General features: G+C 40.4%; 1 protein-coding gene and 1 pseudogene across 5 annotated transcripts; one reads left to right on the forward strand and one right to left on the reverse strand.

Moving 5' to 3' along the window:
• Nucleotides 1-2,434: 2,434 nt before the first annotated feature.
• Nucleotides 2,435-3,114, reverse strand: LOC123830554 (annotated as a pseudogene).
• A 10,475-nt stretch (nt 3,115-13,589) lies between these two features.
• On the forward strand, nt 13,590-74,977 carry OMA1 (OMA1 zinc metallopeptidase). 5 transcript variants are annotated; one of them, XM_045857374.1, is made up of 9 exons: nt 13,590-13,772; nt 18,875-19,399; nt 23,257-23,485; nt 29,744-29,917; nt 30,018-30,122; nt 33,148-33,276; nt 37,099-37,173; nt 56,295-56,444; nt 74,526-74,977. In XM_045857374.1, the coding sequence occupies exons 2-9, from the start codon at nt 18,894-18,896 to the stop codon at nt 74,709-74,711; spliced, it is 1,554 nt and encodes a 517-aa protein (XP_045713330.1). In that variant the 5' UTR covers nt 13,590-13,772; nt 18,875-18,893; the 3' UTR covers nt 74,712-74,977. The 5 variants fall into 5 exon arrangements, with proteins under 5 accessions (XP_045713330.1, XP_045713347.1, XP_045713338.1 ...); XM_045857391.1 differs by lacking the exon at nt 13,590-13,772 and adding an exon at nt 16,540-16,645; XM_045857382.1 differs by lacking the exon at nt 13,590-13,772 and adding an exon at nt 16,663-16,774.
• The last annotated feature ends 69,202 nt before the right edge of the window (nt 74,978-144,179 follow it).

The raw sequence follows: 144,179 nt of genomic DNA on the forward strand, positions 1-144,179 counted from the left end.
CCAAGCCATCTCTCAGGCTCAAAAGGGGCTCAACACGAGGCAGGGTAAAGGTGGGCTGGCTTCCCCATGATAGGAAGGGTGGCTGAAGTACCCCAAGTTGGGATGGGAACTATTACCGAGCCACTTGCTGCTTTCTGCTTCTCAGTCATTGAAGTGCCATAGCTAAAGGGGCCTTGGCAATCACCTCTCACTGAACCCCTCATTTTACAGAGGAAAAGGCAAGTGACTTATCAAGAGGAATCTTTCAGTGGCATAGCTGGAACTAGAAAGTCTTTTGATTCCTTTCACTATATTGGGCTGCTGTTGTTTAAAGAGTCACTTTAAAATAGTATGTCTTGATTGCAAATAAACAGACTAAGGATTGAGTAGGAGGCTGGACAATGGAAAAAGCCCTGGCGGAGGCGGGGGTGGGGGCGTGGGGGAGGGAGTCCATTCCTTCATTAGAAAGTCACTTCTGGATAATTTCTAAATTTCTGCATTAATTTGGGTCTATAAATCCTTGCACTTTATTGCATTTGATAGTTTAAAGAGCACTTTCACAGTGTCATTTTTGAGACATTGCCTTACTAGAAATAACCTAAGTGTTGACAAACTGAAGTTCAAATTCTGCTCCACCTGGCAAGTAAGTCACTTAACTCTCCTCAGTTGCTTCCTTTGTTGAATGAAACTACAAATCTCCCTCACTGTTGCAAAGATTAAATGAGTCATTGATAGGAATGCCTAGCACAAAGGTGGCAACTACAAGGCCTGTGGGCTGAATCTGGCCCTCCTCCTTGTTTTATCCTGCCAGCACCTTGTTTCTACCCAGTGGCAGCGCCGAGCTCTCACTTAACTGTTAAGAAGTAGTTACACTTATACAGTCCTAAAATTACATCCGGCCCTGTGAAGGCAACCTCCAGGCTGATGTGGCCTCCCATGAAAATGAGTTTGACACCCCTGGCCTAGAACAATCTGGGCACTTACAGTTCACTATAGTTTAAGTTTTCTTCTCTCCTATAGATTGTATTCATTTCATGTGTGAGAAAACTGAGGTCCAAAAAGGTTGAGTAATTCATGATCACGTATCCTGCATGGTTTAGAAACTTTGTCTGGTTTCCCAGCCAAGGTTGCTATGTCTTGCACCAAGCAGATTGAGACACCTTTCTTACTCCCTTCCAAGGAAGAGTCCCTCATACTTCTGCTTGGAGACTTAGCTTGCTACTGCTGGGAACACGACTCTCCAGTACTAGTTGTTGCCCTGGGCTAAGCCTCCACCTCCAGGATTTCCCTTCAAAACTTCCACTCACTGCTTTGTGCTCATGGGTGGGTCTGCCCTGAGAAGGAATGTGAGGATAGGTGTGACTGACTAGCAGGTTACAGCTTGTCTCTTGCACTCCCAGGCTCAACTGATTTCCTTGTTTTGGTCACTGGGGTTTTATCTACTCTGGTTATCTTTTTAATTGGGGCAAGTTTTAAAATCATACCACTTCTTTTCGCTTACATATTTATGGTTTCACTACTTTCCAAATAGAATCCCAAAATGTCAAAACTGGAAAGGGAATCATTTTAATCCTTGGCTCCACCCTACAGATGAAGAAACTGAGGCCCAGAGAGGAGAAAGGGTTTACCCAAGTCAGGTGGATAGAGGCAGAGCTTCCCTAGAGCTACAGTATCCTGCCTTCTGTCTTGTTTCATGTTTATTACACTCGTCTCCCTGGTTGTTCTCCTGTTTACTTTTTTCATTGATCATTTCTGTTCTTAAATTATGGTATTCTTTAGCTTTTTACTATCACTTAAATGGGAGATATACTTTGGTTAAATGTAAGTGTGTGGGCTTTGAAGTTACCTGGCCTTTTAAGACTCCTGTTTCCTTAGTTGTAAAATAGGTAGACATTTAGCTAACATGCTTGATTTGTAGGAGTAGATATAAGATATGAAAAAATCAAGTATACAGTCCTTCTTTCCTTCCTTCCTTCCTTCCTTCCATCCTTCCTTCCTTCCTTCATCCTACAATACTAAAGTGCTTTATTGACAGCAAAAATCTCCCACTGTGTGTGAACCATGGGAGGATGGCAGGCAGGTGCTTGCAAGGCAGTGTGAAAAGGCAGAGGGCCCATCCAGGGACACTGTGAGGCTATGGCTGGCTATGGCCATGGTGGCAAAGGGAGATAAGTAACACTGGGGAGGCATGGGGCAGCGGAAGGGGGAGCGTGTGTGGTTACCTCAGAGAGGGACCCAGAGAGGGACCCAGCCAGGGCCAGGAGACACACAGACATGGAGACACATAGGGACAGGGAGGCACAAGGACACAAAAGTGGGTATCACAATGCTGGGACACAAAGGCAGGCACACCTAGAGAAACAGGGTTGGGCCGGTATCTTCTGAAGATGCCTCCTGTGGCTTCTCCCTTCCCCAAACAGGCAGGCCCTGGACTCCCAGGCAGGATGTGCTGAGGCTAGGTGGGACTGGGCAGCTGGTCACTCTCCCTACAGAGCCAAGCAGTGGGTTCTGAGGCAGGGGCCTTGGGCTGAACTTTGCTCTTGGGGTCCCTGTCATAGATGTAGCTGGCCACGGCTCCAGTATTCGCTCCCTTGGGTCCATAGCAGGGACTGTGGCAGTAAGGCTGGCCATCGTGCTCTGAGTGCCCACCCGGAGTCAGCATCTTCCACAGCAATTACAGCGCAGGCATGGCCAGTGCCACCCCTTCCCAGAGACGTCACCTTCTCGGCAAAGTAGACCCTCTTGTTGCAACAAAGGCACATGTTGGTTTCCCTGGTGAACGTGGTAATGTTAGTGGCTGTGCTGGGCCCCTTTGGGTGGCCACTTGCCTTCTGCTCCTCAGCTCGTGCCACAGGGAACTCGATAGGGCCAGTGACCTGCAGTCCCTCTGAGGGACAACTTCTCATAGATGTTGAAGCTGGCACCTCTGATGTTCATACCTTCATGTCTGAACAGTGTGGTGTAGCAGGGCTTGTGGCAAAATGGTTTCCCATCACGCTTGGTGTTGCCCCCAGACATCAACATCCTGCTGTAGCACTCACACTTGAGACAGAACCTGTGCCAGGCCTTGCCCACAGAGCTCACCTTCTCAGCAAAGTACGTGGTCTTGTTGCACTTAGGACACTTGGAGGCCATGGTTGTCGGTGCTCCCGGTTGCTCGTGTCCTCCACCCACACCTGTCTTGGTGTTGCAGCCCTGAGTATACATTTCTTAAATGATCACTCATGTCGGCATGACAGGAAGGCCCCCAAGAACCTGGGGGGAAAAATAACTACTAATGACTGAATTCTTCAAAGCAATGTGAATAGTGCCTTCCATTCACTCCACTCTCTTAAGGAGACACCTCTTTCCCTAGACTTCTGTTAGGGGGACTAGAACAACCTTGGAAGCCACAATTTACAAAGGTAGAGCCACGGCCCAGCTTGCCAATGCCAAGTGGAACACTCACCATTAACTGCAAAGGGAGAAGGAAGTGTCTTTGTTTTCAAATTGCATTGCATCTCTGTAATAGTCTTTTATTTTAGTATAATCTTTCTAACTAATCTCCTAACTAGCATGAGTGGCTATATCAGCATTGCTGTAACAAATAACAAAAATTAAGACACTGAAAGTTAAATTACTTGCCCATGGTCACACATCTAAGAAGTAACACATTTGGGATTAGAACCCAAGCAAACTGGTCCCCAAATCCATGTTCTTAACCAATGTGCATACTGCCTCTTATAATTTATAAATTTGCAAGCCAGGGTATACTGGTTTTTATTGATTCATCATAGCAATACATATTTATTATCTGTCAGTTCTCTAGGTCAGAGTCCCACACGAGTCTCATTGGGCTAAAATCAAGATGTCTGCAGGGCTTCATCCCTTTCTGGGAGTGCTGTGAGAAATTTTATTTCCTGCTCATTCAGGTTGTTGGCAGAATTTTGTTCCTTATCAGTTGTGGGTCCAAGATCTTCACTTTCCTGCTGGCCATAACCCAGGGCTGTCCCCAGTTGGTAGAGGTGGCCCACATTCCTTGGCTCATAGCTCCTTTCTCTGACCTTAGAAGCTGCCTATGGCGAGTTGAATCCTCCTGAGGTACCTCTCTGACTGTTCTTCCATTGTCTTCTCTCTTTCTGGCCCCAGCTGGGAAAACTTCCTCCACTGTGAGCACTCACATGATTGGGTTGGGTCATTATCCTCTCTCAAGGTCTTCAAACTTAATCATACCGGCAGAATCCCTTTTGCCATGTAAAGTAACATAATCCTCCTCAATTGTGAGGATTAGGATGTGGGCATCTCTGGTGGGGAAGGGCATTATTGTGTCTACCACACAGGGAATGGCACCCCAATCCATGCTTTTAACCAGTGTACTGCCCCTGCCTCTATAGAACTGTATGCCGGCATGCATTTTTGTATTTAGTTCCAAAAGAGCTCCTTCTCCCATGGCCCTCTGCCCTGTCCTTTTTGAGAAAAGCTCCCCCAAGGAGGAAAACAGGCTTTTGGGAGAATTATTCCTGTATCCCACATAGGGTTGAGCAGGGTGTCTGGTTACTAATAAACTCTCGGGAAAGTCTGTTAAATGGAACTGATACCAATGGCTGCCACCTATTAAGCCAGTGATTTTCAACTGGTGTGCTGCAAGGATTTTGAAAACATACATTACCTGATTAGTCAGGGACATGACCTCTTTTCCTTTAGATCAGGGGTGTCAAACTCATTTTCATGGAGGGGCCACATCAGCCTCGAGGATGCCTTCAAAGGGCTGAATGTAATTTTAGGACTGTATAAATGTAATTACTCCTTAACTGTTAAAAAGTTGAAATTACATTTGACCCTTTGAAGGCAACTGAGAGGCCAATGTGGCCCATGGTGAAAATGAGTTTGACACCCCAGCTTGAGATTGTCAGATAAAAAAGTGACAACAGCCAACACAACAAGAGCTGTCTAATGTGAATGAATCAAAGTTACATATTTTTTTCAGGTCAGCAAAAAATATATTTTTGGTGCCACAGAATTTTAGTCATGAGCCTGTGTGTTGTGAGATGAAAAAGGTTGAAATTTGCTGTGTGAAGTACCTAGGATGTGCAAACACTGCCCTACAAGCTTTATCCTGATTACCTCATTCATTTCACAATAATCCCGTGAACATGAAGAAACATGTTCTGTTATTCCTGTTTTACTGATGAGGAAACCAACACATAAGTAAATGTCTTGCCAGAAATCACATCAGGATTTCAGGAGTACAGCTAGAATTCAAATCTAGGACTGCCCTTCTCAGAGTCTGAGATTTTACAACTATACTCCACCTACACGGCAGGGCAAAGAGCCAGGTTCTGTGCCAAATGGTGATGCTGCTAGTGGGGAGGCTTATTCTCTGGGGCCCAGATAGAATCCCTCAAAGAACCATTTGGGAAGTTAATGGGTTTCTTTTACACTCAATAGTGATTCCTGGTGGACATCTTCCAATTGTAATTTCCCTCCTGGAGCCATTCTCTGTCATCACTAAATCCCATCGGAGATTACATTATTGCTTTTTATGACAAATCTGTGAAGGGATTATTGGCAGGGTTGGGGCGAGTAGGAAATTACACTGAATACAGGAGAGCTGTGTCCGCTGGCACCACAGCAAACTGTATATCCTAGATTTCAGTGGAAATTCTTGGGTCCATGCTGTGTAAGGAGGTCAAGCCAAGAGGGGTGAGAAGGCAAACAGAAGTGATCCACAGTGACAGTCTGGACACATTAATCAGTGGCTTAACAGCAGACAGCTCAGTTTACCAACGCATTACAACCTGTCTCTTTGGAGGAACAGGGACAGGAATCATTTGGTTGGATCATTGAAGTCTTTAGAAGCCTTGTGTCCTTGTGGCCCCCACATTGGGTGTGCCTCAGTCTAATTAGTAGTCCTACTACTCTCATCTCTCTTAGTAGCTGGTACTGTTGGAGGAAATGTTTGGGCCACCCAACTATTTTGATGGGAAGCACATTATTATATGCTGTTAAACACAATGTGATACAGGAAGTATCGACTCAACAGGGTCAGCAGATGAAGTTTGCTGTTTCGGTTCTCACTTTTTAGCTGTGGGAAATGGTAGTTCACCTCCCAACCCTTGCATTTACATCGTAAAATGGATCTATTAATATCTACTCATGCTAGTTCCTTGTCCTTTTGTCTTCTGGTCTCTCCTCAGTGGGGCCAACATAAGCTTGACCAGGGCTGGGTACGGCCGGCGTACAGATATCCCGAGTGGCTGTGGGTAGTTACCCTGAACCAGTCACAAGCTGGGTAACCCATGTCCTTAAGGATGCTGAGGTTGATCATTGGATCTGTCAAATATCTTTGTCTTATTTTATGCCAGATATCCTACAAGTTTGAGAAATTTGCAATGGATTAAATAGACATAGTTCCTCTGGTGTCTGTTCTTCCTTTCCTTCCTTCCTTCCTTCCTTCCTTCCTTCCTTCCTTCCTTCCTTCCTTCCTTCCTTCCTTCCTTCCTTCCTTTCTTTCTTTCTTTCTTTCTTTCTTTCTTTCTTTCTTTCTTTCTTTCTCTTTCTCCTCTCTCCCTCCCTCCCTCTCTCTCTTTCTCTCTCTCTCTCTCTTTCTTTCTTTCTCTCTCTCTCTCTCTCTCTCTCTCTCTCTCTCTCTCTCTCTCTCTCTCTCTCTCTCTCTCTCTCTCTCTCTTTCTTTCTTTTCTTTCCTTCCAACAACCTTCTCAATGAGGGAAACGCCCTATTATGTGAGTCTTGGTGAGAGGCTACACGGTCCTGCTCCTAGCTGGTGGGATATGGGCATGCGACCTGGTTCAGCCCCTTGAACTGCCCTTCCTGGGACATTGATCTAGAGGATATGAAGCCATACATCAGGTCACTTGATAAATTAGCCACAGCAGCATCAGCTTTGCCAATAGTACAACTGTTAAGTGTCCAGTGGCAGCAGCCCCGATGGGGACATTTGCATGAGACCGTTCCCATGCTGGAGCCTGGCCGTGCCCAGCCAACTTGAATTCCTGATCATTTGCTGAATCTGGTTCTCCTGCCTTCCCATTGATTCTGTGAACTTACCCCAAATCCTCCAGTAAATTCCTTTTTATGCTTAAGCTTAGCAAAAGCAGTTTCTGTTGCTTGGGACCAATAGTCTGATGGGTAGAGTCCTTGCCTCTGAGGAATGGAAAGGCCAGAGGCAGAAACAGACATTAAGTACATAATCATGTAAGTAAATGCACATTAAACTTTGAGGTAAGTATTAAAAAAAAAAGCATATCTGGGAGTTCTGATCTAGTCTTAGGGGAAGTCACATCCTTAAGTAATTGATGCTTGATCTGAGATTCAAGATATGAGTAGATTTTATGCATGCACAAAGAGAAGCATTTTAGTAAGAAAGAACAGCATGTGTGAAGGTCCTGAAGCAGAGAGAGTGTGGCTTATCTGAGACTCTGAGAGGAGACCAGCACGGCTGGAAAGTAGATAGCATGAAGAAGGGTAGTGCTGCATGAGGCTGGAGAAGTGGGCTGAGCACAGACTGTGTACGGCCTTTCAAGCTTATTAAATATTTTGACCTTTGTGCAAATTTGCAAAGGGTACCCCCCTGTGCAGACAAGCAGAAAAAGGCATCCTGTCTGGTTGAACTTAACCCTGCAGTGCAGGGTTTGGCAAGTGGGCTGGTGGGTACCTGTAGATGAGGAAAGGGACCCCTTTCTCCTTGCTGACAAAGCCTCTCCCCACCCCAATCAAGAGTACAGGGAAATCACTGAAAAAATCTTTTTCATTTTTTGTTTTTAAAAATAGGATGACATAATCAGATTGTGTCTATAATTTGCTTTAAAACAAGAGAAAAACATATTAGTTAAAAGGACAGTCAAGGTGATGTGTTACATTAAGATATTCAGAAAATGCTTAAAGAACTATCAGATTGGGTTCTCCCTTTCTTTAGTCTAATCATACTGCTAAATACTATTAAAGCAATAATCTTCATCCTCCATGAGTATAATTATCCTCTTCAAATGATTTCCCTGAATCAGTGTGGTGAGTAGCCACACAAAAACACTTAAACTTGTTCATAATTAATTATAGTATACTTTTACAAATTAATTTTACTGATTATGCTATTACAGTTGTCCTGATTTTCCCCCTTCACGCCCCTCCACCCAGCAATCCCCACTCCCTCAGGCAGTCCCCCCACCATTGTTCATGTCCATAGGTCATGTGTATGTTCTTTGGCTACTCCATTTCCTATACTGTACTTTACATCCCCATGGCTATTCCATAACTACTTATTTGTATTTCTTAATTCCCTCAACTCTTCACCTTCCTCTCTACCCCCCTCCCATCTGGCAACCATCAAAATGTTCTCTGTATCCATGATTCTGTCTCCATGCTTCTCGTTTACTTAATTTGTTTTTTTTAGATTCAATTGTTGATAGACATGTATTTTTTACCATTTTGTTGTTCATAGTTTTGATCTTATTTTTCTTCAATAAGTCCCTTTAACATTTCATATAACAATGGTTTGGTGATGATGAACTTCTTTAGTTTTTTTCTTGTCTGGGAAGCTCCTTATCTGCCCTTTGATTCTAAATGAAAGCTTTGCTGGGTAGAACAATCTTGGCTGTGGGTCCCTTGCTTTTCTTGACTTTGAATAGTTCTTGCATATTAAACTAGTTTCAGCAAAAGAGATTTGTTGACTTGTGTAACTGGAAAATGAAAGGGAGGTGTTACCTTCAGGCCTGGCTGGAGCGAAGGATTTCAAATAATGTCAGGCTTGTTTCTCTCTTCATAGTTTTATTCAGCTCTTGGCTTGGCTTCACGCTCTAGGCCACCTTTCTCCTCCTCATGAGCAAGGTGGCCACCAGCAGTTCCTGTCTCATATTCTCCTGATTTAAGAGCTGCACAGAGGAGTCTTATCTTCTTCAAATTTTCAAATTTGCAAATGTAATATTGGTGTGATTGGTCATTAGTGTCCATGGTTGACTCATGTCCCCCACCCCCAGTCATTTCCACCTCAGGTGGCACTTCAGAATGTGACCTCTTTGGGAATACAGTCTTTGCAGATGTTAAGAAGGTAAGGGTCTTGAGAGGAGATCATCCTGGAGTTAGGGTGGCGCACTAAATCTAATGACTGATGTCTCTGTGGGAAGAAGGGAGGACACGTAGAAACACAGAAACAATGTTGACACCGAGCAGACAGAGGCAGAGATGGGAATGATGCATCTAGAAACCCAGGGGCTCCTTTGTGTGGGAGCTCATTAGTGGTTTGGTCCTGGGATTTGGAGCCAGTCCAGCCTGATGCTCAGAGTCACCACCTACAATCTCTTAGGAATGACATAAGCAAAAAAGTGTCACAGGTGCACAGAAGTGGGATATCTCACCAAGCCTGGTTCAGATGCACGCAGGACTTGCCAGAGTGGGTGATTTTTTGCTCTGTGTTATTTTGCCCTGCAAGTTAGAGCCTGGCCCACATTTCTGTACATGCTGGTCCAACTTGCAACTGACAGCATCTGGAACCTTTTGGCTTGAGGCTTTTTCTGGGCCCATAGGAGCATATGCAGGAGGCTGATAATTCCAGAGAACTAATCAGGCTCAGGACAGCTCTCAACCAATGACTAGCTAGAGTTCGTGCATAAAGGGCCCAGCAATGGCATGCCTCAGCTGAGAACACTCTGAGATATGTGTTCTATAGCCTCCCCCCATTTATCAGAGGGACCCCACTCCATTTACCCCTATTTGTAACTGGTTTGTTAATGTGTCATTTATTGCTTTCCTTCCCTTCCTCATCTCTCTTGTCTACTCCCCAACCACTGCCTCCTGAGTTGACCTCCCAAAGAAATTACATGCATTTGAATCCTTGTCTCAGGCTATCCTTCCAAGGGACCCTCAAATTTAGCAGCATCTTACACAGAAAGAACAGCATGTGTGAGGGCTGGGAATATAATCATGAACATCTCACAACAAATTTAAAGATTGTCCAAATTATTTGAGAACCTGCTGGCTGTCTATGGTCTAATGGGTGAAGAATTATCTGGGGCTTAGAAATAAATGGGTACTATGTTTTAATGGCCCTTGGTTTTTTGGGGGGGAATTGTAATTCAGATGATAATAGGTGTTGTTAATTCTTTCTGGAGCCCTCAGACCTACTCAGTGCCTGGCACAAGGTGATGTTCCATAAGTATTTTTGAATTAATAAACTTGTTTATTGAATTGAAATTAGTATATTAAAAGTGTCTAGTTTTGGGGGTGAGGAGTGGTGGGTGGAGGTGGAAGAAAGCATAAGGGTGATACATGGTAATGGAAAAAATGCAATAAAAACCCAAAGTGTCCAGTGTTTACTATATAATGTACATCTGATAAATGTTTTCTTGAACAGAACTGAAGGACACCATACAAAGTGGAAGAAAAGCCTTTATTGAACAGGCATTCTGCCACCTGGTGGTAATTTGGTGGAGGGGGACTTTGCAGGCAGTGGTTTTGTACTCTTGAATTTGCAAGACTTTGATTTTAGTTCAAGGTTATAAGTTATTTATAAAAGAAAAACAACGGAAATAGCTAAAATGTCCATAAACAGGAATAATAAACTGAATGAGGCAATATCCTTTTCATAGGACACTATGTAGTGATTAAAATAAATTAAGTTGATCTATATTCATTGATACAGAAATTTCTCCAAGCCCCCTTGTTTAGTGATACACTGGAAATCACAAAAAATACATACAGAATCATGTCATTGTGTTAAAAACATCCCCCCTCAATACACCCATATCTTTGGTTGTTTGAGAGGCAGTCTCAGTGATGAGATGGTTTTTATGTCCCTTCCAGTCCTGAGATTCTATAATCATAAGAAATTAGTTATAGTTCATTTAAAAAATATACTGCTTTGAACCATACAAGAAAACCATAAAACTTGATGGAGAGACATAAAAGAAGACCCAGATAAATGGAGACACATGTCAGTCCCCTGGATTGATAGATTCAATATTGCAAAGATATAAATTTCCTCAGAATTCATCTAAGTTTCAAGAACAACAGCAATACAAAAAATCAAAGTCCAGATACATTTTTGGTGGGGAGGACTTAAAAAATACTTCTAAAGTTTCTTCTCAAAGGTCAAATGTGTAAGAAGAACTAGAAAATATTTGAAAGTAAAATCAATACCATAAAGTTAGAACAATTCGAATCATGTACTAGTGCCTGGACAGACAAAAGAATGAAAGAGGAAGTCCAGAAAGAGATGTGGGTATTCAAGAGAATTTATATATAACAAAAGTTACACTTCCAGTGAGTCAGGGAAGTTTGGGTCATTCAACACACTGCTGGGACAGCAGTCACCTGGGTGCCCCCGCCCCCATGGGAAGGGCACATGCATGTGTATTTTGTAAAAGTTCCATTGGCCTGATCATTCAGGAAATATTTTAGGTTATATTTTTCTGTCCTTCCTTACACTAAAATAAATTCCTGGTAGAGTAAAGATTTAAGAAAGGACAAAGTGATTGACTACTAGAAGAAAAATTGCTAAATGTATAATCTTGGGATTGAGACTGAATATAAATATGATGTCAACAATAGAAACCACAATGAAAAGTTGGATAGATTTGTCTATATAAAAATTTAAAAAATTATGCATAGATGTATACATGAATTAACAAAGTTGAAAGATAAACATGAAGCTACATAAACAGGCAATTACTGAATATATAACATACTTTTACAGATCAATATAATAACAAATATTTTATAGAAGAAAATGGGTTAAAGGCATGAATGGGCAATTTGTTAAAGAACTCTAACATATAAGCATAAAAAAGTGTTCACATCATCATTAGGAATTCAAGGAATGTACATTAAAGTGCCAGTAAGAAACATGTCATCCAGCTAAAGTTTTCAATATTTGCAATAATTTTAATCTTGCATTTCAAGAGGGTTACTTATCAGAAGGTTAACAGTGGTTAACAGTGGTTAACCTTCTGGTGTGTGCTTTTGGTGTAACCTTTTGGTGTATCCAACCAACTGAGCCACTGGGCCAGGGCCGTTTTCTCTTCTTTTGTGCTTCTCTTTGGTATTAATATTTTACTTGTACAATGAAGAAAAGCACTGAATATTCGATGAGTGATCAATTGGACTCTTCGGAGAGCTCATATCTGGTGAGTGAGCAACACTGCATTCTGATGCAGACTCTGGCCCACAGCATCCGCGGCCTTGTGGATGAGATACGAGACAAATTCACAGGGACTACAGAGTCCTGTGGAGTAAAAGGGATGGCGCGACTTCTCTCTCAAGGGGAGAGCAAGCCTCAGAGTGCCTCCACCACTCAAGAGGAGAGTGCCCTGACTCTTGCCTTGAGAAGCTTTTATTGGATTCAATTTGCATAGGAATACAGGGTGTATATGTAAAGCTCATTAGTCATTATCAGGCAGTAAGGATCAAACAATATATAACATACAAAGAACTCTGAGGGCCTATTTTGAGTCAGGGTCAGATAGCTAAAGGGCCATAAAACTTTGAGGAACAAACTCACTTCCTGCTTGGACCCTTATCATTTAATTGAGAGCCTTATAAAGAAAGCAGGTTCCACAGGATTTTACATATTCTTTCTTAGGCCTGATCACCATAAGGAACCCGCCCTTTCCAGCACTGGGCAGCACCCACCACCAGCATTGTTTCAGGCTTAAGGCATTGTTTCAGGCTTAAGTCAGTAGGGGAAGTAAGGCAGCCAAGAGATTAGGAGATTTCTCAGAAGACAGAATGAGGACTCAGGCTATATCAAAGCCAAGGGGCAAGGGCCCCCAAATCCTTCTCTGGGGGTCCCTGTTATCCTGCCTGTCTTAGATCATCCCTCCCTTGAGGAATCTTACCCGTCACTGGCTAGCAGATCAAGCATTCGGGGCCAGGCAGGGTGAAGTAAAAAGAGCAGGGGCAGCACCCCTGCCAGGGAGATAAGCTTTGTCTCCTTAGTGGCTTATGGTCAGAAGGTCACTCACTCAGCCTTAGCCATGGGGGTGTTATGGCTCCCGAAACCAGGCAGGGCAGTTCCCAATAACGTTCAAGCTGTGGCCTTTCCCTGGGGCCCAGCCTGGAACTAGATGAGCCATACCAAATCTTCCTGGTGGCCTACAATTGACCCAGGCACTGCATCTGGGTGGCTGCTGTTTAACAAAAAGAATAAGGTGGAAGCAGGGAAAACAGCAAGCTAGTGGTGGTGACTTATAAAAATCCAGGTGGTAACTTGTAAAAATTACATGGTGGATCTTGGTGTGACCACTCTCTCCAAGAAAAAAACATTAAATGGCATGTCTGTTTATGTTATTCGGGAAGAAGCCCTGGGGTGACAGAACAAGAAAATAAAGGAAGTCAAGCATGTGGATGAAGCAAATGCAGAATGTGCACATGAAGATGCGGCAAGTTTCTCCGTTGGGGTGATTTCAGATTCAGAACCAGTCATTTCCAACATTTGGACCAGTCATGCCTGGCATATTTTCAAAAAAAATAAAAGGGCACTTCAGTCACAGTACCACCCACCCGTGGCAGCCTGCCAAGTATGTGACCTGCATCCAATCCTGTGACCATCTCACCTGGCTGTCGGCCTGAATCGAGATCAGCAGAGAGTCACCTTGGCTGTTGAGCCCCTGTGTACACCTGGCTCTAAAACAGGTCATGCCTCATAATTCTTCAGAATTAATCCCTCCTTTAATTCAGTATTTAGGCTCTAGAACTTCTTCATGGAGGCAGCATGCATGAAAGTGTTTCTGTATCAAAGCAGCTTCCACTTCTGGGGAAAATGGAGTTGCCCCAGGTTGGGTTGCCTGGAAATAGCCTCAGAGGTAAGTCTTTGCTGGAGGGTTGTTGAGGTGGGGGGCCTGTCCTCTAGGACAACTCCGACAGGGGAGTAAAGGAAAGAGTGCTGGGTATTGGCAGAAGGGGGGCTTCTCAGCCAATCCATGGAGAGTTCTGGAGCTGGGATTTCCCTGTACCTCCCCCCACCAGGTTAACTGGTCATTGGATGCATGCTGCCTCTGGGGAGAACCATATTTTTGGATGAGGCAGGTGTCTTTAGCCAAGGGAAATCTCCAGGGAAGAAGCAGCTGAATTGCCCTTGAGTGACTGTAGAGGGAGGGAAGTGGGCTTGCTGAAATGATTTATTGTGTGAAGCCAGGAGACCAGACGTGGGGTTATGTTCCACAGGAGGATAAAGGGAAAGACCATATAGAGGCAATGGTGAGAAGAGTACCAGCATCACTAAGAAGTTCAGGGGCAGCTATCCTCTGTAGGCCATGATGGGAAGGGAAGCGGTCACAGAATGGGCTTGATAATATCTGGGAGTCATAGAAGTGGTAGAAGCCAGGTAGTGGCTATAACTACCAGAAGTCTGGAGGTTGGAGGCTATCATCATTACTGTAACACCTGGCAAGGTCAAAAGGTCAGGGCAGCCTAGGGGGCTTGATCTTCAGGGAGTTGTGAAGGTGTTTAATAGTACAAGGTGTCCCTAGGGGAGAAATAGATGGGTAGCCAACAGGGTGCTATTAACATCTACAGCCAGAAGAAGGCAAGCATGCAGGAGTGGGTGTCTGAGGGTGGTTGCCTCAATAAAAATTCACACTCCTTGCTTAGTTCTCAGATCTGAGTCAATTTCAGACCCAGACCACAGACAGTCCACCAACTTAGCAGGTGGCTGGGGTCCCTAGGAAGAAGGCTGCAGGGACAGTGAAACAAGTATTTACTGTAATGATTATTCTGTGACCTATGATCATTTTCTCAGCTAACTAAGTGTAGGGGAAGGAGAAATACACAGACATTGCATAGGAACTGAAAGGATCTCCTTACCCAGAAACCCAAAGTATTATTATGTGCCCTCTGTAAGAGTTGGGGCTTATGGAGATCAAGTAACATAGACCCATCTAGTGGTCATTTTCCCAGGCCCCAGCCTTTGGCCTTCTGTCCTCATAGTGGGGGAGACCAGGTAAAAGCCTCTGAAACTGTCCCTTTCCTACCAACTCAAGATAATAAATCAAAACCAGTATTTCATCTAAGTGAATGAGGGTGGTAATGGTGAAGGTTTATGTTGCCACTAAAGACCTAAAGGATGCAGCTGTGGTCATCCTGTCATATCTCCATGTAATTTGCCATTCTGGCCCCTTCAGAAATCAGGGGAGTGTTCGATAATCTACTGTAGACCAGAACTAATCCTGTAGCAGCTCTGCTCACAGCCAGTGTGCCAACTCTCTGATCTGTCATAACACAGTCCACAAGGATCTGTACCACCTGGACATCCTAAAGGGTAGCACACCCATCTGTTACACTGATGTCATCATGCTAATCAGGTAGGATTAGCAGGAGGTGTCTAGTACACAGGAAGCCTTGGTAAGACACATGCACTTCAGAGGGTGGGAGATAAAATCATGAAGATTTAGGGAACTGCCACTTCAGTTTTCAGGGAACTAGTTGGTGGTCAGGGATCTGCCAGGATAATTCCTTCAAAGTGAAAGGCAAAGTACAAAACACAGATAAGCAAAAGATAAAAATTACTAATAAACCCTTTAAAAGTGATACCTAAAATTGTTCATAGTGTTTATATTCTTTAAGATGTATTTTCAGCCCTGGCTGGTGTGACTCAGTGGATTGAGTGCTGGCCTTCAAAATAAAGGGTCACCAGTTTGATTTCCAGTCAGGGCACATGCCTGGGTTGTAGGCCAGGTTCCCAGTAGAGGGCACACAAGGGGCAACCACACATTGATGTTTCTCTCCCCTTTTCTCCTTCCCTCCCCTTCTCTCTGAAGATAAATAAAATAAAAATTTTTAAAAAAACCCAAACATTATTACATTTAAAAAGATGTTTTTTTCATTGTTTATAGTATGTAAGTACAACTAATGTGGAATCATATCACTATCTTATATCTTTATTTATTTACTTGTTTACTAGCTTATCATTTGTCCTCACTGTGATATAAGCTCCATGAAAGTTGGATCTTTATCTTGTTCACTGCTGTATCATCTCTGACACCTCCAGTATAGTTGGTGTTCCATAAATATTTTTTGGTTGAATAAATGAAGCATACTATACACATTGCTTTTTATTTCACCATTTCCAGCAAACTTTCAGATGCTTCAGGTTATACTTAACCTTTCCCAAAATGTGCCTCTCCACAAGTCATGTGAAAGCAGAGTTCTCACACTCCCAACACTATTATCAGTGCACCTTCAGAAGTAAGAAACCTTAGTCTTTTCGAAGCCAAGTCTTTTTCCTTCCTGCAAGCACTCCTTAGAATCTATTACAGCGGACACAAGCTTGCCTGGATAGTTCTATATACCGTCCAGCTCAGCTAAGTTAGCTTCCAAGGACTCTGTCACCGAAGCTGTTCCCAGGCAAACAGCCCAGCCCACTGCCACGTCCCTCTTCCGGCCACACGGTGGCGATAGAGCGGCATAATTCACTAAGGCGCCCGGACCGTGGGTAGGACGTCTCAGAGCTAGGGCGTTGACTGCCCGGAGTGGGCGGAGAAAAAGGCGCCCTGACCCCAACAGAGGGCAGGAAGTGAGGGGGCGGGGCTTCTGGGATAGGGTGTGCGCTTGCGCACGGGTCATGTCAAAGGGGTCGTTCTCACTTTTGCGATTGCGGAGTCTGTCGTGGTGGCGTTGCTTTTGTTCCACCTTTCGGAGTTTGCCGGGCCCAGGGGTGGGAAATTGGAGGGGTGCTGGGGTGAGGAGCGGGTCCCGTGAGGACCCGGCGGGGTTGGGGTGGTGAGGGCTGGGTTGGGGGGCGGGGAAGAGCGAAGAGGCGCCCGCGGGGAGACTGGGAGAGCCGCACGTGTGGAGTCGGGGGAGAGGGGTGAGTAGAAGAGGAATGTTGGGGAAGAAAGCCTCGTTCTTACCCCTTCTTCCTCTCTTGGTGGGAAATGCAGAGACTCCTGGGTGCTGCTGTGGCACCGTAGAGTTGCAAATTGACAAGTGTTGTGTTTTCTGGGAAGACATCCTCCCTCGCCCCTCAGCCTTTCCTTCTCATTAGCGGCTCCTGTTTAAAAGTAGTGTTTCTTATTAACTCAGCGTTGTGTGCCTTACACCGACCCCTTCCTCTGTGGAAAACCGCTTCTAGGCCGCTGAGGGCACCCCTTTCTGTTTTACCTCCTCACTACCAAAGTTTTCCTGCTTACGCCCGTCAATGAAAACCAGAAAATTTCCTGTGTAAACCGTTCTAAATAAGCTTGTCTGCAACAATCAGGTTTTTTTTTCTATTTAAAATTACTTGCCTATGTAAAAATGGAGCAACAGTTTTATTGTGGCATGTGGTCCTCTGTGGGATTTTAGACCAAGGAGATGGAAAGACCTCATTTGGAATTCAGGGATTGATCAACGATAGTGACTCTGATAAATGCCACGTAAACCCTTCTTAAAAGGGTTTGGGTTCAGATCTGTCATTCCCAACCGTGGTGCAGGGGTGCAGTCTGACCTTTGGAAGCTTAAGAACTAAGTCTGTTGCCGTCCAATTTATTTTTTTAAAGCCTTCCATCATGTGTGTACTTTGCTTGAATGATTATTTTAAAGTACATGCCCTATTTTTGCCAATCTGACAGCTGTTTCCATAGAAACTAGAGAAGAAATAGTCATTTTCAGCAGAGTAGTTAAAACTGTCTTCCAGGCTTCAGCTGTGAGTGCCAGTGAGTGCTGTACTTGCTCATTCTGAGATGGTACTTAATTAAGGATCAGAAATGTTCTTAGAAGGTAACAATCCAAATTGTTTAATTTTCCCACATCATTAATTTAGTAATCCTACAAGTCTGCTAGCTATGTTTGTTGACCTTCAGTTCTTTGAAGTGAGTGTGTCAGCCCTGACTTTCTTACGCTCTGTGTAGTCTAGTGATGGGTTCTTTGGAAGTGGATGAATAGAGTTCTCCCCCATTCTTTACCTTTTCTTAAGGATAAACCAAGGATTATGAACTGTCAGGCACTATTTCTGTTCTAAGTGACACTCAATTGTCAGTGATGTAAATAATTTTTTTGCTTATATACATATAATATACCTTCTGTGTCAGTAGACTGCTTTTTAAAAATTTCACATAAATTGTGAGAGATGAGCAGGAGGAGTTTGCTTGGCATATGAGCAGAGCTAGGTGTGCATAGCCATAAAGAGGAGAGCTTTTCTTTTCTGAGAAGGGTAAGTTAGTGGGCCTGGACCTCAGGAGTGGGTGAAGGAGGGATGGGGAAGGTGCCGGGTGAAATACTGGGAGGCCTTATCTACCATATTGAAGGAGTTTATTGAAGCCAGTGGGGACCAAGCGAAATTACAAAAGTAGTTGCCTTTATTGGTTTGGAGGCTTAAAAAAGTAATAATAGATGCTGTAAATATTGAAACACAGAAATACGTAAGATGGAAATACTAAATCCCTGACAACCACCATCCTGTTACCCCAAATAGACACTATGAATAGTTTGGTGTATATTCCTTTAGTTGATTTCAGTGGGAGGGGAGGATAGGTCTGGTCCCACGTACTCCATGTTGACCCCGATCAGAAGTGCCAGGTTATATCTGGAAGGAATAACTTTTTATTTAAAAAATACATCTTGCAAGTTGGGGTTACAAGTGTTATGTGCTTCTTTCCTCCGCCAACCCTTGCTGCCAATTGATAAAATTTTACTACTGTTTTTATGTAATCCATTTCTTACTCCCTAGATAATTTGGTGTTAAAATAAAAATGAACTTCCCTCAACTAAATAGAAAAGGAAGAAAAAATTCAAGTTTTTAAAGTACATGTTGAAGAATAAGAAAAAACTAAGTATATTGCCCAAAGGCATTGCTGTAAGAGTGAGAAACCCCAGGGTAATTTAGTGTGAGTTGTGTTAAAGGGAGAACAGCTGATACACCTAGTTATGTTTCGAGTTTGGTAAGTAAGTATTTTCCAGGGATATTTATAGTTTGTTTTTTGTGTTCTAGATAATCAAGCAAAAGAAAGATGAACTTTGTCCATGGATTGCAGTATGCTACTAGAAACTGTTTTTTTTTCCGATTTAATTTACCGACCAACTGGAGAAAATGTAATGCACTAGCTGTAACCTCACTGGACTGTCATCAAGCACAAATTAACCATATAGTAAATAAGTGTCAGGGCCTCGGAGTAGATCAGAGAGATCAGTGTGATGGATTGACTTCTCTGCCTGGAAACTTTAATTTTTATAGCACTTTTAATAACAAAAGAACAGGATACCCCTCGAGGATCAAAAGGAAGGACATTTGGTTGATTACCCGAAAACATGCTGCATGGAGTGACTTCTTTTCAAGACAGAAACTGATAGAAGTTGCAGTAGTTCCTGCTCTTTCAGTATTGCGTCCTGTAAACTATTTTCCCACAAGAGAGATCAGGAGTTTCCACACTTCTCCACACGTTCAGGCTGCTCCCATTCCTCTCTTGTTGATAATTCTTAAACCAGTGCAGAAACTACTTGCAATCATTGTTGGCAGGTAAAATGCTTTTTTAAAGAGTAAACTTTTGTATTAAAGGATATGTGTAAAATTACACTGGGAAAGAAAATTTGGTAGATTTCCCTCCTGTACTTGGCTCAAAATTGAGTTTCTAAACAGTTTGATGCAGTTTTATTATGTAGGATTTAATGATCTTGAAATGATTTACTGTTTATTTAAAAAATGATTATATATTTTGTATAGATACTGTTTAAAATATTGACCTTATATATATGATTGCAAAAATAATCAGAAATGTTGATTATAACATGGATAAGAACAGTACTTTACAAACATTCCTTTTTTAGTGTATGGATTTTTAGGCAACAGATTATGGAACTACAGAATTGTGCTTATTTAAGAATGGGCTCTTCGGCAGGGAGGTTAGGGGGTGGAGGAATTGAGCAAAAGGGAACAAGGATTCAAACAACAGTGTGGTGATTGCTTGGGGGAGGGGATATATAAGGGGACCAAATGGTAATAGAAAAAATACAATTAAAAAAATGATCTCTTACACTTGAAACTAATACAAAATAATGTTGAATTTAAACTGTAATTGAAAAATAAAATTTGAAGTTCTTTTAAAAAATATAAAATAATAAAATGAAGGAGTTAAGGCGCACTCTGAGCCAAGTTAACTCTTAAAACATTAATGTTTATTTATTTATTTTTCTATTCTATTTTCAACAAGGCTTTATTTGCTCTTGATAGTCCCTTATAATAATTAATATTTTTTTACAGCTAAATAGTATTTTATATTTGTTTTATCCTCTCTCCATAATTAATCCTGTTTTATTTGCTTCATGGAAGATTGATGAAAGGTAAAGTTAAGCATTATCTCCTCATAAAGCTTTCTTATGTTTGATAGCAGTGAAGTCCCGTCTAGCCTTCTTCTTTACTTCCATACGAACCCAATGATTTTATTTTATTTTATTTATTTATTTATTTTTTTTTTTAAATTTTTTAAGATTTTATTTATTTTCAGAGAGGGAAGGGAGGGAGAAAGAGAGAGAGAGAGAAACATCAATGTGCGGTTGCTGGGGGCCTTGGCCTGCAACCCAGGCATGTGCCCTGACTGGGAATTGAACCTGTGATGCTTTGGTTCGCAGCCTATGCTCAATCCACTGAGCTACACCAGCAAGGGCAATTTTATTTTATTTTTATTTTTATCAAAATCACACTCTGTTACTGTGTTTTTTATGATTTGGCATTGGCATGCAGAAAATATACAGATAGGTTAGTTCTTGATTTAAGTAATGACTATCAAAGAAAACCAGAGCAAGACAATAATTACAGCAGTGAAAACAGCTCTTACTCAGGAGTATTGTAGTAGGAGAAAAGAGACCTCAATATAGAAGTGGAGTCAATTCTGAATACAGCATGGGTAAGCAGGAATTTGTAGCCAAGGCGCCAGGTGGGGTCGGTGGATGGAAAATTAGAGGAAGCGTCAGGAGTGAGGTGGGATTCTGCCTAAACAGACCTAATAAGAGTGTTGCTGAAGGCAGGTGAGGGGGATCAGGTATCACCTGGGGGCTGGTGAAGGATGAGGATCCAAGTTAGAAATCAAGGGTGATCAGGTAGGAGGATGGGGGATTCTGGCTAAACTGACTTAGCAAGGTTCTTGCTAACATTGGACAGTGCAGAGTCTGAAAGTCAAGACCTAGTTGAAAAATAGTTCAGGAGACATTGAGGAGAGTTTGCTGGGGGAAGAATCTTTGTCACAAATCAGTTCAGGTTCTTGGGCAAGTAGCTTTTTCTTTTTTCCCCTTTTTATTGAATTTATTGGGGGTAACACTGGTTAACTAAATCATACAGGTTTCAGGTACACAATTCTACAACACGTCATCTATACACTAACTATATTTTATGTTCACTACCCCAGGTGAGTCAAGTCTTCGGCCATCGCCATTTATTCCCCCATACCCTCTTCTGTCTTCCTCCATCCCCCACCCCCTGGCAATTACCACACTTCTCTGTGTTCTCTGTGTTCATGAGGTTTTTTTCCTTTTTTTCTCAGTGCTTGGATTCCCCCAATCTCCCCTCCCTCCTGACAGCTGTCAATCTGCTCTCTTCCCAAAACACTAATTCGAAAGAATAAATGCACCCTATGCCCACTGCAGCATTATTTACAGTCTCCAAGAGTTGGAAGCAGCCCAGATGCCCATCAGTAGATGAGTGGATAAAAAAGCTGTGGTACATTTACACAGTGGAACGCTACTTGGCCATAAAATAGAAGGAAATCTTACCCTTTGTGACAGCATGGATAGATCTGGAGAGTATTATGCTAAGTGAAATAAGCCAGTCAGAGAAATACAAATACCATATGATTTCACTCACATGTGGACTCTAATGAACAAAATAGTGACGGACTTGTAGAGAGCAGGCTGACAGCTGGGGGGTAGAGGCTGGATGGGAGGGGTTGGGGTGATTGAGCAAAAAAGAAAAATCCAGCAGATTTTTTATCATTCTTTTAAATTATTTACTTTTAATTTTTTTATTGTTGTTACTATTGTCATTCACCTAAAATATTCTTTTGGAGTATGTTTTATAAATTTAAATAGTAATAAGTCATAGGAAGTTTTAAATAGGAAATAAGTTCATAGGTTGTTTTAATCTTTGGAGGCATTTTAGTTGTGACAACAAAGTTAAGAAAAAGAAGTTATTTTTATTTTATAAAATAAATTTTGCCAAGACAATGATGTATGTTTTTCAGATTTTTTGTTGTGATTTTACAGATGAACTCGCAAGGGAAGATTTTTGTCCCAGTCTTGAAAACATTGCCTATTGTCAAAATGTCTCTGGATACAGCAGAGTATTGTTGCTTGGTAGATTAGAACTCCCCAAATGATATCTGTGAAGTCTCTCGTTTTCTTATTTTCTTTGCTTATGTTCTCCTTATTACCTCTCCTTTGTCATGTTGTACAGGGCATGGAGTTTCTGCTACTGAATGATACTTATTTCTAAAGTCAATGCTGAGGTAGTTTCCCTTGTACCTTGCTGAAGCACTGGCAGATTATGCTGGAAGTCTGATGAACAGTGGGGAGAATGGAAGTTTAGGGGGTAGATTTATTGTATCATAACTTCTCAGATGTTTATTTGGGCAATTCGTTGCCCCTGGAATTACATTGCCTTCATTGCTTCCTTTTCCTCTTTGTTTCTTATTTATTTATTTATTTATTTATTCATTTATTTATTTTTTTTCTCACCTGAGGACATTTATTGATTTTAGAGAGAGGGATAGGGAGGGAGGGAGAGAAACACAAATGTGCAAGAGAAACATCAATTGCTTGCCTCTTGCACACTCCCTGACTGGGGACCGAACCTACAAACTAGGTATGTGCACTGACTGGGAATGGAACCTGCAATCTTTCGTCTTGCAGGACCACCCTCCAACCAACTGAGCCAACTGGCCAGGGTGTTTGGTTTTCCTCTTATTACTCTATGACCTTGGACAAATTGCTTAACTTCTCTGTGTTCCCATTTCCCTTCGGTAATAGGGTTATTATGAAGATTAAATGAAATTACATATGTGTAATGACTAGAAGGGTACTTTACATGTGGCATACAGTCAGTAAATGTTAACCAGTGATAGCTGTAGTAAAACAGTTCCTCATTCAGTGTTTACCTTTGAGGTACCTGAAGAAAATTAGAATGAACGTTAGACTTTTTAACTATAGCTCTATATAGTTCATTTTTCATCATTTCACTAAGAATTTTATAGATTTTTGTTGAAGCCATCTATACAGACAAATATAAATTCAAGTATTTGAAGACATAAAATTATAGCATAAGTATTTAGTTTTGGTGATATGTGCTGATACTGTTATCAGAACTTTAAATTTTTCTTTTTGCTCTAGGGGCATAAGGAAATGGTGGCGTGCACTTCCTCCTAACAAGAAGGAGCTGTTTAAAGAAAGTGTCAGGAAGAATAAATGGAAATTATTCCTGGGTTTGAGTAGTTTTGGATTGCTCTTCGTAGTGTTTTACTTTACTCACCTGGAAGTGAGTCCAATCACAGGAAGGACCAAGCTACTACTATTGGGGAAAGAACATTTCAGTCTTTTGTCAGAACTGGAATGTCAAGCAGTAAGTAGTAAGAATTGTCTTTAATTAGGTTGCTTAATTTAATATTTAAAGCAAGAAAGGTTTTTTTTGCTAAGATTTTTTTTATTTGTTTCTCCTTTATTCCCCTCTGCCCTGCACCCACCCTCCCACCAGCATTCTCCCCCTACTTAGTTCATGTCCATGGGTCATACATATAAGTTCTTCGGCTTCTCCATTTCCTATACTATTCTTAACCTTCTCCTGTCTATTTTGTATCTACCATTTATGCTTCTTATTCCCTGTATTTTTTAACTTGACCTTATCTGGGAAGCACTTATCTGCCCTACCATTCTAAATGATAGCTTTGCTGGCTAGAGTAATCTTGGATGTAGGTCCTTGCCTTTGATGACTTCAAATACTTCTTCCCAGCCCCTTCTTTCCTGAAAGGTTTCTTTTGAGAAATCAGCTGATAGTCCTATGGGAACTCCTTTGTAGGTAACTGTCTCTTTTTGTCTTGCTGCTTTTAAGATTCTCTCCTTATCTTTAATCTTGGGTAACTTAATTATGATGTGCCTTGGTGGGTACTTCCTTGGGTCCAACTTCTTTGGGACTCTGAGCTTCCTGGACTTCCTGGAAGTCTATTTCCTTTGCCATATTAGGGAAGCTCTCCTTCATTATGTTTTCAAATAAATTTTCAATTTTTTGCTCTTCCTCTTCTCCTTCTGGCACCTCCATGATTTGGATGTTGGAATGTTTAAAGTTGTCCTGGAGGTTCCTAAGTGTCTCCTTATTTTTTGAATTCTTGTTTTTTCTGTTATGGTTGAATGCTTATTTCTTCTTTCTGCGCCACACCATTGGTTTGAGTTCGGGTTTCCTTGCCTTCACTGCTGGTTCCCTGTACATTTTTCTTTGTTTCACTTTTCATAGCCTTTACTTTTTCTTCTATTTTGCAACCATACTCAATCATTTCTGTGAGCATCCTAATTACCAGTGTTTTGAACTATGCGTCTGATAGATTGGCTATTTCTTCATCACTTAGTTGTATTATTTCTGTCTTGGCGCACCAAGAAAGTTTCTTAAATATGAAAGATGTACTACTTTTTTATTTTAGTCTTTGACAGGAAATTAGCATTTCCTCCCCCAAAAGGCTCTGACCTTTCATACTTAGTATTCCTACTGACTATATTTCTTTCCCTCGTTCACCCAGCTAACTCCTTTTTATCATATGTCAACTTAAATGCCACTTTTTCAGGAAATCCCTTGATTATCCAAACTGGGTTTGTCAGGGTAGCTACATTGGGCTCAGAGTGGGTATCCTTCATAACAACTGAATTATGAATCAGCTCCTTTGCAATTGTTCGCAGTGCTTGGCTATATATTGGGCTTACCTCTCCCACTTTGTTTTCTCTTTATGTACTGTACTTTTCCTTTAAAGCACTCATCACATGAGTAACATTTATTTGCCAATCTGTCTCCCTTGTTAGATTAAGTTCCATGGGGGCAGGAGACCCTGTCTGTTTTGTTTATGATTTTATATTGAGTACAGTGCACAAACTAGTGCTTAGTATGTATTCAGGTCTATAGTCTAAAGTTTTGGACTTTGAAAGTAAAGTGGAATAAGAGTGGTTTTTTTTTTTTGGTAACATCAATTTTGGCAATTTATTATATTTCTTGAATGCAAAATAAAGTTGGAATTTAGAAATCTTAACTCCTTAGACAATATAACTCAGGTAGTTAATCATTTGGTACCACTAGTAAGCTCCTTGAGGACAGATCATCATTTTTTTAAATTATATTTTATTGATTATGCTATTACAGTTGTCCTGATTTTGCCCCCTTTGCCCCCTGTCCCCTGCACTCCCTACTCCCTTAGGCAATCTCTCTACCATTGTTCACATCCATGTATCATGTGTATGAGTACTTTAGCTACAACCTTTCTGATACTGTACTTTATATCCCAATGACTGTTCTCTAACTACCTATTTATGTTTCTTAATCCTTTTACCTTACCCTTTTTCCCATAAACTCCCTCCCATCTATTTATCTTTAACCATTGGCATTTTAATTGTGATGTCTTGGAGCGGGCCTCTTTGTATTCATCATGCTTGGGACTCTATGCTTCCTGGACTTACATGTCTGTTTCCATCCCAATTGGGGAAGTTTTCTTTCATTATTTTTTCAAGTAGATTTCCAATTTTTTGCTTTTTCTCTTCTTCTGGCACCCCTATGAAGTTAATGTTAGACTGCTTGAAGTTGTCCCACAGGCTGTTTATCCTCATTTTTTTGGATTCTCTTTTCTCTTTCTTGTTCTGATTGGTTGTTTTTTGTTTCATTATGTTCCAAGTCATTGATCTGATTCTCAGCTTCATCTACTCTACTGTTGTTTCCCTCTGAATTTTTCTTTATTTCAACTAGTATCCTTAGTTTCTGATTGGATCTTTTTTATGCTGTTGATATCTTTACAGAGTTTCTTGAGCATCCTTGTAATCAGTGTTTCGAACTCTGCATCTGATAGATTGCTTATCTCCATTTCATTTAGCTCTTTTTCTGGAGTTTTGATCTGTTTTTTCATTTGGGCCTTGTTTCTTTGTCTCCTCATTTTGCAGCCTCCCTGTGTTTGTTTCTAAGTATTAGGTAGAACTTCTCTGACTCTGTGTCTTGGTAGTGTGGTCTAATGTAGTAGGTGTCCTGTAGGGTCCAGATGCACAGCCTCCCCTAACACCCTAGGTGGGTACTCGAGGTGTGCACTTAGGTGGGCTGAGTACACCCACCTCTTGTAGTTGAGCCTTGGTTACTGTTGGCAGGTCAATGGAAAGGATTTACCGAGGCCAGTCAGCTGCAAGGATTGGCTATAACCACTGACCACCAACCTCTACCCTCCATGGAGGGTCAGCTGTGCAGGGGCAGGGCGGTGGTGCTCTAACATGGTCTGTAGCTGTCCACTGGATGGCCTGGCCCTGGGGTTTCCTAGGTGGTGCAGACCAAGGTCAGCCTTCGCCCTGTGTTTTGCTTATGGTCATCCTGCATAAGCTTTAAAGTAATCTGAGATGGCTGCTATTTGTACTGGGCTTGGAGATTCCCAGGCAAAGCCAAGCTGTGAATCTAGGCTGGAGTTCCAGGCCTGAGGCTCATGGAGGCCAGCTGCTGTTTGTTTGAGAGGATTTTGGAAGTTGTAAAGCCTGAGCCAAGACCAGCCATTCATATGGAAAAGCAGCTTGGGTGGGCCTATAAGTTGGGTGGGGTAGAGTCTCTGGGGATATCCAGGGCGGAGAAAACAGGGTTAGGCAAGTTGATGGAATTTTAGATATAGTACCAGTCTGCCAGCTATGTGGGGGAGGGCCCAGAAAAGGCACAATGGCTTCTGCTCGCCTTGATGCCAGACACCTCAGCTTCCCCCTGCATACCACGAGTGCCCCTCAAGCTGCCACCCTAGCGCTGGAACCCAAAGGGAGTGAGTCTGAATAGGTGAGTCCATGTATGGGTTCTTTAAGAGGAACTACTTGGGGCTTCATCAGTTTCTTCCAGCAGCTCAATCCCTGCTGGGTTTTTCAGCCACAAGTTGTGGGGACTTATCTTCCCGGCACTGGAAGCCTGGGCTGAGGGGCCTGGTGTGGGGCTGGGACTCCTTACTCCCAAAATATCCCTTCTGAATTCTTATCCAGTACACATGGATATGGGACCAGCCCATTCTGCATCCGCACCCCTTCTACCTGTCTGGATGGGTGTAGTTTTTTTAATTCCGTAGTTGTCAGACTTCATTCAACTCGATTTCCATTGGTTCTGAGTGATGGTTGTTCTATAGCTTAGCTGTAATTTTGTTGAGGTTGTGAGAAGAGGTGAGCCATGTCTGCCTATGCTGCCATCTTGACCGGAAGTCCCAGATCATTTTCCTATCTTCAGTGCATTCCACATACATAGTATGTGATCAGTCAATGTCTTTTGAAGTCTCATAGCCTCACTTGATTGCTTTGTCAAGGTTAGATCTTTGTATCTTGTTCCAATTGAGTTTCCAAGTTTGTCAATGGAAAGTTCTCTTGAAAAAAAGAAATAACAGTGTTTTTTTTTCACTAGAACATCTATTAGAACATCCTTTCTAGTAGAACTTATACAGAAATTTATGTTTCTTAAAATACTGTCTAGTCAGAGGCAAATTTGAGGAAAGTGTTCTGGAAAGATTGAGATGAGCTAACTTCTACAACTCACATCACTAAGAAGCTTTAAAAATTATATATGTACACACATATATTCTCTTTTATTTCTTATTTTTAAACTACAAATGTAATATCTGCTTGATATGAAAATTCGAACATGTGTTCTTAACAGTGCTACTATAAAGTATTGTAATTATACTAGTAGTTTCCCTTTATTTGTGCTTTTACTTTCTTTGGTTTGTTACCCGTGACCAACTGTGGTCCAAAAATATTAAATGGAAAGTTCCATAGATAAACACTTCATAAGTTTTAAATTACCATATTTTGCTATGTGTACTTGTGCTCCTGTGTGTAATGCATGCCAACATTTTTGGCTAACACTTTCAGGAAAAAAACCTTCTGTTTTAATTTTTAATTCAATTATTTATCTATCTATCTATCTATTTATTTATGTTTAGATACTTGGTTTTTATATTATAAAGGGATTTTAGCATTTGTTTTTGAACATACCATGGTATAAGAAATTTTATGTAACAAATAATTACAAAACACAAGAACAGATACAAGGTATTTCAGTTACTACCCATGTATAATGCTTATCCTTATTTTTCCCTCAAAAATTTGGCCAAAAAAGTGCACATTATACACTGCAAAATATGGTACATGCCATTGTGAGTACCTCACTTCATGTCATTATGTAGGCATTGTATCATCTCACATCATTATAAGAAGAAGGATATTAGGAAGAAGTACAATATGCTGTTTTGAGAAAGACCACATTCACATAACTTTTATTGCTATTATAGTATTTGTTATATTTGTTTTATTTTGTTATTAGTTATTCTTAATCTCTTATTGTGCCTAATTTATGAAGTCAACTTTATTATAGGTTTATATTTGTAAAAAAAAACATAGTATGTATAGGGTTCAGTACTGTCTGCTGTTTCAGGCACCCACTGAAGGTGTTGGTACATATAGCTAACAGATAAGGGTGGGCTATTGTACATGTAATCTTGCTTGCCTTATTTATATCAGGAGGGTTAATGTAATAATGGATTTTTTTCAGACAGGTTACACTGGTGATTTAATGCTTTTTAAAAATGCTAATTGGTATAAAGACTTACAAATTCATAGTCTACAAAATCCCCCATTTTTAATCGTTTCAAGGAAGAAGCTTACAAATTTGTTGGTTCATGTGCCAAAGAAGAAATTATATATTGAATGGAAATTGAAGTAGTATTTTCAGAACATCCTTGTTTTCAGTACACTTGAAAGGGTCTTCCATGAATATTGTTTTAGAAAAGTTTTCTGTATGTGGTGGCTAGTCTTCATCAGCATAATATAGAGAAAATGATATGCCTCATGGTTCTGAAATTTCAGTAATTTCCTTTCACTCTTTGTGCATAAAACACGTAAAATTAATGAAATGTGTATTATCTTCTTGTAGAAGTTTAGCTTTCTTATTAAAGTATAGGGTGTTTTTCTATTCAGTGGATTATGAAAGTAATTTTCTTTTGTGTTTTACTTTCCTATATGAAATATTTATGCTCTCTAGGCAACATTTTGCTTTTCTAAAATGCTTAAGAAAATAGAAATAATATATAAACACTTTATTTATTTATATGTTAATAGAAAAGATGAATAAAATTTTTATTTGAACTAGTTTATATGAAAAAATCTTATTATAATTTACTTAATTTGTGAGAAACCACATTGCCTTTGCATGAATAATGCAAATTTGAGAAATTTGAGTGTTTAATATATGCAAGTATTTACATAACTAAAAACTAAAATGTTCAACAGTAAGTAACCATATAACTCTCATGAAGCAATATAAACATTTTGTAGAACTGAAGCTGTTTTAAAATGAAGACTAGCCCTGGCCAGTGTGGCTCAGTTGGTTGGAGCATTGCCCCATAAACCAGAAAGTTGCAGGTTCATTTCCTGGTTAGGGTATGTGTCTAGGTTGTGGGTTCAGTCCCTGGTTGGGGGCATGTAGGAGAGGCAACCAATCGATGTTTCTCTCTCACATCAATGCTTCTCTCCCTCTCCCCCTGTCTCTAAAATCAATAAGTATTTTCTGAGGTGAGGATAAAAATAAATGAATAAATAAATAAAGTAAAGACTGATTTTCTTTTTAATCTTTCAGTGGATGGAAGAATACAAAAATGATATGCTAACTGAGAATGATGCCCAGTACCTGACCATTAAAGAAGTGTTTTATCATTTGATTGAATGCAATAAAGATATTCCAGGGATCTCTGAGGTCAATTGGATTATTCATGTGGTTGATTCCCCCGATGTAAATGCCTTTGTGCTTCCAGTAAGTAAATGTTCTCAAACCTAATTTTTAATTGTTAAATTTCACATTCTTGTTTCTTATCATGTTCTAGCTGCTTACATTATTTTCTTGTATGGTGCAGAATGGACATGTGTTTGTCTTCACGGGGCTTATTAGTGTGTCGGATATTCATCAGCTTTCCTTCATTTTGGGCCATGAAATAGCACATGCAGTACTTGAGCACGCTGTAAGTACCTAAAGTGAACATTGAGTTGTCAGAATGTTGCAGTTAGCAAGTTAAATTTTTAAAGAGCTGAATCTTTTCAGTGTTCTTTTTTGCGGTGGAATTTTAGTTTTTAGTAATTGTCGTCTTCTGTTACCTGAAAAAAATATGATTGGCTAATTTTGGGAGTTTTTACTGTCTTTAGTATTTGATAATGAATAACTAGTGTTTCTCTTAAATACCATTTTTATCACCTGTCGCTTTTGCTAGGAAGTGATTATTCTCAACCTCTAATTATTTCAAATTAGATTTAAAATTTTCATAATTATTAATGTTCTTGTAATCTAGTCAGAAAATTAATTGTAGAAAACTGATATTACTGTTTAAATGGGTAAATCAGTTATCTTGGTTTTTCATTCTCTGAGGATAGCTTGGAGCATCTTTGAAAATGTCTAGAATGATATGCCATATATAATTAATGCAGAGTAATAAGAATGATACCTTGCCATTGTACAGTTTATTGAGCTTTTTAATACGTACCCCCCATTCATAATTTTAATAGTGTCCTCATGAGGTATGTATTTAATATCCCTATATTGTGTATGAGGAAACCAATGTTTAAAAAGGCTCTAAGTAACATGACTAATGTGACTAAATGGTGCAATCAAGGCTTTAACCCATCTCTACTTTTTGCAAGTCCAGCATTGCTTCCTTTTACCACAGTTACCTGTTGGTTAGAGCACTTTCTTAAAGACTATAGAATTCAGGTTGTTTTATACTTCTGTGAGAGCACATCTGTTTGTCTTGGTATGAGTCCATAAATGTAATATATTTGTTTACACATATTTTATTTTTACCCTTTAAAAAATATGCACGGTGCCCTGGCTGGCATGGCTCAGTTGGTTGGAGCATTGTGCTGCAAACCATAGGGTCCTGAGTTTGATTGCTGGTCAGTGCACAAGCCTAGGTTGCAAGTTCAGTTCCAGGTTTGGTTCCTGGTCAGGCACATATAGGAGGCAACCAGTCGATGTCTCTCTCTCCCCTTCCCTTCCCCTCTCTCTAAAGTCAGTAAACATATCCTCTGGTGTGGATTAAAAAAAAAAACATGCATGACTCTTTTTTATCCATTCATTTGTTGATGTACAGCACAGAGAATATAGTCAATAATACCGTAACTTTTCATGGTGACAGGTGGTTATACTAAGTATAGTGATCACATAGTAAAGTATATAAATGTTGAATCACTGTTGTGCATTTGAAACTAATGTAATATTGTATGCCAACTAAACTTTAATGAAAGATTTAAAATATATGCATGGCTCTTTTGTCCACATAATTAGAGACAGCTATATTTTCTTTAATTGAAAATATGAAGGTAAATAGTGAAAGGATTGTGAAATGTTCGATAGGAAATGCAAGTAATATTAACTTTAAATGGAAATGAAAATGTTAATTCCTCTAAAAATCATCTCAAATTCTATCTACTCCTTAGAGTATTAATAAGATGAGGTGGGCCAAAGTTGTGCTTTTCTGAAGCACAAATAGTAGAAATCTTCTTTATTTCTTCTGAGTTGTAGGAAAAATTTTAAAATACTTTCTTTAAACAAATATATACAAGAATAAATCTGAGCAGTTGAAATAGATTTTATCTTTCAAGAAATGGCTTCAGAACTGCAAAATCAATCAGTTTTGGCTATTTTTAGCATTTAGAGGGTGTTAATATTTAACACATTTGTTTTTCTGGCATCTTATTTAATGCTGCATTCAGCATATTGTTCTCTCTATCAGTGCAAGGACAATAATGAAATGCGGCATAAAAAGTAAATAGTAGCCTTAAAAATAGAAAATAGTTATTAATATTTCTTTGGCAGAGGTCTTAGAAATCAGCAGTGTGGTTCCTTTTTTAGCAGTCTCCATTTTGATTTGATGGAGCCTTTTATTTTGTTTTCTTTATTCCACAAATACACAGTGATTTTGCTGTATAATAGCAATTCTTCAGTAATAAGGATTTTTCTCTACTATAATGACTTCATCATTTGGAATTTTACTCTTTTATGCTAAAATAATTCCTTAATTGTTTTTCATGACCCACAGTTCTTATAATGAAGCAAAGAATGCTTTATAAGGGCAGATTGTATTATAAAGAGAAGTATTCCAGGTGGTTATTTCTGGTTGTCAGCTATGTCTCATACACTAAAGTAAGGATTCCTTTATTGTCAACATTAGCATTACACCAACATCTATAATTGACTTTAGTGGTGAACAATGAGCAATCCTGTGCATTAAACTTATATTTAGATATTATGACTAAAAATAACTCCTTTAAGTAAAACCATTTTCGATTATTGCTACAAGTAAATGCAGAAATTCATAGAACCCAATTTCCTGGTGAGAAATACTAGACTTATAAAATTGTAAACTTACAAAAAATGAATCATATATTAGGTTGTGATGGCCAAAAGATTTTTATTTAAAATAAGCTAATTTATTTCTGAATTGTTCCTTGTTTTAACTGCTTCATATGTTATGTAGTGTTTAGTCTCTGTCCAACAGTATGATAAAGACATTTATTTGATTTCTAAAAAGAATTAACAACTATTAGAAACTAAAACTTCCTGGGTTTGATTCCTTGTCCTTTTGCTAATAGCTATGTGAATTTGGGTAACTGTTTTAACCTATCTCCGTCTTAGTTTCTTTATCTGTAAAATAGAGATAATTGCACCTATTTTAAAAGATTACTATTCTCGTTAATATAAGAAACTGGGGATTAATGAACCTGTCTTTGGATCTGAGTGAGGGTAAGTGGTTCAGTAAATGTTAATTGAATGAATGAGTGAATATGTAAGTATGTAAGCAAATGACGAGACGAACAGATTGAGAAAAGATAAAGCATGCAGAAGAAAAAAACCTTATAATCTTTTAATCTAATGTTTGTGAAGGTCATTTAAACATAAGTAATTATTTAATGTGGTTACAGATGATAAACTAGAAAATGCATATACTGTCTCATTTAATTAAATGTAATATTCATTATTTTGATTATTCTCAGGCAGAAAAGGCCAGTGTGGTTCATTTATTGGATTTCCTAGGTCTGATTTTTCTCACAATGATTTGGGCCGTTTGTCCTCGAGATAGCTTGGCAATTTTGGGCCAGTGGTTACAGTCTAAATTGCAGGAGGTAAGTCTGAGACAATAACTTGAATTTGTAATGGCCAATGGTGAAGATATTTTAATAGTACCGTAAAGCAACAAATGCCAGCAGTGTTTTCACATATTATCATGAAACATGGGTACTAATTTAGCAATCTATGTTTTTGCATTTTCAGGGGATATTCTTAATAAAGAGTATTCAAATTTGAAAGGATTGCATCTCTTTAATGATGGAGATAGATGGGTTAGTAGGGCTTAGCAACTCTTGGCTAACACAATTGTGTTATCTTTTGGCATAGTGACGGTTCTCACAGTGACAACCCAGTCACAAACCCTTCCTTCTGTCACTTTTCCTTCAAACTTTCCACTTCTGTTTCTTACATTGACTGTGGTGTACTTACTGGATGACTCTCCACTCCCCCAGATATTTGCGTTTTGATGGGGAACTCTTAAAACCTGTAAACTTTTATGGGTACAAGGTTGGCTGAGCTACTTTACCACCCTCACCTCCTCACTCCTAGCTAAACTAACATTGCCTAGGCAATATTGAAAGGACAGTCTTACTGGGTGTTTGTTGACTTTTGTTCTTTGTGCTTATGTGTAATGATAATCATTTCATTAAACGTATTCTCTCATTTTGTTCAAAACACTGCACTACTGAAAGTAGATTCTGCACTCTTGATAATTGCTTTGTTAACTGTGATTAATTATTTTATTTTATATCTTTTTTCAAATATTTTGTCTTGTCCTGGGAGATTTAGTTATTTAGGAACAATCTGTTATTTGTTTATTTAATGATTTGTGGAGCACCCATCAGGGTGCCATCTGGGTGCTGTTTAAATCTAATGTGTAAAATTCTTGGAGACAAATTTGCTTTTGAAATTAGATAACTAAGTCTTTTCTTCATTGTTGCCATATCATTTGGCTTCATTTATTTAAATAAATGTTCTTAAAAGGAAAAAGAAGAAATGATTATTGCTTAGGTTATAGGATCTCATATTTTGAATTTTATTTCTGTTACGGTGTGCTGGGAAGTCAAAGGAGTTAATGTAGTTTTTTCTCTATCAATAGATAGCTTTTCCTGTAATGGAATCCGAAGACTTGGTCATAAGAAAAATAAATTTTAGCTGTTTTTCTTTTGAAATACTTGATAAATCATGCTATTTTGGTATAAACCTTTAACTTAATAACTAAATTGAAAATAAAGTAGGTATTATTTCTCTTTTTCCCTAAGTCAAGTGTCCTCCCTAAATTTTGGTGAATTTGGGCAACTGTTTTAACTTGTCTCCATCTTAGTTTCTTTAGCTATAAAATACCAGCAGAAGTAAGGCCTGCTTGAGTGTGGTTGGTAGGATAATGATATGGGTGTAATAATTTATAAGTTTAATTTGAACATTTCACCTAAAGTGTCATATAGTGTGCTTCAGTGTGATATTGTTATGTTACAGAATTACATGCTTATGATTTTGTAATAAAGAGGGGCATTATTTGTGCTGGACTCTGTAGTTAAAGTCTTGCTTATTATGATAAGAGGGTGGAGGGGAGGGCGTAGAGTGAAGTCTTTAAGGAAGGGGATGTGCAGACATTTATCAGCCAGAGAAAGGAAGAGAAGAAGAAAGAAGTAGGGGCCCTCACTTAACCATTGGGGAACCCTATTTTTGTAATCTTAAAGATCTGGGTATAATGTAGCAGGCCTCATAGAACACTACCAGGCAGGGCTTTGAGAGCTATTCATAATAAATAATTATAGTAGCTAACATTTATGGAGTGCTTACCCTATGTTAGACACTAGGATAAACAACATATCATGGATTAATCATGTGTAGGTGTTAATGGGACAAGCTCTGATCAGATGGGCCTGTGTTTGAATTTAGACTCTTTAGGCATAAACTCTATAGGACCTGGGCAGGTTACTTCACTTATATGGATCTCAGTTTCTTCATTGTGATTTGAGATAATATACTGACTAACTCAAAGCATTGTTCTGGAATGAAGGATAAATTTAAAGCAGGGGTTCTCACTGTAAGCACTATTGCTATTTTGGACTGGATAATTCTTTATGGAGAGTTGGTTTGTGCATTGCAGGATGTATATATAATAGACTCTAACCATCTAGCTGACTCCAAACAGCATTCTTCCTTCCCACTGTGTTCCATCAGACAATCAAAACTGTATCCAAATACTCATATTTCCAAATGTCTCCAGGAGACATAGTCACATCCCTTTGAGAACCACGGATTTAAAGCATTTAGCACAGTACCTGGCACAAAGTAAGGACTCAGTAAATAGGAGCTATTATTATTGTTTGTTTATTTTATTCTCTCTGCAATATGTGGTGCTATTGGGCTTAGATATTTTAAATATTGGGTCGGCCCAACAGTTCGTTTTTTGTTTACGATGGCTCTGATAGCTCTTAGTTGTCTTTAACTTCATTCAAAACAATTTTGTTAGGTTGCATTGTGACAGCTGTCATATCAGTGTGCATTTAAAAAAACATCAGAATTGGTGAATATTTGTGTAGCCATTTTAATATTGAAGTTGGGAGAAAATACACAATATTTTCAGTAAATTATGCTTTATTATTTCAAGAAAGGTAAAAACAGCTGTAATGCAAAAAAGATTTGTGCAGTGTATGGAGAAGGTGCTGTGACTGATCAAATGTGTCATAGGTGGTTTGTGAAGTTTCTTGCTGGACGATGATCCATGGTCGGGTAGACCAGTTGAAGTTGGTAGCGATCAAATAGAGACATTAATTGAGAACAATCAACATTATTATGCAGGGGATAGCTGACATACTCAGAATATCCGAATTAATAAAGTTATTGGTGAGAAAGAAAAGTATGACTTCTATTTTAAAAACAAAGGAATTTTTTTGCCAACCCAATGATTAGCCCAGGGTGAACAGTTAGAATGTGTCAGCGTTTGGACTGGAATGAATGTAAGTCTCCTTTGAAAGCCAATGTGTTAAATTAGTTATAATCAGCATTATCAGTAGACTGGATGGGACACCTGTAGATGAGTTATGGAGAGTGAAGACACTGTGTAATAGTTCAGCAACCTAAAATTATTGGAGGAAGAAAGTTATATTTAATGGTCATGTGCTGTCGATCAGATTGATCACATTTCTAGCTATCACTGACATGTACCTTTGAAAAATTGCTTCCCCAATTAATAGCTCTTTTCTCAAAAGTGCTGCCTATTGATCCATTGCCTACAAAGTTTTAGTACTTACTGAAAATTAGAATTTAACTGGAAAGCAGTCACATAAATATAAGTAATTAGAAAAATTAAAGTTACCATATCTATTTGCATTTTAAAATTTAGGTTGGGAGTAAATTTCATTTTCCTAACTAATCAATACTCAGAAGAAAAGGAAATTAAGATGGTTTATCAAAGAATGAACATTCTGCTCTATGGTTAATTTTCCAATTAAAATAAATTCTATAGTAGTGTCACTGGCTATTATGTAGCTATATTTTTTCAGTTTTCTTTTGAAACTGAAGATCAAATGTTCCTTAGCCATAATAAAAGACTGCATCAATAAGCTTTCTTACAGAATCTTCTACATAGTAGGTAGAGATTATAAATGGAAAAATAAAAGTACTCTATATGGTACCAATAGACTCTCCAGAAGTTTGTAGGCATGATTTTATTTATTCTTGCTGTATTTAAAGAATATTCATCTCTGGTGGAGGAAATAAAGGCTGCACCGTATGTCTTATACCATGGTATTCTTTAAATGTCAATATTGGAGATTTTAAAAACTTTAGATACTCCATGAAATTAATTTTAGAAACTTCATTTTGTTGTGAAATAACCTTAATGGAGCTTTTTTTCTGTTTCTTTTTAGTATTTGTTCAGTAGACCATATAGTAGAACATTGGAGGCTGAGGCGGACAAAATTGGACTACACATTGCTGCAAAGGTAACATATTCAGTAGCTGAGAATACACAGTGTCCTTCACACAGTGAAAGATACATGTGCATTGTCTTAATGAAGTTTGGCATGGACAGAGAATAAGAGTTGGATTGTATACAGTTTTTCATTAATATCATTTTAAATCTGTGCCCTCTGGAAGCTAATGCTCTCCTTATTTTACTCCTCTCCCTTGTTTTGTGGATCTAAGGAGGCTTTTTGAGTAAATAGGATGATATGTAACTGTTTCTCCAGACTGGGAGAAAGGTTTATCATATTGTAGATGTGATCCCGGATGAGCAAACTGAGGTTTTACCATTAAAATAAAGGGTAGAGCAGCAGGCTTATTTAGAGCTCTGTATCTTTCAGGTTATTTTTGTTACAGCAGATGGCTTGCTTGTTTTTGGTAGCCACAGAGAGCAGCTCTAGGTGTTCGCCCTGAGTTAAGTTAGCTTTCTTCATGTCTACTTGACATGGCACTTTACGCCTGGTTGCTATTTTTAATCACCTGTGAAAATTGAGGGTTATTAGTTGTAGGATTTAACATTAGAAGGAAAATTGGATTTTTAAAAAATGAGTAAAAACAGTGCCACTTCACATATTAAATTCAAATTGTATTTAATTCTTTGTTGAATTTTCAGTAGTTATTAAAAAGTCCTAACTGTTAAAAAATCACTGTGATATGAACTTCTCATTATGAGTTTTATGGGTTTAATTTCGTAAGTCAAGATATTACTCACAAAATCACAAGCAGTTTTTTGAATGTTAACATGAGTAGAATAAGTAAATTATTAGATTGCGTAGATGAAGAGGTTCCTAGATAATGGCCCTCAGACTGGCTGTACCATGACTTTCCTCACACCAGTGTCCCACAGCTCATGAAGTTTTTCCTTGGGGGTGTGTTCTGGTTAGGAAATCTTTGCCTAGCTCAGTAAATTCTTTCTGTTTTATTTCCAAGAAGCTTTATAAGCTTTATTGTGTGTGTGTGTGTGTGTGTGTGTGTGTGTGTGTGTGTGTAAAATGAGGAATCGGTCAAGGTAATTTTTTTCCCATGTGGATATCTAATGAACTCAGCACTGTTTATTAAAGTTATTTTTTTCTCCACTACACTCAGTGTCTCTATTATAAGTTTTAGAGGCTCTGTGGAATTTTGTTTCTGGTCTCCCTATTTCTATAGTGGCCTTTTATTTACTTTTGAGCCAATGTGATATCATCATTGTAGCCTAGTAATAAGTCTTGATGTCTAAGAATTTCTGTAATAGGTAGCTCAAGAATCTGTAGATGCCATGGTGAACTGGCATAAAGAATTGCCTCCACCTCTCTTATCTTTCAAATCTTGCCTTGTCAAATTTAGCTGCTTTCTCAAGGTAACTTGGCAGGTTTTGGCTTTCTAGCTCTGTTAAACCGCCAGAAGCTCTCCTTGGTCACCTCTTTCTGCTCAGATTTCTTTTGAGCTCTGCTCATATTCTGAGTCTCTTGCTGTTCACTGCTTAACATTTAATAAACCCAGTGATTCCAATTCTGGAGTTTTGTCCAAAGAAACACAGAACACTAACTTGAACGAATATATGCACCCCTATGGTCTTTGCAGCATTATTTACAATAGCTAAGGTATGGGAGCAACATAAGTGCCCATCAGTAGACGAGTGGATAAAAAAGCTGTGGTACATATGCGATGGAAGATTACTCAGCCATAAAAAAGAGTGAAATTTTACTATTTGCAATAGCACAGATGGACCTAGAGGGTATTATGCTTAGCAAAATAAGTCAGTCAGAGAAAGACAAATACCATATGATTTCACTTACATGAGGAATCTAAAGAACAAAATACATGAACAGGCAAATTCGAAACAGACTCACATAGATACAACTGGTGGTTGCCAGAGGGGTGGGGGTTGGGGAGCTGGGTAAAAGAGGTGAAGGGACTAAGAAGCACAAATTGCTAGGTATAAAATAGTCACAGGAAAGTAAGTAAAGCATAGGAAATATAGTCAATAATATTGTGATAGCTATGTGTGGTGCCAGTTGGGGTACTGAAAATATCGAGGGGAACACTATGTAAAGTTTATGATTGCCTAACCACTAAGCTGTACATAATAAAAAAGAAATGACAGATTTGCTGAGCAGAAGAGTGGCACACGGAAGGTCAGACTCACCTCAGTGAGCTTTCCTTCTTTCTGGAATTTTGACTTCTCTAGTCTTGCCTAAGTTGGCAACTCTTCATTACTATTGAACATATATTATTTAGATTATATCCAGATTTTCTACATTGTTTTATAGGCACATTGTTCTGCCATAAGCTATTCACTCCAACACTGCTAGAAGAGGAAGTTTCTAACTTAGTTGTTTTAATTGCTACCTAATCTTCTATAATATGGCTAATTCATTTAATTATGTACCTATTAACTAACATTTTTTTAAAAAATTTTATTTATTTTTAGACAGAGAGGGAGAGAAACATCAGTGTGGGGTTGCCTCTCACACACCCTGCACTGGGGACCTGGCCTGCAACCCAGGCATGTGCCCTGACTGGGAATCGAACCTGCAACCCTTTGGTTCACAGGCCGGTGCTCAGTCCACTGAGCCACGCCAGGAGGGTAACATTTGAGTTGTTTTAAAATTTTTTATTATAGTAATTCTGAAATAGGCATCTTTATCTATGTAGTTTCATGCTTCTTGGGCTTTTATAGCTATAGAGGAGATTGCTGACATTTTTATTTTTATTTTTAAAAGATAGAACTCTCAATTATTCCAAGATGTTGATAGCAAGTCTTTCCAATGACATATCAGAATACCCCCCCTTTTATACCTACATTAGCATGATTTTAAGTCTCTTTAATTTTTATTAATTTGGGACTTCCGGCCAAGATGGAGGCATAGGTAGACACATTGTACCTCCTCGTACAACCAAAATAAGGACAACAAAAATTTAGAAACAAAAAAATAACCACTACTGATGGAAAATTGAACTGTATGGAAGTCTGACGACCAAGGAGCTAAAGAAGATACATCCATCCAGACCGGTAGGAGGGGTGGAGATGGGCGGCTGGCAGAGAGGGCTCGAGGCAAAAAAAGCAGTTGCTGGGAGGCCCCAGGCATGGGGTGGCAGTGGGCGGACCCAGCAAAGCGTCAGATTGTGGAGGGGCGAGGCGCGCAAGGCGGCTGGTAGACCTTCCAGTCCCAATATTCACATGCAGATAAACCAGGTGAAACTGGGGAGGAAGACAGACCATGCAACCCAGGGCTCCAGTTCGGGGAAATAAAGCCTCAAAACACTGATTGAAAACACCTGTAGGGTTGAGGTGCCAGGAGAGACTCCCACCCTCACAGGAAAGTTCATTGGAGAGACCCACAGGGTCCTAGAACATACACAAACCCACCTACACAGGAATCAACACCAGAAAGGCCCAGTTTGCTTGGGGGAAGCGGCAGAAGGGACTGAAATCCAACAGAGAGTGGAGCAAGTGCCATTGTTCCCTCTCTGACCCCTGCCCCACATACAGCGTCACACCCCAGCAACTGGGGTGCCCCTCCCTAGTGAACACCTAAGGCTCCGCCCCCCACTACATAACAGGCACATCAAGACAAAAAAAAAATGGCCTAAACAAAAGAACAGATCAAAGCTCTGGGACAAATAGGACTAAGCAATGAAGAGATAGCCACCTATCAGATGCACAGTTCAAAGCACTGGTGATCAGGATGCTCACAGAATTGGTTGAATTTGGTTGCAAATTGGATGAACAAATGAAGGCTATGCTAAGTGAAATAAAGGAAAATGTACAGGGAACCAATAGTGATGAGAAGGAAAGTGGGCCTAAAATAATGGAGTAGACCAGAAGGAAGAAAGAAACATCCAATCAGAAAAGAATGAAGAAATAAGAACTCAAAAAAAATGAGAGGCTTAGGAACCTGCAGGACATCTTTAAATGTTCCGACATCTGAATTATAGGGGTACCGGAAGAGGAAGAGCAACAAGTGGAAAAGTTATTTGAACAAATTATAAAGGAGAACTTCCCCAATCTGACAAAGGAAATAGACTTCCAGGAAGTCCAGGAAGCTCAGAGGGTCCCAAAGAAGTTGGACCCAAGGAGGAACACACCAAGGCACATCATAATTACCTTAGCCAAGATTAAAGATAAGGACAGAATCCTAGGAGCAGCAATAGATAAGGAGACAATAACCTACAAAGGAGTTCCCATCAGAATGTCAGCTGATTTCTCAAAAGACACCTTGCAGGCAAGAAGAGTCTGGAAAGAAGTATTCAAAGTCATGAAAGGCAAGGACCTACATCCAAGATTGCTCTATCCAGCTAAGCTTCATTTAGAATGGAAGGGCAGATAAAGTGCTTCTCAGATAAGGTCAAGTTAAAGTAGTTCATCATCACCAAGCCCTTATTTTATGAAATGTTAAAGGGATTTATCTAAGAAAAAGAAGATAAAAAACATGTATAGTAAATGACAGCAAAGTCACAATTATTAAAACCACACCTAAAACAAAAACAAAAACAAACTAAGCAAACAACTAGAACAGGAACAGAATCACAGAAATGGAGATCACATGGAGGGTTAGCAACAGGGAAGTGGGAGGAGGAGAGAAGGGGAAAAGGTGCAGAGAATAAGTAGCATAGATGGTAGGCAGAAAATAGGGGGAGGGCAAGAATAGTATGGGAAATGTAGAAGCTAAAGAACTTATGACACATGGACATGAACTAGGTGGGGAATGTGGGTGGAAGAGGGTGTGCAGGGTGGAGGGGAATGAAAGGAAAATAGGACAACTGTAATAGCATAATCAATAAAATATACTGAAATAATTTTATATTAATTTGGACAAAAATGGAATCTCTTTGCTTTTAAATATTTGCTTAGTTGTTTCTTGTCTAGTAAAATTGAGGATATTGTTTCGTTTTTATCGGTTATTTTATTGCTTCTTTTATAGATTGCCTTTATTATGCTTTTGCTGGGTAGATTTTTAAAAAATGCATATTCTAGGCTTCACACTTGGAAATTCTGAATCAGTAGTTAGATGATGAAGCTCTGAATCTGAATAAGTTTAGGTGCAGTTAGATGATGAAGCTCTGAATCTGAATAAGTTTAGGCGCTGCCAAGTGATTCTGATATCCAGGCAGATTTGGGAATTACTGCTTTGAGTAATTACTACTACATGAATAATCATATACCAGTTTTGTTTTTTGGGTGACTTGGTAAGTTAAATTTTCTGTTTTATTTAAAGAATAACATTGAAATTAGTAAAGAAATATTGATATTACTTTGATTATTTATAATATGCAGATTTTTTTTTTTTAAAGGCTGTATCTGCCCTGGTTGGTGTGGCTCAGTGGATTGAGTGCTGGCCTATGAACCAAAGAGTCACCAGTTCAATTCCCAGTCAGGGCACATGCCTGGGTTGCAGGCCAAGTCCCTAGTGTGGGGTGCGTGAGAGGGAGAAAACACATTTATGTTTCTCTCCCTCTCTTTTTCCTTCCTTTCTTCTCTCTCTAAAAGTAAATAAATAATTTTTTTTTAAAAAGCTGTATCTTAATAGATAAAGTAATTATTTCATTTCTAAAGCAAACTAAGTATTATATTGTGGACTAAGTGAATTTTTTGCCAGTTGTGATATTTATTATTGGGTTCAAAGGTGAAAACATTATTGCTACAGATGTTAAGTCATGAGTACATAGCGATACAGATAATGTCTTTGTTATGGAGTACTTAGGATATAAATATGCCATCTCTGAATACAAATATTTATTTCCCATTAAAAGGAAGAAATGGTATAAAAGCCTCAAATATTATATTTATACTACTATTTATTCTGTGATGCAACCTTTTTAGGTAATAACATTATTATCTGCCATTTAATATTTATTATATGCAAGTAATGTCCTTATTTATAAACATTGCCTAATCTAATCTTTATACTGATTCCATGAACTAGTTATTATTATGAGTATTATCTGTATTTCATAGATAGAGGCACTGAAGTCAAGATAGGTTAAGTTACTTCCTTGCTGACAAGAAGAGAGATAGAGACAGAGACTTCCACAAAACCTGGTTTGTTGCCTCCCATATTGGCTCTGACTAGGGGATCGAACCTGCAGCCTAGTCATGTGCCCTAACTGAGAATGGAACCCTCAACCATTTGGTGTACAGGACAATGCTCCAGCCAACCGACCCAGCCAGGGCAAGAGCAGTTTTAAGTCTGATGAAATCCAAGGAACTTACACACGGATTTCTGGGGCAAGCTTCCTTCTGGTATTCTACCTCACAAATTTCAGCCATATCTGTAGTCCTAAACTCCTGTTTCTTAACTTTTTAGCTCAGCTAGTCTCACCGTGCTCTGCTTAGAAGTTCTCCCTCCCTCTGCTGTGGTCAAGAAATTGTCCTAGGCAGAGAGCAGGGGCAAATCTGGGGATCACTGTAGTGTTTCTCTCGAGGATTACATTTCTGTCCTACCTGTTGTCCAGTACCTGAAAATGTTTGCCTCATATAGATGCCCAGTTTTAGAGATATTTATGGCAGGGGGAAAAGTCCAGTAATAGTTACTCTCTCATGGATGGAACTGTAAATCCTCAATTTTTGATTCATGATTGTCCATATTTTATAATAAAAAGTTTCTTAGTTTCTTTTTAGAAGCTCTGTACGCATAGGTTGGAATAATGGACTTCACTATAAGATTATAGGGCAGTGAGTTAGCTCTTTTATCTGGGAACCTTCACATGGAGTATGTATAGGCCTTTTTTCTGTGGCTATTCAAGTTTCTTTGCAGAAAAATCTGCAAAACTCTGCATCTCTGTTTAGGAGAGGGAGGTGGGTGTTTTCCCATTCATTGTGGAGACTTTAATTTTGCTGTTTGAACCTTATACCTCACCCCTTCTTTCCTGGGTACTAAATACCAAAGCTTCCAGGAGTTCCCAGAGTGCAGGGTATCAGTCAGCTGCTAAGGAAACAGTGTAATGTAGTGATAATGAGTGAGCTCTGGAACTGGACTACCTCAGTTTGAGAGTTTTCTTTGCCAAAGAATACTAGCTGTGTGGTTTTGGGCAAGTTACTTATCCTTTTTTGAACCTTGATTTTTCTCATCTGTGGGGTAGGAACAATAGCAGGACCAATATCATAGAGTTGATACAATTAAAATCCTAACAGCACTAATCTTCTAATCCTTTATGTTCAGACATCAGCCTGTAATTTCCTCTATATTTTACAAGTATCTCAAACCTAATAAATTTGATGTTAAATCCTTGATTTCTCTTCATATCTATTTCTCTGCTAGTCTTCCTTTTTCCAATAAATATACCACCTTATTTTCAGTTGGTTTTGGAAAAAACCTGGAGTCCTTCTTAGTACTTCCCTCTTCTTTATCATTTTGTTGTAATTGGCTAAAGTCCCAGTTGTTCTATCTGTAAGATGTACCCCAATATGTTTCCATCTCCACTATTAGCATCTTTCACCTGGACTTGTGTACCAGCCTCATTATAGCTTTCACTAGCTCCATTTAAACTCCCCTCTGTCCTATTCTCTACCCTGCCACAAATAAGAATCAGGCCTAGTAAGCTAGGATTTTCATTTTCTCAAGCAAGACTTAAATCAACATTGGCCATCATTTGCCATCAGTTTTTCAGTTGCTGGGATGACTTACCCCTAATTCTGACTGATGCATTTCTTTTAAATATTCGTGGATATAATCAGAAGGAAGATTTTTTTTAGGACCTGGTGACACTCTCTTAAAATTGATACATATAGCTCTTCTCTGACCTGTTACGTTTTCATATATTGATTCACTGTATATTTAATGTGTATCTATCATCTTCCAGGATGTAGGGATGCATAGTACCTTTGTTGAGGTCAGAATTTGAGCAAGAAACAAAGACACTTAATGAATAAATTTTACAGACACTTAATGAAAAATTGAAGTATTATGATAGAGATATACAAGCTCCCAATTAAATAATATAGGAGAGATATAACTATCTAGGGATCAGGAAAACTTAGTCTGGGGATTAGACTGAGGAAGAAATTATTTAAAGTGAAGACATGAAAACTAAGTAGTTATTCTGGTGAGGATGTTGAGGGGGTGTTTTGGCATGGTGGACAGCATGTTTAAAGGCAAGAGAAACGGTGGCCTAGTCCAGGAGTTGAAAATTCTGTATGACTGCAGTGTAGGTAGAGTCTAGAGCACCAGTGGCAAGAGGGAAAAGTGGAAAGAAGGTAAAGACTGCTTTGTTAGCAATTATAAGGATTTTAAGCTTTATGTTGCATAGTGGTTAGGACCTGGGACTTCATGGTCAGACAGACCAATGTCTGAACTCTTGTCTCCTCCATATGACCATAGAAAAATCACTAATCTCTTCAAGTCTGTTTCCTACTCTGAAAAAAATGGGACTAATGATAGTACCTACCTCAAAGGGTTATTGTGAGTGTCCTGGGCTACGTTCTTATTTGTGGCTTGCATCCTTTTTTTGGACATTAACTGATCAGACTGCCTTGACTTCTTGCCGTTTAATATTCAAAGCACATAACATAATTGTCTTATTCCTTTCTGTCCTTACTAGACTTCTTCGTACCATGGCTGAAAGGGAGAGAACATGCTGACTTGAGGACAAGAATGCCCTCTGCCCTTGGTAGTTTTGGCAGTTACAGTTACTGCCATAAACTACTAAGTGTGCATTCTGATTTTATGTCAGTCTTATGAGCTTGGTTAATGGAAACTGTTCTTGGGAGATGGATCTACTGGTCATATGCTGTCCCATTAGATTTATGAGCTTTTAAGGCCAAGGGGCTAAACAGAATATGGAAAATCATTAAAATCAAGTTACTTCTGAGGCCTTCTTCAAAATAGGCAGCTTGCCTTCCCTAGAGTTCTCTCTACTTCTACTCAACTAATGACTGTGAGTTTTTATATATTTACATTCTTAGAGTTTTAAGTTTTTATTTATAAGATATTTATTTAACTTATCATTACATAAATTCAAAATGACTAATACAGAGTTAGTAAAGGCTGGTAGTACTGAAGTGTGACTTAAACATGGAATAATAACTAGCTGTCCAGTTATCAGCTGACAAAAAGATGTCCTGTGGAATATTTGATTTTGTCGTGTTTATATGTTTATTTGTCATGGTAAAGAGTATTTGGCACTTTACAGTCATTTACAGAAATGACTTGTGTTTGATTTGACAAGCAACTAAATAATTCATTTTTATTTTTGAGTATTTGTTTCTTAACTATGAAAAAGAAAACTTATTTTCTTTTAGTGGTGGGTGGTTGCGTCTCAGGAGAGCACTTCATCTGATTGATCCTATTGTCACTGTGACTGGGGAGATGGGGATTGCTAGTGATTACTGGACAAGGAGACTGGAGGGAGACTGGCTTGTGAAATACTCTGTAGTGGCCTGGAGAGCCCTCTGGAGGGAGGAATTGTCCAGCCCCAACAGCTTGTAAGTGGCCATGGTGAGAGACTGTGCCAGCTGGTTTCTTCCTGTAGCCTACCAAAATAACTATGCAGACAGCACCATCTAGTGAGCGAAATAGGGAATAAGCAAAACTTACTTTCATCATAGAAATAAGAGAAAATTCAAAATTCTAAACTTTCTCTAAAATACTAGGTTATAGAATCATAGACTTTTGGAGCAGGAAGGGAAATGGAGATAATCTAATCCACCTTCTCCCTTTACAAGATAAGGAACTTAGGGTCTGAAGAGGCGAAGTGATTTGTCCAATACCATATACCTAGTTAGTAGTGAGAGACAGGGCTAGAATCCAGGTCTCATCATTTTTATGTTTTTAGTTGCTATGATTTTAGTGCTAAGTATTAACATTTAATGATAAAACTTCAGGATAGAGAAAAATATATACATTAACATTTATTACAGATTTATTTATTGTATTGATGAACTGACATGCTGGCAATCAAAAGATTCGAATGAAATGAATTATAAATTAATGAAAGTCTATGTATCTTCTTTGTTAGGACACATTAAGTAGTTTTGATAAGTCAGGCATTTTTCTTTTTTAATGAGAGGGATCAGCAAATACTGAGAATGGTTTGGGTGAAACCATCCTGCTATTAATCACATTCAGGTGGACAAGAGCAATTTTTAATTATTGACTGAAAAAATGTCCAGACCAGAAATGGGTTACAGAGTGAAGTGAGCTTTACGAAGCGATGCCATTGACAGTGTTGGGAAAAGGAACCCGTGGAAGTGAGAGACTGACTGAAGCAGTTTCCTGGTGGGCGGCGATGACTGTGACCACAGTCGTGCTGGAACACTGACGCTGGTGTTGACCACAATGGTAACAGCAGTGGCTAACGCTCATGTGCTGGGTGCTGTTCTGAGTGTTTCCCGTGTGTTAGCTTTTACTCTTCATAACAGCCCTGTGAAGTAGAGGTACTATTATTAGCCTCATTTTTCAGATGAAACTGAGGGATGGAGAAACTGAGTAACTTGCCAAAGCTCTCCCAGAGACTAAGATTTTTGCCTCCCAGGATAAAGGAACATTTATTACTGAGATGGAACTTTCTATAATATTTCAACCCACCAGGAACAGTTTTGGTCTTATGCAGTATTGTCCCTAAGGTGATCATTTTCATATCTATTTCGGTACCTTTAAATCTCATTGTAAAATACCCTCAGTGTATTCTTATACCTGTAGGAGTCCAACTTCCCTTCTTCCACAGTTCTTTGCAGTATTATCTCAGGTGACTATTTTACCTACCATATGTGTATGTGGAATACAGGAGGGGATTCCAGAATGACTGGGACAAGTCTATGGTATCAGTGGCATTCCAAAAAAACACTGAGAGCTACTAATGTCACCATTAACCTTTTAGAGAGAAGGTGATGGCTGGCAGGAGTTTTGTTGGACAGTCTAGGTGAATAGAAAGAACAAAATTTCAAGACACTTTCCATCTTTGTAACTCTAATAACCCTAGGGTATACTAGGGTTGATATATTTATACATTTTTATCTAGCATGTATATACATTATACATCTAGCACTGTTTTGCATTGGGAAATGTTCAGAATGTAAGAATAGTTCTTATACTACCATACTCTTGTGAATATCATATCTCACTGAGTTTCTGATTGAATAGTAGCACATTCTTTGTCAATTAATAGGTGTCTTAATTCATATTCATGTGTATTGGTATTATAGGCTGAATTAAACTAGATGTTTCTTTAGTTGTAGATTCATGACATTATCACTTATGACCAAACCTAGCATCCTGCAATAACCACAGGACTCTGGTGCTCACCTGGGGGAAGCAAGAGTAGAAACAGTGTCCAATGTGTTCTTGATTCTGAGCTGGCTGCTTTATGAGAGTTACCACATTTAATCCTAATGATCCACTGTTTTAATTTCATTTTTACACATGAATCTGAGATTCCTGGAGACTAAATTGTTGGCCCAAGATCACAAACTCTGGAACCAGTCTATGTGGGTTCAAATCATTGCTCTGTCACTTACCAGCTGTGTGACCTTTGACAAATTACTTGACCTCTGTGCGCCTTGGTTTCTTCATCTGATCTGTAAAATAAGAGTAATAATGGTGCATACCTCATGAAGTCATTATTAATGTAATGAGTTAACGTTTGTAATACATATAGAATAATACCTGACACATATAGGTGACTAATTAAACAAAATATATAACTATTTTGAACCCATATATTTCTGGTTCATTTCTTCCCATTGTCCCAGTATACTGCCTCACAAAGTATTCAAGAACCAAGGTATTTCACATATTTTCCTATGTTTTTTTGGCCAGCTGTGGTCATTATTTTTTCTATTTTAAGAAGGAAATGTTATCTAGAAAGCATCCGACCCTTCCTTTCTTTATGTACTTCCAGACACTTGGTAAACACAAGTTTCTTACTTGGCAAAAATTTTTATGTTGGCAAGTGAGTTAGGCTTATGATGGGCTAAATATTTATTTAAAAATATTGTCATACTGATCTATAATTTTCACTTATTTTTCATTTTTTATTGTAGTAAGAACACTGAACATATATAATACAAGGTTGTATATCACATCTCCAGAATTTATTCATTTTGCATAACTGAACATTTATACTGTTGAATAGCAACTTCCAACTTTCCCCTACCCCTAGCCCCTGGCAACCACCATTCTGCCCTCTGCTTCTCTGAGTTTGACTACTTTAAATACCTCATCTAAGTGGAATCATGCTGTACTTGTCCTTTTGTTACTGGCTTATTTCACTTAGCATGATGTTCTCAAGGTTCATTTATGTTGAATATCGCAGGATTTCCTTCTTTTTCAAGACTAAACAATCCATTGTATGTATATACTGTATTTCTTAATCTATTTTTCCATTGACGGACATTTAGGTTGTTTCCACATCTGATTGGTGTGAAAAATGCTTCAGCGAACAGAGTGCTAATATTTTGAGACCCTGCTTTTAATTATTTTAGATATTCATACATGGGCTTGCTGGATCATATAAAATTTCTATTTTTAATATTTGTAGGGACCTCCATACTGTTTTCTATAGTGATTGTACCATTTACATTCCCACTGACAGTATATAAGGGTTCCAGTTTTTCCACATCATCAACACTTATGCTTTGCTTTTTGATAATAGCCATCTTAATAGATGCGAGACAATAGGTATCTCATTGTGGTTTTGATTTGCATTTCCCTGATGATTAGTGATGTTGAGAATTTTTTCTTATACCTGTTGGCCATGTGTATGTCTTCTCTGGAAAAATGTATATTTAAGTTCTTTACCTATTTTTAATCAGGTTAATTTTTTTCTTTTTTTTAGTGAGTTGTAGGAATGCTTTGTATTTTTTGAGTGCCATAGAATGGCACTGTATAGCATATATATAGAACTGCAGATATTTTTCTCCCATTCTGTAGGTTGCTTTTTCACTCTGTTTTTTTTTTTTTTTTTACTGTGCAGGAGCTTTTTAGTTTGATGTAGTTTCACATGTCTATTTTTGCTTTTATTTCCTCATCCAAGAAATCCTTGCCAAGACCAATGTCAGGAAGCTCTCTCCCTCTATTTTCTACAAGTGTTACAGTTTCAGCTCTTATGTTTTTAAGTTTTTATTTCCTTCTGAGTTGATTTTTTTATGGTGTTAGATAAAGGGCTAATTTTATTCTTCATATATTCTTGGCACCCTTGTTGAAGATGAAAGATATGCATGAGTTCACTTCTTGATTCTCTGTTCAGTGGTCTATATGTGTGTATGCCTTTATGTCAGTACTGCTCTAATTACTATGGCTTTGTAATATATTTCAAAATCAAAAAGTGTGATGCTTCCACCTTTGTTCTTTCTCAAGATTGTTTTGATTGCTCAGGGTTTGTTGTGGTTCTGCGTGATTTCAGGATTTCTGTTTCTGTAAAAAAATGATTGCTATTGGGATTTTGATAGGGATTATATTGAATCAGTAGATCACTTTAGGTACTATGGGGATTCTAATAACAGCCCAGCCAGAGATTTTGGGGACCTCTCAAACCTTCATGCTAATCCAAACACATGTCTTTGTTTTGAGTGGTCCTCAGGCATCTAAAGTATGCTGGGTCCTATCAGTACTCTGAGATAGGCAAGATGGTAGCCAGTCCCTCAGGTTGCTTCCAGAAATGCTGCAACGTTAGACATGTGGTTCACCTCCTTCCCTCCTCTGGGAGGGGAAGCTGGGATCTGGGTTTTTTTCCTACTTGCTCTGTGCTGAGCTGGGGGATGGACTATGGTGACTCCTGTGTGCTAGTTCAAACTGCCATCTTTGTTTCACTGGTTCCCATGCATGTAGTGTATGCTCGGTCTTGTCAGTGGTCTGAGAGAGGTAAGACAGAAGCTAGTCCTTTGGGCAGACCTGGAAAGGTTAGAATGCTGGATATATGGCCAACTCTTTCCCTAGCCCTGGAGAAGCTGGAAACTGGGGGTTTCCTTCCAATTATATGATACTGTGTTAAGGGTAGGGGCTATGGCAAGGGACTGTCTTGGATTTTTCTACTGGCTTTGATGTGTCTGACTTCTCATTTACCCATGATGCAAGAGTCTCTGAACTAGTTTCTGGATTAGTTATAAATGTAATTTGTTTGTGTATTGTTCTTAAATAGGTGTGTTTTCTTATTTTGCTGATGTCATCCTGTAACTTAATTTTTATAAATTGGTAAAAACATAAAATATACTTTTGAAAACAAAATCTGTTATTGATGGATCTTTGAATTGTATAGGCAAACACCACCTTTATCTTACTGTTAAAGCGCATATCTCCAATCTTTTAGAATACTTTAACTTTGGAATATTTTGTAGTCTGTTGAGATAATTAATTTCTTCTATTTCTGCATATCAAATATTGCTTTAAAGTTTGCCTTCAACTGTGTTTCTTAGAGATTAAAGTGGGAAATATTTTATTTCTCTTGTGATTAACACTTTAAGTCTGAAAAAGTATTGGATAAATATGCTTTGGTCTGTGTAGCAAAGAAACTTCATAGCAGACTCTATTTTGCTGTGTATAATTCACAAGTTTTTGAGGGAAAAATAAGGACACACATTACACATGGGTAGTACCTGAAATACCTTGTATGTTCTTGTGTTTTGTAATTATTTGTTACATAAAATTTCCTATAGTATATTAAAAAATAAATGCTCAAATTCCTTTATAATACAAAAACAAGTATCTAAATATAAATAAGTAAAAAATTGAATTAAAAAATTAAAATGAAGGAGTTTTTTCCTGAAAGTTTGGGCCAAAAATGTCGGTGTGCATTATACGTAAGAGTGCATTATACGTGGCAAAATACGGTAATTCCATTTCTATTGAAATGTTTATTTTCCAGTTTTCAGAATTGTTTTAATTGCTAGTTGGTAGCTTATGATTTCAGTTAAAGTGCAACTTATTTTATATTTAATCAATTATCTTAGAAGAATATCTTGATTGTTTGTCTCAGTTCATATATAAATAGAATCTGGCACAAATAACACCCCTTTTTATTACAAAATCATAAGCATGTAATTCTGTAACATAACAATATCACTCTCAAGCATACCATGTGGCATTTTAGGTAAAATGTTCAAATTGCTGTACATCTCGTGTGAGACATTCACGTACCCTATCAACCACACTCAAGCAAGTCTTTCTTCTGCCAGATGCTGTATTATGAATGTGTTGACTTGCTGTCTAAGGACATATTTATAGAATTCAGCATTCAGTAATATGTAACATCTTATGCGTAAGCATACATATACACAGATCATGCACATATATAAATATATGTTTATATATAAACATGAGTCATATTTTTATGTTAGTTATAAACTTTTGTATATTTCTATTTATTCACGTATATACATGTAAATCCTTACATAAGGGGGGCCCAAAAAAACCAGACTTTAATTATTATTTAAAGAAATTAAAAAGATTTTATTTAATTTTAGTTTTTAGGGCGAGGGGAAGGGAGAGAGAAAGAGAGGGAGAGAAACATCAATGTGTGCTTGCCTCTCACATGCCCCCTACTGGTGACCTGGCCCACAACCCAGGCATGTGCCTTGACTGGGAATCAAACCAGCCATCTTTGGTTCATAGGCCGGCACTCAATCCACTGAGCCACACTAGCCAGGACAGAATTTAATTATTTAAAAAACTGTGTGTTTATTCTTATATGTTTAAATTTCAGTCACCTTCAAAGTATTCTCTAGTTGGTGCAATACACCAATTGAGATTTTTTTTCCCATTGCTCAAAACAGTTTTTGAACTTGTTGATTTTGATGTCTTTTGGTGCTTCTGCTATTTTTTTGTTACACCTCTTCCGCATTAACAAAATGTTTCCCTTTGAGAACTTTTTCATCTGGGGAAACAAAAAAAGTCACAGGGGTGAGATAGAGTGAGTAGGGAGGGCAGCATGGGGTTCATGCTGGTTTTGGTCAGCAGCTGCTGTGAACACTCAGCGTGGTTTGGGCAGGTACCGTCGTAAATCACCCATTGGGCAAAAGTATTGAAAGAGTCTTCAAAAAAATCCACTGAAGCCAAACGCAGCCTCTCACAGCAATGCCAGCTGCTACAGTGATACAGATGAGTTCCTAGAATACTTACCTGGTGGGGAAAACCTGTGCTACAAGGGGCTCACCCTCCACAAGATAATTTTGGTTTCTTTGGGGTTCCCCCTCATATGAGCAATAGGGCAAAGTAACTTGGATTCTTTTTAACTTAGGGTACTCAAAGGTGTTAAAGAATTATACTGTGATTCTGAATAGATGGTGGAGTAGGAAGCACCAGAAGTTGGCCTTCCCACCTAGACCGTACTCACACCGGCAGCATCTGTCTGATGCAGCCATTTTGGAACTCTGGAGTCTGTTGAAGGCTTGGAACTTCCAGGGGAAGCCTTGGACTGCAAAGTTTGCTTAATTTCAGTCAGTATCAGCCCTCAGCACAGTAGTAGCTCCCTGTTCACCACCCCTAGTCACATAGCTGACAGCTGTGTATGTGTTCCTGGAGCAGCTTACACACATCCTTGGTAGCCAGGGTGAGCAAAAAGAGGACAGTCCTCCAAATATCAGGGATCTGTGTTCTGGTCACTGCATGTTATTTTTGATCATAGAGGTGCAGGCAAAGCAGTGCGGAGCCACTGTTGTTGCACCCTTCCCCATTATTTCAAGTCTTTCCCTCTGGCTGAAGTGACTTCTAGGGGGCTGATAGGTCTGATGCCCTCCATTTGTTTTTTCACTTTTCATTTTTCCTTTTGAGACAGACATTAAAGAGTATGACATTCAAGAACTGCAAGTATGGGAAAATTAGAAAGTGACAGCATATGCCCAGGGAAAATCTCCTGAGAAAACATTAAGTTTACATCTCAGGCTGATCCTCAGCACAGACACAGCCTACTCTAATCAAATACATACATACATACATACATACATACATACATACATAAAACAGCCAACCTTGGGGAGGGGGTAGAATCTGATTTCCAGAAATACATCCTTACTAGTTCAGATGTCCAGTGTTCTACAAAAATTCACAAGTCATACAAAGAATCAGGAAAAAATGACCTCTTAAAGGAAAAAATTAAATCAACTGTGTCTGCCTCTGAAAAAGACCTAATGGCAGACACACTAGACAAGACTTTAGAACAACTGTTCTAAAGATGCTCAGAGAACTAAAGGAAGTTGTGGAGAAAGTCCAGAGTGATTATGAATAAAATAGGGATTTCAATGTGGAGATAGTAAACTTAAAAAGAAACCAACAAGAAATTCTGAAGCTGAAAAGTACAATAATACAAATGTAAGATTCACTAGACAGATTCAGAGGTTGGTTTGGACAAACAGAAGAAACAATTGGTGAACTTTAAACTAGTACAGTAGAACCCTGGCTGGTATGTTTCATGGATTGAGTGCCAGCCTATGAACTGAAGGGTCACCAGTTCGACTCCCAGTCAGGGCACATGCCTGGGTAGCAGGCCAGGTCCCCAGTTGGGGGCACGTCAGAGGCAACCACACATTGATGTTTATCCCCCTTTCTTTCTCCCTTCTCCTCTCTAAAAATAAAATCTTTTACAAAAATAAAATATAAACTAGGACAGTAGAAATTGTTGTTGCTGAGGAACAGCAAAAAAAAAAAAGATGAAAGAAAGCTGAACACATTTTAAGGGACCTGGGGGACACCATCAAGTGGACCAACATATACATTGTATGGGTCCCAGGAGAAGAGAAAGATAAAGGGGCAGAGATATCTGAAGGAATAATAGCTGAAAACTTCCCAGACTTGATGCAATACATGAATATGAACATCCAAGAAGCTCGATGAACTTGAGGTAAGATCAACCAGTCAGACCCACGTCAAAATACTTTATAATCAAACTTAATAAAAAACAAAACAAATATAAAGAATGAATTTTGAAAGAACCAAGAGAGAAGTAAATCATCTCATTCAAGAGATCTCAATAAGATTTTCAGCAAATGTTTTATCAGAAACTTTGGGGACCATAAGACAATGACTGATATATTCAAAGTGCTAAAAGAAAAAAAAAACACCTGTCACTCAAGAATCCTATATCCATCAAAACTGTCTTTTAAAGATGACATTCCTGGTTAAAAGCTTAAGGAGTTTGTGACCACTACACCTGCCCTGTTAAGAACTGCTCAAGGCAGTCCTGCAGAGTTAATGGAAGGAAACTAGATAGTAACTCACAGCCCTTTGGAGATATAAAGAATTTTTTAAAAGATTTTATTTATTTATTTTTAGAGAGGGGAAGGAAGGGAGAAAGAGAGGGAGAGAAATATTAATGTGTGGTTGCCTCTGCGTCCCACACTGGGGACCTGGCCTGCAACCCAGGCATGTGTCCATGCCAGGAATTGAACCAGCAATCCTTTGCTTTGCAGGCCTGCGCTCAATCTACTGAGCCACACCAGCAAGGGCTACCATTTAGTCCTCTTACACTCCCTTTCCCCCAGCAATCACCACACTGTTGTCTAGGTCCATGAGTCTTTTTACCTCTTTACTCAATCCCTCCCTCCCACTTTCCTCCCACTAGCTGTCATCCTGCTCTCCATCTATGAGTCTGTCCCCATTTTCCTTGTTAGTCCAGTTAGTTCAATAGATTCCACATGTGAGTGAAATCATATGGTATTTGTCTTTCTCTGACTGGTGTATTTCACTGATAATGTTTTCCAGGGAGAGGCTACTTTCTAACTCATTCTTTGAGGCCAGCATAACCCTGGTACTAATGCTAGACAAAGTCACTACAAGACAAGAAAACTACAGATCAATATCTAATTATTCTAGTAGTATAGAATAAGAATAATTTTTAGTACAGTTTATTAACAGATTAAATGTTAAACCTTATTTTTATGAAAACTTAATTTGGGAGGTTTTACCCTAAATACATGTTCTTAGTATCTGTCAGTGAAAAGAGTGGGTTATTTTTGGGAGTGGTATTATTGTAAACACTGTGTAGGGGGAGGAGCAAATGAGGAGGGTGGGCACTCCTTTTTTGAATTCTATAGTACTATATTGTTTGAGTTTTCTTTAAAGCAATGAGTGTATGCTTCTTTTATTAAAATGATAGGAAATATTTTTAAAAACATGTAATGACATGAAGGCAAGCTTTTAAAAATATCCTCATAACTAAGCTCATTTTGTGCTTTTATTAATTTTGGTTTCAGGCTTGTGTGGACGTCAGAGCCAGTATGGTGTTTTGGCAGCAGATGGAACTTGCAGATAGCCTCTCTGGTCATCCCAAGTTGCCAGAATGGTTGTCCACACACCCTTCTCATGGAAACCGAGTGGAGAACCTAAATAGACTCATACCTGAGGTAAGCTGTCACTATAGAAGGCAAGACATTATCTTTGCTGTATCATTTATTTTTAATGCTGTTACTTGTGCTTAGAGAAAGAGTTCTAGTTTGTTAACTATTTTGATCATTATAATTATGGATTATCAGTTTTCAAAGGATTTGACTGGGAAGTAAAATCCTGTTTGACTGCAAGTCTTGGGGAATAAATTGCTGTATAGAGTTGACTTTTCTTGGTGGTGAAGGTTTAAACTTTTTAGCACCATACCTTTTAATTTTATCTGACTTGGTGAAAGTCTAAAACTCAAGGCATATCTTTTCAACATATTTTCATAATTTAATCTATTTTTGGTGATTTTAGCTTTTTGTTAAAAAAAGCTTCAGTTAATGACTTGTGCAAAACTTTTTGATCAAATGGGTATTAATTCCAATAATGACGTTGGAATTTTTCTTAGAAAAAAAATTCCTTGTTATCAGTTTACTTTCTGTGTATTTATAGAGTAAAGTGTATGTGTTTCTTTTTTGTAGAGTCCATTCGTAAATAAAGCTAAAGCAGCTTTTTCCCATGTAGTTTTCACTACCTTCTAAAAATCATTTGATCACATCATTTAAAATGCTTGTTGTGGTATCCACATCAGTAACAAGGTGGATGTCAGATATCTCCAAACCAGGGTGCACATTTTTCTGTCTTACTTCTGTTGTCAGTATGACTTCAAATTTAACGTAACAAATAATGAGAACTTGTTATAAGAAATACTGGTGGTTAAAGGGGATACAAAGAGAATTAAGACATGGTTTTTGATATTTTCAGGATGCTAACATATATACAGAGTGGTTCTTAATACAACAAGGAACATGATTTATTATAAGAAAAGTAGAAATAAAATGATATGCAATTTGAAGGAACAGCTTGCATCGAGTTTGGGATAAGAAAGTACCACAAGATTCATTCACTCACTCATTCATTCATTCATTCATTCATGTGATTGATATTGAAATCTACCCTTCTGTATTCTGTTGCTAGGAACAAAACAGTCTCTGCAGTTTTGGAGCTAACATTTGTCTTAATGCAAGTAATGAACAGACATACTTACAGCATATCAAGCAGTAATAAACACATTGTGGGAAAATAAAGCAGGTTAAAGGTAGTAGAGAGAGCTGGGCAGCATAGAAGGCATACTGGTCTGTGTTCCTTAGTCAAAGAAGGCCTTACTTAACAGAATCTGGAAAGAAGCAGGGGTCCAAGTCCTGTGGTTATAGAGAAAGAGAGTCTTCCAGGCTGAGCACTGTAGCAAGTGCATAGGACTTGAAGGGAGAGTGTGTTTGGCATGTTCCTGGAATAGCAAGGAAGATGTTGGGGCTGAGTAAGTAAAGGGGGGTGAGAATGGTTGAAGTATAGGGGGACCGGACCATGAAAAGTCTTCTGAACCATTGTAAGGACTTGACATTTATTCCAAGTGATATGAGAAGGTAGTAGAGGATTTTGAGCAGAGGAGGGACTTGATCACTTCATGTAACTCATGTGATGACTCATGTGTTTTATAGTGGTCATGGGGGGCGGGTCTCCTGTGTAAAGAGCTGCAGTAGTGAGGCAAGGGTGAAATCAGGGAGACTGTTTAGGAGGCTCTTGCAATAATCCTGTTAACAGATTATAGAGGCAAAGAGGGAAAGAAGTGGTCGGATTTGGGATTATTTTTAAAGGAATGATAATAGGATTTGATAGTTTGAGCATACTTTGTGCCTTTCATGAGCACTGGGACCAGACAGACATGGATTCCTAAGAAATGCCCTAAATATCTTTCACTTTCCTTTTTAAAAAAAACACATATGACATTTTATTTTTTAAATTTTGAAAAAGATTTTATTTATTTATTTCTAGAGAGAGGGGAAGAGAGGGAGAGAAACATAATTGTGTGGTTGCCTCTCATGTGGCCTCCACTGGGGACCTGGCTTGTAACCCAGGCATGTGCCCTAACTGGGAATTGAACTGGCAAGCCTTTGGTTTGCAGCCTGTGCTCAATCCACTGAGCTATACTAGCCAGGGTTATACTCTTAATTTAAAGAAAAAATGTTGAGGGAAAAAAAGCGGTGACATTTACTTGACATAGCGTGTAGTCATTCATCTTAAAAGTGCAATGTAGGACTGGGACAGTATGTGTTTCATCAGCAAGTGATTTGTACTGAAGATCACTGACTTGAAGAGCCTTCTCAAGTACTACCCAAGACCCAGGGAACTGATATCACCCTACGAGATTTAGCCCATCCCTAAAGGCATAATAACTACATGGTTTTTTCTTGGAATTCCTTTTTTATTTTTGTTCATGAAATTCTAAAAATGTTTGCTTAAATTGGATAATGAGTTTTAGCCAGCTTTCATCTAAATTCCGAATTGTCATTTCATCATCGAAGATAACTAAATCTTTAGAGAAGTAAAAATGTGCTATAGAGAAGTCTTTAAAATAATAATGAATTGACTAGTGAGCATGAAGAAAAAAATGATTGGAGAAATAAATATGTTATTTGGGCAACAAGATGAAGAAAAACATTGGGAGACATTTTTTTCAAAAAATAAACTACCCTAGTTCGGATACTTAAATTGAAAACCTTATAAAATTTTTTATATTTGTCCCCCAAGTGATTAAATTTTATTTGAAAGTAATAAAACTCTACTACAATATTGGGGATAATCCAGTGGTTGAAGTGAAAGTTATAGTTAGTATAAGAGTATATTGTTAATTAGGATACATAGTCATAATTCAGAGATTGGAATTCCCTACTGTCATTTCTAATTTCTGTAAGAAAAGAAAGCAAATCCTCAGGCAGCATGTAGAGTTTTGTGAGCCTGTTTAGTACTGAAGAGTACACTTTTTGTTTGCTTTATTTAATATTTTTTTCTACTTAAGTTAGTACAATATATTCTACCTAATATCCTGATTCTTTGAGATTTCTGACAATATGCCTGAAATGGTGCACATCTTAAAGGTAGTTGGCAATACAGCACCAGAGCATAGAAATCTAGGCCCGGGATGAGGACTGTAGAGTCATCCCTGAAAAGGTGATGGTTGAAAAAGTGGGAGTGGATCAGTCCATTTAGGAAGGAAGCAGGTAAAAAGATCCGGATAGTCAGCAGTATTAGGTGGTTTTCACATTTGACTGGTGGAAGGAAGACAGAGCCTGTAGGAGATCAGGTTTCCTAGAGGAGAAAAGATCAAGATCGGGGAAGTAAAATTAGGTTTCATGAGAACAAAAATGTTGGTTATTTTTATTTTTTAGTAAAATGTAGCTTACTGGTAGTTATATGTTTTTATTTCTTATTTATATCTTATCACAGAAATATATTATTTTTACTATAGCATATCAACATTTAAACCATCATATATTTTAAAACTATACTTTATGCATTTAACAAATATTTAGTAGTCAGCAATTATGTGCCAGATTGTAGGTATTGGAGGTACCGTGAACAACATATATACAAAAAACCCTGCCCTTATGAAGCTTATTTTGCAATAAAGAAAGATAGACAATAAATAGAATAAATTAGTGTCCTGGCTACATGGCTCAGTTGGTTGGAGCATCCTTCTGTGCACTGAAAGGTTGCCAGTCCAATTCCTGGTCTGGGCACATGCCTGGGTTGTGAGTTCCATCCCTGGTTGGGGTGTATGGGAGGCAACCAATCGATATTTCTCTCTCTCTCTCTCTCTCTCTCTCTCTCTCTCTCTCTCTCTTTCCCCCCTTCTCTCCCTCCCTCTCTTTCTCCCTCCCTTTCTCCCTCTCTCCCTCTTGACCCCCTCCCTCCCCTCTCTCTAAAATCAATGGAAACATATCTTTAGGTGAGGATAAAAAATAGAATAAATTAGTAATATATAGAGTAAATTACCAATATATTATTATATATTAGTTAGTAATAGCATTAGGGAGGGAAACAAAGGAGGAAGAACAGTATATTAGCTTGGACTGCCATAACAAAATAACCGTTGTCTGGGTGGGTTAGCAACAGGAATTCATTTCTTCAGAGTTTGGAAGGCTGGAAATCCTATAATGAGGTTCTGGCTCATTTAATTTCTGGTGAGGTCTCTCTGGTTTGCAGATGGCTGGCTTCTGGCTGTGTCCTCACATAGTAGACAGAGTGAGTACCCTGGTGTCTCTTCCTCTTCTTCTGAGGGCAGCAATCCCATTATGAGGGCCCCACCCTCATCACCTCATTTAAATCTAATCATCCCCAAAGGCTACCTCTCCAAATACGTGGGGGTTAGGGTTTTAACATACGAATCTGTGGGGGAAACAATTCAGTCCATAGCAAATATGTAATGTGTGAGCAGAGATGGTAGAAGTGCTAGAATAGCTGTTTTAAAAGGGTCGTGATCAGAAAAACTTTCACTGAGAAGATGGTATTTGAACAAAGACGTGAAATTAGTGAAAGAGTTTCCCTGGGGGTTGTGGGAAGGGTGGGGGATGGATGGGATGGGGAGTGGGGTGGGAGGTAGAGCCTTCCAGGCCCAGGAAATAGTAAGTACAAGGCTCTGAGGCAGGAGTGAGCCTGGCGCAGTTGAGGAACAGCAAGGAAGCCAATACGGCCGGAATGGAGTGAGCAAGGGAAAGTGGAGGGTGTGGGCCTTTGGCCCCTCTGTGAAGATTTTGGCTTTTGCTCAGAGATAGGACACCAGTGGAGGGCTGTCAGCAGAGGACTAGGGGAGTAACAGGATCTGACTTACAAAGGGTGTGATTGACAACTCCTACAAAGGATTAATAGCACAATCATGTAATTTTGGAGTGCCGGTATTTTAGTACAGTATATTGTTTAGAAAATAGACTAATTCCTTATTTTGTTTTGTTTTTAAATCAAGGAAATGCCCCAAAGTAGAAAACTATATATTCTTGCTATTTTTCAATGTGAATTCTGAGATTAAACCATGTGTAAATGCCTAGTTAAATATAATCCTGTGATCTCTTCGTATTTAAAAAGGATAACTATAGGGTTGTAGTAATGATATTATTTGTAGTTCATAAGATGATATCTTAACAATTTTATTTACTTGAAATAATCAGTTAAATTTAGGAAACATATCCCACATATTTTGGTTACCATAACAACTTGGGTGAAAAACTGGAGAACAGATGTTCTATCAACCTGTTGATGTTTAATAGTATGACAGTTTTACAATTATAGTTATACTGTTCAGAATTTAAATTTGTGTATAGCATCAGTTGTCCTTGAAAGGGATACCTTTTTTAAAAACTTTTTCTATAAGGATTGTTATAAAATATGAATAGGTGTGAATAAGGGAAATTGTTTGATAACCCAGGGTAAATTTACTTGAAAAATTTATTTTACACCTGAAGGTATTTAGACTGAATTTTTAATTTTCTGCTTCTCTCACCAGCTCTCTGCCATCTTTTCTTTTGGGTTGGGGAGGAGATGGAGAGTGATAAAATATACAGGAAAAACATTTAATTCAGACTTAGTTGTTGGGGGTTAGTGATTATAATCATAATTTTGAATATAATTTATTTCTTAATTTTAAATTAAGAAATAAATTATAAATTATTATAAAATTATAAATTATTATAAAATTATAAATTATAAAAAATAAATTATTTCTTGATGTTTAAATTGACTACATTCAGTTTTTACATATCAGAATCATTCAGTGGCAGTCTGTAAATACACTCATTTTATTCTCATTTATTTTGAATTCTTTAAACTTTCAGGAACCTGGGCTTTGAATTCACATGTAAACCATTCTTATGCATTTATAATTGGACAATGTAAATACATAAATCATTAGTATTCATCCCATAATAGAAAATAGGAGAGTGTTTAACATTGAAGTGAAATGTCGTTGTTGGTGAATGTACACACACACATACTGTTTACCTTACAGAATTCATTTTGCCCGACATGGAGAGTGTTGAGGAAAAGGCAAATATCATAGCAGCTACTGTAATTGAATTGGCCTGTGAATCATAGAAAACCAGGAAGTCTGAGAGTAACATTGTCTAAAACCTTAAAAATATAATGGTATGTAAGATGTGTATCTATTTGAGACTAAAATGAATGGACTATTAGAAAAAGAAGTGCTCTTAGGGGGAAAGGGGAAAAATGATATTTTGGGGAAACTATATTTTAAAAATGGAGGTGATTTTTGTTTTCCCCCTTGAAATCTCTTGGTTCCTATTTTCATAGGAAGCTTTTAATCTGATCATGAAACTTCTCTGGCACTAATTTTTTTCCTCTTTTTATACTTAGTTATTATAGTTTAGTTTTTATGAATAAGTAATTGTAGTTTTACTTGATGTGTAGTGCCTAGAAGAATCCTGATGTGTATCAGCAGTGTTTTCCTAGATACTTTAGTTGTTACTGGGAATAAATATAGCCATTTCTTAACACATCATTCTTATATGTTAGGAGTGGTTGGTTATATACTTTTATTTGAAAACTTTTCCTTATTATTTTATCATTTCAGAGGACAATTGACCTGTGTCAAGGTGTACTTAATTTTAATTTTTTATATTTATTTAAGTTAAAATTTCTAGTTATACTTAATTATTTTAGGCTACTTCAAACAATTAGACTTCAATTACCATTGCAATTTTTGAAAGGAAATGAAGCGAGTAGAGGAAAAAAATCTTAAAGGTAAACTCATAACTTACACAAACATAAAATGAACCATATCTGATATTTTATAACTTGTTAATAGTAAGGCAGACAGTATATGTTACCACTAGCTCAAAGGAAACTTCAACAACCACTGGCATTTAGGCAATAAGGAATGCTGAAATGAGGTTATAAATTGGTGCAAAACTGGTCCACTCATAAGGCAATAATCAATTGCATTTCACCAGACATAGTTCATTTTCATTTCCATGGACAAATATCATTTGCATTGTTATCAGTTTCCTGAAACTTCCTGAGTTGTAAAATAGCCCTAAGGCCATGAAAGGTGGTGATAACACCCAAGGGTGCACTTGACAGGACCCCCAATGGTCTTCTTTGTCCACATCAAAGTCTTTTACGGTTTTCTCTGTTTTTATTTTCTCTTGTCATTTATTTGCTTTTCAAGTCAAGATACCAAATCATATCATCCTATTAGAATAATATATAAACAGAAGTTTTTGTTATTTTTAAGAAATCACATAGGCATTATTCTGTTGTATTTCTTTTCTTTCTCTTATAGTGGTAACCCTACTAGTCTCATTAATTTCTATTAAATCTATTACTAATGAGTTTTAGGATTGAGGTTATTGATGCTAAAATCTTAGGTTTTTTAAAAATATAAGCTTGCCTTCAGAATTAAGGGAAAGAGTTGGAAATGAGGTGTAAAGGGACTGGTTTTATTTTTCAAGAGAAATATTTAAACCTCTCATGAGCCATTTAGAACTAAAGCAAATGAAAAATCAAGGATGAAGTCACAGAAATACAAAAATGACGGAGAGAGGACAGAGTGGAAAAAGGGTTTTTTCTTTTAAGAAAAGTTGTTACAGTTTAACTATTATAATTTTTGAAAAACACATGTAAGGGTAGAGAATAATTTGAATAACTTAATGAACCCCTATTTTTGAGTCACAATCAGTACTATCAACCTTTTTGTACACTTGCTTCTTCTGTCCTTTTTCTGATTGTTTTTTTATCCAGAAGTATTTTATTGTAAATTCCAGACACGAGGGCTTTCCCTCCTAATTAGTTCAATATGCATTTCAGAAAGTATCATTTTCTCCCATTATCATATCTAAGGAAATTAAGAGGAATTTCTTAATAAAATTAAATATTCTATCCATATTCAAGTTTCTGTCTCTAAATACAGTTTTATATAATTGGTTTGTTCAAGTTATGTCCATCAAGATCCCTACATCACATTTGGTTGCTATTTCCCTTCCAACTCTTTGATTTTAGAACAGTGCTCACACCCCTGTTTGGTTTGTTTCTCAACACGTTATTGACTTGTTGAATAAATCTAGTCCCACATTCTAGACTTCTCCGATTGCTTCTTTGTGGTGTACTCGAACTTGTTTTTCTGTAAGTAGAAGTTAAATTTTGGCAAGAATATTTTAGAAGTGGCACAGGTATGCTTCATGTTACTTTGTATCAGGATTCTCTTACTCTGGCTGCTCCACATTGAGGGAGGCCTCATTCATCCATCGGTTTGGATGGAGATGGCAGTTTCATTTCCCCTCGTGACCAGCAAGTGACTGTGGGGTGATGATTTAGCACTCTGCAAACATCCAGTTCTTCAGCAGCCTGAGGATTTTTTTTTTTCAATTGAGGAACTGTCATCCTCTTCTGTTTAAAAAGGTTAATCTGAATGTATCTTCTATATAGAACAATGAAGAAGGAACTCACACCATCCAAATTAACTCTAATGGAAATAAAGATGTTGTAGCCAATTTTTAGCCTATTCAAGAGGCTATTTGAGAGGTAGGTAAGAGAGATTTAAAAAAAGAAAAAACCCAGAGTGATGATGAGTGCATGAGGCTGGGAAAGAAACATCATCAGCCTAACTAAATACAGAAATAACAACAGAAAAGCAAAGCCTCAGAAATGCCCATTTTCCCCTAGTAAGATAAGCTTCAAAGAGTGGAAAAATCTACAAAACAAAACCAAATAAATCTCTCATGTAATTTGAAAGTTTGACTCCATTGGAGAGGTCAGCCTAGGTCAGGAGAATTACAGAAGCATCGCCACCTAAAGCTTGCACAATAAGGCTGATTTAATTAATTACATTGAAAGTGACAAGGAAGAAAGAATGACTGTAGAGCTATAAGTGATTTGTAGAAATATAAGCTACATTCATCTCAGAAAATTGTTAAACTTGTGAATATAGCAGAGAAGCTGCAAAACTTTCAGTGGAGGCTGTATTAATGCTGGAGGTAGAGGAACACAGCACAGCCAGATTACAACACTGAAAGCTAAAAAAGAAAAAGTTAAAAAAATTGGAAGAATATTGAAAAGACAAGGAAATCCAGGGTGCATATAACAGTGGTAAGGACTAGTACATTTATTCAGTATCTTCATGTCTGTGTCTCTGGGGTCTGTACCACATTTTTGTTTAGATAATATTTCTCAAGATGGGTTTTTAGAAGAATCCCAGAGCATCATGCATGAGAAGCTCTGAAATTGATAACGCCTATATATTTATATTAATCAAGTGTTTAATATTCATTGCAAAGATAGGCTCTTAGAGGATGCCAAGGTATAAAGGGAAAATTTAAAGACATATAAGAGTAAGAATGACTTTGGAGAAGTGTAAGAATTTAGAGGGAAAGAAACAACAAAACAAAAAGTAGTGGAACCAGTACAGTTTGATATGGTATTTAGCCAAACCAACCCTTTTTTCTTGTAAGATGGAAGATGCGTAAGTGAAACACACAAACAGTGTCAGTGAGGTACTCAGCAGCAGTGCTCTTTCCACAATTCAGTGGTGACTAAGAATTAGGTAAAGTATATAGTTTGTTTATGTATAATTGTGATTATAGCTTGCATCCTACTGTTCTTAGAAAACTGAAGTTCAAGTAAGGAATTAACAAAGAATTGAATGACTAGTACAAAAGTATTTAGCTGACATAAACTGCTAAGAAAAAGGTGTGTATTTTCTGTTTAAATGCTCACACACCTTTCATAAAAATACTGGTGATACAACTTGGACAAAAACATGTATAACTAATGTTATGGTTCATGTTGTCAGGATATAGTATATTAAAATCAATATAACAAAAATTAAAAGATGGGTAGCCATGTGAAAATTAAAATAAACTTGTGTATATTTAGGATGAGAGAGAAATCCATAAACAATAAGAGCATGCCTTAAAGTCAAGAAATTTTGCAATGTGTAGTTATATTTTTATGGGTTACTGTAAAGCCTCTATGTAAAGAAAATGAAATGTCTCTATTAGTAAGAAAGAAAAAGAGAAAAGAAATAGAGAATTGTAATATGCCCAGACAGGGAGACTACAATTAATAAAACTAAGCAAAAATAAGCAAAATTATAGTAGTTGATTCTTTGGGAAATTAAGTCAAAGTGAAAAATATTGGATCGGTTAGTTAGAGAATAAAACATAACTAGGATCAGGAGTAGAGCTACAATAATTACATATAGAAAAAACAAAATATTTTGGAGAATGTTATTTTTAGGTTGATGATGTTAATTACTCATCAAGATCAAAATCAGAAGTAACTAAATTGTGTGCATTCATGAGTGCGCATGTGTGTGAGAACTGTCAAAGCGGGCGCAGCTGGAAGTAGAAATTATAACTAGAATGAACCTCCTCAAATTGACTGTTGAAGAAAGAAGTAAGGTGTAGTTAAATAAATAAAAACACTGTATTAGAAACACAATGAATTACAAATGAAAAGTGTAAAAAAATAGAAAAAGCTTAAAAAACAAAAGTGCACTTAGCACTGATGGAGAATTTTTCAAAAGTTCAAAGAACAGTTATTCAGTGAATAATTCTAGCTTCAAAATATAGAAAAGAAACATTGTTAATTATCTGAGTCATTTTATGAGCATGAAAGATTTTATTTTGTTAAGGGCAACATGTTTAAAAGAGTTTATGGACTGGGGACATTAACCAGCAAACAGTGCGAGAAGGGACCCCAAAAAACCCAACAACCCAGAATTATCTCCTGGAGGGCAGCACCTTGTAGTACAGTCTTCCCCTGCTAGGTAAGTGCTCTACATCTGCATCACTGTAGTAGCTAGCTGGTAGTGTTGTGAGAGGCTGCATTCAGCTTCAGTGAATTTTTAAGACTCTTTCAGTGTGTTTACCCATATCGTGATGGGTGATTTGCTAGTAGTGCACCTGCCCACAGCATGCTGAGTGTTCAGCAGTTTTTGACCAAAAATTAGCATGGCCCCCATCTTGTGCCACCCTTCCTTTTTACCTGATATTGCTCCTGAGTGTTTACCCCATGGAAAAAGTCCTCAAAGGAAAACATTTTGCTGATGTGGAAGAGGTGTAACAAAAAAAAATGGCAGAGGTGCTAAAAGGCATCAAAATCAGAGTTCAAGAATTGTTTTGAGCAGTGGGAAAAACATCTTTTTAGGTGTATTGTATCAAATGGAGAGTGCTTTGAGGGTGACTAAAGTTTAAACATGAAAGTATAAATACACAGCTTTTTATAAATAAGTTCTGGGGGTCTTTGGGTCCCCCTCATATGATGCTACTTAATAATTATTTACTATAAGCAAGTAAATTATCGTCAGATGCACGGGTAGCAGAGAAAAAAAGTACTCGGTTACGGAGGAAATTTAGAGCTTATCTTTGATTCTTCTTTTTTCTTTTTCTACTCACTAGAAAATCTTGTCAACTGACTTCTAGGAATCTGTTCCTTTCTCCATCAACACTGTTACTGGTCTAGTAGAAAACACCATTATCTCTCCCTTGGATTACTACTACCTACAGTAACCTATTTTAATCTTCCTGTTCCATTTTACACTTCAGCCCCTAACAATTTACTTTCTTTTTTTTTTTAAGGGGTTCACGATATCCATAAAAAAGGGATAATTTGAACAATAAAAGGAGTAACAACAATAATAAATAGAAACACATCAAACTCAATAGAAAAAAATTCATGAGTTCATAATTATATATAGGGTCTGGCACAAATCATGCCCCTATTTTATTAGAAAATCTTTTATTACAAAATCATAAGCATGTAATTCTGTAACATAATAGTATCACGCTCAAGAACAGCATATGACATTTTAGGTGAAATGTTCAAATTAAATTATACATTATTACCCCCATATTATTACCCTACTAACAACACTCAAGCAGGCGTTACTTCTGCTGGACCCAGTACTTTTAAGCAAACTCATTGGTCACTATTGGATATTCTTAGGGCACCAACTAATTTTTTTTCCTTTTGAATTCATTGGGGTGACACCAGTTAACAAAATAATATAGGATTCAGGTGCACAACTACACGACCCATGATCTGTGCACTGTATTATTGTGTGTTCACCACCCCAAGGCAAGTCTCTGTCCATCACCCTTTATCCTCCCTGTACCCTCCTCCACCGCCCCCACTGTGCCTCCCCCTCCAGCAACCTAGCCCAGGGATTTTCAACTTTTTTCATCTCATGGCACACCTAAGCTAATTACTAAAATTCTGTGGCACATCAGAAATATATTTTTTGCCAATCTGACAAAAAAATAGATATAATTTTGATTTGTTCATACCAAGCAAGTATTGTTACTGTTTTTTTTTTTTTTTTAATTTGACAATCTAAGGGAAAAGAGGTCAGTGCCCTGGACTAACTAGTCAGGTATCGCCTGTTTTAAAAATTCTTACAGTACACCAGTGGAAAATTGCTGCCCTAGCCAGATAATTTATTTTTTCAGGCAATATTTTTAATGTAATTTTCATTTTTAAAAGCTTTCCGTGGCTTCTCATGTAATTTAGAATAAAAATCCAAACTCTTTAAATCCTATAATTTGGCTGCTGCCTACTTGTCCAACTTTTTCACATGTCACTCTTCCCAAGGTTTCCTTTGATTCTAGCTGTTCACCTCCAGCTCCGTTCCTCCTTACAGCTTCTCTGCCTGCTGATTGCTCTGCCTGGAACAGCCACCCTCTGCTCTTGACACCAATGTCACCTCCTTTTGGAGGCGTTCTCTGATCCCCAACCTCAGATAGCCTCTCTTCCATGCCGGTACTATCTAATACAGAGCACTGTTTAATTTCTTCATCTACTTCACTACAATTATCTTGTTGTTTACTATCTGTCTCTTTCCCAAGACAGTAATCTGTTTACTGCTGAATCTTTAGTGCCTGTGACAATTTCTGACATGCTTAGAGAATACTTGTTAAATGATAACATGATGTGTAACAATAGGAAAGATAAGTAATGTAATATTGGGTTAAAAGTAGAAAATTGGACAATACAATTGAATAGCAGTTCTGTTTCTTCATAGAAATTTAGGAAATTTAGAAATGTAGCATGTAGTAAATTAATAACTGTAATGGGAAAGGATACTCTTAGGAACTGCTGTAAAAACAGTAGTCTGAGGAGCCTTGGGTTTTAATTCTGACACAGCCACCCAACTCTGAGGAAGTTAACCCACCCTGACCTTCATTTTGCTTCGCCTGTCAAACTGAGGTAACAGTATCTCAGTCCTGGGTGTTTTATGTGTATTCTCATGCATTTGTGATGACAAGGCCCTTTCCTTCCTCTTCCCCTCATAAGACACTAATGACAAATATTCTACAACAGGACCAGCATTTCAAAAGTGGTTCATATAACACCCGTTTAGATAACATTTGTAAAATATCTGGCACAGTGCAAGACACTTCAAAAGTGAACAGTGAATGTCAGTTCCTTTCACTCTAGTTGGAATCTTTAAGCTGGCTAATTCCGTATTTAATTCTAAGCCCTCCTTGGGATTTGTAGAACTGTATATTCTTGTTATTAGAGTATACCCCTGCTTTCTCCTAGACCATAAACTCTTAACGAGTGTTTTCCCTGTGACATTTGTCATAATGATTTATTCATAGCTTGTGTTCTATAAATGTTTGTTTAAAATTCAGCAGGCACTTAAGTGCCTATTATGTTCAGTGTATGAAGTTAAACACAGAAAACAAAGTAAAGGAAATGGAAAGGCATATTCTAGCTGTATAGTGGGAAAATGTTGCTTACTTTTAAAAGATAAACGTATATTTTACATGATAGATTTGAATTTATGAAAATAAAAGATGTTGACACCCTGAAATGTAATAAAATAAATATGGAAAGGAATGTTAAAAAAGCAGAAAAATATTTTACTAACATATCTGATAAAATCCTTCTAAGCAAAATTGATGAAAATTTGATAGGTATATTTGTTCTGTAACAGGATTCTGCTTGATAGATGGTTGGAGGAGAGAAACAGTTCACACATGAAGAAATATTAACAGAAAGCCTTTATGAAGAATGTGTAGATTTTCTAGTAATTAATAGAGCTCAGGCATCTCCAAAGCACATTTATTCTGTAATAGACTTTACTCAAGAAATGTATAATGTAGAGCAAAAACCTCCAAAAACATTAGTACAAAAGCATGTTGTGCTAATGCATTAAAAACAAAAACAATAAAAGCAGGTTCTAATCCCTTTTTTCTAAGCCTTTTTACTTCCATGGTAGCTTTTAAAAATAGATTTTATTTTTAAGAGCAATGCTGGTGTCACAGCACAATTCAGAGGACGGTACAGAGGTTTTCCATATCCCCTGCCTCCCTGCCACATGTCTCCCCTGTTCTGAAAGTTCTGCGCCAGAGCAGTGCTTCTGTTACAGTCAACAGACCTTCACTGGCCCGTTGTCATTGCCCAGTGTTATAGTTTATGTTAGGGTTCGGTCCTAGTGTTGTAGATTCTGTGGGTTTGGACAAATGTGTGATAATGCACATTTACCGTTACAGTATCATACAGAGCAGTTTCATTGCCCTAAGCACCCTCTGTGCTCTGCCTGTTCATCCCTCTGTCCCACATAACCCCTGGCAATCAGTGATTTTTTTTTTTACTGCCTCTTTAGCTTCAACTTTTCTGAATGTCATGTAGTTGGAATTACACATATGTAGCCTCTCAAGATTTGCTTTTTTTTTTTCACATAAGATTTCTCCTTGTCTTTTCATGAGCTCATAGCTCATGATAGCTCATTTCTTCTTAGTGCTGAATAATATTTCATTGTTCGGATGTAACACAGATTATCCATTCACCTACTAAAGGATGGCTTGGTTGCTTCCAAGTTTTGGCAATTTTGAATAAAGCAGCTATAAACATTTGCTAAGCTGCTTTTTGTTTCCTGCCAGGCACTTAACCTCTCTGGAGCTTAATTTCCTCATTTGTAAATTTAACTGATGAGTACTAAGGATTCTGAGGTTTGAAATTATGTGGTTATATAGGTAAAAATCATGAGATTTATAAATTATGAGTAACTCAGGCATGCCTGCATGCTGACTGCATTGTAAGTTGGGAAAGCCTTTCTGGTAAAAAGCAGTTTGGTCCTATATAACAAAAATTATAATCTGTTCTTAGACTTTGATCAGATCATTCAGTCTATTTGGGGGGTATACTTCAAATAAATCCAAAAGGGGATTAAAAATAGCATCTTTTATTTAAATGAAGATTTTCACAAGGTAATTTGTAAAAGCCAGTCAAAACTAGAAAAGCAATTCAGATGCCCAGTACTGGGGAAATGCAGAGTAATGTGCAGGAGGGCAGGGATCTCGACTCTTCTGACTAGCATGCCCCTGGCACTGCGCTCATTTTGGTGCTCTGAATATTTGTTGACTGTTAGACATTGAAGAGAGAACTTAAGGAAAAAAGAGGAGCTTTTACTGAATATAAAAGATTATAAGCAATAACATTCTGTTCTTCCCTTTGCTGCTTCCCATCTCACATTGCTAAACATTGCTATGCCAGCTGTTACTACTGGACACCACTCCTGCCCCTTACAGATACCAGTTAAGACCCTAGGCATGTGATGTAACAGCCATGACAGATCAGCTTCTCACTTGGAAAATATATCAGTGCAGTTATAAAGGAGTTAAGAGTAGACTGTGTATCCCAACTTTTCTAGGACAGTCTAAGTTTATGCCTGATGACTCAGTGTAAATCTTAGTAGCATGTCATTTAACTCTCACAGACATTCTGTTCTGGACAGTAAGTCACCATTTATTTGAGGGCCTGACTTTCTTCTTTAGTGCTATAGTTGGGAAACATTTTCTTGTTTTTTTTTTTCAGTTCAGTTTACTTTAAGGAACATTCACTTAACACACTCAATAGATAGAAGATGTGAGATAAAAAAAATTAGACAAAGCCCTGTCACCAAAGAATTTCATTTGAATGCTTTTTCCTTTTTGTTTTGGTAACTCATAGCCTCATTCAGAATCAGAAGTGCTCCTAGACTCAAGTTCCTTCCCTTGCTTCATTCATTTAGAAGGCTCTTTCCTGGCTTGCATCTGGCTGCATGCTCCTCTATTCTGTGGAACTTCCTGGAATTTACCCATCTGAGAATCTGCCCCTACCACATGGCACTCTGGGTCTTTAGGATCATGGGATTCCTCGCCCAAACACTTCTGAGCCTGCTTCCAGGGCCTGTGTGGATCTCTTCCCTTGGAGAGAGAGAGAGAGAGAGAGAGAGAGAGAGAGAGAGAGAGAGAGAGAGAGAGAGACACACACACACACACACACACACACACACACACACACACACACACACACACACACACACACACACACACACACACACACACACACACACACACACACACACACACACACACACACACACACACACACACACACACACACACAGTGCCAGTAAGCCAGGGAGGGGAGAAGGAGGGTGCAGACAGCAGGCCAGTGGCAGGAGCTGGGGTAGTCTCCCCCCAACCTTAGATGTTCACACACACACACACACACACACACACACACACAGTGCCAGTAAGCCAGGGAGGGGAGAAGGAGGGTGCAGACAGCAGGCCAGTGGCAGGAGCTGGGGTAGGCTCCCCCCAACCTTAGATGTTCCAAAAATTCAAGAATTCTAATTTTGGTATCTGGCCTTTAGGGTCATTTTGAATGTGTGGGAGCAGAGAACATATTTTATATAGTAATTAATTAGCTTGACTTAGAGCTCTTAGACGTAAACAAATGGTCTCTGAGCCTCCATTTGGATTCTTGCCATGGACTCCACAATTATCTGAGGCAGGCCTACTCAGAGTAAAACCTAACGTCTTTATTCACCATATCCTAAGAGATTGTACATAATCTGCCCTTAACCCCTAGACCTCATTCTGCCCCTGCTCTACTGCTTCCTCATGGTCCCAGAACACCCCAGGCACACCCCCGTGCCACGTCTTCAGACTCGCTGCTGCTGCTGCTGCTGCTGCTGCTGCTTCTGCTTCCTGGTGTGCGTTTGTTCTGGGTGCCCGCCTGACCTCTTTCCTCGTGTCCTCAGGTCGTGTTTTCCTCCTGTTCCCCAGAGTCATTATTTTATCAGTGAGACCTTGCCTGGGCAGGCTTCCTAAAATTTTGTTACTCCCCCAAACACTGACTGTCCCCTGCCCTGCTTTGTTTACTTCCCTTAACACACCGCTATCAGTAAGTTAGAGGTAGTAAAAATGAAACTTTCCCCCCTAAATATGCTTCTTTTAAAACCCTTTAGATAGTAAGACTTTTTTTACTAAAAAAATTTTTTTATGTTTTTATATCTTAAAGTCATTCATGTACCCACTTTAAAGATTCACATAGTTCTCTAAGGCAGGCTAGTTACTTAAAGCAGTAGGCCCCCCACTCTGCCCTCAATTTTAAAGGGGACCATTTTCAGCTCCCTTAAATTATTCTTTTGATATTTCCCATCATTCTATATAACATACTTATATTGCTTCTTCCTAACTTCTCAGTTTTAGGCATTATCTACCTACTTTCCCCCGAAGAGGAAGAGAATTAAGCTCTCCCTTATCACTGTCGTGCCCTGTGCATGTCTGGCTCTCCCTCTTTCCAGTATGCTTACATTGTGATTTCGGTTAGATCAAGATTTAATGTTCTAAAAACTGTAAGCACAAGTCACAGCTGAGCTATGTAATGTACTGTGATTAGTTTTCTTTTCCTTGCGGCATTTTCTTTTTCTTGGAGTTAAAAATTGTCATGGTTTTGATTTGCTTACGTTATTTGCTTTTCTAGGTTATTAGCCCTAGTTCCACTGCAGACGGTCCCGGTTCTGTATATCTTCTTTCAGTATGTTCAGACATCTGTTTTCTTTTTTTTTCTTTTTCTTGAAAAAAATCAAAGTCTTCACATCTTTTCTAGTCTGAACCATTTTTCTCAGGATTGGCTTGAGTTTGACTGAAATCAAAGAGATTTTTTTTATTTCCAATGGAACATTGGGCAGTTGTTGCAGATACAGTTGTTTTTTCCAAATATATTATTATTAGACAAATTTTGAAAATGTAACTATTTACCATGAATTTGTCCATGGTTCTCTTTCATGTGTTGTAATTAAGATATCTTTTATTAAAAAATATAGAATGTATTCTTATGTTATTTTGCATAGAGCATATTAAATTATTTGAGTGATTATATTTGTTTTGTATTCTTTTTTTGTATTCTGATATATTCTTTCTTTATAGGCTCTCAAAATTAGAGAGGTCTGTAATTGCCCACCACTTTCTGGACCAGACCCTCGACTAATGTTCAAACTCACCATGAAGCATTTTCTTGAAGAGTCAGAGAAAGAGGACCCAAATAGCACTGTTAAGAAACAGAAAGTGGATACCCTTCCTGTTCAAAAACAGAAGCAAATACCGTTAACATAAATAGCTGAGACAAGAACTGGCAATTGAATTGAAATATATGAGATATCGGGTATATGAAGAATACAGCAGTCCTTATTATTTTTATGTTACTTTTAAAAAATGCTTGAAATGAAAAAAATTTATATTCAAAGTCAAATCATGTATATTACAGGATATTACCTAAATTCTTCTAGGTATTTTTCATGAAATATTGATGTATTCTAATCTATTTTAAAATATCTTCAATGAGGGAAATGTCACAGAATAAATTTATATTACACATTTAACCCTGTTTCGTACCTGCTTTTGATTTGGAAGGCAGACCTCTAGTGGATGAGAAATTAGAATATGTAGTAATTGTTATTGTAGAGAGGGTTTCAGCTGAACCTAAACTGGATTTCAGAGCTTGGGTGATTATGATGAACTGGGAAATTGACAATCTAAGGCACCTGTTCATAGAAATTGGTTTGCATTGGGGCGGATCATGTGGAATAGGGGATCTTGGGGGAGAGAATTTCTTGAATCTTGCTATGGACAGTGACAGAAAATGGCTATAGAAAGAAGCTGAGGAAGCTGCTCTCATAGCGGGGCACAAGGACTTCCATTTGTGGTCCAAGTGACAAAGTGATGAACAAAATGGAAGAGGGGTCATTTCCTTGTAGGCACAGTGTGCTTCTGGTGCCCTGAAGTCTTTTCTTTCTTTTTTTTAAATTGTTATTCTATTACAGTTGTCCCAATTTTTCCTCCTTTGCCCTCCTCCACCCAGCCCACTGCCGCTCCCATAGTGGATCCCCACACTGTTGTCCATGTCTATGCATCATTCGTTCATGTTCTTTGACTATCTTCCCCTTCTTTCCACCATTATTGCTCTCCCCTACCTTCGGGCTGGTGTCAATCTGTTTTATGTTTCTGTGTTTCTGGTTCTATTTTGCTTGTTAGTTTATTTTGTTCATTAAATTCCTCTTATAAGTGAGATCATAGAGTATTTGTCTTTTACTGCCTGGCTTATTTCACTAAGCATAATATTCTCCATTTGCATCCATGCTATTGCAAAAGGTAGGAGTGTCTCCTTTCTTTCTACTTTGTAGTATTCCATTGTACAAATGTACCACAGTTTTTTGATCCACTCATTTACTGATGGCTATTTATGCTATTTATAGCACTTGGCTGGAAAAGAGCTGCTGAGAACATTGAGGTGCATAAGTTCTTTTGAATTTGTGTTTCAGGACTCTTAGGGTTTATTCCCAGCAGTGGAATCTCTTGGTCAAAAGGCAGTTCTATTTTTAATTTTTTTTTGAGGAAATTCCACACTGTTTCCCACAGTGGCTGCACCAGTCTGTATTGCCACCAGCAGTGCACTAGGGTTCCTTTTTCTCAACATCCTCACCAGCACTTCTTTGTTGATTTATTAATGATAGCCATTCAGATAGGTGTGAGGTGATATCTCATTGTGGTTTTAATTTGTATCCCTCTGATGGCTATTGATGTTGAACATCTTTTCATATGTCTCTGGACCCTCTATTTGTCCTCCTTGGAGAAATGTCTATTCAGGTCCTTTGACCATTTTAATTGGATTGTTTTGTCTTCCTGGTGTTGAATTGTATCAGTTCTTTATATATTTTGGAGATTAAACCCTTGTTTGACGTGTCATTGGCAAATATATTCTCCCATATGGTTGGTTTCGTTTCCATTTCGATTATTGTTTCTTAGCCATACAGGAGCCTTTTAATTTGATGTCGTTCCATTTTTTTTCCTTTATTTCCCTTACCCTAGGAGATATATTGACAAAAATATTGCTATGTGGGATATTGGAAATTTTACTTCCTATGATTTTCACTAGGACTTTCACTAGGTATCATGATTTATATTTGTGTTATATTCATTTTGAGTTTATTTTGATGTATGGCATAAGTTGATGATCTAGATTTATTTTTATTTTTTTGCATGTACCAGTCCAGTTCTCTCAAAATCATTTATTGAAGAGACTGTTTTCATTCCACTATATGTTCATGCCCACTTTCTCAAATATTAGTTGACCATAGGGATGTGGGTTTATTTCTGGGCTCTCTATTCTGTTCCATTGATCTATGTGTCTGTTCTTATGCCAGTAACAGGCTGTTTTGATTACAGTGGTTTTGTAATATAGTTTGATGTCAGGTATTGTGATCCCTTCAACTTTATTCTTCTTTCTCCAGATTGCTGAGGCTATTTGGGGTCTTTTTTTTTGGTTCCATATAAATTTTTGGAGTATTTGTTCTAGATCAGTGAAACATGCCCTTGCTATTTTTATGGGGATTGCATTGAATCTATAGATTGCATTGGGTAGTATGGACATTTTAATCATGTTAATTATTCCAATGCATGAACATGGTATATGCTTCCGTTTATTTGTATCTTCCTCAGCTTCTTTCTTCAGTGTTCTATAGTTTTCCAAGTATAGGTGTTTTACCTCCTTGGTTAAATTTATTCCTATGTACTTTATTTTTCTTGTTGCTATAGCAAATGGGATTTTCCCCCTAGTTTCTCTCTCTGCTAGTTCATTGTTGGTGTACAAAAATGCTATTGATTTCTGAGTATTAACTTTGTATCCTGCTATTTTGCCAAATTCACTTATTAGGTCAAGTAGTGTTTTGGTGGAGACTATAGGGTTTTCTATGTACACCTTCAAGTCATCTGCAAATAATGACAGTTTTATTTCCTCCTTCCCAATTTGGATGCCATTTATTTATCTTTCTTGTCTGATCACTATGGCTAGAACTTCCCATATTATGTTGAATAGAAGTGGTAAAAGCAGACACCCTTGTCTTATTCCTGATCTTAAGGGAAAAACTTTTAGTTTTTGCCCATTGAGTATGAGGTTAGCAGTAGGTTTCTGTATGCTCCCTCTATTCCCACTTTGCTGAGTGTTTTTGTCATAAAAGGATAATGGATTTTATTGAATGTTTTTTCAGCATCTATTGATGTGATCTTGTGGTTTTTGTCCTTCATTTTATTTATTGTGGTGTATTACATTTATTGATTTGAGAACATTGTACCATTCTTGCATGCCTGGGATGAATCCCACTTGGTCATGGTGTATGATGTTTTTAATGTATTGCTGGATGTGGTTTGTTAATATTTTTTTGAGGATTTTAGCATCTATGTTCATCTGAAATATTGGCTTGTAATTTTCTTTCTTTGTTGTGTCTATACATGGTTTTGGAATTAGGATAATACTGGCCTTGTAAAAAGGGTTTGGGGGTCTTCCCTCTTCTTGAATTTTTTGGAGTAGTTGGAGAAGAATAGGAGTTAGTTCTTTGAATGTTTGGTAAAATTTACCTGTGAAGCCATCTGGTCCAGGGCTTTTGTGTGCCAGGCATTGTTTGATTACTGCTTCAATTTCTCTTGTTATTGGTCTGTTCAGGCTTTCTGCTGCCTCTTGATTTAGTTTTGGAAGATTGTATGTTTCGACTCATTTATCCATTTTGCCTAGGTTGTCCAATTTCTTGGCATATAGTTGTTCATAGTAATTTCTCACAGTCCTTTGTATTTCTTTGGTATTGGTTGTTCTCTTTTGATTCTGATTTTACTTATTTGGGTCCTCTCTTTTTTTCTTGATGAGTCTAGTAAAAGATTCATCAATTTTATTTATCTTTTCAAAAAAACAGCTTCTGGATTCATTGATCCTTTTGTTTTTTTTAGTCTCTATGTCATTTAATTCTGCTCTGATCTTGATTATTCCTCCCTTCTACTCACTCTGGCCTTTGTTTGTTGTTGTCCTCTAGTTCTTTTAGATGTGGGGTTAGGTTGTTTATTTGAGATATTTCTATCTTCTTTAGGTACGCCTGTAGTGCTATGAACTTCCCTCTCAGGACTGCCTTTTCTGTGTCCCATAGGTTTTGGTTGTATGTTCATTTTCATTTGTTTCCAGAAACTTTTTGATGTCTTCCTTGATATCATTGTTAACCTGTTCATTATTTAATAACATGTTATTCAGTCTCCATGTATTCAAAATTTTTTTTCCCTTGAGGTTTATTTCTAGGTTCAAGCCTTTGTGATCTAAGAAGATGCTTGATATAATTTCAATTTTCTTGAATATTTTGAGACTTGTTTGTGTCCTGTCATGTGGTCAGTCTTTGAAAATGATCCATGTGCTTTGAAAAGAATGTATATTTTGCTTCTTTGGGGTGAAGTGCTCTGTAAATACAAATTAAGTACATTTTATGTAGGGTATTGTTTAATGCCACAGTATCCTTTTTGATTTTTTGTTGGAAGATCTATCCATTTTTACAGTGGGGTGTTAAAATCCCCTACTATGACTGTGTTGTTGTCAGTATCTTCTTGAAGTCCTCCAAGATTTTCGGTGCTCCTATGTTGGGTGTATATATATTCACAAGGGTTATATCCTCCTGTTGGACTATTCCCTTAAGTATTATGTAGTGATCTTTGTACCTTTTTATGACTTTGGTTTTAAAGTCTATTTTGTCTGATATAAGTATTGCTACCCCAGCTTTCTCTTCCTGTCCATTTGCTTGAAATACATTTTTCCATCCCTTTACTTCAGCCTGTGTAGTTCTTTTGTTTTGAGGTAGATCTTTTGTAGACAGCATATATTTGGGTCATGTTTTCTTATCCATTCAGTTACCCTATGTCTTTTGATTAGAGCATTTAATCCATTTACTTTAGGGTTAGTATTGGTAGGTATTTATTCATTGTCATTTTTCCCTTTGTGCCTGTGTTCCTCTCTCTCTTTTTCTTTATCTTTTTCCAGCCCTTTATCTCTTTCAATGCTGGTTTGGTTGAGATGTAATCTTTTAGCCTTTCTTTTTTTTTGGTCTAGGAGGCTCTTATTTTGCCTTTCATTTTAAATGAGTGCCTTGCTGGGTAGAGTTGTCTTGGTTGCAAGTCATTGCTTTTCATTAATTGAAATATTTCATACCATTCCCTTCTTGTTTGTAGTATTTCTGTAGAGAAATCAGCTCATAGCTTTATCAGAGCTCCCTTGTATGTTACTAGCTGTTTCTCCCTTGCTGCCTTTAAGATTTTCTCTTTGTCTTTAAATTTTGCCATTTCAGTTATAATGTGTTTTGGAGTGGGCCTCTTTGGGTTCATCTTGATTGGGGCCCTTTGTGCTGCCTGTACTTGTGTGAATTTTTCCCTCACCAAATTAGGAAGTTTTCTGTCACTATTTTTTCAAACAGGATTTCTAGCCCTTACTCCTTTTCTCTTCTTTCTGGAATCCCTATGATGCAAATATTGTTATATTTCATGTTGTCCTGCAGCTCCCTTAAACAATCTTCATTCTTTTCAAGTCTTTTCATTTTGTTGCTCTGACAAGGTGTTTTTTTCTACCTTGTCTTCCAACTTGCTGATTCAGTCTTCTGCTTTATCCAGCCTGTTTTTAATTCCTTCTAGTATATTCTTTATTTCCTCCTGGTTATTATTCATAATTTCTGTGTCCTTTTTCATGTTGATGTAGTTCCAACTGAGTTCCTTGTAATTCTCACTGAGTTTCTTTAGCACCCTTATAACCATTACTTTGAACTCTATGTCCAACAAATTGTTTGCCTCAATTTCATTTAGCACTCTTTCTGAGGATTCCTCCTTTACTTTTGATTGGATTTTTTTTTTCTGGTTTTAGGTGGTTCTTTTTTTTTTTTTCCTGTGTGTTAGATTTATCTGATTTGACTCCCTGTCTTCATGGTGTGATCTTCTGTGGTAGGAGTCCTGTGGGAACAGTCTCCTTGAACTCCCGAGCTGAATAATCTAAGGATGCCCTTATACAGTTTATGTGCACTCTCTTTTGCAATTGGGTTTTGCTTGTTGTTGGCTCATTCATTGGTGGATTCTCCCCTCAGGCTGGCTGAGAGTCACAACCCCCACCATGTCTTACACTGTTGTACAGGAGCTGCCGAAACAAAACAAAACAACCCAGCCAACAAAATCCACACCAGCAAAAACAACCCCCACCACCACTACCATGATATTACCAACAAATTAACTAGGATTAATAAAGATGAAAAGAGAATAGGAATATTGTACAAAAGGAAGAAAGAATATTAGGTGACAAACAGAAAGAAAAATGATTTTGAGAGGGTAGAGGGAGGAGAAATAATATTAGGGAATAGAAACAAGGCATCAAGAAGGAGAAAATAAAATTTATAGCATAAATAAAACAGGGAGGGATTAGGGCAAACTGGAGTAAGAAAAGAGAAGAGTACAATATGAGGTTTGGAGAGAAAAAAAAGTAGTGGGAAAAAGGAGCCAAACTGAAGATAAATAATCACCACAGTGATACACACTGCAGAGGAGCAAAGATTAATAAAGGTGGAGAGAGAATAATAATATTATAAGAAGGGAAAGGAAAAAAGATTGTGAGATGTCCAGAGGAAAGAAAAATGATTTTGAGAGGATAGAGGGAAGAGAAACAATAAATGTAAGGGTTAGAAACCAGGCTAAGAAAGGAAGAAAATAAAATTTAAAATGAAAGTAAGACGGCAGGAGGAAGGTGAAATGGGATAGGACAGGGGAACAGTAAAATAGGAGATTTAAAATTTAAAAAGCTGAGTACCTATGGATAAAAATGAAGTGCAAAAACAACCCTAATACCAATGAAAACCAAGCAAATATTAATAAAGGTGGCACAATAATATAAGAAAGGGAAAAAGAATGTGAAATGACTAATGGAAAGAAACATGGTTTTGAGAGGATGGAGGAAGGAGAAATAGTAAGAATGAGGAATAGAAACAAGGCGTAGAAAGGGAAAAATAAAATTTAAAACGAAAATAGAAGGATGAAGGCAAAATGGAGTAAGAGAAGGGAGGAGTAAAATATGAGATTAGAATTTAAAAATAAATTACAAAAATAAACATGAAAATAAAAAAGTGAAATAATAGAAACAAAATTGAAGACAACGTTAAAAAGCTATGCAGGAGAAAAATAGCACAAATAGTGAAAAAGAACGAGGTGCAATTCATCTCAGCAGAGTCTGGTGTTTGTTGGCCTACTGTGTTCTCCAGGATTTATCCCTGATGTCAGCTCGTGTCCCAATCTAGCTTTGGGCAGCTGTTTGAGGCTACAAGCCATCCACAGTCTGTGGCTGTCTCCTTCAGGCTTGGCTGATCCTCTGTGTTCTTCCCCCTGGCTTTTTTTTTTTTTTTTATCAGTGGAAGGCCCAGGGGTGGCTCATCTAACATCTGACAGCACTACTGTCTGTTTTATTTGAGGGGCCAATCTGTGTAAAAGGGTCAGCTCTTTGCTGCCTGGCGCTGATGGCAGCTGTGTATGAGAGCCAAGGCCGGGCTGGTCTCCGAATACCTCTTGCTACACCAATTTCTGTTCTCTCTGCTTTGCTATTTTCAGTGGAATAGGGCCTGAGGAAGAGCCAGCATAGTGTCTGATAAAAGTTCATAAAGGGCTACTTTGGAGATTCTCCTTTCCCCTGCAGATATGCACCTATCAGGGGGTTCTTGAGGCTGCCCTTACTGTTCTGCAGTTTGCAGTTTTGCAGGTGGGGGATGGGCATGCCTTCCCCTTCCCAGAGGTTTGCACTCTGAGGTTTCAGTGGCCCTGCCTGGCTACAAAGAGTCTTAGGTGCTCAGCTCTTGCTCATTCACTTGCCAGCTCACTGCTCTCACAGGAGGCTCAGACCCAAGCCCTCTGATCTGTGCACAGCCCCCTGCTTGCCAGCCACACTGAGTGGGGCCCCACAGTCCCTTCACCACCAGCTCTCCGTTCTTCCTGGCCAGCTGGGTTCAGCAGGCATGAACTGCTTTTTGAATTTGGCCTCTTTGCTGTCAGGACAGCTGTGTATGCATTGGTTTCCTCTTCAGCCACACCTCTGCTCCCCTCTTCAAACAAGTTTTGGTGTGGTACCCACACTGCAGCTCCGAGCCACTGCCTGGCTCTCTGTGTAGTCCACTTCTCCAAAAGGGCACAAAGGCTTTCTCAGTCAGGTCTGACAGCCTGCCAGTGCCTCTGACAGTCTTAGGAACTAGAATTTCTCTTTTGGACTCTCCTGGTTATAACTGCAGCTATGCATGTGCTGCTTGCTATGTGTGTGCAGCCTTAGTCTCCCAGACTCCATATGTCCTCCCAAGTCTCTCCCAATTAGGGATGGGGGTTCTCTGTGGGTGACGGGCTGCCAGCTCTAGGATGGGTGGGACCTACTAAGTTGCATTTTCTTTGCTCTCTCCGCCATTGCAGGCACCTTGTGCAGGGTCTCTCCCCTTCAATTTATAAAATCTTTTACTGGACAGTGCAGAGCTTCCTGTGTACTCCTTGGCTTCAGAAAGTCATATCAGCTAAGGTTCTACTTGGCTGCCATCTTCCTCTGTCCTGGTGCCCTGAAGTCTTAACAGGAAGTCATGTCATTTTGGCTCCTTGATGATATTACAGTTTGGGAATCCCAGGTTCTCGAGAGAAGCAACCACCCTGTTGAGGATTGCACCCAGAGAGGCAGGGGAGGTTCTGGCCTTAAGCTGATCTCACCAAGCAGCCGACATCAACAAGAGGCTGGAAAAAGTTGAGGGAAGAAGCACAAGACATTCCTAGTGATATCAAGAAATTACTGTATTATATAAACAAGGAAATAAGTTTTTAAAATGTGTTGTTTATATAATATTATTTATACTTCTAAACTAGTGAAGTCTAGTGATTTGGTGGCTATAGTCCTAAAAGGAACATTTTTTGAAACTCATTATATGAAATAGTTTCTTAGAAACTATTATTAGAAATAGTTTCATGAAAATGAAAGGGGAAAGAAACTATCTTTTATTGAGTACTATGATTTTAGCCATGTATCCCACAAATCTATAAAGTAGATTTTATTATTCTTATGTTGCAATGAGAAACAGGCTTGACAATGTCTATCAGCTAGAAAGAACAAAGCTAGATCTGTCTGACTATAAGTATGTTTATTTCTACAACTTTCAGATTTCTGAAAACTAATCTAGCAAAAGCCAAGAAACAAACTCCATTCTCAGTTTGTTAGTTTCCTCATCTATGGCTTCAATGCAGGTAAACATCTCATAATCATAAAATTAGAGATCGCCTATATCTCTGATTTTATCTTTCTGCAGGGTGATCTTCCAGGTCTTCCTGTCAGACTGTTCTATCAAAATTTACATGAAAGCTTGGATGAGGCAGCAAAAGAGAGCAGTACCTCCTCCCTATGGAAAAGCCTGTGGCTTCTCATTTGGGATGTGTCCTGATACTATTGCATTTTCTTAGACAAAATGTTTACCTAGCTGTTAAGAAGACACGTTCAGAGCCTATTTATGTTCTTCAGGACTTACTATAGATTGAGTGTAAGGAATTTCTTGGTCACACAAGACAGCACTTGTGAGGAGGAGGTTCAGATAAGCTGTTCTCCCCGTAGTCCTTTACACTCCCAGGTGATTGGAGTTCTTTCAGAGGTGCTCCACAATATGTACAGACACTTGGAGAATGTCACCTCGAGGTAAACAGTAAAACACACCATTAGATTTCCCTGTAGATTTCCTGACAAAACAGTGCGGTGGAGACCCTACACTATTTTTCTTCCATTGTATTTTCACATCTAATTGTATTGTTCAGACTCCCAGAAAACATGGAAGTTGACATTGTGTCAGAAAGAGAAAATGTAGAGATAATATGTTTAAGTGCATGTGAAGATTTTTAAAAAACCCATGGAATCAATAAATGTGAAAGAAATGTAACATTTCAGCTCAGGATTTTAGGAGAAATTAAATAGCAATTGGAATGTGCTATGTGGGAATATATTATAAGCTGTATATGGAAATGACATTTGTATGTTCTGCATTTAGTTGTATAACTTAGTGCTTTTCATTGCTCATAGGATGTAGATACTGTTGGCTGGTTAGCTCACTTTTCAGGAGCATGATGCCAGTAAATCTGAGGCACAAATTTACTATAATATGTTTTATAATATAGAGTTGTAAGACTGCATCCTCTAAAAGCAGACTCAGAGAGAACATGTATATTTATGGCTCTGTCCCCAACACCTAACAGTTTGGGACATGTTATAGACATCATTTCATATTTTACTGATACTTTACACTTAACAACAATCATCTGGTCAAAGGATAACAAAAAGAGGAGAAACACTCATACTCTGTGAAATTTCTGCCTCTCAGTAGCCATGGGACTCTGCACAAGTCACTTAAACTCTCTAACCCTCACTTCTTCATTTGTGAAATGGAGATAATAAATCCTACCTCATAGAACTAATCGTACATGATGATTAAGGGAAATGATGTACTTAAAGCATTTAGTGCACTGTCTAGAGCACCAAACGATAAAAATACTCATCATTTGTTGAATGCTTCCTTTGCAACCAAGCTCAGTGCTAAGCACTTTTCAAGCACTATTGCACTACACTGCAACCCTATGTCTGGCAGATGTCAAGTTGTCCCTCCATTATACATGAGGAAACTGAAATCTAGAGGGTGAATGAGACTTGCTGAAGGTTACATGGTCTATTTTTTTAGGATTATTTTACTTACAAGACCAGAAAAACAACTCAAACTCAATCAAGAAAATTTATTGCCTCATCTAACAGACTAGCTGGATGTACACTAGCCTTAGAGACAATTTAGGCTAGAGGATCATGCTCTCGTCAGAGCAAGGGCTCTTTTTCTCTGAAGGTTTTCTCAGCTCTGGCTTCACTCTTCCCTGATGGTATCCAGATGGATGTCGGGGGTCCCAGGGTTATGGGAAGAGTGACTCGACTCACAGCTATGGAACGAAGCCTTCAACACTAACTGCCCACCTCAGGAGTACCCTAGAAGCAATCAGCAGGGCAGGGCATGGGATTGTCCTGACCGGCTGGAGCTGAGGATGGGTGCGGACAGCACCACCCAAACAGCAGCTGAAGGAACAGTGGGAGACACACAACTGCAGGGTCTGCTCAGTAACTGAAATGAAAACTCGTTGCCATTTATCCTCTTTCAGCAGGCAAAGAAACAAGAATTCCTGGAAGATTTGTTCTGGAATGATGGTTAATCTGAGCAAAAACTGTGTAGCCTAAGTTTCACATTGCTATGATAGTAAATTTGCATTAGCCCATTTGCTTCACCATTTACAAGATATATTTTCCCCAACCTGAATTATCTGGCATCCTCAAAATCAGCCTATGAGATTGGAAGGACGAGCAGTGTTACTCACTCTAGGGGAGAAAACTGAAGCTTGGAGCAATTAGGCAAGTTCTCCAAGGGTGCATTTCAAGCAAGTGGCAGCACTGGGTTCGCAAGGAGAGGACTCACTGACTCAGAATCCAGTGCTCCATCAGCTATACCTCGTTCTTTGGAGAGGGAGGTATTGTCTCCATTTTGGGGCTGGAAACCGAAGTGCAAAGATATTAAGCAATTGTGAATCCAGCACTACTCAGCACGTAATGGCACACCTGAGATTCAGACCCTCATCTTCTGACTCCAAGGCCTGGGCTGTTGGTCCATTTACTGACAGTTCAGTTGGCAAGTCTCATAAAGGAAGTGGGAATGAAAAGTGTTCATTTCCCTTCACCCCTCAGTTGTAAACAGTGTGGCCAATACCCTCTGTTCCCTTATTTAAAAGTACTCATTTTAATACTCTGACAGGTGGTAAAAATTTCCATTTAAGTATGTTCATATGCATGAAGGTTACAATTCCTATTTATCATGTCTTAATGTGTTCTTATTAGGTTCTAGAGAGTTCCTTAATCTGTGGTAAGAAATACCCACTACTTCATTACCAGAAAGAAAACCCTATTGGTGTTCTACCCCAACATCTTGCCACTTAGCTTCCATCAGAAAACCAATAGTCCTCACAGGTAGGCTGGGGGCTCCCAACCTTTACCTGCCCATCCAGGACTCTTTTGACCTTACGTGGCTCTGTGTGCATGGACTTTTACCCCACAACAGTTTCTCTGCCTTGCATTTTGGAGCAGACTCATGACCAGGCACTCAGAACTGTGGCCTCTTGCTGTGCTGGCTGTGGGGCTGAGCTAGTTGGGTACTGGGGCATAGGTCACTGTGTGGTCCTGCTGGCAGGTCTCAGAATTTCTATGGTGTCATCAAAGACCAATCAGGACCTCCAATCATCATGTGATCTTACATGTTACCAAAATTCCAGCCAAAAGAAAAATTTGTGATTTTAATTAGTCTGGGTAGCCTGATTGTGTGACAGAAAATATAAAATTTTTAGTTAGGCTCTCTAAACCCTTAAGTATACCTGGCAGATTTCCAACACCATCTTCACGGATCATGAGGGCCCTGGGTCCTCATCCAGTGCAGCATGGGTCTCAAGTCAGATTTGCTTTATTTCTTCTTAAGAATATAAAAGAAAGTAAAACTAGATGTATTAATTTTGACCAATATATCAAAGTATGGCCATATTTTTGTAGGTTAGGGATGATGGATGTTCTACTTAAGGGTTCTATTATTCTATATTTAAGGATATATTTTAAAAAGTAACTTACTTTGGCACAGAAAAAAGCATGTTGAACTTAATTTTTTCCACAACTAGTCCCCTCTGATATTATTGTGGCCTTGAGAGAAGTAAGGGCAGCAGAGCAGTCTCATTCTCTTCTTTGGGCAAATGGGATGATAACATTTGTCCTGCCTACTTCCCGGGATCATTGTGGGTTTTAAGTAATGTATATGTGCTTTGTACAGCATCCAAAATGCTGTACTCATGCTGTTTCTTATATTCTAGCATTGTCTTAGTCTGGCCTATAAGATTATTAGGACAGGTCACTCCAAATGGATTGTTACCTGACAGGGGCCTGGCCCTGCGTGGGTCTGCCTAGGGCCAGCTGTAGTGTGTAGGTTCTTGACTTCCTGTAAGAAAGATTCACAACATGAGTCCAGGTGACCATAAGGATGCATTTATTAAAGCTGGGGACAGTAAAACAAGGAAGGGCCTAGCATAGAGGAAGCAACAGGCAAGCCTAGTTGGGCTGCCTTCCCTCACTGGGGAGTCAGAGAAAAGGGGGCTTTGGGGACAGGTTCAGGGGATCAGCCTGGGACAAGCTGCCAGCTGCCCATTGCCTTAGAGTTTAGGAGATGTGTGCCTGTGAGGAAAGAAGTGGGGGAAGAAGGGAAGGGAAATAGCACTGGCTGCTTCCCAGGGGGAGAGTGACATGCCAGCATGTCCTTTGTCTTGAGGCTTACTCTTAGGGGAGGTGTCAGGGGAGGGTTTCAGCAGAATATTCATCAGTCCTCCAGGAAGTGTTCCTGATTTCTGTCTATGTCTACATTCTGATGCTTAAATCTAGAGAAATAAGGTACACTTTTTCCTGGAATGCCCAGCCCATTCTCCAGGTGATAGACTTAGAGAACTGGAACTAATGTTTGTTTAGCCCTACTAAGGACAAGATACCACAACCTTTCTATCCTTTCAATCCTCACAGCACCTCCTCAAGGCAGGGGTTTTTCTCTCAATTTATAGGTAGGGAAGTAGAGGCTACAGGACTGTGTAACTTGGTCCAGGAACTCCACGAGGTTTGTGAGACTCAGAAGTTTTTACTGACTTTGACAACTTTCTCTCACATGGAGAAAATGAAAGCAATTGTCCAGGCAACCTGGGAAAAATTTATTTGAGGTCCTTCCTTTGTTCTAGTGCCCAAGGCACTATTGCTCTGTAATCCCTGAAACTTTCCATGATCACTTCTCCAAACAACATTTCCCAACACTCATCTCTTGCCATGAGCCAACCAGTTAACTGAAAGGTGTTTATGAGAAAGGCCCAGAAACCCTCAGGAACACACATTGGCACATAGTACGTGCTCAAGAAATTCAAGTCCAATGAGTGAATGAACGTGTATTTGAATGAATATAAACAAGCACACAATAGGAGTTACTTGACTGCTTGAGACAGTTTTGAGGTGACCTTTATTTATACTATAGTGAAGGGAAAGTCTGGCACAGGTACCCAGGGGTATTTCTACATAACCCCCTCCCAGGACCCAGGGTTCTAAAGCCTCAGCTCCACCCACAACCACTCCATGGTGCGGTATAGAAAAATCCCATCAGTCAGCACCTTCCAGCCACTCACTCACCCGATTCCCTGCTTCATTATTTTTTTTCATAGTACTTATCTCCATCTAAAATCATAGAATCATTTGATGCTTTGGCTATCCAAAGTCATTTGGGTCACTACCTTTGATATGACCTACTCACTAGCTAACTCCTTTCAAGGGAACTAGTTAAGAAACAACGGAGGATTTGAGGTCTAAAGGTCTAGGTTCAAACCCTGCCTTCTTTACCAGCTGTGTGATAGGTCATGTCACTTTGCCACTCAGAGCCTCAGCTTGCCCTCTCCTGTATGTTGTGGAGATGGAAACTCCCTTCACATTGCACTTCAGGCCTACCCCTGGCCTCGGAGCTCCTTGAGGGTAGTTCCGTCACAGTCATTTTTTTTTTTTTTTTCTGGATCTAAAGCACTGCTCAGTACATGTTTCTTATGTCAATATAAAGAATAGTAAGTAGCATTATCTTTTAATGTTGGCAGGCAAATTCCTCACGGTATCAGTCTCCACAGTTCTATTAAACAGGCTAACCTTCTTCTTAGATTCGCACTCGAGAGCTCAGCCTCCACAGCCAGACCTGGATTTGAGGCTGACTCATTCTGGGTACGTAACTTTACCCTGTAAGGCTGTTCTCTTCCTCTGGAAAGTGGACATAGTAACGGTTGATGCTTCATGGGGTCGGTGTAAAGACCAGGTGTATGCCCAGTGCTCAGCCATTTCCTGACACATAGGAAGTTCACATCAAGAGTGAGTGTCAGGATTACTGGTGAGGCCACACCCATGTCCCCTCTGTCCACCTGAGCTCACCTGAGGCTGTGGTGGAGAGCTTCAATGTTCTTCTCACCCTGCTGCTTTCTTGTCTCCCGAGGGATCTCTCTGGTACTTCAGGATTTCACTCAGCCACAGGAAGGGACACCCCAGAAGTGCAGGGGAGTTTACTCCCCCAGGGCGTAAACCTGATCCCCCAACCAGCGGGGAATCAGAGTCAGTAGGTAAGTGTCTCATCCTCCTGAGGTGATTCTAGGGTGCATTTCACAGTTTGTCATAGGGTCCCCTGTGGGTCCCCTCAGTTGCCCATGGTTTTAACACACTTTAATGCATACTGTATTGGCTTTTCTCCCTCATGTATGCTCCCTGAGATCACTGCCAAGTACACCGCCTCGTGCCTGCCAACCTTACTTAGTGCCTGTCTTACAGCCTGCTTTTGGGGGACCCCAAACTGTGGAGTTAGCTATCAAACTTTATTATTCTCATTACTACTATTATTGAATCCCCATGACGACCCACTTAACAGATGAAGAAACTGAAGTTCAGAGAGGTGAAGTAATTGGCTCATGGGTATACAGCTAGTAGTTCTAATAATCCTTAACTCTCCAGGTTGTTTTGAGGAAGTAGTAAGTCAGCTATCAGATATAAATGGGCTTTGTAAACTATAGAAGAGGGCACAAGTTCCTTGTTGTCCTTTCAGAGCCCCACTTCTTCTAATGATGGTGACACAGAAAGTGATCCTTTGATGCCCAGAGTAGCGATAAACATGCCGAAGCACAAGAGCTAGTCATTGCTTTTTCAGGCCACACAATCAGTCTCTAGAGCAGCCCACAGTTTGAATCTATTATCTGTGATTCATTGGCTTTGGATCTGGAGTGACCCTAATAGCCACCCATGCAGTGGGAGTTTTGACTTGGAAATCATAGTCCAGGTGTAAAGTGGTATTTACACACACGTGACAGCTCATCCAGGAGGAGAAGTTTATCTAACAGCCAGACAGATGTCAAAGGAACACTTAATGGCCTCGTCCAGAACACGGGAATCTGTCGGGAGTTGACGTGTGAGGGAAATGCAGGCCGGGAAGAGAGACTAGTCTTGGGGAGGCCTACTCGGCGGCACTCAGCTGTGCTCTGCCAAGGTCATTCAGGTCGGATTGTTCTGGAGATGCAGTCACTAACAACGAGATCAGTAACCAGGGCAATAATAAGGCCATCATTCGTTACTGAGACCTCTTATAAACCAGGGCCTGAAAGCACTTAACGTGCATGAGCTGCTTTGATACCTGCAACCGTTCTGGGAGGTGGAGTTGATTGTCCCGCTTTATATAAGAATGAAGGAATTGGAGCACAGAGAGCCTGAGTGATTTGACCCAGGCCTCACAGTTTGGACTATGTCACCCTTTCAAGCTCGTGGACCTCAGATTAATGCCTTCTGGAGGTGCTAGGTGTTGGTAGGTTGGCTTTTTGCCTGACTGGTTGGTTTATAATGCATGAAATTACAGTGTGATGTGGAGAAATGTCTTTCAAATCAGATGGACCTTAGGCAAATTACCTCACTTTCCAGGACTAATTTTACTCCTCTCATATATTTGGTAATATTTTGCCCCACCCCCCTCCCTGAGCACCTGTGAGAAGCTAGTGGACTTATGCCAGTAGGTGCCTGGCACATGGTAACTGAGCACTACTTGCTATTTCTCTTTCCCTCTCAACCTTGTGGCTCATAGTCAACTTACTTGCAAAGATGATTTGCAAAGGCAAGTTGGGGCTAAAATCTGAGAGGAGATATACTTCTTGCCCAGCCTCAAATTATTTAGATCATTTTGTAAGTCAGAGAATGCCAATAGACAAATACAAGACTTTTCATCAAAAGTCTTTTGTTTTCCACTCAGAATGACATTAAGAAATAATCAGGCATTACTTGCCCCAGTTTTTCTGCCCTCTGCTGGTAAGATCTCTTTCTTTGAGTGAAGAGCCCTCCTCACCCCCAGCCCCTATGGCATAGGAAGGACAGATGAGCTCCCCTGTTTGGGCTCAGTGACCATGACTAGTCACTGACTGTCCCCCTGGAATGGAACTGTCTCTTCCACTTTTTACCCAAGATACTGATAACATACTGATTCAGGCTAAATCTCTAAGTGAGATTCATAAAAAGTAATAATGACAAAAATAAAACAAGACAAAAAAATAAAAATTAAAATTAAAGTTATGTTATACCAAGGATATGAGGGGCTTCTAGGAGAAGATGGTTTGGTGAAGACAGATAAGACAGAAAGAACTCAGAACTATTTTATTCCTGTTCAAGACTGAGGCTAATGTTCGCACAAGCTGTACACTGCGCACTCTGGAGGGCGCCACCCACCCAGGCTGCAGTGTGCCTAATGTCCCACAGAGCTGTGCAACAAGGCGGCCCTCCCTATCATGTCTTTATCCTTTCTGTCAAGGAGCGTGATCATCAAGGTAGAACATAATTAAGGCCAACTGAAGTTCTAGGTGGGAGGAAAGATGGCCAGAGAGAAGTTAGATGCCTTTATTAATGTTTGTAACAATATCAGGCAATACTAATAGCTAACATTTATGGACTAAAGTATGTCAGAGACTCTACTAAGCACTTTGCACATATTATCCCATTTTACCCTCAACTGTACTACTGTTGCCACCCAGCCAACAGCCATTCTTCCTCTTTCTTTCTGAAACCTCTGTCTTGTTTAGGTGGGCAGTGTGTCCTGCCCAAGGGGGTAAATCATGATCACCTTACCATCAGTCCTGGCAATGTTACCCCCCATACCAGTGATTGGTCTAGGAGTAGGCCTGGATCAGATCTGGCCAATGAGAAAATAAAGGAAACTCTAGAATTTTCCAGGGTTGACAAATATCTTCCTCCCTGATAAGAGAGAGGCTACAGAAAAGGCTTAAAAATTATTTTTAACTCATGTCTTCTATTCCTGCTTTGCAAGTATTGGGTTAAGATGTGATGCTTGTTGCTTCTGCGGCTTTGTAATGAAGTTGAGGGAAAGCCAAAGGGATCATGGAGATACCAACCCAAAATATCATCACCTTGTTGCTGAGCCAACGCTGGCACTGCCTCCCTGGAAACTTTCTGTGAAGCGAGATAATTAAATGTCTTTATTGTTTATGCCATATTAACGGAATATTCTTTTACTTGCACCCAAAATAATTCCTACTGTTGAAATGTTATTGGTTCCTTTTAAAAAATGAGTTAAATAACTTTCCTAGTGTTATATAGTGAGTAAGTGGAAAGGCCATGCTTCAGACTAGGTCTGCCTGAGCCTCAGCTTTTCATTTCTGCTTATTCTGCCTGGGGCTATGTGTAAGCTCCAGGGAACTGCATTATGGGGCAATATGCTGGCCCAGTCAGGTAAGAAGAGCTCCGAACAGTGGACAGCTCTACTGGGTATGGAGTGCTCAGTCACTGGGAATGGTCAAACAAGGACAAAACTACCATCCATAAAATGTGTTACAGAGGAGGGTCAGGCTCAGAATAGGCACACGTGAGCAAGATGGACTGTGAGGGAGAGGCAGATGTTCCTTAAATGTGTTCTGGATGAAGACCAAATGGACCCAAAGACTCAATGAAGAAGAATTTACAGCCGTGACCAACCAGGTTTTCATGCCAAGACAGTGTCTCAGGTGTCTGTGCTGAAGCACTGGGTGTGACAGCTCTGCTCCCAGACCACTGAGGGTGACAGGTATGGGGACTGGTGAGGATCAGGTCTGGATCTACCTGAGAGTTCTGGCTCTGCCATTTCTTACCTGTGAACCTCAGTTTCCCCCTTTCTCAAATGGGAAGGGTGGACTTACTGTACTTTACAGGGCCACTGTGAGGAGTAAATGAGATGATTATATACTTCCACAAACATTTATTGAGAACCTGCTATATGCCTAGACTTCTGCCTAGTCCTGATATCTGTGTAAGCTGTAAATAGCTTCCTTTATTTAAAATATTGAATATTATTATTTATTAAAAATGGTACAACTTCTCTCTCCTTCCTACCCCACAAAGTGGGGGAAAACAGGACCCTGTTTATCTATTTTGAAATAAATTGAGCCCTTATCCAGGAAAATGGAAAAAATGGCTCCAATGGACAGTTTCCAGCAAGACAAATCCCCCAGTGGCCTCTCTCTGCCACCGCTCAATAATGGTGTTTGCTATAAATCAGAGAGCTTCTTTATCAAGTGCCTTGGAAGCGCTTGGGACCGATTTAGCCCTAGAGTGAGATTAATCACAAATGCTGCTTTAGAAAGAGTGATGGGTGTGAATAAGAAGGTTCAGTGGAGATCATTTTGATTCACCCTGATTGCTGTAGATAGCTGGAGTTTGCAGAACTAAGGCTTTAAGTTTGTAAACATTTCTTAGTTCGAGAAAAATGATTGTATCCAAGAATGGGTTCCATACCCCTTACAATGGCCTAGAGGGACAGAGGAAGGAGCTAGTGTTTTTTAAAGCAACAACTATGTTTGCCAGACACTCTGCTTACATCATTGCTTTTAATCCCCATAACAACTCCATGGAATGGGTTTGGTTATCCTCATTTACAGATCAGAAAAGTAAGACCTCTAAGCAGCAAAATGACCTGTATGAATAACCAGGTGGTGGAGATGAGAATGAAATGCAGGTCTACATGACTCCAAAACCTAGCCAAAGAGTTTCTTGGTAACTTGACTGTAGCTCAAGGAGGTCACGAAGAGGCAAATGGATGTAGCTCACTGAAACTGCAATGATGCCTGAAACAGCCTTCCTGGACCCAGCTTTAATGACACTGTTCTATGAGGACCTTCTGAAACACCTCACTTTTTTTTTTTTTTCATATGGTAGAGGGTAAATGAACAAATGAAAGTCCCTCAGGCAGAGAAAGGATCTGTCTACTCTCTGCTCATGCACAATATGGCAGCCATGGAAGGTGTGGACAATTTAGACCCCTCCTCAAGAGAACTCACTCTGGGGAGCATGGTTGACTAATGCTCCAGCTGCCTTAGCTTCAGATCCATTGTGACACTTCACCTGGGCTACTTCTAGCCAGTGGCTGAGCATAGAAGGGGTATCAGAGCTGGGCCAGGCCAAGTTTGGCTCTCCTGAGGCAACTCTAATGGACAACCTTTGCTTGGAGACTCCCTATTGACCTAGAACTGTGCTCTAGTCAGAAGCTCTTTCAGCTTAGTTCTTCTTTTTTCCCACTTTTCTTTTGTATATGTCAGACCTGCATTATGGTTGGAAAGCTCTCCTTGCCTCTTCCTGCCCCTCCTCCTTCATCATTCACACAAATCTCTTGCACATCTAATCCTATCTTGGTGTCTGCTTCTTGGAGGACTCCACGAGACAGACATAGTGATTCTATTACCCTAACCCAAGTGTCTGCCACCAGGAAAACAGATCAATACTGTGATATTGTCATGCAATGAAATAATAACTACAGAACAATGAAAATGAGTGAATTAGAGTTCTAGGCATCAATATAGATATTTCTTAAAAATATAATGTTGAACAAAACCAAAAAATTTATGGAGCGATACATACAGGTTGTATTTAATAATATTACTATAATGTTTGAAAACATGTAAAACAAAGCAATACATGATTTATAGATATGTACACATGTATTAAAAGTATAACAATACAGTAGGGAGTGAAAAGTGACAAATTCAGGAGTGGGGTTACCACTAGAGAGAAAGGAGAACACAATTGGGTCTTCTATTTTAAGCTGGGTGGTGGTACAGATTCATTGTACCTGTGGGGTTTTTTTATGCCTGAAGTATTTCATAATAAAACAATCATACATATTAAGTCATGCCCAACAAATTGCCACTTCTGAATGAACATTAAAATGAATCAAAACTGGCTTTGTTGTGGAAAATCTTGGTCTGTGTTGTCACTTGTGAATAGTTGAGTCTTAGTCTGCTGTGTCTTTTCCTGCACTGAGTAGCAGTTCCTTATTTTTATGCTTGTTTCTACTCTCACTCTCACCGACCCTCACTAGACCAGAAGCTCTAAGAAAGAAGACGCTCAACTGCTCATTCCTGAACCCCCAGTGGCTATGACAATAGCAGCACAATATGTGTTTATGTTTTTTAATAACCAGGAGATGAGAAAACTGGGGACTGGGAAGAGAGAAAGCATGTAGAGCAGATGGCAGAGCAGAAGTAACTGTTTTTTTCAATGTGGCCAGGAAGACAGAGCTTCTGCCTCTGTCTGAGCACCTCTGCATGTGGGTGATAGGTCTGCAGTTAGGTGCCGAGGGGCCAGGTCAGAGGGTCTGACGTGTTTGAGTTCCTACTATCATGCCAGCCTCTTTCACACAAAGTCACTGACAGCTCACCAAGCTGGTCACAATTTGGCTGCACCTACCCAGAGGAGGGTGCTTTTCTTATTTAAAAAGTTCCTGGTCAGCTAATAGCAGCTTGCCCATCACCAGGGCTTAGAATGTATACAAAAGCCCAGTAGAGTGCTTTACACTGTGTCAGCTCATCCTTCCAGAAACTCCTGGAAAGTCTTGCATGAATACTTTTGAGTCTCTCTGCCTCTGTAACATGAAAGGTCAGGTTCATGTTCCTTTAAGGTCCGCTGCTGCCTGACATTTAAGGACTTGACAAAGCTGGGTGTTGGGATCCTCCTTAGGTGTGAGGAGCAGAGCAGCCCCACATGGAGTTCAGGATCACACCCACATTCTCTCCTGGGCTAGGGTGAGCCTTGCCCATCACCCCAGTCAGTTCCCTCCTCCTCCAAGGAGCCTGCCTGACCAAGCCTACATGTACCATGTTGCGCGTGGGTCACCGGCTAGCAGTGACCACGGCACACTGTGGATGGCTCGACAATACGCGAGAAAAAACACACATACACAGAGACAAACCAGTTTCTGTGGGGAAGTAGGGACAGAATGGCCACCCCCCCTAGTGGGGAGCGCGCTGATTTACCGTCCATACCTGCTTTTATTAGGCTCATTTTGCATAATAACTCAGGTAACGTACAATACTCATTAGGGGAAGTAAGGAATATAGGAAACAAAGAACTCTGCCGGTCTATTGAGTTGGGGGTCAAAGAGCTGTAAGGCTGAGGAACAAACTAGCTTCCTCCTAAGACCCTCCTCATTCAACTGAGAGCATTCTTGAACAAAGAAGGTTTCACAGTAATTTACATGTTCTTTCTTAGGCCTGATCACCCCCGGGAAATCCGCACTTCCCAGTACCGAGCTGTACTTCCCCGTCATTGTTTCAGGCTTAGGTGGAGCGCGGGAACTAAGGCCACCGAGAGATAAGGAGATTTTCTTCTGGACGCTGAGAACTCAGACTTTGTCAAAGCCGAGGAGTGAGGGTCCATCACCCCCCTTTTGCTGCAGCCCCCCCAAGTCCTTCTTTTGGGGGGCCTCCCAAAAGTGATCGTGCCTGGCTTGGGTTGTTCCCCCGTGGGGAATCTTACCCGTCTTTGGCTAACCGACCAAGCTTTTGGGGGGTTCAGTTATGAACAAAGCAGCAGAAACAGCATTCCTGCCAGGAAGATAAGCTTTTGTCTCCTTGCCGGCTCACGGTTTCAAGGGCGTTCCCTTAGCCTAGCTAGGCGGGGGTCTCAGTTTCTGATACCAGTCAGGGCGGTTCCCAACAGTACCACATTTGCCTGAGATGCAATCACATCATATGTCAAACCCCAGAAAAGCCTTGTGCAAATACCGACCCCATGCATGCACAACGGCACTCAAACTGATACCTCCTGCGCACATGCATGATACAGCTAGTGTGACACCTTGAAGGAGGCATCTCTGGTTTAAAAAAATAGTTCTCCTACCTGTGCCTGTCCAACAGCTGTGCATTGGTTATCCAGGTGCACTGCTTCCCCATTTCTACACCACATGCTTCCCTGTGCTCTCCCCACAGCCCAGGCTCTGTATCTCCTCTCATTTACTATTCATTCTCCTTGATCCCTCTGGCTGTGAACTCAGCTTCTCCCAACTAAGCCTTCCTGTCTCTTCCTAGCTTTGAGGCATTCACCCAGAACCTCCAAGACCTGACTCCACAGATGTCCTGTGGGCAGCCAACAGCCTTCCCTGTCTCAGATTCCTGGTCCCTGCTGAGATGCATGGCAAGTAAGTGCATGTGTGTACAGACTCAGCTATGACTGTGGATTTATGCAGGTGGGTCCACCTGGTGGCCACACAGATCCATGTCCCCTGGGCCAAGGGCAGAAACACAGGCATGTATGTGTGCTCATGGGGGCAGACACAGGGCCCACATGCAAACCCAGTCACATTTTGCATGCAAATACCCATGCTCAGATGCAAAGGAGCATGAACACATGTTCTCAAGTATGCAAGTGACCTTATGCATTTGAGACTGAGTGTGTGAGGCACATACCCCTCAGTATGTGGATACCAGCATCTGCAAACATAACACCATGTGTCCTTACATGGAGGCAAAGACAAGGAAGGCAACCTTGGCCTCCTCTTCTGCAGGGAGGATTCTACCACAGCTCATGGCCTTTTCAAAGACATAGGTTCATACCTTCTCCTTGGGGCCAGCTCTGCCTTTGTCAAGTTGTCTGACCCCAGGAACAGAGCTGGAGCTTTGGTCTGGGATTCCCCAGGTGCCTACACAACAGCCCCATCACCTTCACACTCAGCTATTCCTCTCACCAGCAGCTCTCTGCTCTCAGCAGGGAAGGGGCTAAGGCTTAAGGTAATTAAATCTCTCTTTTTGCTTCAGCAGCATTGATCTATATAAGAGACATACTCTGATTTCAAAAGAACAAAGCTTTTAATTTCCCCGCTGGAATATGTTGTTGTTAGACTTGTTTCATATGTGAGTCATAAGAATAAAAATTGTGGCATGTCTTCAGAGCATGCTTATCAGGCACTTTTGTACCATTTGTTTTAGTGTCACAATGAGTCTATGGGGTAGGTAGTACATGAATTAGCCCATTTTACAGATGAGGACACTGAGGCTAAAGCAAAACCAACAATAGCTGTCACTGACTTCCTACTACACATCAAGCACTGTTCTCAGTACTTTGCATGTTTCAATTTAAAAATGTCCTTAGGATAGTGTGTCTTCATCCTTATTTTATAGATGAGAAAACTGAAGCACAATAAGGTCATATTAATAGCCCAAGGTCACATACTAAGTTGTCTGACTTCATTGGATGCTATATAAAGTTAAAGGGACTTGACACTGGGTATTTGTCTTTTGGGTAAAAATACAAAGCAGTGGTTCTTGTATTTTGACCACCAGTGACCACACACATGGTTTTCCTGCATCATAGACTGTACCCTTGAAAGATTTTATTCAATGCGAACACTGTAAGAAATGGCCTGTCTCATGTGTTTTTACAAAAATTTCTGAACTTTTGAAAATAGCTTGGGAGTGCCCTGAACCTCCAGAATGTTGCTACTGATTGAGATGCCTTGGGATCCAGGGCATCCAGGCTGGAAACACTTGAGATAGGGAAGAGAATTTAGTTAAGGTACTTCCTCAGGTTGACCTGGGTCCAAATCCTGGCTCCAAGTCCTGGCTCCGCCATTTTCCCCTTCTGTGTTTTTGGGCAACAAACATACCTGTTAGAGCCTCAGTGTCAGATGGAAACAATAGCACCCATAACTGGAGCCTCACAGGCACAGCAGGGTGATCACGGATGCCCCACAACGCCTCTGCGAACGGAGAGGCGCATTTGTAATGGTCAGAAACACGATACGGCTGGCAGGAGCCGTGTATGAAATCAGCTACGTAAATCGTGAACTATACGTCAAAGTTCTATTTGTCCTGAGACAGAGTGGAAATCAGCACATTTCTCATCCAGATAGAAAATAAAAACAGAGAGAAACTAGGAGCACTTTGGAATAACTCATCCACAGAGAGAGCTCATTCTCTTCATGGGTGCTCTGTGGGGGCGCCCGCCGGACCACCGTTGTTTATCCCGGCGTTTGCCTGTCTCTGGATCCCTCGATGTTCATCTTCTGACGCTTTTTTTATTTGTTTAGAAATTTAGCTGGTGGTGGTTTTGTCCTCGGTTACTGTGCTTATGTACAAATAGCTTCAGAACAACCCGGATCTCTCCTTGCGGTCCCTGAGCAGCTCAGGCCCTCCAAAGCCTCCATCTCTTTTCTGTCTCCCCCTTTGTTCTCTCCTTTCTTGCCCATTTTGACTTTTCCTTACTTAGAATTGTTTCAGAAGAATGAGCACAAGTCTCCACCATGTGAGGAGAAACAACTGAGTTCTAATCAATCCTTTTTCATCATAAGCCTCTGTGGGCATTGGACATAGTGAGCGTCCAGCACCAATTATGCACATTTCTTAGTTTACACATCATATAGTTACTTCTGTGTTAATATTTTACATGGAAGACATACACAAGTGAAGGTTTTTAAGATGGCAATTTTTTTAAAAGCATGACATAAAAATACACAAATAATTAAAAAATAATTTATTAATGAGGCAAAAATGCTTGCTCACACTGAAGCATTATGTTTTTGAAAACCTTGGTTTAATGCTTTCTGAAAAAGGTATTCAAAGGTCTAGTCCAAATTTCAATTTATATTAGAGGTGGAATTTAATCGTGTCTTAGCTGTGTGGGACTATCAACAGCTGGTTTCAGCAGAGAAAATGCCAGCAAACTGCAAGCCTTTGTCTTTCTGAAAAAACAATTGCATATCCCATCTTTATTTTAGACAATTGTTTTAAGTACTCAGCTCTGAGATAACTAGTGAACCTCTTTTTTTGCAGAAGATTTTTATCACCTGCACCTAATTCTAGTATTTCAGATAACATAACCTGTAAACACACTTCGCCGAGCACTTGTCAACTATCATAAGCCATCAACGTTAAAAACCAAAAGCTGAAGGAGGACTCCATGAGTAGCACTTCTGCACTGTGGGGCACTTAAACTTTCCTCAGGATTTCTCACAGAGATAGATGACAGGGAGGTCTAATAGGACCATCAATGTCCATCTGTATATTGCATCACACTAAACCTCAACATTTTACTGAATTTAAATCTAAACATATAAGTAGAAGACTACTTTATTTCTGTCCGCTGCCCCGACCCCCGACTCCTCAGCGTGCACGAATCCTTGTGCATGCTGTCTGGCAGGTCAACCTCATAGTGGTGACCTCTCAGTTAGAGAAGAGTGAGATTCAGGACTTCAGACAGCTGCATACACAAAGGGGAGGGCACCATATTTTAATAACCTGCCTTTGACACCCATCTGATAGGATCATTGGGAATAAATGAAATGGCATAGTAAATACTCAACAAATATTAATTATTTCATTCCCCTTCTCTGGTGTTCAACCTGAGGCCAAATGAAGGAAAGGGGATGGATTTAGGGAAGATATTCTGGCCAGAAATAATATAATGCAATTTTGGAAGTGTTTCTCAGTAGGTGTTTCTGGTGCCTCCCTCCCCAAACACAATGCCCTAGTTAGGAGAAAGTCTTTATGGGCAATAAGGTCACATCCTATTATAATACTGGTGATTTGCCCTTCCTTCCCTGTCCTACATATATGCGTCTATACTCCTAATACGTCCCACTGGTGCTGGTTTCTTCATCTGATAAGGTCACTTAAGTTCCTGGATGGTAGAGCGATATTTATGTGCCTGGATGTTGTGTTTCTGATGTTGGTCCATCCAGCTGTGTACTCTGCTCAAAGGGAGCTCTGGGCACTCAGCCCAGTTCACGCTTGTGGTAGTTTGACCTTATGTCCTCAAATTCTTTGATGCTCCTTCTTATAAGATATGGAGCTCAATTTCTCTCAGTCCAGTGTGCGCTGGATTTAGTGGCTTGTTTCTTATAAGTAGAATGTGGCAGAAGGGATGGTACATCGTTTGTGAGCTTAGATTATAGAAAAAACTGGATTGCCTTTCTTGCTTGCTCTCTCTCCTCATTGGGTCAGTTGCCCTGGGGAAAACCAGCTTCCATGTCACAGGAACATTCAGGGAGCCTTGTGTGGAGATGCATGTGGTGAAGATCCAAGATGACCAGCCAATGTCCAGAGAAAAACCAGTCTTCTGCCAACAGCATGGTAACTAAGTCCTCTTGCAAATTGATTCTCCTGCTCCTGCCAAGCTTTCAGATAATGCAGCCAACAGCTGGACTACACCCTCATAAGAAACTCTTAGCAAGAGCAACTCAGCAAGCTGCGTCCATATTCATGACCCTCAGAAACCATGAGACAAGAAATGTGTGTGTTTTAAGGCACCAAGTTTTAGGTAATTTTTTACACAGCTATAGATAAATAATATAATGCTCAAACTCCTGGGCCCACTTTCCATATGCCTCACTGATTTTAACTTGTTCCTTCTGGAGTTTTACAAAACAAGTGATTTCTGAATTTACTTGCTATTTCTGGTCCTAAACCACTATGGTTACTTTTATTTAGAGCTCAGCTTTTTTATTTAATACAGCAACAGCCACCATATATGTAGCATTTACCCCATTCCAGGGTTGTGCACACTTGCATTATCTTGCCCCCATCTCTGTCAGAATATGAAGTGACCACATGCTTACCCCACAGGTTAAAAAAATGCATAAATTTTGATAGGTAATACTGTGAGCCATATACTCTACACTGCTTTGCCATGCTACCTGTAGCTTTGAGTCTGCTTCCTGCCACTAACTTGTAGGTTTTGAAGTAGGACAAACCTGGGTTCAAATCCTGGCTTCACAACTGACCAGGTCATCACTGTTCCCTCCTGTCTAAAATAAGGGAAACAACATCCATCTCCAAAGGCTAAATGAGGGTTAGATGCAATAGCACATACAAAGATCTGCCTGTCCCACTAGACCAGTGCTGTCCAATAGCACTTTCTGTGATGATTGAAGTGTTTTCTGTCCATCCAATGTGGTAGCCACCAGCAACACGTAGCTACTGAGCACTTGAAATGTGACTAGTGCTACTAAGGAACTGAATTTTTTATTGCACTTAATTTTGATCAATTTAAATTTAGGTAGCCACCCGTGGCTAGTGAGCACCATATTGGCCAGCACAGCACCAGACTGTAAGATCTAGGAAGGCGGGGGCATGCCCGATTGGCTCACTGTGGCATATTCAGCACTTAGCACACAAAAGGGCCATGTAATTAATTGTTGAGTGAATGAATGAGTGGTGTGCGAATGAATGAGTGACTTGTTGTAAGCATTCAATATGTAGCATCTGTCAGCTGGGCAAAGCACTGATGTTTGGCAGACTGCTCCTGCCCGTGTGCTTCTTTGTTGCCTCTTCTCCCCTCGTCAACAGCAGCCAATTATGCTCTCCTGCAGAAATGTCATTTGAGCTAGGAATTGGACAGAGACTAGATTTCAGGTGACTGGGGGAACAGAGAGAGAAGACCCTTACATCTCTAATGGGCCACAGAGGACATGAAGCCCCCTCTTCATCCCTCCAAGGCTAACTAGAAAGTTTGTCTGCAACAGAGATGGTTAAATTAATGATGAGGCTCAGTGACAGGAAGGCCAGAGCAGCCCCCCTAAATGTCACCTTCATTATTTTTCAAGCCAACATGACCAACTGCCTTCCCAGGCAGGTTCCATGTTGTTATTGTTCTGCCTCAGGGTGGAGGGATTTTTTCCCCTAATCCCTACAACACCAGTGGTGTAAGTTCAGCGGGGGCAGAAGACGAGATGGCACAGGCTGCTTAATAAGGGGTTTGGCTGTCACTGAGTGGGAGCTATCGTGTAGGCAGGAGGAGGTGGTGGGGGTGGCCTGGTGGGGCATCCTTCCTGGCTACCCACTGTAATGTAGCGCCAGTGGTTTTTCCCGCTTCTGCTCTAAATCAATATTCTAATCTGAAACAGGAGGCATGGCTGGGAGCAGTGAAGTCTGGGCTGGGGGTCAGGAGATACAGGTGGGAGTCTAGACTCTGCCACTACCAGTGTGGGAGGCCTCTGGCAACTCTCTTTCCACCCCTGGACTTCAGTTTTCTACTCTGCAAAACAGGAGGGCTCTGGACATGGCACTTCTTAAGACCTCTTTAAGCTCTACACTTGCATGGTTGCTAAAAGAACAGATTTTGCAGTTACATAAACCACATTTTGCTCCCTGGCTCTGCTCCCTCTTAACTGTTAGCTTCTCTGAGACAATAGTAATAGAACCTCATAGGGACAATGTGAGGATTAAATGGCCTTGGCTGTATAGTAGAATTACCTGGAGTGCTTTTAAAAATGATAATGCCAACCTGGTTGGTATGGCTCAGATGATTGGGCATCGTCCTGTAAATGGAAGGGTCATGGATGCAATTCCCAGTCAGGGTACATACCTGGGTTGTGGGTTCGGTCCCCTGTTGAGGCACATGAGAGAGGCAACTCTCACATAGATATTTCATCTCCCTGTTGCTCCCTCCCTTCCCCTCCTCCAAAATCAATAAACATGTCCTCAGCTGAGGATGAGAATTAATAAATAAATAAAATAAAAATGGCATTGCCCTCAGCCTCATTCCCACAGATGTTTACTTAATTATTTGTGGTAAGTGCTGGGATTTAGAAAATAAGCCTCTTAGGTGTTTCTGAATCATACTTAAGACCTAGTTTGGGGTGGGGGGTTATATATATAGCAGGAACTTAGTATTTGATGATTCAGTGGATATCTTTAAGATCATTTGTGTCACTATCTTTCCCCGAACCTGGCTGTCTGGCCCAAGTTACACATGCCAAACAACAGCCCCAGGCTTATACAATACAACTCCCTGTTGATTCCTTCTACTTCTCCTTGTCCCATCTCCCCGCCCCCTTTCCCAGTGCTGTCTCTGCCACTGCCCTGGTTCTCCTACTCACGTCTCCATCCCACTCCTGCCCGTGGCTGCTCTGCTCTGGACCATCAATCATCATTGTGCTCCCGGGTTCTTTCAGTGGTCTATTGGATTATTTCCCCACTTCCAGTGTTCATTCTCAGATGAATCAGCAAAACATCATGAACATATGCATAGACTCTTGTGCCACATTGTCTGGGTTCTAATTTCAGCTAAGCCATTTACTGGCTGTGTAGCTTTGGATGATTTCCTTAACGTCTCTGTGCTCATTCCCTCATCTGCTTACGGGGGACACAAAAATGCCAATTTTTTTTTTGAAATCAGTTCTCTCCTATTTGACCCTCTTACAGTGTTTCTCTGCATTAGGGGAAGGAAAGAAAAGTGAGAAATAAAAGTATTGAGCACAATACTGAATGTTTTCCATACCTTATGTCATTTCATCCCCACAAAAGTAAGCAAGGTAGATCTGCCCATTTTGTAGATATCAAAATGAGACACAGAAAAATTACTTAACCGCCCGAAGTCATGCAGGGAGCAGAGATAGCGCCAGGGTCCTGCCCACACCTGCCTGACTCCAGAGTCTGGGCTGTGTGCCTCTGATGGAAATGGGGCCATCGCTTTGGGGACCTCAAGGCTCTAGTGGGTGGATGGTGGTATGGAGAGGAGGAGGAATGAGGCACCCACCTACCTGCTCAACCTCAGCTTGTGAATCAACTGTCCATCAGGTGACAGAAATCAAATTAGAGGATAGATTGGTAGCTTTTATTCTTTTGGAGGAAGACATTTAGGAGGGAATAGACACTTGAGTAACCAGCCTGAGATGTCCCTGCAAACTCATGAAGAGTGAAATATAATAGCATTCATTCCTTCTTTTGTAGTGATACGAAAGATAAACAGCCATTTCCCAAAGAGCCTGGAGTGAACTTGAGTGAACATAAATCAGTAGATACTAAGCTGTGCTGCCTCACCCATATACCCATCTCCACACCACTTCATTTCTGTTGTACCGACTTCCATCAGCCAGTGCCTGCCTGTCTCTGCTCAGGGCTTTGACTGCAGAGCCTGCTTTGCCTGTCTAGTGGTGGGCTGTAATCCCAGGGAATCAAGGCCCCTTAGAAGCAGCCCTGGGCCCATGACTGATAGGTTGGTGTTTATCGACTCCAGGTCCTTCATCCCTCTGGTGGGGTACCCGAGATGCACATGCTACGCCCTCCGAGTTCTCCGGGAGGAGTAGATCGTTGTCCACAGTGGTAGCTGGGTTTTAATGAACCTGTTTATTGGCTGCCTTTCTTCTCCTGGCTCACAACTCCCTACAGGTGTTTTCTGGGATTCCCTCCCCGCTAAACAAACTACTTCTCCTCAAGTCTATATCTCAGGGTTGTTTCTGCAGCGTGCTAGGAGGTGGGGAAACATTGAAAAGACATATTATCTCCCAGGAGCTGCCGACCCAGTGAGGGACGGGAAGCGCACAGTGCAGTGGGGCTGGAACAGGTGACTGCTGGGCTGTGGCCGTGGCGCCCAGGGTAGGCTGGACAGCTCTGCATGTGAGGTGGCGGGGAAGGACAGGAATTTGAGTTTTACAGAACAATTAAATATTCGAAAGCAAGAAGAGTATGTGACAATATAGTTCCTTTCCTCAGAAAGGAGGACAGCACTTTACTGTCTCAAACTGGGCCTGGAGAATTGCTGTGTCTGGGAGCACGTGGAACCAAGGAGTCTCAGAAAGGTCTGTCTGTTATAAGATGACAAAGCTGTAGCCTCTTCATCAAGACTTGGGTGAAGAGGGCGGATCTTGAGGTAAGGGGGAGGAGGAGGCAGACACTTGGAAAGCAAGGAGGTGCGCCTCTGATGCTGGTTTCCTCTCCTCTCCCTCTCCAGTGCCCCAGCACATGCCTGCCCTCCCTCAGCCAGCCCCCTCATCTGTTGGCGAAGCTGTTCAGTGTGGCTGCCTCTGCTCAAGGTGAACTTTGAGTCTGGCGCAGCCACTCCTTCAGGCCTTCTCTGGCACCAGCAGGCCTTCTGGCCTCACGTTTTCCAAGTCCTCCTTTTGCTTGGGCTGATCTGGAAGGAATTTCTGGTCACCAGGCAGGTGGCTGGACAACGTGTCTTTAAAGCCGAGGCTTCAATGCAGCCCTCAGACTGCAGCTGCGCTTTTTAGCTGGGTGCTTGGTCTTTAGGGGCTGTTGGGTGTCATAGTTTACTCGACATACCTGTGAATTAATTTGAGAGGCACTTTTGAGTGTCTGCCCTTGCCACAGCCCCTAGCTTTCTGGGCCAGAGGCAGACATATAACCCCAGTCCAGCATTGTGTGGCAGACTTAAAAGTTGCGCTGAGCCAAACAGCTTGCTCCCCAAAGTTTGGAACTGGAAACATAAAGAGAGTGTTGCCAGTGTGTGGTAGGCTCTGAAGCAGGCTGGCTGTGTGGACCAGGGGCTGGAGCAATTGGGGGCAGGGCACGTGCAGGCTGGTGTGCAGCAGAAGTAAGCAGGGCAGGTCTGGAGAGTGGGGCAGGCCCACTGAGAGCGGAGACTGCAGGCCTGCAGGGCAGAGGTGATTCCCAGCTCCCCGGAGAACAGCCTCTGCTGAAGTCCCTGACATAGGGGCTGGGAGGTCTGAAGGAGCCCTGCTGATTTTGAGGGTCACTCTTGGTGTTGAAAGTGACCCTCCTGATCCAATCTTTTGTTCATTTTTAAATTGGTGCTTGTTTCCTTACTGCTGAGATTTGAGATTTCTTTATATATTCTAAGCACAAGCCCTTTTTGGTATGTGAGTTGCAAATATTTTCTTGTAGCCTTTAGTTTATCTTTTGTTTTTTAATGCCCCTTTTATCATTAATTGTCTCCATCCCTGGTAATTTTTCTTATCCATAGGTCTACTTTGATATTATTGTAGCCTCTCTAGCTTTCTTATGATTGGTATTTGTATGGTGTGTCTCTTCCCATCTTCTTATTTAAAAAAATACTTTTCATTTGGAATCATTTTAGATATTCAGAGGTTTCTCATATACCCTTCACTCAGTTTCCCCTAATGTTAACATCTTAACATTGCTGTGTACATTTGTCAAAGCTAAGAGATTAACATATACTGTAACTAAGTTATAGACTTTCTTTGAATTCACCACTTTCTCCACTAATGCCTTTTTTTCTGTTCTGGGATCCAGTCCTGCCTTACCTTTAGTCACCATGTCTCCTTCGTCTTCTCTGATTTGTAATAATTTCTTGGGCTTTCCTTGTTCTTCATGACCTTGAAAATTTTGATGAGTCATGGATTTTGTAAAACATCTCTCATTTTGGGTTTGCCTGATGTTTTCTTGTGATTGACTGGGGTCCCACAGATGAAGTGTCTTTCTCATTGTATTATATCAGGACCATGTGACTTGTCACTACCGATGACTTGGTTACAGTATTGTCTGCCAAATTTCTCTGCTTGTCAAGCTATTATTTTTTCCATTTCCCGTACTCTGTTCTTTGGACATGAGCACCCTGAGTCCAATCCAGCCTCAGGGGGAGAGGAATTAAGCTCCACCTCCTGGAGTGGGAAACCCCTCCTTGAACCCAGGATAGAAGGAGCTTCTTCATGATCATTCAGTGCATAGTTCCAGAGTTCGGGCTGCCTTTGAGCCCAGGGAGGGAAAAACTGGAGGAAAAAAATCACAGGAAATTCACCACCAGTTTGGTGTTACTTGAAGTTGTATTTCCTTTGCAGATTTGCCTGTTCCCACTTTTGGAGTCCTCAGAGAACTGGACTTTTTTCTCAGAGTTTTCACTTGCTTTCAGCAGGAGTGAGAAGTAGTGGAGTGTGCATCTTGACTGGAGCCAGAAAACATTCATTTATTTTTTCTTAAAAAGATTTTATTTATTTATTTTTATAGGGGAAGGGAGGGAGAAAGAGAGAGAGAGAGACATTAGTGTGTGGTTGCCTCTTGTGTGCCCCCTACTGGGGACCTGGCCTACAACCCAGGCATGTGCCCTGACTGGGAATCGAACCAGTGACCCCTTGCTTCACAGGCCCGTGCTCAGTCCACTGAGCCACATGAGCTGGGGTCCATTCATTCACTTTTTATTCACTAACTCATTCACTTACTCCCATTTACTTATTCAATAATCCATAATTCATTAATTATTCATTATTAATTACTTGGTCATAAATTGCATATATATATTTTAATCAATACACTTGCTATGAGACTCTCAGAAATATAGTAGTTTCTTCTATTCATGTTTCCTGTTCCTGAGTCTCTCCCGTGAAAATGTGTTATACCCTCCCTGCCCCCAGCCCATTGTTTCCTCCCATAATTGGGGCCCCTTCACTGCAGACTCAATCACAGGACTAGCCCACATCTTGGAGCAGAGCATCAACACCACCTGGATCCAGTACGGTCCTCATTAAATGCCTTAAAATGGAGAAAAAAAACCATGAATTTGGGATTCAGATTCATCTGTTCTTCAATTTAAAATTGCGTGAGACAAGTTGTTTAACTTTCTGATAAGAATTTTTTGATAGTAAAATTGATTGTGGGCAAAATTCTTCTCTTCTACCTTGCTAATAGTACCCTGTTCTTGTCTAGATATTAAGCAATTGCAAACTTCTGGGGAGGAGTTGAAACCTCTAGCAGTCTGAGATGTTGGGGTAATTCCTTTCCCCTTGTTAGTAATCACATTAGGAAAGGGCCTGGGATGAAAATATGGCCAATGAGGCATGAGGCGGATGTCTTTTGAGGGCTTTGGGAAAGGATTTCTTCAATGGAGAAAAGAGCCTCAGGGGAAGAAACACATTTCTGCCTCAGAATGTTGCCTCTTGTGGGATGGCAGCCATTGCATGAGGCTGCACACTGCAGACCAAAGGGACAGGCCCACACCCCGAGGAGGATGGCAGGGCAGAAGGATGGGAAAGCCTCGTTCTGGAGGACATTGTTAAGTCACTTCTTAACAATGGGTGACTTAATACCCATTGATTAAGCAACCCAGAAACTGTGCTTCCCCCAGTCTTCTCATTGTGCAAGACACATTTTCTTTCACTTAAGTCATTTTTAGTTGAGCTTGTCGCCGTCACTGAAAGCATCTTTCATTTCTCTTGTAGCACTTGTCCCAACGTATTTACCTGATTATTTACACTCTCCCTCACTGATCTATAGGCTCTGTAAACACCGGGGTGGTGTTTCTTTTGCTGACTGTTGTGTCTCTTGTGGCTACTAGCAGTGCCCAACGTATCTTCACCCCTCTCTTTGTTGAATGAAAGAGTGAATTAATACATAAACATATGTAGGAAAGAACTGGCACATAGCAGGAACACCTACTTTTATTCATTTTCTGACACTTGAGAGTTGACCAATTCTCTGCTTATTTTTCATTTTGACAAATGACTTTGTGCCTGCTCATTGGTTGGTATATTTCAAAAACAGTTTCAAGTTTACTTTGAAATACACCATTATTTTACCCCCTCCGGAGCAGGTGCTATTCTTTTATTCTTGTTACTGTTCTTTTAATCTTCATAACAGGGAGGCAAACCCCTTCTTTGATTTGTCTTCTTTTGCAGGCTTTAGGAGACTGATCAGTCTTTACTTGTGAATAATCACCAGGAAGGTTGCTTAGTTAGGTAGGAACGTGGGTACCTCTCCACTGAGCACTCAGCTCTTACGTGTGAGAATGACTAAAATTGTGTCACCAATTCCACCCTAATGTGAGGTCCAAAGAGTAACTAATGACTATCCAGGTAGGGATCAGGGGGCTCATGACTGGAGAGTGATATGGGGGCTTTGGGAAGAACAAACTGGAACTGTCATCCCCTCACGAGTATTTCAGGAAACAAGCCAACATAACATTGTGATTTATTTTTATGAAGCATTAGTTTGCCTTGGAGGGTGAAGGGATGGGAGTTTGGAGAGTCAGGGCTTGTGGTGAGAGGCAGAGCTTATCTTCAGCTTTGTCTCATCCATTGACAAGGAACAACAATGAGCTTTAATAACAACAACAATAACATTAATAACAACAATGATAACATTAATAACAATGGCGATTGCATTAATAACTGCAGCCTCAGAGGAGACTGGGGATGGAGTTGGCAGCAAGTCTACATGTTCATCTAGTCCAGCGTTTCTCAAAGGATCTTTTGCAAAGCATGAATCCTTCAAATGCTCTTTACTAAAAGGATTCATGGTTAAACTGTTTGGAAAACACTGTATGTACTTCACTCAGTAAATAAAGAAGCCTGATTGACTTTGTTTAACCCAGAATTCTGGTGTTTTATTTCACCAAGGAAATCCTTATTTTTGTAACTAATATTAACATCTGGAAGGAAAACATTTTAGGAAATGCCCATCTGAGCAAGGGTGGTTACGAGGTATTCCTACATAGTGAACATCTCTGGGCAATTCATTCTTTCATTCCATGTAATCATTCATTTAGGTGAGAAAGTTCTATTGAGGGACAACTCTGAATAATGTCATGGGCTAGGAGCGAGGGATGCAGGTTTGATCAATGCCTGCCTAAAGCCACAATCTAGCAGACAGGACAAAATTAAATAAATTTCCCAATTGATTGCTTAATTACACTGTGATGAGAGCTACAGAAGAGAAGGATAGGATGCGTATAAATTTAAGTAGCAGGATAAGAGAGATACTTTGAGGTGAGGGGAATCAAGGAAACTATGGATCAACTATCTTGGTTTGCCCAGAACTTTGGGTGTCCTGTGATGGATGATTTTAATTGATAAGATTGGAACAGTCTTGGGAAAATCAGTATGCTAGTTCACCTAGCTGAATGTGACCTCTGAGGCACCATCTGAAGATCTTACTATGGCAGAGAGAACTATGGCTGGCTGGAGACCTGGTTCCTGGAGTTGTTCTACCCTCTGGGCCTAACTTTTTATCCAAGGGATGAAGAGGGTGATGGCTCTTCTGACTTTTTGCAGGTTTTTGGGAATAGCAGGAAGGCCTTGGCCAGGTATAACAGGTTTCCTAAGTGCCAGAGGTACTGTTCCTTCAAGGGACTTATAATTTTTCATTCTCTGAAGGACAGTCCCATTCCTCCAGGAGAGATTTTTCTGAGGGCATCACCAGCCACATATTCAGATTTCTAAATCCAATACCAAGAGGCATTTTCCCACAGATGCAAGAACAGGAGCTCATACACAGCCTCACCATGGGAGGTGTAGTTTGGATGGAGGGGAAACCAGTAGGTTGCTGCAGGGAAACACTTGCCCCAGGCCTGAGACAGGCCTGAGCCTAACAGCATCTTTCTGCTGTCAGGCCTCTGGGCAGGGCAGAGCCCACGCAAGTACAGTGACTGCTCTCTGTGCCCCAAAGAACAGGCTTGCACTTGGGTGTGTGCACCTTGGGTGGCTCTCATTACCTAGTGAGGTTTCAGCATCTTCATCTGTAAAGCCAGAATATAATATTTAATTCAAACAGTTTTTGGAAGTCTAAGAATAATGATATTGCCAGAATGTAATGAATTTACCATGCACAAAGAATTGGGCTATATGTTTACATGTCCATTTGATCCCTACAAGAAAGTAGATTGGAATATTATTTAAGAGACTTGTTAAAGGTAGGGTGACCAACTGTCCTGGTTTGCCTGGGACTGTTCCCATTTTAGCACTGAGAGTCCCAGGTCTTCAGAAATTCTCAGTCCGGGGCAACCAGAGATGGCGGGCCATGCTATTGTAGAAGATCACAAAATTAAGAAGGTTTGGAGCTTGTATATGTTTGAGGAAGAGGATATTTCTTTAAATTGTTAATAAAAAATATAACAATTACTGCTATAATAATTATATTTCACTATATAATAATATAGTATTATATCCTCATTATATCAGCTGCCATTTCAATATAAACCAAATGCATCTAGCCTTTTAAGAAAACCCCTTTACATTAATAATGCTCATCAGACAGCCGTGCTGCTCACCAGTATTTGTAGCTTTCTTTCTGTGGGCCCCAAACCTTTCATGGTAGGCCTGAACAAATGACTTGTTTTGACCAGTGAAATATGAGTGGAAGTGATGTGCATCCCTTTAGGACAGAGACGTGTAAAAACCAGTATGCGATTCTCCATCTTCCTTGCAGTGGATGCTGGTGGTACCTCTCCCAGCTCCCCTTTGCCGACTGGTACATTTGCCTCCAGCTTCTGTGAGAGTTGGGGGTTCTTACAGCTCACACCTGCCCCTGCTTAGCAGATCAAACAGCACAAAATCTAAGGGCAGACCACCTGGTTCAACCTATGAATGGCTGTGTGACCCTGGGTGAGTTACTTCACTTCTCTGAGCCTTAGTTTCTTTACCTGTAAAAGGGAGAACCCCTACCTCATAGTCTTGATATATTAAATGAGTAATGCATGTAAGGCTCTTATAATACTTTGGCACATGGTAAGCAGTGCGTTTGGCTATTTTAATTTCTCCTGCTTTGCTCTGCCTTTAGTGTTGTATGACAACATATACCAATGATCTAAAGCTGCCACAAGAGATCATTTTGAGTAACGGATGAGGAACCAAAGTCCAGCAATACTTAACAGTTTTTACAGTGTCACATGGGGCTTTACTGCTTGAGGTAGAAAAAGAATCAGTACAGGGGAATGATAAAAACTCTAAGCACTTATTACTTGTCAGGAACTGTATTATATCATTTAGTCATTGCAGTAGTATCTGGAAATTGTTATAATTCCAATTTTATAGATGTGTAAATAGAGGCCAGAGAGGTAAAATATAGTTCACAACTAGTAAGCAGTAGAATAATTAGAAGAAAATAAAAATATGATAGTTTAGGCTGAAATGTTATTTAGCAACAAAATGATAACTGAGTGTTGCCTATTTTTTCTAAGAGCAAATATGGTTTTTTTACACAACTGTTACATATAGTATATATTATTCTGTACCTTGCCTTTAAAAAATAAACTTTTTATTTTAGAATAAGTTGATTTATAGAAAGTTTACAAAGATAGTAGGAGAGTTTCCATATACCTTATCTGGCTTCCCTTAATGTTAACATCTTACATTACTATTACCTAAACTTGAGACTTTTTTCCAGATTTTTCCAGTTTTTCCACTAATGTCCTTTGTCTATTCCAGGATCCAATTTAGGATCTTAAATTTTAAGTGAAGAAAAGCCTTGGAAATGATGGAAAAGCTTGCTTGAGAATGGGATAAGGATTTGACGTTAGGATAGTAGAATTATAGGTGATTATTTTCTCTGTTCAAAACTTTAACAGTTGTTACATTAATATTGGGAAAATGTTATTACAGAAAGGCCCCTGTACTGAGGGCATTTGGCATTGTCCAAATCAAACCAGGTTGTGGATTGGAAAAGTCATCCAATTATCTGTTGACCCCATGGAGAGAGAGAGAAGAATGTGTGTACTTGGGGGAGGAAGGTGATGGGGAACAGAGCTACCACCACCACTGCCATGAGGAGGGGACAGAAAGAGAGGGGAAAGATGCATTTAAATTCTGCCTGGGACTTCGGGTCAAGATTATGGTGTAGGAAAATATGGCTTACCTCCTTGCACAACCACATCAAAATTACAACAAAATATAGAACAACCATCACTTAGAACCATCAGAAATTGAGTTGAATGGAAGTCTGACAACTATGGAATTAAAGAAACCACCTGCATCCAGATTGGTAGGAGAGGCCTAGACATGGAACAGGCTGGTCCCACATCCATGTGTGGTGGATAAAAAATCAAGAGAGGTATTCAAGAGTGAGAAGTCCCAGCCCCACACCAGGGCCTCCCAGCCCAGGGTTCCACTGTAAGGAAAGTAAGTCCCCATAACTTATGGCTACAAGAACCAGCAGGGATTGAGTCAGTGGAAGAAACTTCTGTAGTTTCCAGCAGTTCCCTTTAAAGAACCCACACACAGACTTACTCAGACTCACTCCCTCTGAGCTCCACCACTGGAGTAGCAGCTTGAAAGGCACCAGTGGCATACAGGGAGGAACTGAACTGTCTGGCATCAAGGAGGGAACTGGGAGACAACTTTCTCCTAGACAGAAAGGCAGGCAGAGGCCATTGTCCTTTTGCTGAGCCCTCTACCCACAGAGTCACAGAGCCAGCAGGCAGGTGGGCGTCATATCTGAGACTCCATCAACCTGGCTAACACTGTTTGCCCCACCCTGAAGATCCCCTGAGACTCCATCCCAACCAATTTACAGGCCCACCCAAACTGTTAACTGTGACTTTTCCATGTGAATGGCTGGTCTTGGCTCATGCTTCACAAATCCTATCAAACAAGTAACAGCTGGCCTCAGTAAGCCCTCAGTGCCCATTATTCTTGTTATATGGCCCTAGGCCTGGTACCAGCAGTAGCCAGCTGCTAAATTCATAGCTTGTCTTCTCCTGAGATCTCCAAGCTGAGCACAAGTAGCAGCCATCACAGATTGCTTTGTTGCTAAAGCAGAATGGCCACAGGCAGAACACAGGTAGGGGCTGACTTTGGCCTGCACCTCCTGGAAAGCCCCAGAGCCCATGCACCCAGTGGATAACTACAGATTGTGTCAGAGCATCACTACCCAACCCTGCATAGATGATCCTCTGCACAGGGTAGAGGTTGCTGGTCAGTGGTCACAGCCAGTCCTTGAAGCTGACTGGCCTGGGTAAATTCATCCTGTTGACTTGCTGACAGCAATCAGGGCTCAACTACAAGAGGAGGGTGTACTCAGCCCAAACAGAGGTGCACCTCTAGTACTCAACTTGGGTGAAAGGAAAGGTTGTGCCACTGAACCCTACAGGACACCTACTACCTTAGGCCACACTACCAACATAGAGAGTTAGAGAAGTTCTACCTAATACATAGAAACAAACATAGGGAGGCTGCCAAAATAAGCAGATAAAGCAACATGGCCCAAATGAAAGAACAGATCAAAACTTAAGAAAAAGAGCTAAATGAAATGGAGATAAGCAATCTACCAGATGCAGAGTTCAAAACACTGGTTATAAGGATGCTTAATGAACTTAGTGAGGACCTCAAGAGCATAAAAAAGATACAGCCAGAAATGAAGGATACAGTAATTGAAATAAAGAACAGTTTATAGGGAAATGAGAGTAGAGTAGATGAAGCCAAGAATCAAATTAATGATTTGGAATATAAGGAAGCAAAAACAACCAATCAGAGCAAGAAGAAAAAAGAATCCAATAGAACAAGGACAGTGTAAGCAGCCTGTGGGACAGCTTCAAGAGGTTCAAGATTTACAGAAGGGAAAGAGAAAGAGCAAGATATTGGAAACCTATTTAAAAAAATAATGAAAGAAAAGTTCCCTCATTTGGTGAAGGAAATAGACATACAAGTCCAGGAAGCACAGAGTCCAAACAGGATGCACACAAAGAGGACCACAACACATCATAATTAAAATGCCAAAGTTTAAAGATAAAGAGAGAATCTTAAAAGCAGCAAGAGAAAAGCAGTGTTACCTATAGGGGAGTTCCCATAAGACTGTCAGCTGATTTCTCAAAGGAAACTTTTCAGGTTAGAAGGGATTGGCAAGAAATAATCAAAGTCATGAAAAGCAGGGACTTATAGCTAAGATGGTTCTACCCAGCAAAGTTATCTTTAGAATCATAGGGAAGATAAAGAGCTCCCCAGACAAGAAAAGCCTAAAGAAGTTCATCATCACCAAACCATTATTATATGAAATGTTAAAGGGACTTGTAGAAAAATAAGATCAAAACAATAAAATGAAACAATAAAATGGCAATAAATACATATCTATCAACAATTGAATCTGAAAAATAAACCAAGCAAACAAGAAGAACAGAGACAGAATGATGAATATGGAGAACGTTTTGATGATTGCAAGATGGGACGGAGTGTGGGGGAATGGGTGAAGAGGTGAGGGGATTAAGAAGTACAAATAGGTAGCTACACAATAGCCAAGGGGCTGTAAAGTACAGTATAGGAAATGGAGTAGCCAAAGAATGTATATGCATGACCCATGGACATGGACAGTGGTGTGGGTATGTCTGAAGGAGTGGAGGTTGCTGGGTGGAGGGGGGCAAAGGGGGAAAAATGGGACCACTCTAATAGAATAATCAATAAAATATATTTAAAAGTGTAAATAAACTCTGGCTGTAGGTTCATAATCCAGTGTCTGGTAAGTCTAGGAGAGTGATTTCAAAGGTTTTTGGTTTTGTTTTTATTTTTAACTTGAGCTTGTATGATTTAGAACAAAGATTTATTAAGTATCTGTAGTGTGTCAGGCATTTTTTTAGCCACTTTACCTATGCTGTGTCCTGTGTCCTGTTAAATAAGATGTTCTCATTTCCATTTTAAAGATCAAAAGAGTAAGATCAGAGAGGCTTAGTGACTTGCTCAAGGACACAGAGCTTTTCAGTGACAGAATAAGAATTAGAAGCCGGGTCTAGGTGGCACTGTTGTTCTTTTATGCCTCAAATCGTACTCCTTTAATATTCTCTTGAACAAAACCTTCTTTGGAGTTTTATGTCAAAGGAGACCCCTTATAAACTGTGGAGCACTTTACTGAGGGGTCAGAAGGGGACATTCAGGAAAGGGAGATGGAAACTCCAGGAGGTACAGTGGAGTTTGTGTGACATGTTTGTCAGTGGGGTTGCTGGGTGTAAACCATTGCCGGAAGTAGACATTTTAACATATCCTTCCTCTCTACCTCAATTGAACAATAATATGGAATCTTATATTAATTTTTGGTTAAAATTAGCATTTTGGAGATTTTGCATGGGATTGGGGGCATCACTTGAATAAATGAGCAAAGTCTGGTTAGCTTCCAGATCCTTTCCAGGGTTCTCTTGGGACTGACCAATTTGAGTTTCCTGGGCTAAATGCTTGGGAAACCTCTAACTTTGCTTTGAGGGCATACACACACATACACAATAAATTAAGTAGAATAAAAAAAGCTGGGGGCACCCCAGCGTGTCCTATTTACAAACTGCTTTAGTTCCTTCTGGGTTGTATTTGATTTTCTCCTTCACTGAGAAATGGAGAAGCATCAGAATGACTTATATGCCAGAGAGAGGACTCCCAACCATCCTTCAGCCTCCCTCACCCTTTGGTCTTTTCCTGTGACAGGGTGCCCTCAATTACTCTCTCTGGGGGGGTCCCAGTCAGAAGAAGATGTAGCCAACCATCTGTTACTGACTCCAGTGAGCAATTTAATTTTCTCTTGTTCCCAATGAGGAGGAGATCGTAAATACATGAATTACCATCTTGGTTAATCAGGAGCTTGCTGTCTGAAGGGGTGGAGATGGTCAAGCCAGAGACACTCACTGACACAGGCTTACCAGGAGGGCACCCTGCACTTTGTTGGAAAACTAAATGAGAGAAGTGAAAAATGTCAGACAGGGAAACTTTCTCATAGATCATCCAATTTGATAAATGACCAAATCAGGGCCATGGAGGGGAAACAGTTTGTCTAGCTAGGCTGGGCAGAGTTGGGATTTGAACTAAGGAGCCCCATTTCCTAAACTCAATCTTTCCAACCCAGCATAAGGTAAATTGAATGAGTTGACTACCTGCCCTGGGATTTAATAGAAGTGGGACCAAAGAACAATAATCATGATGAAAGTGACAACCAACACCATAGCTACACTTACATGACCAGAATGTAGAGGAGGCAGCTTAGCGTGGAATTAATAGAATTGGCTCTGGAGCCAGGCTGCCTGGGTTCAAATTCCAGTTCCTTCATGTAGTACACAGGTGGCAAACACAAGGCCCACGGACTGAATCCAGCCCTCCACCTTGTTTTGTCTGGTTTCTACCCGGCAGCAGCGCCGAGCTCTCACTTAACTGTTAAGGAGCAGTTACATTTATATAGTCCTAAAATTACATTCAGCCCTTTAAAGGCAACCATAAGGCTGATGTGGCCCCTCCATGAAAATGAGTTTGACACCGCTGGTCATATGCCATAGTAGCTCCTTGACCCTGGGCAAGTTTCTGAACCTCTGAGACCTGTAGCAGATATGACCATTTATGGGTGCCCATTCCCTCAGGTCCCCTTATGATTTCCACCCATTCCAGCTCAACTTAGCATGGCCAGCACCTGCATCTCTGGTGGAGGGCATTCTTAGGCCTCCAGAACCCACTTAGTTCATGTGTATTGCAGGCCCAATTTCCTGGGGGCAGCCTGTGACCAATGACTGACAGATGTGGGGTAAAAATGCTGCAGCCTCCTTGCCTCTTGGCCTGAATAATTCCCAGGTATGTGTTTGCACCATTTTCCAGAGTTTCCTGTAGGATTAAGCACTACTTACCTACCATAGTGATTTGGCTTAATACTACATATGTCACTGTCTGCTTTCCTTTTCCCTGCTGTTGCCCACGTTCTTTGCATCTCTCTATTAACTACTTGCATTTGAATCCTTGCTTCAGGATCTGCCTCTGGTTTGTTAATCCAAATGGTGTTAATGGTAGTTTCTATATCAGAGAGTTGTACACAAGATTTTTTTGGTTAAATGAACTAAAAATGCAAAGAACAGTGCCTGGCTCAGTGAGAATTCAGCAAATATTAGTCATGTGACTGATAAATAGTTATCTTATTATTCCATTAATGCCATGCTGTACACATGATTACTCCCATTACACAAATAAGATAATCCAAGTTCAGAGAGGTTAGATAATTTTCCCAAAGTTATGCAGTTTAATAAGGAATATGTCAAGATAAAAACACAAGTCTTTGAAGTTCCTTCCATTTTTGCCTCTGCCAGGAGGTTTTCCTGGATACTCCCAATCTGGGTCAAGATCAAGGGCCCTGACTATTTCTACTTCTGTCATCACAGCACTTGCCCCAGTGTTTGAAAATGCTTCCAGGCATCAAGATCCTTAATGCCCAGGACCTTCCCTTAGGCATGATTGTAAACTAAGCATTTCGCCTGGTGCCCTGCACATAGTAGGCTTCTTTATAGTGGGTGCTGAATAAATAAGCACAGAAACAGAAGCTGCAAGCAAGGTGGGGTGGCTGGGCCCAGAATAACCACAGGGCATAAGTCTGTCTATGCCTCTCACAGTCTACAGATCCCAACTGGAAGCTTCTTGGAAGCCTTCCCAGAAGGCTTCCTCTCCACCCATTCCTGCTCCAGAGAGGATTGCAGATGTAGTTGACAGGCCTCTTGGGGGTTCTGAAATTTCATCAAAGTGGCTAGGCCTCCCTAAAATCTTGTCAGGAAGACAAGGATCTCACTTGTTACCACAGAGAGATAAATGAGACTCTAATCCTAGTAATTGTTCCACAGTGAGGTCCTGCAGGAGCAACAGAAGCTTTCAGGCAGGAGATGGGAAGTTGATCAGCATGATTGGAGATATCCAGTGTGGAAGGAGGAGGCCAAAACGAGGCTAGAAATACAGGGGTCTTACAATGACAGTGATAAATAATCACACTTCTTTTGAGTGTGCTATATTTTGGTCTCAACACATTAAGAATCAAGGTTCTGGGGTCATTATTATTAGAATTTGAATCCTGTTCTGTCACTTACTTGCTTACAATCTTGGGAGAATTATTTAGTTTCTCTATGCCTCAGTTGTCTTATTTGTAAAATGGGGGTAACACATACCTTCCTCCCAGAACTGTCATAAATACAATAGCATATGGAGAACTTGGGACAGTAGCCTACCATATAGCAAGCAAGTAGGCAATGTCAGTTGTCACTAGGTATTGACTAAAACTTTAAAGAATAAAATGTAGACAATTTTTGCTTTTAAGAAGCTCAGAATCTAAGGTTGACATCACTAATTTTTTTGGATTACTTGCCCCACCTTTAATAAAATGTTTGAGCAGGTTCCCCCAATAAATGTTATTTGTTCAAGGGAGCTGAATGATAAATGTAGTGAGAAGATGTTGGAGGAATGCAGAGAAGCAACATGTAGTCCAGCCCTGGGTGGGGTTGGTGACTGGAGGAGGTCAAAGAAGGTTTTGTGGAGGAGGCAATACTTGAAGTAAGTCTTGTTTGACATATCAGCATTATCTGAGTAGAGAAGGTAAGAGAGGGCTTTCCAGGCAGAAGGAACACCCTGGGCCAACACCAACAAATGGGCTATGAAAGGGCTGTTTGAGAAATGTTGGAAAGTTTGGTTCTGTGGCATTGAGTGGGTGAGTGAAGAAGGCTTGCTCTGCTACCTAAAGACCTTCAGAGGTATCACATTGCTCTAGATCCTGTACAGAACCCATTAAAGTCCCATGCACTGGTCCCTACCCCTGTCTTAATCCCATCTCCTGCTACCTTCCCTTACCTCATTCTGCTTTACCCAGACTTGCTGGTTTAGTAGGGTTCTCCCCAAGCAGAAGCTGAACCAAAGATTCAGACTCAGGTGGTTTCTTCTCTAAGTGTTCCCAGGAAGGACCTGTAAGGAAGTGGGAGAAGCAGGGTAGCAAAAGGAAGAAGCTAGGTAAGAGTGTGACTTCAGGTGCTGTTCCAGACTGTTCCAGATCCCACAGGAAGCTCTGGAGTGCATTATGTATCAGAGTTGGTCCAGCTTTCATTCTTCCATACCAGTCAATTATTGGCACTGGGCACCTGGAGAGGACATAAACTCCCAGGCATTGCTGGCTCTCCATATGGGTGAGGTATCTCCAATTTCTCAATGCTAGGGTATAAGGTAAGCTACTGGCAGCCAATCATACAGAAACAGAAGGGATGCCAGCGCATGGGGGCAAAGGTGGGGAACCAAAGGTGTCCGTCATGCTGGCCTTCATTTGGTATCCTGAATGCTCCCAGTTTTCTCCTTCCCACCCAAGGTCCTTCACGTCTGCTGCTCCACTGTCCAGAACCCTGCCTCCCCTGTTTTGTCCGGCTAACTCCTCTCATCCTTTAGTCCACAGCTAAATGCCATTCCTCTGCAAAGCAGTGTGACCCTCCTGGCTGGGGAAGTTCCACCAACTGTTTGTTCTCAATACAACCTGTGTTTTCCTTCCTTGATAACAAATTGTGATTAATTACGCATGTAATTAATCCCTGTGTGTTAGGCAGAACCTTGTCATTTGCAAATGATGGAAAATCACATCAAACTAACTGAAGCAAAAAAAAAAAAAAAGGTGGGCAGGGTGGGGGATGGCTTCTGCAGCTGGAAGGGGTGTGGAGTGTGACTCAAGGATGGAAAGACAAACTGACAGCATCTGCCAGAGCCTCAGAGCTTGAGCCTAAAACCTCCATACAGCCAGGCTCTTCTCCCTCCTCATTTCTAAACTCTGCTGTTTCTGCTTGGCGTCCACTGCTTCTGTGGAGGGAATATGGCAACTGAAGTCTCCAGGTTCACATCCTCATAACTAATTAGAAAAAACACTAATTGACCTGCTTGAGTCACATGCCCTCTGCTAGACTATCACCACAGAGGACACGTAGATGGACTACTGTGATTGGCCAGACCTTGGCCATCCAGTTGAGTAGAAAGCAAGGCATTGCCACTGATAGGTTAGGTTCCCTCAGAGCCACATTACTGGAAGGGGTGGTGCTACTCCTCAAAGTGTGGATGAGGGCTGGGGTATGTAATTTCTAACTTGTTTTATGGTATATCTCCCACAAATATTTACAAATACTACCCAGCCATTGTCATCAGTAATAAAGGATACAGAAGTAAACAAATATATTAGTCCCTGCTTACACTAGAGTTTCTGATGCAGTGGAGAAGCCAGAAAATAAGCATTTTAATAACCATAATTGTGCCAGGTAGTGAACTGTGTTCTGGAGAAAAACAGCAGGGTAAGGAAGACAGAACGTTCTGAGAGATACTAATTCTACAGGGAGGTCAGAGACAGTGACTTGGAAAATAGTGCTGGCAGGTGTGAGATGGTGACAAACCTACTCCTTTCTGGGTACTATGAACTGAATCTTCATGCCAGGCCTGCTCGCTGGCCTTTCTTCCTTCCTTCCCTCCCTCTTTCCTTCCTTCCTTCCTTCCTTCTTTCCTTCCTTCCTTCCTTCTTTCCTTCCTTCCTTCCTTCCTTCCTTCCTTCCTTCCTTCCTTCCTTCCTTCTTCCTTCCTTTTGTCTTTCCTGTCTCCCTCCCTTTCTGCCATTCTTCCCAGTTTTTATTTAATAATATGTGTTCTTTAGGCTATGTATCAGAAGGCCCAGGGAGGCAGGGTATCCTTTAAAAATGAAGTTTCCCAGGTCTCTCCCAAGACCCACAGATTTGGAATCTCTGAGGTGAGACCTAAGACTGCATCTTTAACAAGCTTTCCAGGTGATTCTTATCACATTCAAGTTTGAGAACTGCTTTGTGAGGCATATAGATAAGAAAGGCTTTGAATAGGGGAAAAAGTTGATCTCATTTGTGTTTTAGAAAGATAGCTCTGTAGGCTACACTGGGGTTGGGTGGAAGGTCTAGAGACTGGGTGGCTGTGGGTGTCTCAGCAGCAGAAAGGGAACATGTAGCTGGGGGTGGTGGAACAGAAGAGAAAATTCAGGTCGTGGATCAGTAGAAATTGGTGCCTAGCAGGGTACGAGGGTGAAGGAGAGGGAGCTGTTCAGAGTCTCTCTGCACTCTAACTTGGGGGCTAGGGTAGTGGGGCCATTCACCCAGGAACAGTGAACTGTGGGCATCACCAACATTGCATTTCTGTCTTTAAATCCTCTATAGCCAAGGGGTGATTTTAGAGTCATATATTACAATGGTGTCATTTGATTTTTTAGCAGATGAATAAAAAGTCCTTAATTGTTTATTTTCCTCCTCCTCTTCCTAGTACTTCTGTCTTGAATTTCTGGACCTTTAATAATAGGGGTTGATATTAACTGCTTGTCTTTCTAAATTCTGTTTCTGGTATGATTCATGTACTAAGGGGAAACCATTAAGAAGGAGCCAGCATCTTTTTTGTAACATGAGAGTGAAAGACGATGAATGATACCAAAGAGTTAAGAGACTCGACGGATTAAGAATACGTTGGCCAGAACTTTTGGTTGTTCCACCGGGAATCCTGGGTGAAGTTGGCAGCTCTGTTGTGAGGGATGATTCTCATTCCATCACATCTGTACAGAATCCTATGTGATAAAGGATAATATTTGCTTATCTCCCTTCACTTCGTCGGCCCCAATGCCAGTGATGATTAGGTGTGGGGATTACATGAGATAATGCAAGTAAAATCCTTGGCAGTGTAATCTATGCACTTTTTTTTTTTTCCAGTTAAAGAGACCTGGCAGTTATTACTAGCTTCACTTTTTATGCTCAGAGGAGTGAAGTGACTTGCCTGAGATCACACAGCCAAAATGAATATTTGGCTTCAAATCTTGGCCAGATAGACTTTAAAGTTTGTGTGTTTTTAACTGTTGGGCAGATGAGGGGTGACTAGGGTGTCAAGACTTCAGTTAAACAGGCTGGGGTTGGGGATGACTCCTCTTCCAGGGAGGAAGACCACACTAGTTTGAGAAGCTGAGGCAGCAGTCTGACCCTCTTTCTCGTGGAGGCCCTGCCCAGGTCGCAGAATGCAGGTGCTGTGCTTGTCAGGGACCAAATCTAAATTCCCACTGATATTTGTTCAATAGCTCAGACATGCTAAGGTGAGCTGTCCTATAAATTATGGAACAGATTAACTGAGTTAGTCCTGAGGCATAAATAACAAAGACTCTCCACCCAGTGACAAGACACACAGGCATGGTGGCAGAAAAGGAGACCATCTTCCTCTTTCAGAACAAGGTGAACAGGGAGGAAAGTAGAGGATAAGGGGAGGTAGGAAGGAATTCCACACAGGAGGGATGACAAAGTGGAGGAAAATGGGCCCTTGGGAATGACCTCATCCATTCTTGCGGCTTTGTCAAGGCAGAAGGTTGGTTCACTGTTAGACACAGTAACTTGAGGTGTCTGTGGGGCATACAGTGGAGGTGTCCAGAAAGCAGCTGAGCACACAGGTTACTATGGGAAAAAGCTATAGCTAGAGTATTTAATAATGTATAAGATGAGTGGCTGCTAAAACCATGGGTAAAACCAGGTCAGAGATATCATGTACAATGAAAAAAAATAAGAAAAAATTGGTGAGGATAGAATATCAGAATTTAGTGCATAAGGAAAGGATGACCTGGTCACAGAGACTGAGATAGAAAGCAGAGCTCAGTGAGGACTGGGGTCCTGGAGGAGGAGGATGCAGTCATTGCCAGATGCAGGGAAAGAAAACAGGGAGAAAGCAGAGAAAACAGTCCTCACTGCTCTCTCCTTCTGCCCACCAATCTCCTATTGGATGAGCCCAATCTGAAACCAAACAGGAAGGGGATGAAGTGCACAAGGTCACATTCTCAAAGATATGAGAGTTCCTATATTCTGAGAATGAGAGTTTTAGGAAGGTAGGAATGCTCATGAAACAGTGTCAAATGATACTGAGGATCCTTCACTGGAAGTTTTTGATGACTTTGGAGCAAGGAGTTTCAGTGGTATGGTTGGAGCCAAAGCAAGATTGCTGGGAGGAGAGAAAGCAGAGACTGTGAAATTAGATTATTTTAAGAGGTTTGATCAAGAAGGGAGTGAGGGCATGCGGAAAATATATTTTGTTTAATTTTCCAAGTGTGTCTAATTTCTTTTGGTGTCAGAACCACCTCCCAACGTTAGCGTGTCCTGGCTAGATTTTGGTTCATTTCTCCACCTACGCTCATTACATTGGTGATTCACCCGTTCTTACGACATTTAATACATTGATATGGCGATGAATCCAGAACTTATATCTCCCACTCAGGTTTCTCCTAGACATCCCAAATTTAACAAGTCAAAGTGAAACACCTGATTTTCCGTCCTTCTAAATCTGCCCAACCTGCAGCCCCCTCACCTCAGTGCACAGCATCTCCATCCTTTCTCTTGTTCTCTTCCGGAGTCATCCGTGGTTTTCCTTTTTCTCTTATCTCCCACTTCCAGTAACTCAGAAAATCCTGTTGGCTCTACCTTCCTTATCCAGAATGCTACTCCTTCTCACCATCTCCAGTTCTGTCATCCTTGTCCAAGCCACCATCCTTGCTATCCTTGCCGGGGTTAACTCTGCTTTTCCTTGTCCCCTTACCGTCTATTCTCAACATAGCAGCAAGAAGGATCCTTGAGAAACGAAGGTCAGTTATGTTGCCTCTCTGCTTAAAGCCTGACCGTGGACCTCAGTGGCCTACAGGATTTGTCCCTGCCACCTTTCCTCTGATGTCACCACCTAGTACCCTTGCCCACATTTATTCCACTCCAGCCTCCCTGATCTCCAAGCTGTTCTTCAAAAACTCTGGAAAGCTCTCACCTTCGGGCTTTTGCCTGGCTCTCCCTATTGCCTGGAATGTTCTTCCCCCAGCTATTCATGTGGTTAACACCCTTACTTCTTTGAAATGTCTTCTCAAATGTCACCTTCTCAGTGAGTACCCTGCCCACCCTGTTTAAAATCACAACTTCCACACTTTCCCTTTCCCACACTCCTGACCTGCCTTGCCCTCCCTCCGTTTTATTCATCAAGCTGTTTGCCATAAGGAGCAATTGGAACCACCCATATGAAATACAAACATGGAATTTTGCACCTTCTCCACAGAAGCCCTCCAGTCTGGCTGGCGCCCTGGGTACGAGTGAAACAGGCAGGGCTGTGGGAGGCCCCTCCTGGCTGCTCAAGCTCTGCTTTCTCACACAGCCTACAACCTCATTATCCACACGCAGGAGCACAGGCAACCGCCCGGGATGCCAGTCAGCTGGCAAACTGGAGCACCTGTGAAGCAGACAGGATGCTGAGGCCAAGCTGGCAGCAGCAGGAGGGGCCTGCCCTGCATTCCTGGTGCCATTGACAGAAGGGGCGTGGGGCCACCAAGCAGGTGCCTCTTCCCCCACGGAGTGGGGTGTGTGGCAACTTAGACTCACAGGAAGTTCCCAGCTTCCCCCTACTACCCAGGGAGGTGCCCCTGTTTGGGGGACACGGTGTCAGTTCAACAAACATTAGTGCTGGCACTGGACTGGGGGTGGAGGGAGTGGGAGGGACAAGGTCCCTTGCCTCAGGGAACTCTTGTTTGGAGCAGCAGGAGAAGGAGAGCAGGAAGGTAAATGCTTTCAGTTTTGTGTTCTCAGTTAGTGTTATGGTCAGGTAAGCACAGTTACTGGGAAACCCACACGGGAAAATGGTGCCTGTTTCAGACTGGAGGGAAGGGAAGGCCTGGTGGCAGAAGTGAACTGTAAACTGAGTCTTAATTCACCTGTTCATTAATTCATTTATTTAACCAGTGTCAGCCACTGGTTGACAAATTTACAGCTGTGAGTATGTGAAACACTTTATTCTTACACTCTTATTTATTAATTATTGTATCATTTTCTATATAAACAACTGTAAATCTACTTTTGCCCCACCCTGTATATTATTTCTGCCACAGAACATTTCCTTTGTAAGGGCCACTGCTCTCCTAGTCTTTATTAATTTGTCTTCCTATCCGTCACCCGCACTAGCTCTTGGCTTTCTTTTTTGGAACCATGATTCACAGAGAAACCATTTTGGGGAAACATTTTTAGGATTCAGTTCATGAGCATTACCTCACAAACTTCAAAAGCCAGGCTGAGATATGAATGCTGGGGTTCTTAAACCTACTCACTAGCAAAGCAAATGGCTCTCAAAAACAAAATTAATGATGCTGCAAAATGACAAATTACTATGTGTCACAGACCTCAGTGATCCCCAGAGAATAGTGCAAACAGAGAATGTTAAAGTTGGAATGCTAATGACGACCACACTCACCTGGGAGGTGTGAGGGGGGTGCTGGGAAAGACTCAGCAACTAGTTTTTCTCTCCAGATGCTGCTCCGCTCCCTCACACGAGGCCACAGGGTTAGCTAAGTATTCGGTTACTAAGGAAACCCAAGTTGTCAGTCCTGAGCCGTATGGGAATAATGGTGATTTATTTAGGAAAAGCAAGGTTTGTCACTTTAAGCTTACTGCTACAAAATTGCTTTTTGATTACCTCCCTCCTTATTGCATTGTCTTGTCACAATAAACTACAGAAACAAGTGGCAAGGTTAATAATTATGGGCTTCGTTCTTGTCACTCTTGGGGCCCAGCAAGGTCACTACTGCAGCCTGTGTGTGGCGGGCAGACTTCTTTAAACCTCTCCTCTGGAGAGGATGGCTTTACAGAGGGGCCAGTGAAGGCTGGCTGTCTCCAGACCAATGTTACCCCTGACTTTCCATGGCCCCAGGGCACTTCCGGAGCCAACCCAAATGACATCTTCTCTCTGGTTGAATCATCTGGTCCTTTCTTTGCCCATTTAAAGCTTACAGTTTGTACCCTCAGTCAAGACAGCTTAGTTTAGTGAGTAACTACCAGGTGCCATGTGTAGTGTCCGACCTTTTAGTAGATCACCTCATTTTGCCCTCACAACCACCTGCAGGATGAATGTCATTCCTATACTTGGTTATATTTTGCATTTCCTGTTGGCTGCATTCTCTTCAGCTGGCTTCCCCATGATTTTCTGGCCACTGATATCTCTGGGCTCACAATTATTATAGACAGAGAGAAAAGAGGCTCCCTTGCCCTGGTTAGAAACTCCCAGTGAAAAATTCAGATTTGCTTACCTTGGTCCAAGGGCCTATCTCTTCATGAATGACTTTAGTTAAGCAAATAGAATCTGAGAGAAACATATCAGCTTCCATTTAAATTAATTGTTTAGAACAGTATCTGAAAACAGGGGGCTGCTGTTTCCATCAGAAAGGGGTTTCAGGATGCAAAATTATAGATGTTTATTACTGAGCCATATACTTCATATCTACGAGATATTTGACTAAAAACACCTCCCAAACTGTGTTTGCCGCCCGCATCCTGCCTCTCTGAATGACATCATCCTCTTCGCAGTGCTCCTCACACCAGAGGTTTACCTCGATGACCCTTTTTCCCTCATGTTTACTGTCAGACTGGCCACTCAGTCCTACTGTTCCATTTCCAAAATGCTTCTTGATTCCCATTCTCTCTTCTTCATCCCCACTGCTGCTCTCAGTTCAAACCCCCATCCCTTCATCACAATTGCCCCGGCTACTAAATGGCCTCTTTATTTCCAGTCTTTCTCCTGATACTGTTAGTCAGGGTCCAGCTGGAAGACAGAAACTACTTTAGGTTTTCCTCTAGGTTATTTAAACAGGGGGAATGTGGTTCCAGGGAAAAATCCAGTGGTAAAGGTTGTGTGTTTCTCTTAGAGCACCTTTTCCCCAGTTTTTCTAGAGGACCTCATTGTGTAGGGGGAGAGCTAGATGGTGTGCAGACACAACAGAACATGAAGAATCCCAGTAATAGGTGGTCATTCCACTTTGAACTGCTCAGCCTCCTCTCAACTTCCTTCCAGGGGGTGGCGTGGGTTCTGGGGAAACTTGCATGATGCAGAACTGTGATGGTTTAGCAGCAGTGCTCATTAAGCATCCCCGATTTGTTCAATAATGATGCTCAGGGATGTGTCATTGGGCTGCTATGCATAGATTCTGCATCATGTCAATAAGACCTATTTCCTCCAAAAGGGAGATTTAAAGGCCCCTTCCATGGAGATTGACAGCACAGATGATAGGCAGAATGCAACATAAACAGGAAATGAAGATCCAGACCCAAAGTCATAGAGACAGAGGGTAGTTACCTTCTGCAGCCTGTTGCCAGCAGCCAAGCCTCAAAGAGCTGAACAGGTCATAGATCCTGTATCTCAGGACTGTACTTGGACTGAGTCCATAAACAAAGCCTAGTCACAGGCAGGCTGTGGAGGGAACAAGAGGTTAGGCAGTGTTTGGGACTTTACAATGGTTTTCTTGCTTGATCTTCACAACAGCCTGTGAGGACAGTATTGTAGGATCCACTCTTTTAAAGATGAGAAAATGCAGGGTTGCAGGTAGTTATGTAACCTGCCTGGGGCCAGTGGCTATCAAGAGGTAGAGTAAGGTTATGTCCAAGTCATCCTTAAACATTTCCTTATTGAGAAGGATGTAGAGACCACTGCTGGCGCCCACTGAATTTTCTTATATACACAAGTATACAATTCTCTTTTCAGGCAGGGGGCTTATTTTTATTTCCAACTCATTCTTTTAGAGTAGTTTGAAAGTTACAGAATGTGTTTAGAAAACCCTTCTTAGTAATGAATTCCTGGATTAAGTGGACCCTACTTTTCTATTAAAAACAAAATTGTGCCTAGAGCATCAAAACCTTCCCTGTCCTAGAATGTGGGTTTACAATGTCTTCTGTCTTATCATGCAATGTATTCAAATTAAAATAACAACAACCTACTGAGCACTTGTTATGTGCCAAGACTCAGTCTAAGTCCTAAATTCTTTGTATACACTTACTCATTTAATCCTGAAATCAGTCTTAAGAGATAGATGTTACTGTCAACACCATTATTTTTAGATGGGGAAACTGGGACATAGACTGGTAATTTGTCCTATAGCACAGACTATAGAGGTTGGGTTTAGATTGAGGTCATTTGTTTACAGAGTTCAGTGTTTAATCATCATTCCATTCTGCACATCAATGCCTGATTTCTGGATTGGGGGACAAGGGAGAGAACAAAAGGGGACAGGAAATTGTCACTCCCTGGGCAGCTACTGGGTGCCTGCACTCTCCAAAGGATGCCACATATGCCATCTCACTTTATTCTTCTAACCATTGTTGTCTGTGCACTCTAACTTCCAGGAGAAGCCAAGGTACCTTCCCCTTGACTCTTACTTCTTGGCTAAGAGTAAAGATCTCTGATATGGCCAAGAACATGGCAGAGTTTCTTTATGATGGAATGGGGAGTTTAGTGGGAGGAGTAAAGGGACTGTAAACAAAATAAGTCTTGAGAAAAGGGGATATGCTCTCTTAGATAGCCCTTCCTTGAGGCCTGTATTAATTAGGAGCCCTTCAACAAATAGTGTTTAATCAAAGAGAATTTAATAATAGAATTGAATAGAACTATGGGCAGGGTTAGCCAGCAAGGGATGTTGATGCATTCAGTGGCTAGCAACAGTATAAAGTCATTACTTCTCCCAGGTTTAAGGTGAAAGGGGTGATGTTACGGGAGTCTAGAAAGTAGGGTCACCTGGCAGGAGCTAGAGCCCTAGAGAGATGCAGACACTGCCAGACCTTCGGGGCTGAACCCTGGAGGGAGTGAGGAAGAACTACCCTCCTGTCTCTTCCCTTATCTTGGATAATCTGCCAGTGACTTCTATTGATCAAACTGAACTGGAAGGTTAAGGATAGGGGAGCCCTAGTGATGCTGTCCTTGTGGGTCAACCTCTTGACAGGAGAAAGGCAGAGTGAATCTGGGAGACTATGATTCACCAAGGGAGAAGAACCACACAGGGATGGCCCATAGGCAAGCCTATGCCTGCCTCCAGTTGGGAGATTCTCTTTGTTCTTGTCTTCTCTTGGAGCATGAGTAGAATCAAGGAAGGAGGAACTGATATGACATTCTGCTTAGGGGCTCAGCTCTAATTTTTAGGAAGAAGTTCTGTTTCTTTTTGGAGGTGGGTGGGGTGGACTTAGCAAGGTTCTTTCCACTGTGGAAATGATAAGACCTAGAAGTCTAAGAGTGGGACGTAGTCAAGGGAAAGGCCAAAGGAGCAGTTATTTGTCCAAATATCTGTCTGGCTTTTAAACTGAAGGAGCAAAAGAGGGTTTTCAGGCTTCATATGGACAATCAGAGAGGACTCTGTGGCTGAAGTCCTGGCCAGTAGAGACTGTATGTTTTCACAGAAGGTGGCCTAGTCACCTTGGAACAGGGTAAAGGTGGCATGATGGGTAAGGTAACTTAGAACTCACCATTCATTCTACCCTCCATCTAGTATGATTTTTTGTAGCATTTTGGAAGGTATTTTTCATGATTCCTTTCCCATACTCCTTTGTAGTTGGGGTTCTAGATGCCTTTGGAGTTCAGCCAATCAGACTAGCTTGTGTGAGATGAGATTTAGAAGTGAAAGAGGCCTTGCTTCTACTATTTCTGCTGGAAACCATGGTTGCAAAAGCTTGATTTTTTTTCTTCTGCAGAAGGAATAACAAAGGCTCTATTATTCACAAGTTAGCTCTTGAGTATTTATATGCAGGCTGCCTGGCAGTCTGCAGTGATGGTGCAAGTTGCAGTAGGTACCATGCAGTTGTGCAGCTAGCAGCAGCAGCAGTAGCCTCCTCATAGAGGCAGTTTCCTGATCACAGTGACTTCCCAACTGTGTCCATGAACTTGGATTAGGAGCTGGTAGCATCCAGATGGTAATAGAGGCAGCAACTTTCTCTGAGTCTATGCCATGACTTTGGGAGTTTTTTTTTTTTCCCTAAAAATTCAACCTGAGCTTGTTCTCAGCACTCAATAGCCCTGCTTGGGCATTTAGTCATTATTATAAATTCAACTTCTGCTTCAACTTGCTAGAGTGGGTATTTTCCTCTAAAGCCAAATGTTGAACAAAAAAGGTGGCCACAGTAATAATAATAATAGCTATCATTAAGTGCTTACTATGTGCTACGTGCTCTAAGCACTTTACATGAATTATTTTATTCATTTAATTCTCACAACAGTCCTATGTGCTAGGTGTGATAGCAGTCCTCATGTTATAGGTGAGAAATGTGACATCTACAGAGATCCAATGACTTGCCCACATCACCAGATTTTAGGTGGTGAGAGTAGGTGTACAATAAATTCTGGTTCTAGTTCCTGAGCAATTGAACCTTTCCATGAGGCAGATAGGCTGAGGCTTCCGGGGTTGCAGATCCTGGCATCATCTTTTTTTGAAGATATAATTAATATAACCCAAAGAGAAAACAGAGGACTAGAGACACTGTATTTGGCCCAAGGTATTGTGGATAGTAAGTGGCCAAATGGGATTCAAACACTTCTTGACATCAAAATCTACACTATTGTCCACTTCACAGGCAGCTCCTGCTGCCCTGTGACAGCCCTGCAAATCTGAGACAATGGCTCCCATATCTCAGGGACTTAAACATGCTGAGCACTTTCAGCTGCACCTCTGTGAGCTCTCTTTACCTGGATCACCTCCCCCAGTTTGTGAATGTCCCTCTGTGAGTCTGTCACCCAGGACGGATCACAGATCTCTCTGTGTGGTCTGACAAGCACAGCACAGACCCCAGCATGAAAACTTTTAATCTCAATCAGACTCTTGAAGTTGAGAGGGGCAAATCTCTCTCCTGCCACCATTTCCCCCTAAATGCTTTCCTGGTGGGACCGGTTCACTTTGCCTTTAAGGAAGATGTGACATATATATTTTTGCACAAATTAAGAGTTTTTTTGTTTGTTTGTTTTTGCCAGGACATTTCAACCAGGCTGGTGTGTTTAGTCTCCCTTCTGCACCAGAGCTAGAGTGGACTTTTGAGGAATTATTTATGGGCAGAATGCTAATTACTTTACTACAAATATGTAAATACTTTGAGAATAAATTCATCACAATATATTAGGCATCACATTGTAATTAAGCTCAATTAGGTATTATTAGTGGTATTAATGTCATGTTGCTAGTGCTTGTTCCTAATGAATATATTAACCCAGCCCTGCTGCCACCATCCATGTGGGTGCATTATGATGATGACGATAATAGACACATAATTAAAGTGTTATTGCTTTGCTTGCAAATCATGGAGAGGAATGTCAGTGTCCTTGGAATCTGAATGATTGGCCTGATTGGACACATCAGATTTGGCCTGAGGATTATCTGTTGGAAATAAGGGTTTATATCTTGGCATCTTAGTTTATAGCTCTAAAGAGAGATTTCTGGTTTTCTTTCATGGATTAGGGTAAATGCAACAGCAATAGGGTGCGTTACAGGGAGCCACCAGGAACTTGTTTGGAATACCCGGGTGGTGAGTTTATTGTTCCAGATCTTAGCAGAGGAGAAGAGTCAAGTCTAGACCTGGAAACAGGAGAGGGGCAAAGGTGAGACCCGATGTCAGTCTGCAAGGAGAGGAGGATGTGATGAACTCTGAAATTTTTTGACAAGGGTTACTTGAATGTTAAAAGTAGAAGATATCTTAGAAGTCATTTACTGGCTTCATTTTACTAGTGAAATAACTCACCTGGGGTATCAGTCAGGGTTTAGAGAGTAAAACCACTTTAGGTATGTCTTTCAGTACAGGGACTGCTTCTAAACAGGAAAGGAACCAGAAGCCAAATGGGACGGGGGCATCCTAGAGACTGTTGAAGGCAGATAGCTGCCACTTTCCGTAGTGCTAGAGGGCACTACAGGAAGAGGAGGAGGTAGAGTTATCAGAAGTCAGAAGCCACCTGGTAGGAGCTAGAACTTTAGGAACCTTAGGACCCTGGGAATCTTAGACCATTAGAACCTTGGAGCCCAGCAAGATCTGGAACTGCAGTGGACACACAGCAGCTACAGGAAACAGCCCTGAGCAGGAGAGGAAGAATAGCCTGGGTTTCCCCTTCTCCAACCCTCCTGTCTTCTGCGAGCATTATCTTTAGTGAGCATCTTAATGGCTACACCTACCGGGAAGCCAGTACTTAAAGGAGCCTAAAATGTAGTTCCTGACACATAGAAAGATGCAGAGAAAAGACCAGGGAGGAGACCTCAGAGGTCAAGGGCAGAACTGGCTTTCAACACATTGTTTCACATTGAAATGAGAGTGTGATTTATTCATTGTAAGAGACCCTTACTAAGACAAGAGGGAAATGATGGTGATGAAGATGACTTGGAAATATTTGTACATTTCTCATAACATTTTTATGAGAAAATTTACTAAGACTTTTCTCATAGAATAGTTGATCTAGTCCTTACAAGTCTTGTGAGATAGACAATATTAGTCCTATTTTGTAGATGAGGACACAGAAGCTAAGGGGGGCTGTCTCACAGTTTCACACCTGGTAAATAGCAGAGGAGAACTGGACCCCAGATATATCTTCAAACCCAAGGAGCTTGTGGAAAGGTTAGAGGAGATGCTGAAGCCCAGGGGCCCCTGGATTTGCACAAGCATGGGGTTGGAAACAGAGTTAGGGAAGACCAGCACATGCTGTACACTGCTGCTCTGCCAGAGGACGCTGCCTCCATGCTGGTGAGCTTCTCTCTATGGAGGGCCACTAGGCAACTTTTTAGAGCTCACCCTAACCCTGTCTCCACAACACATTGCAATTTTCAAGGGATGTTCAAAGAATTACATCTCATTTTTCAAACGGGGACCCCTAGAGGTAGCGAGGGACAAATGATGAAACAGAGTCACAGACATGACTTAACTTGGAGCTTATCGCTTACCGTCCTCAAAGCAACTCATGCTTCAGCTAAACTTATTTCTACTCTCCGAACGAATAACACCAGCCATGACTTTGTGTCTGCCATTTCCTCTGCCTGGAATGATCTCCTTCCTCAAATAACTTTTCCAGATTAGGTTAGTTGGTTTCTCCTCTAGCTCCCCTAATGATTTGTTCTTGCCTCTGTTGTACTGCTGTGCAGTTATTTGCTCACTTATCAATCTCTAGGAGACTCTCATAGACCGTGAGCTCCTGAATGACAAAGACTAGGTCTTAGGCATTTCTGTCTCCCTACATTGCATTGAATAAATGAATGAATGCATGCATGCATGTGTAACTGAGACTGAAACCCAGTTCTCCTGGGTCCTTGTTGTTAGTGGTCTCTCTATTGAAGTAGCACTTATGCAAGCAGAGGAGGAAGCTGTTGACCAAGAAGCTGATATAATGGGCTTGTACAAAGCTCTAAGCCATCTTTTCCTTCCTTTTTTTAACAACAGAGATAATGCAAGGAATTAAGTTCTCTTCCTGAGGCTTTAGTTTTTGCTGCATTAGCAATTCCTGATCAATTAGACTAAAGGGCTTTCTGTGAACATGCCAAATTTTTTTTTGTTTTTTTATTTCGTAGCAAAGCTACTAGGGAGGGTAAGAGAGCAAGGAAGTGGCAGAGGGTCTCAGGCACTCACAAGAGATTGGCAGAATCACAGTGCCATGCAGGGGATGGAGATGGGATAGGAGAGGGGGGTGGGGTGGCAGGGTGGGCTCAGCCAGAACTGAGTCTTCCCCTTCTGAGAGGATACAGAGCCAGCCCTGAAATTAGCAGGTATTGAGGCAATTGTGACAGTTTTATAGTGGGAGGGACTGCAGCACAAACATTGTTCTCTCATTTTCAGGTTGAGGAAATCGAGGCCTAAAGAAGCAGAGGAATTCGTCCAAGGTGACAGTGATTCAGTGTCTGAACAGAGACTCCATTCCTTGTTGCACCTTTTTAGTTTTTACCTGTACTCAGGTAACTGGGTTAAGTGGCACCTGTGCCTTGTGTCTGCCCAGGATCCATTTATTCCCTCTCACAGCAGCACCTAGATTTTCCTCTAGTGGACAGAGTCTTCTGTACTAGGTACTACCTTAGTGGGTCTGTCAATCAAAGTGCCCTCCCAACCCCTACCCACCCCCAGCCAAGGGGCTAGCAAGTGAGTCAGACTTAGGCAATTAGATTCTCTTTCCCTGGAATTTGGAGTGTTGCGCCATGGAGATTGAAAATAATTTGATGGCTGCATCCAGGAGGCAGGGACCACCTTTGCCTCTTGCCCCCTACATCTGCCCGGGGTCTGTTGCTTCAGCTTTTCCCTAGATCCTGTGAGTATTCTCATATCCTTCCTTTTGGTTAAGATAAGACCTGATTTTTACCAGTTGCCCCTAAATGGTTCCCTTTCCTAGCCAGTATGGTTAAGAACTGCCAGAAAGCAGGGAGAGGAAGGAGGATAGCCCTGGCGTGTGCATGGCCCATTACTAATGCTGTCATCCAAGAGATGTAGTGTGTGAGCTAATAGTAAATTTGCATTAAACATGTACAAAAAACAGACAAAATTTATTTTGAAAATAAATTTTATTTAACTTAATATATACAAAAGATTATCACTTCAATATGTAACCAGTATAAAAATCGAGATGCTTTACATTCTTTTTTATACTCTTTGAAATCCTGCATATATTTTATACTTTTACATTTTAATTCGGATGCTAAATTCTCATCAGAAACACTTTATCTTTATTAAGATTTCATAAAACAGACATTTGAAAAATATTCCACGTTATGAATACTTGGAAGTTTTCCAATACTGAATTGAGTATTCATTTTTAAATTTAAATGTAACTCAACTAAAATTAAAAACTTGGTTTCTCAGTCACACTGACCACGTCTCAAGTGCTCACAGCTATTTGCAGTTAGTGGCTACTCTACGGAAGAGCATAGCCCTTTGTATAGTTGCTACACCCTTATCACACCAGGTATCTCATTAAAGCCTCCCAACTGTGAGGGAAGAATGATTACTTTTAAATACTACTGTCATCATCATCATCTTCAGCAGCAGCAGCATTGTCATACCCATCTCCGGATGGAGATTCAAAAAGATTAAATAAACTGCCTGGGTAACAGAGCTTAGCAGAGCTAGGTTCAGAGCTTGAACCCTGGTCTGTGTGACTAGCAGTACCAGGCCAGTGTCTCTCAGGTTACTCTCAGAGGGATGGCCAAGGATCAGAGTACAGCTGACGCTCTGACACCAATATGCTGTGGGACCTGGGACACACTCCATGGCTCCTCTGAGATGCCACTTCCCTATCTGTAAGACAAAAGGGTGGGACTACATCCCTGCCAACTCCATGCTGCTATAGCATCCTACCCCTCTCTGAGGGCACAGAAGCTTATCATGTGCTACACACCATTCTAAACACTTCACTCATATTTCCTCATTTGTTCCGCAAAATAAAACTATGAGGAAGGGTCTAATCATACTCCCATTTAATAGATTAAAAAGCCTAGTGACTTGTCCAAATTCAGCAAACAGTTGGTGGTAGAGCTAAGATTAGGATCCAGGCTACCTGGCTGCAGGGCAGGTGCTTTGTCAGCAGGCAACACGGACTCTGAATTGGAGACTCAGTGAGGGCAGGGATTCTGTTTGGCCCACTGCTGTGATCCTACTGCCTGGCACACAGCTGTGTGCTCAACTAGTAATTGCTGGGTGATTAAATTAATGAACAGGTGGGAAGGAAGAGACGGCCCAGTGTGCAAGTTTAGTTCTTGAATTTTTTTGTCTTTTGGGTGTTTCACAAATGCAAGTAGTTATTTGGGATTCTAAACAAATGAATTCCAGAATTCATTCATCTTTTCAGATGAAGTAGAGATATGACTTCTGCATCTGCTTTCTTCATTTCTGTCTCTTCCCCACCATGTACATGCACCCTGAAGGGGGCCAGAGGCAGAAAGCCTAGTGGAGCCTGCACCTAAGTGGGAAATGGGTTTTTTCTTTACTGAGAACTAGGTAAAGAAAATCATAAAGGTGACACCAAAGTATCACAACACACACAGTTTTGACACAATTTTTGTATCTAAATATTTTCTGCTGTTGACATTTTAAGTATTTCCAGACACCCCTTTCCATAGAATGGATCTTTGGCTATAAATAGATAAATGTTTTACCCTGCTATGGAACAGGGCCAAACTTGAAAGAACTCTTTTCTTTTCTAGACTTGTCATATTTGTTGTGTGACCTTAGTTAAATTTCCTCACTTCCTGGGTGCTCTCTTTATTCATTTTTAAAATGAAAGGAAAATCTAAGAGGTTTTTCAGTCTGTGACCCTCCATAATTCTGTAGAATTATAGCTAGTCACAGAAAATAAACAATTTTGCTTGCATATAGTTCTTTGGACATTTCATTCATTCATTCATTCATTCATTCATTCAAGAAACATGGAACACATACTCTCTGCCAGGAAGCATTCTAAGCATTAAGGATATAGGAATGAAAACAAAACAAAACAAAACACAGTTCTTGCCTACAAGTGCTCCTAGTCTCAAAGGGGAGACTGAGAAGAAAACAGAAAATTATGACACAGTGGGGTGAGCTTTCTGCTAGAAGATGCTGAAGGTACTCAACTCAGTTCTGGGGTCAGGGAAACATCTCAGGGAATGATGACATGTGAGCTACTCCTGAAGGCTGAGTGTGAGTTAGGGAAGATGTGAAAGGAAAGCACTTCAGGCAGAGAGTGACACGCACAAACATGGGGAGAAATGAGATTCCAGAATCCGCATGGATAGTTCAGAATGGCTGGAGTGCAGGGGCGTGTGGCAGGCATCTGGAGGTGAGGTCAGGATGGGGAGCCCAGGCCAGATCACCAAGGCTCAGCTGTGCTGACCAGAGGTGTTTGAACTTGGCAATAAGCAGGCACTGAAAAGTTGTAAGCAAGGAAGTGACAATGTCAGATTTGCATTCTGGGATTTCTACAGAGCAGTGACCCATAGGGCATCTCAAGAAGCCAAAGGACCAGCTGTAAAAATAGAGTAGGGGTGAGAGGACAATTTCCAAAAGTAAGCAATGGATTGGAGGGTACAAGAAAGATTTGAGAGGTAATGTCTGTGGGATGTGGGGATGAGAGCATCAGGTTTAGGCATGGGCCATTGGGTGGACGAGAGTATTTTCCACTCAGGTGAAGAACCTGAGATAGAGGTCCTACGATTCCATAATGTTGAGAGACAGGTTCTGAGCAGCTCCAGCTCTATTCTGTTTGGGGGGTGTTTCCATCCCATTTAGCTTCAGAATATGTTCTATATTAAATACCATCAGTATAATTACAGAATGCGATACACTGTAATTATGCTCTGTAATTACATTTTCTTCCATTAGCTGGATGGCATTCCCACTCACACAGGCCCCAGCACCCTGGACTGTAGGCATGGTCGGGACTGCAGAGGCCCTTGGAGCAGATATAGATCTCTCTCTGCCTTTGTCAAGTGATACACTGGGGGTCATAGGGAGGCAGTGCAGTGTAATGGTTAAGAACATGGGCTTCAGAAGCAGACTGACTGCCTAGGTTAGAATGATATTACCACTTCTTAGCTGTGGGGCTAGGCAAGTTACTTAATGTTTTGTGCCTCTTTTTCTCCATTTGTATAAAGGAGAGAATGGATCCTACCTCACAGAGTTATTTTTTTAAGAATAAATGAGATAATGGGCGATAATTACCTAGCATGGTGCCTGTCAAATTTAAGCCGTCAATGAAAGATTATGCTGATGATAAACCATGACAAAAGGGGAACCCCATGTATCTTCAGGCTCCTGGACTTTCTTGCCTCCATTGACATGGGGGAGATTTTGATATGCCAAGTGCTAAGCTAACAGGAATGATGTTATGACATCATAGAAACATAAAATGTTCCTAAAACTCACCTAATCCTCTCATCCCTGCCTTCATTTTATAAATGAGTCAACCGAAGTCCAGAAATGGTGATTGACTTGTCCCATAGATCATTAGTCTCAGAGAGGTTTTGAACTTGGAGTCCAAGTTTCTTTACTTTTTGACTAGCACTGGTAATGGAAGCTTTAATTTACTTAAATGTGTCTCTATGTTTTACAAAGCATACATTCTTTTTTGAAACATTTGAATAGCATTTAACATTTTATATTTTAAGACTATTTTCCAGAGCAGTTTTAGGTTTACGACAAAATTGAGAGGAGGTACAGTGATTTCCTATATACCCCCGTTGCCACACATGCATGGCCTTTGCAGATATTGATATTACTCACCAACATGGTCCTTTTTTTTTAAACCAAGGATGAACCTATATCAACACATCATAATCACTGGAATTTCGTAGTTTAGTGTAGGGTTCACCCTTGGTGGTGTACATTTATGGGTTTGGACAAATGTGTACTGACAAACATCTATCATTCTAATACCATGCAGAGCATTTTCACTGCCATAAAAATGCCCTACACTGTGCTCTTCTATCTCTCCCCTTTTCATTCCTTCTTGTTGGAATCTCTGATCTTTTTATGTCTCCATAGTTTTGCCTTTTCCAGAATATCATATAGTTGGAATCACACAGTATGTAGCATTTTTAGATTGACTTTTATTGTTTAGTAATATGCACTTAAGTGTTACCCATGTCTTTTCATGGCTTCATAATTCATTTATTTTTGGCACTGAATAATATTCTATTGTCTGGGTGCACCACAGTTTATTTAGCCATTTGCCTACTAAAGGACATCTTGGTTGCTTCTAAGTTTTGACAGTTATGAATATGTAACATTCATTCTTGTAGTCTATCCTTAAGTGGCTCTAATCAATATTATCCCTATTTTATACATGAAGTGAAGAAGTGTAGAAATGGAGTCTACAGTAAGTGGGCTTTCTAAGGATACCTGTTTAGGAAATATTAGATCTGGAGTTTGCATCCCCACATCTAATGCTCTTCTTTCATATCCCTTTTCTTTTTCTGCACAAACATTTGTTGAGCATCTGCTCCATATTGGACACTCTAATACTCACCATGGGGATAGAAGCCTGTCTTCCTACAAGTAGTTTTCCTCTCAGATGCTAAGTAGGATTTCCGAGTAAGTACCAGTGCTAACATGGAAAGTAGGATGCAATAAATGTCAGCTGGATGCTGCACACCTGAGTGCTTCATGAGATGATTATGGAAGAGTTGGTAACTGTGCCAAGCTATGACAGGTGACAAAGGGGTCTGAGAGTGATTTCGTCAGAACTATTTTCGTTTTGAAGTGACAAAAACCTATTACAAAGGAATTTTAAGGAAAAAGAGAGAATTTATTGGTTCACTTAACTAGGAAGTCCAGAAATGAGGCTGGGTCTTGCCAGGTCTCCATCTAGAGGCTCCAATGATACTATCTTGTCTCTGCCTCTATTGCTGTCTAAAGGCTCTGCCTCTTCCTAGTTGGCATTATTCCTCAGAAGGATTCCTTTTGAGGGGCAGGCAGGATGGTTTTGCAGGCCCAAACTTGGGTCTTCCAAGCTGAGCAACACCAAGGGCATGAGGACTGTGGATGGCTTGGCTTGCTTTATGTGTCCATCCCTTGAAAACATCACTATGTTCAGAGAGTATGTTATTCTTTGAGGGACATAGTCTGGAGGTGGTATCAGATTAGGGTGAACCCACCTGAATCACATGAAATGAGTGCCCCATAAGAAAGAGGGCTTTGTTAGTAAAAGATTGTATGAAGTCCTAAGAAAATTAAAACCCCAAATGCCCACTCTAGGTAATGTTCCTGGGAAGAGAAATGACATAAACAAAGACCTAGACATGGAAAGGTGTATTCTTGTTGATAGACATGTGACTGGTACAGAATTGAGAGATAAAATTGCAAAAGTAAGTTGGGGCCAAACTGCAGAAGTCTTTAAGTACCGTGCCAGGGATACAAATGTAGAAAGGATTTTTTTCATAATGGAATTCTCTGAAAAGTGAATGGTTAGCTCACATCCCTGCCATGCCCTCTCTGCACTAGGAGCACTGGACTCTCAACATTCTCTGAACACTCCAGGCTTTCTGTTTATGCAAGACTGTGTCTGCCATTCCATTGCCTTGTACTGAAATAGTTTTCTCCTTTTTTGCTTGGACAACCCCTGGTTGGCTATAATGTCTCACTTAGAGGTGACTGCTTCTAGGAAGCCTGCCATGGCCACCCACCATGCCCAATAGATTACATGCTCCCACAGCTTTCTGTACACATACCTCATTGTATTATAGATGCCTGTTTATTTTATCTGTGTCACTTGTTCTCATGTATTCAGTGCTCACAATGTGCCAAGTTGGTAGTATTCTTATCTTCACTTTATACACAGAGAAATTGAGGCAACAAGAAGTTAAGGAATTGCCTGAAGTTATACAACAAGTAAGTGATAGAGCTGGAATTTGAACCCAGGCAGTCTGCCTTCAGACCTTTCTCCTAACCACTACTGTTTGAGTATGTGATATTCAGGACTGTATGCATCGACTTAACACCATGCATAGCCAGTAAATATCTGTTGTTGAATTCAGCAGTCCCCAACCTTTTTGGCACCAGGGACCAGTTTCGTGGAAGAAAATTTTTCCATGGACTGAGGGTGGGAGAGTTGGTTTTGGGATGATGCACTACATTTAAACTCACCTCCTGCTGTGTGGCCCATTTCCTAACAGGACTGGACTGGTACTGTCTATAGCCCAGAGGTATTTATTTATTTATACTTATTTATTTATTTTTTATTGATGTTCAAGTATAGTTGTCTCCATTTTCACCCCACCACTCTCCCCCACCCCACCCATCCCCACCTCCCACCCTCGATTCTACCCCTTTTTGGTTTTGTCCATGTGTCCTTTATACATGTTCCTTGACAACCCTTTCCCCTTTCCCCCATATATCCTCTCCCATCTCTACTCTGGTTACTGTCAGTTGGTTCTTAATTTCAATGTCTCTGGTTTTGTTTTGCTTGCTTATTTGTTTTGTTGATTAGGTTCCACTTATAGGTGAGATCATGTGGTATTTGTCTTTCACTGTCTGGCTTATTTCACTCAGCATGATGCTCTCCAGATCCATCCATACTGTCATGAAAGGTAGGAGCTCCTTCTTTCTTTCTGCTGTGTAGTATTCCATCATGTAAATGTACCATAGTTTTTTGATCCACTCATTTACCTATGGGCATTTAGGTTGCTTCTAACACTTGGCTATTATAAATTGTGCTGCTATGAACATTGGGGTGCACAGGTTCTTTTGAATTGGTGTTTCAGGATTCTTGGGGTATAATCCCAGCAGCAGAATTGCTGGGTCAAAAGGCAGTTCCATTTTTAGTTTTCTGAGGAAATTACATACTGTTTTTCACAGTGGCTGCACCAGTCTGCATTCCCACCAACAGTGTACCAGTGTTCCCTTTTCTCCACATTTATGCCAGCACTTGTTGTTTGTTGATTTATTAATGAAAGCCATTCTGACTGGTGTGAAATGGTATCTCATTGTGGCTTTAATTTGCATCTCTCTCATGGCTAGTGATGTTGAGCTTCTTTTCATATGTCTTTGGCCCAGAGGTTTTATCTAAATCTCTGGTTTAGATAAAAGAAGGCAAGTAAATGAAAGAATGAATGGGACTTCTGGCCAAGATGGAGGTGTAGGTAAACACACTGTGACTCCTTGCACAACCAAAAGAAGGACAACAACAAATTTAAAAACAAAAAACAAGCAGAACTGACAGAAAATAGAACTGTATGGATGTCCAACAACCAAGGAGTTAAAGAAGAAACATTTATACAGACCAGTAGGAGGTGTGAAGACAGGCAGCCAGGTGGAGAGAACTTGTGGCAAGGTGGTGGCTAGAGGACTGGGCGGTCCCACATTCGCATGCAGAGAAACACGGAGGAACAACTGGGGAGTGAGACAGAGCAAGCAACCCAGGGCCCCAGCGTGGGGAAATAAAGCCTGAAATCTCTGACCGAAAACACCTGTGGGGGCTGAGACGGCAGTGGGAGAAACTCCCAGCCTCACAGGAGAGTTTGTTGGAGAGACCCACAGGGTCCTAGAACATACACAAGCCCACCCACCCAGGAATCCGCACCAGAAGGGCCCAATTTGATTGTGGGTAGCAGGGGAAAGGACTGAAATCCAGCAGACAGCAGAGTAAGCAGTACTGTTCCCTCTCCAACCCCTGCCCTACATACAGAGTCACACCACAGCTACGTGGGTTGCCCCACTCTGGTGAACACCTCAGGCTCCGCCCCTTGTTACAGAACAGACACACCAAGACAAAAAAAAAAAAAAGGCCCAAATGAAAGAACAGGTCAAAGCTCCAGAAAAAATACAACTAAGCAATGAAGAGATAGCCAACCTATCAGATGCACAGTTCAAAACACTGGTAATCAGTATTCTCACAGAATTGGTTGAATATGGTCCAAATTAGATGAAAAAATGAAGGCCATGCTAAGTGAAATAAAGGAAAATGTACAGGGAACCAAGAGTGATGGGACGGAAACTGGGACTGAAATCAATGGTGTGGACCAGAAGGAAGAAAGAAACATTCAACTAGAACAGAATGAAGAAACAAGAATTAAAAAAAAACAAGAGGCTTAAAAACCTCCAGGACATTTTTAAACATTCCAACATCCGAATCATAGGGGTGTCAGAAGGAGAAGAGGAAGAGCAAGAAATTGAAAGCTTATTTGAACAAATCATGAAGGAGAACTTGCCCAATCTGGCAAAGGAAATAGACTTCCAGGAAGTCCAGGAAGCTCAGAGAGTCCCAAACAACTTGGACCCAAGGGGGAACACATGAAGGCACATCATAATTACATTAGTCAAGACTAAAGATAAGGAGAGAATCTGAAAAGCAGCAAGAGGAAAGGAGACAGTTACCTACAAAGGGGTTCCCATAAGACTGTTGGCTGATTTCT

Source organism: Phyllostomus hastatus, unplaced genomic scaffold (genome assembly GCF_019186645.2).
Source record: "Phyllostomus hastatus isolate PE091 unplaced genomic scaffold, TTU_PhHast_1.1 phas_contig_147, whole genome shotgun sequence".
NCBI classification, from domain to species: domain Eukaryota; kingdom Metazoa; phylum Chordata; class Mammalia; order Chiroptera; family Phyllostomidae; genus Phyllostomus; species Phyllostomus hastatus.

Bases quoted from the DNA above. Each gene is read 5' to 3' on its own strand.
- OMA1 (XM_045857374.1), top strand. From the start codon at position 18,894: ATGAACTTTGTCCATGGATTGCAGTATGCTACTAGAAACTGTTTTTTT. The intron at 29,918-30,017 runs GTAAGTAAATGT...TGTATGGTGCAG, and splicing joins TAAATGCCTTTGTGCTTCCA to AATGGACATGTGTTTGTCTT. The intron at 56,445-74,525 runs GTAAGCTGTCAC...CTTTCTTTATAG, and splicing joins TAAATAGACTCATACCTGAG to GCTCTCAAAATTAGAGAGGT.